We start from the raw sequence: 138,411 nt of genomic DNA on the forward strand, positions 1-138,411 counted from the left end.
GTTTTTTGTATTTTTAGTAGAGACGGGGTTTCGCCGTGTTAGCCAGGATGGTCTCGATCTCCTGACCTCGTGATCCACCCATCTCGGCCTCCCAGAGTGCTGGGATTACAGGCTTGAGCCACTGCACCCAGCCTATTCTTATATTTTCTGTTTCTCTCTAGGCCCAAGTCCCCTACTCAGTTCTGAGGGGGATGCCCAAACCTTCACATGAGGGTCCTCAGAGAGCCTTTGGGGCAGAGGACTGGACACCAATTCAGGAGACACATCAAGCTCAGCTCTTGGCTGGGCTGAGGAGGCTTTGCAGAACTAAGCCTGGAGCTAAGTCTATGAATGGGGGGAGATGGGCTCAGAGCAGGTGGCTTGACGGGTCCTGCTGAGGAAAGAACCTGGGATTCTCCCAAAACTCTGTCCTCAATTTTTTCCCGCGGTCCAAACCTCCCCCGGAAAAGTGAGAACGGAGGGGAAGTGGGAGGAGAGCCAGGGAGGTGGTCCTTGCCCGCTTAGCTCAGGGATGTCTCGGCCCTTCCCTGGACAAGCCCACCCAGACCCAGGCTGCCCCCTTGGCCCCACACGACACCTGTCTGGCTCCACTTCCACCAGTTTTCCCTCTTGCATTCCAAGATGGGGCCTCCACCTGGGTGTCCCTCAGGCACCTCTTACCCAACATTTCACGACTGAATTTGGCTCATTCTTCCTGACCTGGATCTTCTCCTCTGGTGCACCATGTCAGAGACGGCCCCGCCATCCCTCCAGGCCCTCCCACCTTCTCTGATGCACCATGTCAGAGACGGCCCCGCCATCCCTCCAGGCCCTCCCACCTTCTCTGATGCACCATGTCAGAGACCACCCCACCACCCTCCAGTCCCTCCCACCGGGATTCCTCCTTCTCCCATACTCCCATGCCTGGTCCTGCAGACCCTATGATACTGACACCCCTCTGTGCTGTCCCCTCCTCTTTATCCCTGACCACCCAGGCTCACACATCACCACCTATCACCTGGGCTTCCCAAAGGCCTCCTCGTGGTCTCCCTGCCGTCAGCCTCTCCTCCAATCCATCATCCATGCAGACCCCCCGAGTCACCTCTCCAAAAGGCACATCTCACCATGCCCTCCCTCCCACAAAAAACCCCTCCATGGCTCCCCACTGCCCTCAGGATTGTCCAATTTCCTTGACTGACCACCAAGGAAGTCAAGGGGACTCATCTCCCCAAAGACTCCTCTACCGCCCAGCGTTTCAGCTACACCAGACTCCTCACCTCAGTGGCCCCACTCGGAGCCACTGCTCCTATGTCTCTTGCCCCAGATGTACTTTTCCTTCCTCTCCACATCTTCTCTAGCACCACCTCCTCCAGGAAGTCCCCTGAGACTGCCTACAGGATCAGAATAACCTGCCGCTCTTCAGGCCCCACGGGGCTAGTTCACCTCTCTCTGGTCGCTTCCCACTCTCTCCTCGACTCCCCTTTCACCAGACTGTGAGCAGGCGTGGCCATTTTTCTCTCCATGTCCCAAGCTCGTTATCCTGAGCCCAACCCTGGGGCTGGTACACAGGACACCTCAGTGATTATAGCTCCAACTAACAGCGGAGAAGCACCAAGCTCACCCCTGGCCCAAAGGGGGCCTGGGATACAGGCAGAGGAGGCAGGGCCACCCCGGGTTCAAGGGACGCACAGACGAAGTGGGCTGGGGGACAGCTTGAGAGGCTCCGAATCAGCTGGGGGTACAGAATCTACAATGGAGGCAGCAGAGGGGCGGGACGGGCGACCCTAGAGAGGTCCTTCTCTGCTCCAGGCCTCCTCCATGTCCCCAGCCAAGAAGTAAAGCTGATCATTCCAGCCCGGCCCAGTTCCCAGGGACCCCGTGGAGTGATGGGGACAATGATGATGATGGGGTCACAGAACACTCTCAGTGCCAGCACGTGCTGAGCTCTGACCGCGTGCCAGGCGCCACACTGAGCACTTTGCTGACTTGATCCCAATTAACCGTCATCCTATCGTTGGTGCCACTGCCGGTGTCCCCATTCCAAAGGTGGAGTTCAAGAGCTTGAACAACCCGGCTGGTTGCACGGTGGATGGAAAGCCGTTGGTGTGTGTGGAAAATGTGCCCGGCAGAGGGTCCAGGTCACCTGGAACTTCCACCCAGCATTCTGCTCCTCGTCTCAAGGATGGCTCCAGCCATCCCTCACCTCCCTGAGGAATCCTCCTGACTGCTCCTGCCTCAGCACCCGCGATCCCTCCAAGGAGGCTTCCCTAATTGTGCCAGTCACACTGACCACCGCAGCTCAGCCCCCTGAGTGTGCTGTGCTCCCCCCAGCACCATCCCCCAGTCATACCTCGCCGGGCACCGGGCCACCCCAGGCCAGACTGAGAGTCTCAGGTCTCCCCAAGGCGAGGGCTCCCTGGGGGTTGCTAGGCCCCCCGCTCCTGCCCCTCACAGTGCCGCGGTCCCAGTCCTGAGCCCTCCAGACCCACCTCTTCTTTGTGGGGGTGATCTCCGCCGCCCTCTTCTCTGGCAGGATGGCAGGGTTCCCACTGGGGGCGGCAACTCTCTTGCCCATGAGAGGCACCGTCTCCTTGGGGTGGGCATTCATGGCTGGAATACAACCACAGGGCAGATGATCAGGCCGAGGGGACGGGGGGAGCTTCAGGGAGTTTAGGATCCCCGTGTGGCTGTATCCAGCTCCCATTCACAGTCCCTGGGACAGGAAGCTCACTCCTCCCTTCCCAGGTCACCAACCCTTCTTCAAGGACACAGAAGCTGTCCCCAAAGCTTCCCCAGCTCCCTGCTCTAGCACCCTTGATGCTATGGTCCTAGGAGAGCCCAGGAAGGTGTCCCAGTAGAGACTACCATGCCCCGATCCTCTCTCACAACACCATCTCAGCCGACCGGTCCCCAGGCGGACTCCTGGGCACCGGCTCTGTTTTCTAGAGGCCCCTCTCTGATTTCGTGATGAGCAGCTCTCAAAGAGTTCTGACCTCCGCAGAGCAAGATTATCACCTCCTTTGCTCTAGACGTTATGCTCCTAGTAACACAGCCTCACGCTCCTCGGGTGTTTTGGATTCCTCAGTGTCCAGGTGGTCTCTGCAGCCAACACGCCAGTCATGTCCCCCGCCCTCCCAAAGCTGCATGTAACCAGCTTATGGCTGCCGTCCATTAGACTCCTCTCCCACCTGCAGGGAGCAGCTGAGTCCCCTTACCCCAGGCGGAGGAGGCCAACCCCTGTCCAGACCTGCTTTACTGATGCTCAGAGTGGGCTGGGCACGGTGCTGAGCCCCAAGGGGTGTGGGGATTGGGGAAGGGGGACTGATACATCTTCCAACAAGACCAGGACGGACTGTACAGGCTGCTGTGTGGAGGAAGGACAAGCCGGGCAGAGGGCACGGCCTGGAAGGGTCAGGAGTGGTAGGAGTGGAGTGAGCTGCTGTGGCCAGAGAACCTGGGGAGCTCATGGGGACCCTGGCAACGAAAGCTGTGTGGGCAAGCTGGGCCCTGTGAAGTCCTTGCACGCCGCATAAGAGCTGTGGCGTTAGCCGGACACGGTGGCTCACACCTCTAATCCCAGCACTTGGGGAGGCCAAGGTGGGCAGATGGCCTGAGCTTAGGAGCTCAAGACCAACCTGGGCAACATGGTGAAACTCTGTCTCTACTAAAACACAAAAAATTAGGGGGCATGGTGGTGCACACCTGTAGGCCCAGATACTCAGAAGGCTGAGGCAGGAGAATCGCTTGAACCCAGGAGGCGGAGGTTGCAGTGAGCCGAGATTGTGCCACTGCACTCCAGCCTGGGCAACAGAGCGAGACTCCGTCTCAAAAAAAATGAATAAAAAATAAATAAAGTTTTTATTAAACATAAAGAGCTATGGCTGAGCCCTGGGGGCAGCTGGGAGTTGGGTGCTGCATTGCGGTGTGGGGGACACCAGAAGCCAGGGGCCAGGACGAGGCTGCTGCAGGGACCATAGGGATGGGGAAGGGGGCAGCTGGCCACAGAGGGAGGACATGGGCTGGGAAAGGGTTGTGTGGACAGGTGGTGACTGTGCAGTCAGGGGGTGCCACTCTTAGCTTGAGTCACCCTCAGGGGACTCACCCAGAGACACATAGGTGGGGGCAGGAAGATGGATTCCTGTAAGAAGAACCAGCTGGGGCCACTGGTGATCCCACCCCAATAGGAAAGCTTCCTGGAGGAAGTTTCCGGAACCGGATGTCATCAGGCTAGAGAAAGCCCCCGCCCTCCAATTCAAACGGAGCAGGCTCAGGATCGGGGAGGCATCGGCGAGGGAGAGCTTTGGCCCCGGAGCGCAGGCACCTTGAGGCCAGGCAGGTGGAGTAGCCCACCGAGAGGGACTGCTGGGCTCCCGGCCTTCCCATGTCCAGTCACGGCCTGATGAGGATGGGCAGCCTTTACGGCTTTCCCCATCCACACGTGGCCTTTGGTGAACTAAAAGGCTGGGAGGCACCGAGCACGAAGGAGACAGATGAAGGGTACGTCTCACCCCTCCCAGGGCCTCTGTTTTCCTTTCTGAGAAGTGGGCTGAGTGGTCCCCAAGGACTCTGTGGCCCTGAGAGCTGGTTGCTCTCTGCCTTCCCTGGGCCTGAGAATGTGGCCTGCCGTGGGCCTCTGGGGCAGGAGAGGCTCAGGGAGCTCCGGACTGGGGCCGCAGCAGCTATCATGAGCTCCCTGAGTCACCCCATAAACCCCGCATTCTCACCTGCTGGACTCTCTGGTTGCCCTGGCCCTCCCTCTCTCTCCCAATCCCTGACACTGATTGAAATGGTCTTTCCTGGGCGACAGCTGCTGACTCAGCACCTGTGAGATGCCTGGGCCCCATCCCTCTCTCACGGTGGGGCCACCGCCTCCCATCCCGAACTCCCATCACACTCCTGCCCCAGAAAGCCACTTCCCTGGGCCAGCCTGGGGAGGCAGGAGCCTCTCCTCTGCCCCTCAGCCGTGGTGAGATTGAGATGTCCCTCCCCAGGATTCCCAAACCTCAGGGAAATGTTCCTGAGTCTGTAAGGACCTGTATTCTCACACGTCCCTACAGCCAAGAGCGCACGGCCTTGCTTTCCTCGCTGGGGCCCACGCTCCTTCCAGCCCTCCTCCCTAGGCCTATTGGCCAAGGGCAGACATGGCCCAGAGGACCTCTGAGGGCCATGCTCCGGGCTCCCCAGGGACCCTGGAGATGACCAGCTGCCTTGTGCAGGGAAGACTCACCTGGTGAGGTTCTGAGTGGTCGTGGCAACCCTTGCTCTGAGATCACCGCATGTCTGGGGCCCAAGGTCCCTGGGTGGGACCGTGGCTGAGGCGGTGGAAAGCTCTCATTGCAGGCAGAGGGATGGCTGGAATGAGGCATCAGAGGCAGAACTGGCTGGGCCACCTGCCCTCGGCGCCAGGCAGGCCACGCCCACCAGCCACAGCTGCATTGCCCGCCCGGCCGCCCACGTGGCCCGTGTGAGTCACCCCCACACCCACACAGCAGCCTCACCCCCACCGGGGAAAGGGCAGGGGAGGCTGCAGGTGCCAAGGTTGAAGTAATGGGTCCAACTCCTCCCTCTCTGGCATTCCATGCTGGGCAGGAACTTCCCATCTCAGGCCTCAGTTTTCCCAACTAGGAAATGGGAATCTTAACACCTACTTTCCAAGGCTGCCGTGAAGAGCCAAAGAGATCACAGAGGCGGGAGGGCTTAGTGAAGGGCCAAGTGCTCTGCTCTGTCCCCTGGGAGGGAACACCACAGCCCGGGCCTGGCCTGGTTGACCTCAGCACCGCCAGCTCCAAGACTTGGCACTTCTCAAAAGTCGGTTCCTGGGATCAGGTCTCTCGGGAACAGAATTCCCCATTTAATACTTTCCACCAACAGTCACCCATCATGACCCTCAGTGTCAGCCTCATCCCCTTCCCGGCTGAATGAGCCTGGCAGGTCATTTCTCCGAGCCTCAGTCTCCTCATCTGTGAAACGTGCTTCATAAACCCATTTTGCAAGGTTATCGTGAGGCTTCAACAAGTGCCAGTAGAAAGGGCCAGAACAAGGCCCAGGGCATGGCAAGCACTCAGTAAACAATGTCAGCTCTTAGCTGTGATTGCTTTTGTCATCTCCATGTATTCTCCCAGCGACTGCCCGGGCTGCCTTTCTCCAAGGCCAGGGCATCGCGGGAGGAATCGCTGCCCTCTCTCCCGACCCAGGCTGCCGCTGTGAAGCGGGTGGAGCGAGGTCAGGACGGCCCTGTGTGCCTCGCGTCACTCAGGAACTGCACACCTGCTCCTCGGGGCGAGATGCGGACAAGACACGGCTGGGACAGAGCAGGAAGTCTCCGCTGATGAGGCCGGAGCTGGCGCCTGCTGGGCAGGGAAATCCCCAGCTGTGAGCCTCTCGATTTCTCGTCATCACAACCTGCCTGGCCTGGGGAGGAGGCAGGAGGCGGGTGAGGCTTCCGGGCCATAGGAGAGCAGGACCCGTGGCCGGTCAGGGGCCGACCAGACCTGCAGGTGTGGGTGAAGCGGGAGACCAGTTCTGCCGTTGAAGTCAGGGGGTCCTGAAGTTCCCACTCACGATCTGAAATCTCATGACTGTGCCTGAAACTCCACCAGTAAAGCCCGACCTGGGGTTGAGCACAGCCTCCCGCCACCTGCTCACTCGCCGTCTCCCGACCCAGCCCTGCGCCCTCCCGGCTTGCCTCAGACGCCAGGGGAGGAGGCTGCTGCCAAATGTCAGCGCTTCCGTGTCGCTTGTGTTCGTGCCTTTTCTCAGCGGGCAGATGGGAGCTGGTGAAAAAGAAACCTGTCTCCCACCCAGAGGTGTGCCCTGTGCCCAGCAAGGAAGAAGGGACCCCCACTCTGCTATGAGAGGCAGCAGGAGCCAGGTCACCCAGTGGAGTCACAGTCACCACTTAGGAAGCCCGAGCCCATCCCAATCCCGCCCCAAACACAGGGAAGCAGCGGCTTCGGCCCCTTAGGTGGTCTGTGTTCAACCCCATTTAACCCAGCACCTCATGAGAGCCCATGGGAGAGGCCGTGGCAGGGACGCAGGTGGACGATGAGGGATTCAGAACTGGAGAAGGCCGTGTCCACCCTCGAGGAACTCGTGGGCCGCAGGGACACAGGCTCGGGCAGGAACCATGACCCACCAGGCAGGGCATCAGGACAAAATGGGCTGAGACCCCCAAGGTGGGAGGAAGTCCCTCTGACGGGGTGTAGGGGATGGGTTCGGGAAAGAGGGCGCATCTGCCTGGACTTGGAAGGAGGGAGGAAGCCACAAGAGAAAGCCACACCCACAGATGCTCAGAGGCCAGGACCACGGCATCCTCAAGGAGTGGTGAGAGGCTCAGGCGACACACAGACCCAGAGGGCTGAACAGAGATGGGGCCACAAGCCAGGCTGCAGCCCACTGAGTGACTCCAGGCCGCTGGGGCAGCCCTGACTCCTTAGTCCCACAGGGCTGTTGGCCCAGCCTCAGAGGGCTCATGGCCCATGGCCTGGTGTGGATGCTGTCACCAATATGACAGAAAGGAACGGACTCACTGGGCCGAGCCAGCACCCCACACCACGGCCGTGCCCCTGCCTGTCTAGCCCCAGCTGAGCCTTGCCAGGGTTCAAGCCCCTGGGGGGGTTTCTGTCCTGTGTTTGGGGCCCACACAGCAGCCACAGGAGTGTGCAACCATGAGTGTCATGCTGCAGGCGCCCAACTAGCACGGCCCGCCCCGTCTTGGCCAGCTCACAGCAACCTTTAGTGCCCATTCCCAGCCACCCCCATGCCTGGGAGTCTGGAAGGATGAAGGAGCTGCCCCCCCACCCCCAGTGTCCAACTCCTCACTCTTGGTGGCAGCCATAAGCCACGCTGTGCCCACCTTTCATTGTGATCGCAGGTCCTTCTCTGGCAGTGGATGGAACACATAGAACCTGGAGAGGCGACAGTCCCAAGAAGGAAACTTCCCAATTGGCACAACCAGGGGCAATGGGGCCGGAGCCTGGGGTGGGAAGCAGGCAGGGAGAGGGAGAGGGCAGCCTCTGGATATTCCTGCCCCAACTCCGCTCCCCCGAGGTCTGACTTTCAGACAGCCCCGAGGTGCTCATGGGTGCCCAGCCTGCCAGACTGAGCTCAGAGTGGAAGCCTTAGCCAGCAACGTCCATCCACATGATGCAGGGGCCGTCCTCTGCCTCTGTAAAGCACCTCACAGAGGACACACGAGGCATAATTGAACAGGCCCCCTCTGCCTCCCAAAACTCCCAAGCCCTGCAGACACGAAGCCCAAGCAACAAGCCCACAAGTTCCACCTGCACAGAGGGAGAAGGAAAAGGGGGTCTCTGTAGGGCAGGGGCAAGCAAGGAGGGGCCGGCCCCCTCACACACTCTAGGAAACGCCCTACTTGGTGCAGTGAGGAAGGAGAGAGGGAGCCAGGTAGACCTCCAACACCAGCCTCACGCCCGAGCAGGATGACCCGGACAATGGCCGGGAGAGGGTCCTGGCGGCCACCACTGTTCTTGAGCCAGGAGAGCTCAGCAGCTGCCCACAGTGGATTCTGGATTGTGGCTCATCCTGCTTCCCGGTGATGGCGGGAAGGACACGAAGACAGAGATAGCAGTAGACTTGACAGTTGCCAAGAGAGTCGGTTTTAAGTGTTCTCATCACACCGAAGAGTGAGGTGCTGTATGTGTGAGACAGCTTGATTTGGCCATTCCACACGTATTCATGTATCAAAACATCATGTCGTATGTTGTTAATACATACAATTTCATTTGTCCATTAAAAATCAACTTTAAAAAGCGTAAATATATAAATCAATAGCACGATGTAAAACATTTTTTGTTTCATTCCCGTTTTTACCATTTTGTTTTATGAGAGCATTAGTAAAGAAAAAGAACAGAGGCTGGGCGCAGTGGCTCACGCCTGTAATCCCAGGACTTTGGGAGGCGGAATCCTCAGGTGGATCACCCGAGGCTAGGAGTTCAAGACCAGCCTGGCCAACATGGTGAAACCCTATCTCTACTGAAAACACAAAATTAGCCGGGTGTGGTGCTGCACACCTGTAGTCCCAGCTATTCGGGAGGCTGAGGGAAGAGAATTGCTTGAACCCAGGAGGCAGAGGTTGCAGTGAGCCAAGACTGTGCCACCATGCAGCCTGGGCAACACAGCGAGACTCCGTCTCAAAAAAGAAAAGAAAAGAAAAAGAAAAAGAATGGAAAAGTGAAAAGGAACATGATCAAAACAAAAATATAACATGCTATAGTGTAAATGCATACAACGTATTGGTCAATGCTATTAACTTTAAATTAAACAGAGAGACAGAAAAAAGAGAAAAGATAAAATGACCACTACATACTTTTTAGAATGGCCCAAATCCAAAATGTGAACAGCACCAAATGCTGATGAGGACGTGGAGCCACAGGAACTCCTCGGTCATCACTGGTGGGAATGTAAAACGATGCAGCCACTTTGAAAGACACTTTGGTGGCTTCTTACAAAACTAAACATACTCTTAGCATCCAATCCAGCAACCACACTCTTTGGTGTTTACTCAAAGAAGCTGAAAACTTGTGCCCACACAAACATTGCCCATGGATATTTATAGCAACTTTACTCATAAATGCCAAACCTTGGAAGCAACCAAAATGTCCTTCACTAGGTGAATGGATAAAGAGTGATACATCCGGCCGGACGCAGTGGCTCACGCCTGTAATCCCAGCACTCTGGGAGGCTGAGGAGGGCAGATCATGAGGTTGGGAGATCGAGACCATCCTGGCTAACACGGTGAAACCCCGTCTCTACTAAAAATACAAAAAAAAAAAAAAAAAATTAGCCAGGCGTGGTGACAGGTGCCTGTAGTCCCAGCTACTCAGGAGGCTGAGGCAGGGGAATGGCATGAACCCAGAAGGCGGAGTTTGCAGTGATACAAGACAGTGCCACTGGACTCCAGCCTGGGAGACAGAGCAAGACTCTTGTCTCAAAAAAAAACAAAAGAGTGGTACATCCAATAGAATGGAATGTTATTCTCCAATGAAAGAAATGAGCTCTCATGCCATGAAAAGACATGGAGGAAACTCTAATGGAAAATACTAAGTAAAATAAATCAATCTGAAAAAGGCTACGATGATGCCAACTACATGACATGCTGGAAGAGGCAGAAGCACAGAGGCAGTAAAAGATCAGTGGTTGGCCAGGCACGGTGGCTCACATCTGTAATCCCAGCATTTGAGGAGGCCAAGGCAGGCGGATTGATTGAGGCCAGGAGTTCAAGACCTGGCCTGGGCAACATGATGAAAGCCCATCTCTACAAAAAATACAAAAATGAGCCAGGCATGGTGGCTCTCACCTGTAGTCCCAGCTACTCAGGAGGCTGAGGTGGAAGGATCCTTGAGCCCAGGAGGTCGAGACTGCAGTAAGCTGTGATTGCACCACTGCACTCCAGCCTGGGCGACAGAGCAGCAGAACTCCGTCTCAAAAAAAAAAAAAAATGGTCAGTGGTTGCCAGGAGCTGGAGAGAGACCGAAGAATAGGTGGAGCATGGAGGATTTTTAGGGCAATAAAATTCCTCTGTCTGATACTATAATGGCAAACGCAGGTCATGCATTTGTCAAAACCCCAAGAGTGACCACAGTGGACTTTGTGTTTTGTATTTTGGTTTCTTTTCTTTTCTTTTCTTTTCTTTTTTTTTGAGACAAAGTCACTCTGTCGCCCAGACTGGAGTGAAGTGACAAGACCTCAGCTCACCACAACCTCCACTCTTGGGTTCAAGCAATTCTTCTGCCTCAGCCTCTTAAGTAGCTGGGGTAACAGACATGTGCCACCACGCCTGGCTAATTTTTGTATTTTTAGTAGAGACGGGGTTTCACCGTGTTGGCCAGGCTGGTCTCAAACTCCTGACCTCAGGTGATCCACCTGCCTCAGCCTCCCAAAGTGCTGGGATTACAGGCGGGAGCCATGGCGCCCCGCCGGCCAGTTTTATTTTTAGAGCAACTTTAAGTTCACAGCAAAATTGACACCAAAAAGATATAGCGAGTTCTCATACACCTGCTGTGCCCACAACCTCCCCAGCTACTGACATCCTGCACCAGAGTGGTACATTGTTACAATCAGTGAATCGACACTGATACATCATTATCATCCAAAGTCCAGCTCATGCCTGTAATCCCAGTACTTTGGGAAGCCCAGGCGGGTGGATCACTTGAGGTCAGGAGTTCAAGACCAGCCCCACCAACATGGTGAAACCCCATTTCTACTAAAACTACAAAAATTAGCCAGGCGTGGTGGCAGGCGCCTGTCATCCCGGCTACTAAGGAAGCTGAGGCAGGGGAATCCCTTGAACCCAGGAGGCAGAGGTTGCAGCGAGCCGAGATCACGCCACTGCACTCCAGCCTGTCTCAAAGACTCTGTCTCAAAAACAAAACAAAGCAAAACGCTGATCCAATTTACAGAAGTTTGCAGCTGTCTGACACCCACACATTTTCTAAGAACGGCCTAGAGGTCAAGCACGGAGTCCCAGGCCCACAGCAGGAAGCGAGACGCCCTTCCACCTCCCTCTGGCCCAGGATAGGCTGGCATGCCCCAGCACATTCTCTGCCAGGCAGCCTGACACAGCAGTTAAGACCCAGGCTTCGGAGTCAGACTGCCTGGGGTCAAATCCAGGCAATGTGTTTACTGGCTGTGCAACCTTACTTTTGGAACCTTGATTGTCTCATCTATAAAACGGAACTAATAATAACTTCTTCACGAGCTGTTAGGAGACTTAAAGGGAGATGCACATGGAGCACCTTCATAAACGCTCCCCACATCCCAGCTGGTGGCCTCCCTCCTCCAGGCTCCGGGTTCACTTGCCATGGTCACACGCAGGCAGTGGGGGCACCAGCCCTCAGCTCTTCCGTGGGGCCTCCTATGTGGAGGCAGACACGATGCTAGACAACAGGGAGGAGGGATCCCAGCATTTCCTCCCAAAATACCTCTCCTGGTAGAGCCCAAGCCCCAGCCTCAGCCAAAGTTCATCCTTTCATGAACCAACATCCAATAATTCCACAACTCAACAACTCATTCTACATTCCGCAGATATTAACACAACCTGCCCACGTCTGGAACAGACCTCTCTTTCAGAGTATCTGTTTCTTAAGCTCTATTGTGTAAAGGAAGAGTCAGCAAACTCTTCTGTAAAGGGGCAGATAGTACGTTTTTTTATATTTTAGGTAAGCTTTTTATATTTTAGGCTTTGCAAACTATTTGGTCTCTGTCACAACTATTCATTTCTGCATGATAGCAGGAATGCAACCATAGCAATGCACACACACACACACATACACACACACATACACACACACATACACACATACACACACATACACACATACACGTACACACACACATACACACATACACGTACACACACGTACACACGTACACACACATACACACGTACACACACGTACACACACGTACACACACACAAACACACATACACACATACAAACACACACACGTACACATATACACACACACACATACACACATACACACATACACACACACACATACACACATACACACACATACACATACGTACACACATACACACATACACACACACATACACACATACACACACATACACACACATACACACATACACATACACGTACACACATACACATACACACATACACACACATACACGTACACACATACACACACACACATATACACACACATACACATACACACACATACACACACGTACACACATACATGCACACACACACACACACACGTACATACACACATACATACACACATACACACATACACACACATACACACACATACGTACATACACACATACATACACACATACACACATACACACACATACACACACGTACACACATACACACATACACATACACGTACACACATACACACACATACACATACACACATACACACACATACACACACGTACATACACACATACATGCACACACACACACACATACACACACATACGTACATACACACACATACATACACACATACACACATACACACACATACACACACACACAGACGTACACACACATACACACACGTACACACACACACAGAGATACAAACATGCATGCACACACACACACACCCCATGTGTGCACACATGCTTCCATAAGCAGCCTACACAGAGCCAGTTAGCTACGCCAGCCCATTACCTGGCACAAACTGTACACTTGACACGATATATATGTATACATATATATTTATTTGAGGATGCCACTGTGGATGGAGTGGAAGCATGTGCCATTGCGGGGAGGCAGGATTGGGGTCCCTACAAATGGAAGATCTTTCAAACACTCTTACCAAGTACCTTTGGGATGTCGTTCTGTACTTTTAACCTGAACAGCAATCGAGCTGATATTTTGGAGACTGTGATTGATCGTAAGGAAAGATGAAGAAGGCACTCCTGCAACAGCTTGAATCTGCCAGAACTGGGAGTGGGACGGCCTCCCCCATCTTCTCCGGGGAGTAAAGACCAACACCCCCAAACCACCCGGGCAGGTGAGCGTGGAGAGCGAGCACAAAACAGAGAGGAAGGGCTTCTGCGTTTTCCATCAAAGGAAGGTTTTTGTTCCCAAAGGTGTTTTCCTGGGCTTCGTTTACTTTTGCTTCTAGTAATGTAAAATAAAAGGAGGCCGGGCGCAGCGGCTCATGCCTGTAATCCCAGCACTTTGGGAGGCCAAGGCTGGCAGATCACCTGAGGTCAGGAGTTCGAGACTGGCCTGGACAACATGGTAAAACCCTGTCTCTACTAAAAATACAAAAATTAACTGGGCATGGTGGTGCTCACCTGTAATTCCAGCTACTCGGGAGGCTGAGGCAGGAGAATTACTTGAACCCAGCAGGCAGAGGTTGCAGTGAGCCAAGATCACACCACTGCACTCTAGCCTGGGCAACAAGAATGAGACTCTGTCCCAAACAAAAACAAAAACAAAAAATGGCTGGGCACGGTGGCTCACACCTGTAATCCCAGCACTTTGGGAGGCCAAGCCGGACAGATTACCTGAGGTCAGGAGTTCAAGACCAGCCTGGCCAACATGGCGAAACCCCATCTCTACTTTAAAAAATACAAAAAATTAGCCAGGCGTGGTGGTGCGTGCCTGTAATCCCAGCTACTCGGGAGGCTGAGGCAGAAGAATCACTGGAATCCAGGAGGTAGAGGTTCCAGTGAGCCAAGATTGTGCCTCTGCGCTCCAGCCTGGGGAAGAAGAGTGAAACTCTGTCTCAAAAAAAAAATAAAATAAAATCAAAGAAAACAAGGGCCTAACATGTCCCAGTAGAGACTGACCGTCCACACTGTTTAGGAAAGTGAGTAAAACCTCGAAAGCCTGTTAGGAGATTCACTTGGGACACAGACAGTTGGATGCACATCACTCCCCATACTTCCAACGCTTCCCACAGCTTGTCCGGTGCAGATCTGGGAACATGCTGGGCAGGCACAGACCAGGCCAGGCTGCTGACAGAGCCCTGGTGTTCCCTCGGCAGCCCCCCGTGGCAGCGAGGTCTCCTAAGGCCCAGCGTTAACAGTGCTGTCTGTGTGAGGTCCTCACTTCTCTCCGGAAGTGGGAGGACTCTTGAAGACCTCAGCGTCTTCTGGCTTCAGGGACCCTGAAAACTGTCGCAGGTGCACTTCCTCGGGCTGAGCAGAGGGCCTATCTCGAGTGCTTGCCTCTCTTAAAAGGGGGACCAGGGCAAAGTTCTTCCAGTGTCTGGCTGAAACTGAAGGGTAAAACACTATTACTACCTTGGATGCAGCAAAACAAACATTCCCTTCTTGGCCTCCCAAGTCTCCAGATAAAAGGAGGCCCAGGCTGGGCGTGGTGGCTCACGCCTATAATCCCAGCACTTTGGGAGACCGAGACGAGTGGATCACCTGAGGTTAGGAGTTCAAGACCATCCTGACCAACATAGTGAAATCCTATCTCTACTAAAAATACAAAACATAGCCGGGCATGGTGGCGCATGCCTGTAATCCCAGTACTTGGGAGGCTGAGACAGGAGGATCGCTTGAACCCGGGAGGCTGAGGTTGCAGTGAGCTGAGATTGCACCACTGTACTCCAGCCTGGGCAACAGAGGGAGACTCTGTCAAAAAAAAAAAAAAAAAAAAAAGAAGGCCCAGGCATGCAAGTGCTTCCTGAGGCACCTGGATCAGTGCAATGTCCTCCTCCCTCAACTGCTCAAAGAGCCTCATGCACTCTGGTTGTTCCTCAAATTCTCTTCCTCCATCCCACCCCGACTTGCTTGCAGCCTCAGGAGAGCCTATCGCCTGCCCCTCTCAGCCTCCATCTCCTTCCTGCCCAAGTGGGAGGGAGAGGAGGTCTCCACAGAGCAACGCCGAGGCCTGTCCCATGAGTGCCTCAACACCAGGGCAGCTCTGGGTGACGAGCACCAGCCAAAGAGGCAGGATTTGGGGTCCAGGCCCACTGCACTCCAGCCTGGGCAACAGAACGAGACTCTGTCTCAAAAAAAAAAAAAGAAAAAAAATTATAAAGGTGCAATCAGGCAACCTCCAACCATCCCCCATCCCTGCTCCAATTAACATGGATGTGTATATCCCTGCCCCTGGGTCAAAGCCTTTCTAAATATCACAGTGAACGTGCAGTGTTGTAAACCGCCAACAATGCCGTGCAAACGTAATACGAATCAACTGCCAAGTGAAACAGCAAATCTTGTCAAATATGTGGGATGTCACTAAATCAACAAGAGTGACATTGAAAAACTACTCAAATCACATGCAAAGCTATCTTTGAATAGCTCTCTGGTAAAGACAGACCAGTAAACAATTGACAAAGAGATCATCAATAAGCATTATTATGGGATGCAGGGATTGTTCCTAACTAAACTCATAGGAAAATCACATGATCGCAGGAGGCCTGTGGAAAAACCGATGGCGCCCTCGAGCAGTTTTCTAAAAATGAGCCTTTGATAAAATAGATTTTCGCTTCCAGCTATAATAGAGTATCTAGTACTGGGCTAGCCGTCCTGCTGCCAACGATCACAAAACTAGGCAACATACACGCAGCACGTGTTTTTCAGGGATAGGACATCAGGCAGAGTGAAAAACGGCAGTCCTTCAAGTAACACCCCCTTAGTGGCTAAAGATTTTTAAAAACTAAAAATCAAAAAAAGGCCAGGCACGGTGGCTCACGCCTGTCATCCCAACGCTTTGGGAGACCAAGGTGGGCAGATCACCTAAGGTCAGGAGTTCGAGACCAGCCTGACCAACATGGTGAAACTCTGTCTCTACTAAAAATATAAGAATTAGCCTGGTGTGGTGGTGGGCAACTTCAATCCCAGCTACTTGGGAGGCTGAGGTGGGAGGATCACTGGAACCCAGAAGGCAGAGGTTGCAGTGAGCCAAGATCGTGCCACTGCACACCAGCCTGGGCAACAGAGCAAGACATCATCTCATAAATAAATAAATAAATATATATATAAATAAATAAATAACTGCAATTCCTAAGAGAAGTGAAAATCACAAGGGGAGCCCTATGATCTCCCTAACTTTCTGCCTCGGAACAATTGCCCCAACTACAACGCCGTGAGCTGCAGTCTAAGCAAAGCATGGAATTGCCTTTGAGTGAAAGAGGAAGAAATCAAGAGCTGGGCAACTGAAGCAGCGGGAATCTGTGGATACGAGCCCTGGAGAAGAGGAGGAAAGATTTAAGGGGGTGGAAGCCCAGAAGTCTTTGGGGCAGGTGAGTCCCCCACAAGTCCTTGCTAAGAGCTGAGCTGTGCTAGTTCATGAGGGTGATCAGAGAGTGGCTCAGAGAGGCCGGGCACGGTGGCTGAAGCCTGTAATCCCAGCACTTTGGGAGGCCGAGACGGGCGGATCACGAGGTCAGGAGATCGAGACCATCCTGGCTAACACGGTGAAACCCTGTCTCTACTAAAAAATACAAAAAAAACTAGCTGGGCGAGGTGGCGGGCGCCTGTAGTCCCAGCTACTCGGGAGGCTGAGGCAGGAGAATGGCGTAAACCCGGGAGGCGGAGCTTGCAGTGAGCCGAGATCCGGCCACTGCACTCCAGCCTGGGCGACAGAGCCAGACCCCGTCTCAAAAAAAAAAAAAAAAAAGACAGTGGCTCAGAGGATTTAAAGGGTGTTAAGACGGTCTCTGGGCCTCTGAGACCCCCAGTACCACTCAACCTTGAACGTCTCTGTCTCATTTTCATAAAGATAGAAAACAGAATAGGGACCAAGAGGTTAGGGGCCAGGGAACAAGGGGTCAGGGAGGAAGGGACATAGAGTTATTACACAGGCACAGAGTTTCCGTTTGGGATGATTAAAATGTTCTGGAAAAAGGCCGGGCACGGTGGCTCACGCCTGTCATCCCAGCACTTTGGGAGGCCAAGGCAGATGGATCACCTGAGATTGGGAGACTAGCCTGGCCAACATGGTAAAACCCTGTTTCTACTATAAAAATACAAAAATTAAACAGGCATGGTGGCACGCACCTGTAATCCCAGCTACTCGGGAGGCTGAGGCAGGAGAATCGCTTGAACCCAGGAGGCAGAGCTTGCAGTGAGCCGAGATTGCGCCACTGCACTCCAGCCTGGGCGACAGAGTGAGGCTCCGTCTCAAAAAAAAAACAAATTCTGGAAATAGATAGCGGTGATAGCTGTGCGATAATGTAAATGTACTTAATGACACTAAATTGTACACTTAAAAATGATTTAAATGGTAAGTTCTAGGAGATAAATATTTTACCACAGTTTTTTACAATTAAATACGAAGTAATTCAAAAACAAAGTGTTCAGGGTTGTAATTATAACTCAAAATTTGTCCACTACAAACTGCCTGCTTCATTTTTAAGTGTCCTCAATTAGACATTTATTGAATGTTTTCTATTAAATGTTTACCAGTAACCATTAAACAGCTTCCTTTCTGGTAGTAATTTTCCTCGGGGTTTTTCTATTTTTTCTTTTTTTGAGACAGAGTCTTATTCTGTTGCCCAGGCTGGAGTGCAGTGGTGCAATCTCAGCTCACTGCACCCTCCGCCTCCCAGGTTCAACCAATTCTCCTGCTTCAGCCTCCTGAATAGCTGGGATTACAGGTGCCCACCACCATGCCTGGCTAATTTTTGTATTTTTTAAGTAGAGATGGGGTTTCACCATGTTAGCCAGGCTGGTCTCGAACTCCTGACCTCAGGCAATCCACCTGCCTCGGCCACCCAAAGTGCTGGGATGACAGGCGTGAGCCTCTCCGCCCAACCTCCTTGGAGTTTTTCTGCTCAAGGCATCCCTTTCCTCTTCTCACCCTCCCCTCTTCTCCACCTGCCCAGCTGTGTCCATGAGTGACAAGTGTTCCGGTCTGCCTGTTTGTGTCCGCACAGCCTCACAGAGCTATGACGTCGCATGCACACGTGCGCAGTGAGGAGCAGGGCCGAGGAGGCAGGGCAGCCCACACAAGGAGGCGGGGCGGGGCTGGGCTGCATCCCCTGGGGCGCTGAGGACAGGTGCCTGGGCTGGAGATGCTGGCACAGCCGCTTGCACAGGCCCAGTGAGTCGTCAGTGGTGACAGCACGCGTGAGGCACTCAAGTCAGCCCGTGACTATGTGCACATGGCTGACGTCAGGAGCTGCTACAGTGCCCGGGTCCTGGGGAGGAGCCTGGCAAGGCGTAGGGAACCTGCAAAGCTCCCCCTGCCCAATGTCAGGCCACCAGCCAAGGAGGCGCGAAGCACAGGTCCCTCACGCCTCACCTCTGCTTGACCGCAGGGAGAAGCTCAAGGTGCGCTTGACGCCCTCACAGTTGCCCGGGTCTTCGTTGATGATGCCCACGTTGGTGTTCCAGGTGGTCCAGTTCACCTCGTCCACCCTGCAGGGTAAGGGGTGAAGGGAGCCTGAGAGCTGTGCCCAGCTTCCCAGGCCGAGGGCTCTGCCCACAGGCCAAGCCCAAGAAACCCACCCGTCAGGGTGGTGACACGGCGGGTCGGGACGGCAGAGAGGACCTGATTTTTGGACACCATCCCCAAAGATGTGATCTCTGACCACACTGTGAGGTCCAGGGATGTTACACATTGGATGCCAGGCTCTGACCCTGCTCACTAGAAGACCCCTTCTGGACACCTCGAATTTTCCAGAATTTAGTGTCTGGGCGCCACCAGCCGAGATCGAAGATGGGTCCCCCGTGCACGCCCACAACGGAGCTCAGGACAGCCCCAATGCCCATAGCTGGTGTGGGGAGAGCCCCCTGTGCTCATGACCAGCCCCAGGAGGCCCGGAGGCAGGCTCTGTGTCCACGGGGGAGCCCCGAGGCTCCCAAGCTCTGATTCAGGTGGAGCCTGGGCGTTACCTGAAGCACCACCTGTAGTCGTCCTTGCCGTCAGGTGTGTATCCCACCTGCAGCAGCTTGCCTGAGCGGAAGGCCTTCCTCATGCACTTGAGGAAGCTCTTCTCCGTGTCCAGGATGGTGATGGCTCTCTGCAGGAGGACACCAAGGGCAGAGGAGCTGAGGAGCAGAGGGTGCATCCCAGGGCCTCCCTGGCTGCCAGTATCCGCCTCCCCAGGGGCTCTCCCAGGCCCAGATGCCTCCTGGCTGGCTGTCCACGCCCTCCATGCTAGCTTGGTTTCTGTAGCCTGCCGGGGGCACACTTTACGCAAGGGGCACAGCCCGGCCAGCCCAGACCTGTGCAGGTGCCACTGGTGCCTGCCGGGCCTGGGCAGGGCAGCCCCAGGAGTGGTACGGAGTATCCCAGACCCTGCCCTGAGGAGCTCACAAGGGGCAACATTGGGTAGGGACTGAAAGCAGGGCCTCGGGGTGAGACTGTCTGGGCCAGGTCCTGGCTCTGCCACTTACTAGCCATGTGGCCTTGAGTACAGATACCTAACTTCACTGTGCCTCAGCGCCTTCATTCAAAAATGGAACAGTATAGCCAGGCGCACTGGCTCACACCTGTAATCTCAGCACTCTGGGAGGCCAAGGCAGACAGATCACCTCAGGTCAGGAGCTCGAAACCAGCCTGGCCAACACGGTGAAACCCCATCTCGACTAAAAATACAAAAATTAGCTGGGTGTGGTGGCGGGCGCCTGCAATCCCAGTTACTAGGGAGGCTGAGGCAGGAAAATTGCTTGAACCTGGGAGGCAGAGGTTGCAGTGAGCCAAGATCGTGCCAATGCACTCCAGCCTAGGCAACAAGAGCGAAACTCCATTTCAGAAAAAAAAAAAAAAAAAGGAAGAGTAATAGAATCCACTTCACAGGACTGTTGTGAGGATTAAATGAGATCAGGTAAGACAGACAGTTAGTACAGTCCTACAGTCCCTATCACAGAGAAAGTGCTTCTTCATAAGAAAGAAACTTATTATTAGTAGTTGGGGATGCAGGTGTGGCCCACAGGGCTCAGAAATGTAGCTGTCAGGGCCCTGCCTCATGGTAGCTGCTCCCCTGAGTCTGGCCTCTGGTGCCCACCTTACGCCAGGCTCCTCTGAGGTGGACATCCCGTGGGGCTGAGCCCTCCCCCTTCTTCCCTCCAGGACCACCCAGACCACAGCCAAGCACGGTGTCTATAAACACCAGCTAAACTCATCTGCCCCTGAGCAAGTGCTGGCCGGGGGAACTTGCTGGAAGCCTGCTGAGGGAGGTGCTCAGGCTGGATCCCTGGGCCTGGCCGGGCTTTCTGCCCCCTCCTCAAATCCTGCAGGGCTCATGTGCCCAGTGGGGTAAAGCAGCGGACAGAGAGGCCCACACCCTCCTGGCCACTCACCGCCCCCTACTCCACCCACCCACCTGCAGCCAGCTGTGTAAGACAGCGGACAGAGCAGCCCACACCCTCCTGGCCGCTCACCGTCCCCACCCACCCACCCACCCACCCACCTGCAGCTTCCAGATGTTCTTGCTCTCCTGTGCGATCTTGTTGACCGTCTCGCCCATGAGGGCGATGAGCATGTTGAGCAGGAGGATGTAGGTGAGAATCACATAAGCCAGGAGCAGGATGATGAAGACAGCCTTGAAGTCGTAGTTCTCGGTGAACTCCAGGTCCCCCATGCCGATGGTGAACTTGAAGAGCTCCAGGCAGGTGGAGTACAGGCTGTTGTAGGAGCTATCGGGGGGCCTGCAGCCAGGCCCCCGCCACCTGTGCGAGGTGGACTCAGACGGCAGCGAGTTGTTCTTCCCGTCTTCAATCAGCGTCACCACCGCTACAGGGCACGGGGAGGGCGGGGTGCCACTGGATAGAAGCCAACACCCCAAGTCCCCTGACATACACCCTCCTGCTCGGTCAGTCTCCAATAACTTTGTGAGAAGTTATTTTTAAAGCACCCCTTCTTTAAAACTAACAAAAAATTTTCAAAGTATATTTTTAAGAACTTTATCATCATCTGCTAGAAAAATAAATAAATATGTAAATCTCTATGTACAATGTGAATATAGCCAACTTTGCTCAGTGTACAACCTGCTTAACCGTACATGTCAGCTCTGGCTCCACACCTGCTTTGTCCCTCACACCCTGTTGGCCTGCATCCCTCAGAGGTCCATTTTGCAACCATGAGCACAGAGCAGCTCAGAGCAGAATGACCTCTCCCCACATTCTGCCTGCTTCTTTGGGAAGTGTGGCCAGCCCAGAGTCTGAGGGCCTCTGTAGCAGTTGTGCACTGTGGTTGCTGCTTATCAGTATCCACTAACCCCTCGGCCTAGTCCCTTCCTGTACCTACTGAAATAAATGCAAGGCCTTCAGATCCAGGTGCCAGAGCCCACACCTATTAGGTCTGTCCTAGCCACAGCGGCCCATCCCTCCCAGCCAGAGATTCCAACACAAACCGCAGGGTGGGGACAGGGAGGGTGCACCATGTGAACTAGGCAACTGTGGGACTCGGGTGAGCATCAAAGCAGAGTCCAGTGCTCAAAAAATGACATGGAGGCCAGGCACGGTGGCTCATGCCTGTAATCCCAGCACTTTGGGAGGCCGAGGTAGGTTGATCACCTGAGGTCAGGAGTTTGAGATCAGCCTGGCCAACATGGTGAAACCTCATCTCTACTAAAAATACAAAAATCAGTGAGGTGTGGTGGCGGGCGCCTGTGATCCCAGCTACTCGGGAGGCTGAGGCAGGAGAATCACTTGAACCCAGGAGGCGGAGGTTGCAGATCATACCACTGCACTCCAGCCTGGGTGACGGAGCGAGACTTCATCTCAAAAAAAAAAAAAAAAATGATGTGGACATGTCAAAAGAGCACAGGAGCCAGCTGGAAGGGACTCCCTGTGACTAATCTCAGACAATTTGAGTATAAAATAAAAGAGGAGGCCGGGCACGGTGGCTCAAGCCTGTAATCCCAGCACTTTGGGAGGCTGAGATGGGTGGATCACGAGGTCAGGAGATCGAGACCATCCTGGTTAACACGGTGAAACCCCGTCTCTACTAAAAAATACGAAAAACTAGCTGGGGGACGTGGCGGGCGCCTGTAGTCCCAGCTACTCGGGAGGCTGAGGCAGGAGAATGGCGTAAACCCAGGAGGCGGCGCTTGCAGTGAGCTGAGATCTGGCCACTGCACTCCAGCCTGGGTGACAGAGTGAGATTCCGTCTCAAAAAAAAAAAAAAAAAGAGGATAGTCAGGATCATAACCCACTTAACGAAGTGAGAATCCCTGAAAACAAAAGACTGCATGGGGCCATGCTGATACAAATAAATACGCAGGAGTGGGGAATGGAAAGCTCTTCTCCACAATAGAATGCCAGGTCAGAAATGCACAAGCAATGATGGAGTTAGAAGATCATCATGTCCGGGCGCAGTGGCTCACGCCTGTCATCCCAGCACTTCGGGAGGCCAAGGCAGGTGGATCACCTGAGGTCAGGAGTTGGAGACCAGCCCGAGCAACATGGTGAAACCCCATTGGTACTAAAAATATAAAAATTAGCCGGGCATGGTGATGGGCAGCTGTAATCCCAGCTACCCGGGAGGCTGAGGCAGGAAAATTGCTTGAACCTGGGAGGCGAAGGTTGTAATGAGCCAAGATGGCACCACTGCATGCCAGCCTGGGTGACAGACAGAGACTCCTTCTCAAAAAAAAAAAAAAAATCATCATTTGGCCACCATGATAGGATGAAGTGATTCAGGTAAGACTCATCAAGGGATGCTAACACTCCTGGGTGAAAGTCTGATGAGAAACAGACTAGTCACATAGTTTCAAAGCATCTCCTTGAAAAGTATCCATTACGAAGGTAAATATAGTAGTTTTACAGTGGAAAAGTCTGGCAGATCAACCAAAACCAACTCATCGATGCTAACGTCACCAGAAGTGAGACAGACATCATGTGACTTCCAATAAAACACACAGCAGAAGACATAAGTTGCTTCTTGATATTCTGGACAAAATTGCATGCCTGGCTATAATCATGAGGAAACATCAGACACACCCAAATTCAGAAACATTGTCAAAACCACTGGTCTCTACTCATTACAAATTCTAAGGTTGCAAATGACAAGGGATGACACAGGAACTGCCCCAGATTAAAGGAGACTAAGGCCAGGTGCAGTGGCTCACGCCTGTCATTCTAGCACTTTGGAGAGCCGAGGCGGGCAGATCACTTGAGGTCAGGAGCTCAAGACCAACATGGTGAAATCCCGTCTCTACTAAAAATACAAAAAAAAAAAAAAAAAAATAGCCAGGTGTGGTGGTGGGCACCTGTAATCCCAGCTACTCGGGAGGCTGAGGCACAAGAATCACTTGAACCCTGGAAGTGGAGGTTGTAGTGAGCCAAGATGGTGCCACTGTACTCCAATCTGGGCAACAGCATGAGACTCTGTCTCAAAAAATAATTAATGGCCAGGCACGGTGGCTCACGCCTGTAATCCCAGCACTTTGGGAGGCCGAGGTGGGTGGATCACCTGAGGTCAGGAGATCGAGACCAGCCTGGCCAATATGGTAAAACTCTATTGCTATTAAAAATATAAAAACTAGCCAGGCATGGTGGTGGGCGCCTGTAATCCCTGCTACTTGGGAGGCTGAGGCAGGAGAATTGTTTGAACCCAGGAGACGGAGGTTGCAGTGAGCCAACACAGTGCCACTGCACTCCAGCCTCGGCAACAGAGACTCTGTCTTAAATAATAATAATAATTAATTAATTATTAAAGGAGACCAAAGAAGCATGACAATGGAAGGTAATGCATGATCTCGGATTCTCATTTTCTGATAAAGACATTATTAGGACAAGTGGTGAAATTCAAATAAGGACTATGGGTTAGCTAATAGTGTGGGTCGATATTACCTTCTTGATTGTGATCATTGAACTGTGTTTATGTAAAATAACTTTCTGAAGTATTTCATGGTAAAGGGCTGATCATATCTGCAACTTACTCTCAGTTTTTTTCCACGTGGCATATGTGTTCATGTTTGTGCGTGAGCATGTGTATGGGGTAGAGAAAGTAGTAACATAAAATGTGATAATTTGGGGGGAATCTGGGTCAAGAGTGTAGAGAAGTTATTAGTTCTATTCTTGCAACTTGTCTGAAGTCTGAAATAATGTCAAAATTAAAAGTTGAAGGGCCGGGCGTGGTGGCTCACACCTGTAATCCCAGCACTTTGGGAGGCTGAGGCGGGTGGATCACAAGGTCAGGAGTTCGCAACCAGCCTCAGCAACATGGTGGAAACCCCGTCTCTACTAAAATACAAAAAATTAGCTGGGCGTGGCATTGTGCACCTGTAGTCCCAGCTACTCGGGAGGCTGAGGTAGAGAATTGCTTGAACCTGGGAGGCAGAGGTTGCAGTGAGCCGAGTTTGCGCCACTGCACTCCAGCCTTGGTGACACAGCGAGACTCCGTCTCAAAAAAAAAAAAAAAAGAAAAAGAAAAAGAAAAAAAAAAAAAAAAAAACCTGAAAAACCAACTGAGCCAAAATGCTATGCGACAGCCACAGCACTTCCAGCCTGGAAAATCCTGAAAGCATTTTATGTATCATGTGGGCCAAGTTCTGGGGCTCATTTCAGTGTGTCCTTGGTCCACCCTCTGTCACTTGCAGACATGCACCTGCCTACCAGGCACCTTCTCATTCAGCTCCTGGCAGAGTCTTCAGGAGGTTCAGGCAAGCAGGACCCCTGCCCTTCCCCATCCCTGACCAAGCTCATTACCTGTGGAAAACCCGAACAGGAAGACGACATAGACGAACATGAAGCGACACAGGTCCCTCAGGATCATCTGCAGGAGACAGCAGGCTCGTTAGAGCCGAGGCCAGGTCCGGGAGGAGCTGAGGGAAGGGCCGGGCCGCACTGGCCTGGGGGCGCATCTTGAGAACACGCAGGAGGGTTTGCTTTGCTGGTTCTCAGCTCGGGGCTCATGAGGGAGTCACCCACCCTCCCCCCGTAGCCTTTGCTCTGGTCGGGAGATGGAGGCCTGGTGTGCAGAGGGGGTCAGGTTTCAGGGGATCCCCCTGCACACACCTGGGTCAGGGCTAGATTGCTTGCTTCTTGGAAAATGGGCTGGGAGCTAAACCAGCCCCTTCCCAGGCAAGACAGAGAGGATGGGCGGAGTTCCTGGGACAGCATCTCACCCGCCCACGAGGTGAGCAGGCTCTGAGGAGACCCACTGGGGCCCAGGGCACCCACCTTCTCTATCATGACAGCGTAGATGCCCATCTGCTGGAAGCCACGGGTGTAGTAGAGCATGTTGGTCCAGCCCAAGGCCAGGGAGAACACCATGGAGGCCACGTACTCCTTGAGGTGGCTGAAGTACAGCACCACGGTGGCCAGCATGAACAGTGACTGCAGAAAGCTGAGGGCGGAGGGGCAGAAAGCTCCGTCTATAGGAACCCGGGAGGCCTGGCGCCCCCAGAACAAAAGGCCGCAGGCTGCTCAGAGGACCAGACTGCAGGCCACGATAGGAACTAGAGTTGGGCTGTCCTGCTTCCTTCAGCCCAGGCGTTCTCTATGGGAGCAGCATCATCCCCAAGGAGCAGAAATTGGCTTGGTGAGGAGGTGTGCAAAGTCTCACTCTTTTTATGTATAAAGCACAGATATAAATATAGTACATAAAGGCCAGGCACAGTGGCTCATGCCTGTAATCCCAGCACTTTGGGAGGCTGAGGCATGCGGAGCATGAGGTCAAGAGTTCGAGGCCAGCCTGACCAACATAGTGAAACCCCACCTCTACTAAAAATGCAAAAAAAAAAAAAAAAAATTAGCCAGGCATGGTGGCGTGTGCCTGTAATCCCAGCTACTCAGGAGGCTGAGCCAAGATCACGCCACTGCACTCCAGCCTGGGAGACAGAGTGAGACTCTGTCAAGAAAGAAAGAAGAGAAAAAGAGAGAGAGAGAGAGAGAGAAAGGAGGGAGGGAGGGAGGGAGGGAGGGAGGGAGGAAAGGAAAGAAGGAAGGAAGGAAGGAAGGAAGGAAGGAAGGAAGGAAGGAAGGAAGGAAGGAAGGAAGGAAGGAAGGAAGGAAGGAAGGAAGATAAAAGGATATATAGTGGCCAGGCGTGGTAGCTCACACCTGTAATCCCAGCACTTTGAGAGGTCGAGGTGGACAGATCACTTGAGGTCAGTAGTTCGAGACCAGCCTGGCTAACACAGCGAAACCCCGTCTCTACTAAAAATACAAAAATTAGCTGGGCAAGGTGCACACCTCCAATCCCAGTTACTGGAGACGCTGAGACAGGAGAATTGCAATACTATATAGAACACTGTTTCTATTAGGCAGGTAAATCAGTGTGTGCTAAACCTACAGACCTTGCCTCTTGAGTTTGCCTTTCGGGGCTAAAGTATAGGTATCTCAAGATTAGGGAGAAAACAGAGGAAAATAATCCATTCTACCAAAAAGGTGTCTGCACTCCTGTGTTTATCAAAGCACTATTCACACAATAGCAAAGCATGGAATCAATCCAGGTGCCCATCCATGGTAGACTGGATAATCAAAATGTGGTACGTATATACCATGGAATACTATGCAGCCATAAAAAAGAATGAGAGCATGTCCTTTGCGGCAACATGGATGCAGCTGGAGGCCATTATCCTAAGCAAATTAACACAGAAACAGAAAACGAAACCCCACATGTCCTCACTTATATGTGGAGCGAAACACTGGGTGGCCACAAGCACAAACACGGGAACGATAAACACTGAGGATTCCAAAAGGGCGGCAGCCAGGAGGGGGACCAGGGTTGAAGAACTACCTATCAGGTACTATGTTCACTACTTGGGTGACCAGATCATTAAACCCCCAGACCAAACCCGCACTTGTACCCCCAAATCTAAATTCTTTAAAAAAATTAAAATAAAAAAGTGTACCTTTCACGATCATGTAAAATAAAGCTGATTCTAGTTTTACTTGCCCAGAAAAAAAAAATTGGGGTGAAAGGGTGGGGTTTGTGAGTCCTACGGACAAGCTAACTGCAAGAGATTCAAAATCATTCCTTGCTCTTCCGGGAAGGAAGAGATCAGGACAGGGGCTGTGAGCCGAGATCCCATTCCGGAGTCCTCGGCACGTACTGGGGCTTGAGGCTCTGGCTTACTTTCTGAAGGAAGGAGGTTCCCTGCCACATCCGTACTGTTCCATTAATTTATTTAAAGGTGGCATCTCGCTCTGTCACCCAGGCCGGAGTGCAATGGCACGATCTTGGCTCACTGCAACTTCGTCTCCCGGGTTCAAGCAATTCTCCCACCTCAGCCTCCTGAGTAGCTGGGATTACAGGTGCGTGCCACCACGCCCGGCTAATTTTTGTATTTTTAATACAGACAGGGTTTCACCGTGTTGGCCAGGCTGGTCTTGAACTCCTGACCTCAAGTGATCTGCCCTCCTCAGCCTCCCAAAGTGCTGGGATGACAGGCATGAGCCACCGCGCCCGGCCATCCACACTGTTCTATAACTGTGCTTTCACTCATCTGCCTCCTTCTAAAGCAGTGGTTCTCAACCAGGAGTGATTCTGGCACCGCCCCCGAAACAAGTGAGGGGCCTTTGGCCGTATCTGGAGATGTTCTTGATTGTCAAGGCTGGGGGATGGGGAAGAGCTCCAGGCATCTGCGAGTAGAGACCATTGATGCTGCTAAACATTCGACAGTGCACGGGGCAGCCCCACCCCCCACCACAACTAAGCACCATCCAGTCCAAAATAGCAACAGTGCCAAGGTTGCAGAACCCCCCGTTAAAGCCAGGAAACTCCCTAAAGGCGGGCACCATGTCTGTTTCATCCAGTATTCCAGGGCCAACCCCGTGAACGGCCGATGGATGGACAATGAGTGGGAAGGTGAACCAGGGCACATGTCACTTGGACTGTAAGCCACGGCACGGTTGCTCCATCCCCGGCCCCTGACGCAGAGCAGGCCCTCAGTATTCATTCATGCCCCGAGTACGTATTGAGCGCCTTCCGTCACTCCCTCAGCATGTTCACTGAGGTCCCACTATGTGGTCCCAGGCCCGGCGTGAGTGAGAGCTCAAGTGAGAAGTGACTGCTGTCACCTGGGGCCTGGACTGGGAATGAGTCAAAGTGTCACTTACAAAAGCATCTCACTGTAGCTGTCCACAAACAGGGTCTTCATCGACGGCCGCCTCTGCAGGAAATACTGAATCTGCAGGTAAACAGAGAGAGTAAGATCCCAGGCAATGCTCGATGTGGCTAAACGGTGAGCGTTCAGATGCTTCCTGAATGGCACCACGATGGGGCGGCCGAAAGTGTGAAAGCACAGATTGTGAAAAGAGCAGAACGGCGTGGGTCAGGCCAATGGGGTAACACTAGGTGGCCCAGTCAGTAGAAATTGTTAAAAATACACGGTGGAAGCCGGGTGTGGTGGCTCATGCCTGTCATCCCAGCACTTTGGGAGGCCAAGGCGGGTGGATCACCTGAGGTCAGGAGTTCGAGTCCAGCCTGGCCAATATGGTGAAACCCCGTCTCTACTAAAAATACAAAACAATTAGCTGGGTGCGGTGGCACGTGCCTGTAATCCCAGCTACTCATGGGGCTGAGGCAGGAAAATTGCTTGAACCCAGGAGGCAGAGGTTACAGTGAGCCAAGCTGGTGCCACTGCACTCCAGCCTGGGTGACAGTGAGACTCCGTCTCAAAAAAAAAAAAAAAAAAAAAAAAAAAATTACACAGTGGATTTACAACTATACCCAGAAGTACAGACAGGAAGGAAAATCATCAAAATGTTATCAGTTGCTGTATTGAATTGGACAAATTGCTTTCTTCTTTCTAATAGACGCTTTTTCCTAATTCTTTTTTTTAAGAGATCAGAGTCTCACTATGTTGCCCAGGCTGGTCTCAAACTCCTGGCCTCAGGCTCCCAAGTAGCTGGGATTACAAGCATGAGCCACTTTTTTCTTAATTTTTCACATGCCGAGCATACTTTTCTCTTAATTTTAAGTAAGCATTAAAATAAAAATTCTTGTAACAAGCTGCCACTGTCAGCCGTGAGTCCTGTCCAAGACAGCCCCACACTTCTGCTCCCGCCCACAGGCCAATCCTGCTTTTGCCACTCCAGCCACACTTGCTACCGTGGCATTGTACTTTACTGTAATGTAAACCATGAGTGTGAAAAAAAAGACAGTTGTCTCTGTGAAGACAAAGTTCAATGACAGAACAATTCCATAAAGGTGAGTGACTTAAAAAAAAATTGGGTAGAGCTTACACCAAAAAAGACTGGGGGATAAAACTCACAATCAAAGGCCGGGCGCGGTGGCCCAAGCCTGTAATCCCAGCCTTTGGCCTTTGGGAGGCCAAGGCGGGTGGATCACGAGGTCAGGAGATTGAGACCATCCTGGCTAACATGGTGAAACCCAGTCTCTATTAAAAATACAAAAATTAGCTGGGCGCCGTGGCACACACCTGTAGTCCCAGCTACTCAGGAGGCTGAGGCTCGAGAATCACTTGAATCCAGGAAGCAGAGGTTGCAGTGAACCGAGATCACACCACTGCACTCCAGCCTGGGCAACAGATCGAGACTTCATCTTAGAAAAAAAAAATCATAATGGGGCCAGGCACAGTGGCTCACGCCTGTAATCCCAGCACTTCGGGAGGCTGAGGTGGGCGGATCACGAGGTCAGGAGATTGAGACCATCCTGGCTAACACGGTGAAACCCCGTCTCTACTAAAAATACAAAAAATTAGCCGGGCATGGTGGCGGGCGCCTGTAGTCCCAGCTACTCGGGAGGCTGAGGCAAGAGAATGGCGTGAACCCAGGAGGCGGAGCTTGCAGTGAGCTGAGATCGCGCCACTGCACTCCAGCCTGGGCGACAGTGAGACTCCGTCTCAAAAAAAAAAAAAAAAAAAAATCACAGTGGAGCCTGGGCATGGTGACAGCTTCCTGTAGTTCCAGCTACTCCAGAGGTTGAGGTGGGAGGATCGCTTGAGCCCGGGAGACAGAGGTTGCAATGAACCATGATCACACCACTGCACTCCAGCCTGGGTGACACAGCAAGACCCCATCTTATAAAACTTAAAATTAAAATACTACAAGGGTTTCTGGGGTCAAGAAAAAAAAAAACCCAACGATCATCTGAAATTCTACATTCAGACTTTTTTGTATGCATCTAAGTTCTCACTCTTCTTTAAAGAAGCTGAAACTCAAAATCTTAGATGATAGAAATATGGTTTTTGCAAGAAAGGTGGCATAAAATCTGAAACAGTGAGTCCCACATTCAAAGAAAAGATTACTCCTGCATTTAAAAAAAAAAAAATGGCCAAGGATTGCACATATTTGAGTTTCTAGTTAAAAATAAGACAATTCCTTACTGGTGCAATGGCTCACGCCTGTAATCCCAGCACTTTGGGAAGCTGAGACAGGCAGATCACCCGAGGTCAGGAGTTTGAGACCAGCCTGGCTAACATGGTGAAACCCCGTCTCTACTAAAAATACAAAAAAATTAGCCAGGCGTGGTGGCAGGTGCCTGTAATCCCAGCTACTTGGGAGGCTGAGGCAGGAGAATTGCTTGAACTCAAGAGGCAGGGGTTGCAGTGAGCCAACATCGCACCACTGGCCTCCAGCCTGGACAACAAAGTGAAACTCCATCTCAAAAAACCAACCAAACAAACAAAGATTCTAGTATGCATGGAGATTTCCTTCATTGCTCAGAGCTTTAACAGACTGGTTTCATTAATTAGACAACTACCAGTCATGATTTTATCACTTAAGAGGCCTCCATCTACCCCTGTAATTAAATATTCCATCCCGTGGAGTGGCTGGAGTGTCTATTTTCAGGCTTGCCTGCCTTGGGCCCGTGGAGATGCCCTGAGCGCCCTCCTGCCCCCGCAGAGACTGACTGAAAGGCTCTCATCCTCCCCTCTGCGTCTCTCAGCTCCCCAAGCAGGGCCATTATATGGCTGATGAATAGAAAAGTGAGTGAGTGGTGAGGGATTCGCTTGGCTTTTTGTTTTGGTGATAATGGAAACTCACAGTGTGGGAAGGAATGCTTACCCCTCGGAAAAAGAAGTAGACTCCTCCTAACACAGACAGGATCTCTCCAGTAACTCGGAAATAGTCTTCGGTTTTTTCCATCTTAAAGGGAGGCTGTGAGACGCAGAGAAGTTGGTAACTCTGTTTACTCATTCATTCATTCAACAAACATTGACCAGGTACCAAGCCCTGTGATGAAGACATAGCCCCTGTCCAGGAGGCACAGCCTCCATCAGGAGAAGGACACACAAAGACAGTGTGTTATTAGGGGAGCGCCTGCAAGGAGGCCCCTCTGTAGGCCTGATTCCCCAAAGTGGCAGCCTGCAGGTGCCAAGTGGAGCATCTTACAATGCTGTGCTGCCTCCCAGGCAATGTCCTGGCAGGCCCGGAGCTCCTCCTGGCTGGGAGCAGGGTGATGGACAGGGAGAGGCAGTCTCATGGACCCCAAGCCATACACATCCCACTGTCACCCCACACCATGGCCAGTCTCCCACGAGTGTCAGGGACTCCTACTGACCATGGAGCGAGAGACTGTGCCACACACACTTATGGGTGTCACCCTTGTGTTTCAGTTGCCATTTCCCGGAGTGGTTCACCATCCACATTTCCCAAGCTCTCGTTCATTAGCTTGCCTTACTAGCACATTTTTCTCTTAAAAGGAAGTCACTGGCCGGGTGCAGTGGCTCACTCCTATAATCCCAGCACTTTGAGAGGCTGAGGCAGGTGGATCACCTGAGGTCGGGAGTTAGAAACCAGCCTGACCAACATGGAGAAACCCCATCTCTACTAAAAGTATAAAATTAGCCAGGCGTGGTGGCACATGGCTCTAATCCAAGCTACTTGGGAGACTGAGACAGGAGAATCACTTGAACCCCGGAGCCAGAGGTTGCGGTGAGCTTAGATGGTGCCACTGCACTCCAGCCTAGGCAACAGAGTGAGACTCCGTCTCAAAAAAAAAAGGAAGTCCTTATGTGGCCTTAATAGGTGAACAGAAATAGGGTTTCATGCAATGATGAAGTTGAGTTTTTAAAGTAAATGTACAGCCAGCCAGGCACAGTGGCTCATACCTGTAATCCCAGCACTTTGGGAGGCCAAAGCAGGCAGATCACTTGAGGTCAGGAGTTCAAGACTAGCCTGGCCAATATGGTGAAACCCCAAATCTACTAAAAATATAAACAATAGCTGGGCATGTTCGTGGGCACCTGTGGTCCCAGCTACTCAGGGGGCTGAGGCAGACGAGTCACTTGAACCCAGGAGGTGGAGGTTGCAGTGAGCTGAGATTACGCCACTGCACTCCAGCCTGGCTGAGAGAGCGAGACTCTGTCTCAAAAAAAAATAAAATAAAATAAATAAGTAAGTAAATTTGTAAGGTGCCCTGGAAACAAAGGCAGCAGATTCAGTGCCCTGGGTATCGGACGTGAAGGACTAAGTCCGGAAGTTTGATGAAGTCTTGGCTCTCAGCAGAGGAAAAAGTCTGGTCTTAGGCTGATTTGACGGATGGCCCAGGGCCTGGCACAGAGGTGCTCAAAAGTCTAAATCCAGGGAATGAATAATGAGCAAGTGAGTGAATAAAAGAGGGCAGGCAAGCAGGATGACCGGTGGGCTCTGGGCTTACACTAGCCCACATCCCTAGGGACCCCCAGGCCAGGGGTGAGCTCTGTCCTGAGCCCAAATTCCTGCATGATTTCTTTTTTTTTTTTTTTTTTTGAGACAGAGTTTCACTCTTGTTGACCAGGCTGGAGTGCAATGGTACCATCTCAGCTCACCACAACCTCCGCCTCCCGGGTTCAAGCAATTCTCCTGCCTCAGCCTCCTGAGTAGCTGGGATTACAGGCGTGCTCTACCACGTCCCGCTAATTTTGTATTTTCAGTAGAGACAGGGTTTCACTATGTTGGTCAGGCTGGTCTCGAACTCCCAACCTCAGGTGATCCACCCACCTCAGCCTCCCAAAGTGCTGGGATTACAGGCGTGAGCCACCGCACCCGGCTCCTTCATGCTTTCTAACCAAGTACACCCAGTCTGTGATCAGGGACCTGAGTCACCACACACTCAGTCCCACAGGCCCTCAAGGCTAAAGGAGAGGGACTAAGAAGCAGGAAGAGGGTGAGTCTCCTGTACAGCCTGAGGCAGGGAAGATGGGCACAAGGATACAAGGTTCTCCAAGTTCTCCATCCATCGCTCTAGCAAGCCAGGAAGGAGTCCAGGGCAGAGCTTGGGCCTGGGGTGGGGGAGGTGTCCCCGGAATGTCCACATCCCTTCCCCCCCAGCCGCACCCCAGCCCACGAGGCCTGAGCCTCTGGCCGCACCAAGCCATCCACGGGCCTGTAGTAGGCAGCCATGGTGAAGATGATCATGTACAAGCAGTAGACCAAGAAGTTGAAGTAGAAGGTGCGCTTGACGAATCTGTCCCACTTGTCCTGCAGGAGTCGGTTCAGCGGCTCCACCAAGAGCATGTCGTGGCGATTCTAGGGGGAGCGGAGAGAAGTGAGGCTCCCCCTACAGCAGGACCTCCTCGCACGCCCACGCCAACCCCTGGCGCTCCTCACAGCCACATGGCCGCACAATCCTCCGCCCAGGGAGCAGGTGAGACTCCCGGGAGGTCTGAGCCAGCCGGCAGCCAGAGCCTGGGGCTGGTCCCAGCACTGCCGCGGCTCACGGAGGGACCCGCCCTCTCGGCCTCGGTGTTCCCAAAGGTGCAGTGAATGGGGTGAAACTGGACAAGCTCTAAGTACTCACTTAATGGCCCACAGCACCGCCCAACAGTCTATGCCCGTTGTGTCTAATAACTCACTCCCCAGAGCCCACAGGAATGGAAAGTAGTTGGCTTAGGCAGAGCCTGGGCATGAAGGGCTGAGGGCAGGCAGCAAAGAGCGTCTGGGTCCTGACTTCTCACGTTTCCAGCCCTGGGTCAGGCAGGGTGGCAGGGAACTGGGAGGCCCTTCCTGCAGCAGGAGGGCCCAGGGCCTCATGCCATCTTTACAAGTATGCTTCGGGGCAAACGTCTCGTATCCAGAGATGTTGATAAAGTTTAAATAGGCCGGGAGTAGTGGCTCACGCCTGTAATCCCAACACTTTGGGAAGCCAGGGAGGTTGGATCACCTGAGATCAGGAGTTCGAGACCAGCCTGACCAACATGGAGAAACCCTGTCTCTACTAAATACAAAAAATTAGCCAGGCATGGTGGCACATGCCTGTAATCCCAGCTACTTGGGATTCAAGGAGAATCGCTTGAACCAGAGAGACGGAGGTTGCAGTGACTCGGGATGGCACCATTGCACTCCAGCCTGGGCAACAAGAGCGAAACTTCGTCTCAAAAAAAAAGAAAGAAAAAGAAAAATCTACAAGCCCTGCCATCAAGTGAGAAAAAAAAATGGTTGTTGTACATTGCATATACTCTGATCCCGTTTATGTAAACAAAATGAAACTGTACATTTTAGGCTGGGCGCAGTGGCTCATGCCTGTAATCCCAGAACTTTGGGAGGCTGAGGCGGGTGGATCACCAGAGGTCGGGAGTTCGAGACCAGCTTGACCGACATGGAGAAATCCCGTCTCTGCTAAAAATACAAAATTAGCCAGGTGTGGTGGCGCATGCCTATAGTCCTGGCTACTTGGGAGGCTGAGGCAGGAGAATCGCTTGAAAACCCAGAAGACGGAGGTTGCGGTAAACTGAGATCACGCCATTGCACTCTAGCCTGGGCAACAAGAGCGAAACTCTGTCTCAAAAAAAAAAAAAAAAGGCCGGGCGCGTTGGCTCAAGCCTGTAATCCCAGCACTTTGGGAGGCCAAGACGGGTGGATCACGAGGTCAGGAGATCGAGACCATCCTGGCTAACATGGTGAAACCCCGTCTCTACTAAAAAATACAAAATACTAGCCGGGCGAGGTGGCGGGCGCCTGTAGTCGCAGCTACTCAGGAGGCTGAGGCAGGAGAATGGCGTGAACCCGGGAGGCGGAGCTTGCAGTGAGCTGAGATCCGGCCACTGCACTCCAGCCTGGGCGACAGAGCGGGACTCCGTCTCAAAAAAAAAAGAAAAAGAAAAAGAAACTGTACATTTGTACATAGTATAAAAGGAGGGACTTTTGTCTATGTACCTCTGAAATGTTTCTGTTTTTACAGGATGATAATCACATATGGTTGCTATGCTTAGGGAAAATTCAGTGGGCATGAATGGGGCATGAGGCTGCAGGGCCTGGGCCCCAGGCAGCAGGCATTCCCTCATGAGAAGCCAGCTGGAGCTGGACCACGGACTGGGATTGGGCCTAGGGTGCAGAGGCCCTGAGGCCCTCCCTGGCTGTGCCCCAGCCACTCACAGGGGTCTCGCTGCTGCTGTAGGCGATCACCTCCAGCACCGAGTTCTTCTCGCAGGTGTCGATGCAGGACAGATCGTACAGCGAGGAGTGCACGGGCCCGTAGGCCCACTCGGTGAACTTCCTGGACAGGTGCCTGCACTCGGGCTCCTGGATCTCCCTCTGGAGAATATAGGCCAAGACCTGCCACCAGGGATCAAGAGCCCATCAGAGGCCAGCCCCAGGCTCAGCCTCAGACAGCAACCCCAACAACCAGCTCTGCTTCCCAGTCCAGCTAGTGGCCTCACCCAAGCCCCAGGCCAGTCCCCACCCACTCCTGACCACCATCAAGATTAACCAGCCGGCCGGGCGCAGGTGGCTCACACCGCCTGTAATTGAAGCACTTTGGGAGGCTGAGGCAGGTGGATCACCTGAGGTCAGGAGTTCGAGACCAGCCTGGCCAACATGGTAAAATCCTGTTTCTACTGAAAATACAAAAAAAATTAGCCGGGTCTGGTGGCGTGTGCCTGTAATTCCAGCTACTTGGGAGGCTGAGGCAGGAGAATCACTTGAACCTGGGAGGCAGAGGTTGCAGTGAGCCAGCCTGGGCAACAAGAGTGAAACCCCATCTCAGGGAAAAAAAAAAAAAAAGTCAACCAGCCGGCTGCCTCGGATACTACCTGTACCATATCAGGCCCACCATCCCCTCACAGCGAGGCCCCAACTCCACCATCTCACCATGAAAGACAGTGGTGGTCCATTCTCGATAACCTCAAGCCAGAAAGAAATAAAGAGAATGCAAGAAATGAGAGCCAGATGGGGTGACTCATACCTGTAATCCCAGCTACTTGGGAGACTGAGGTAGGAGGATCATTTGAGGCCAGGAGCTGGAGGCCTGTCACCAGGAGCCACCAGCTGGAGCTGGGAGCTGGAGCTACCAGCCTTGTCACCTAAAGCTCCTGCCTGCCATGGAAAAACACCAACAGTTGTTTTCTTCTTTTTCTTTTTCTTTTTTTTTTTTTGTGAGAGAGTCTTGCTCTGTCACACAGGCTAGCGTGCAGTGGCGAAATCTCAGCTCACAGCAGCCTCCGCCTCCCAGGTTCAAGTGATTCTCGTGCCTCAGCCTCCTGAGTAGCTGGGATTATAGGCACCTGCCACCATGCCTGGCTAATTTTTGTGTATTTAGTAGAGACGAGGTTTCACCGGGTTGGTCAGGCTGGTCTCGAACTCCTAACGTCAGGTGATCCACCCACGTTGGCCTTCCAAAGTGCTGGGATTACAAGCACAAGTCACCGTGCCCAGCCCAACAGCTTTTCTTCTGTTGCACCTTAGGTGGTCCCGCCTCATGGCCCAGCACCCCACCCCGTGTCTTGACGATACTCAGAGCTAGAAATCCAAAATGGCCACATTGGCCATGTAGCGTTCTGCCCTGCGGCTCCCAGTTTCTCAGACTTATTCTAACAGCCCTGCAAGCTGGTGTGACAGAATCAGAGTCCCGCACACACCGATAGTGACGCCAGGCTCCCGCAGTGAGTCAGGCAGTCCTCCCCAACGCCCCTGTCCCCGCACTGCACCAGCTTGAGCCGAAGCTCCCTCCTACCCCGATCTTCCCGGTCCCAGCGGCCAGGGCCAGCGGCGTCATTCCCTTCTTGTTGGTGAGCTCCTCCAGCTTCAGCGTGGGGTGCAGTTTGGCCCCCAGGATCAGAATCTCATTGTACATGCTCGTCACAAACTTGGTGTTGTCGGCCGTGTTGTCGGCCACCTCCACCAGGGCGTGCAGCACCGTGTTGCCCACCGAGTCCCTGGCGCTGATGTCGGCCGGCTGCCAGGAGTTCTGCAGCAGGAACTTCACGATGCCCAACTGGTTGGTGCACGCGGCCAGGGACAGGGGCAGTTCACCTGCACGAACACAGGGCCAGGCGGGCCTCAGGTGTGAGATCCAGCTGGTCCCTGAACCACCAGCCTCCAACTCCCTCTGTCTCTGCCCAAACCTCCCCTTAGCAAAAGCCGAAAAATCGGGGTCAGCCACATTGTCTCCCTACCGAAGTAGAATCCAGGACGCCCTTTGGTTTTCTTAAAGAAGTCCCCATTGGCCGCAGCCTGGACGTCTGCTCCGTTCTCCACCAGGAGGGTCACCAGGGCCATGTTGCGCCTCTCAATGGCGATGTGCAGCGCTGTCTGGCCTGCAGAGGACGTGCACTGTTGGCTTTGTGACCATAGTCCCGTGGGGCTGCCGGGACAGGTGCTGGGGGAGGGCTCTGGGCAGGCAGCAGCTGCTGCAGGAGGAACTGGGCAGAAAGTGCCTGGAGGACCCCCCACTGCAGGAGGCCAGGCCAGGGTCCCCCAAGGGGTCCCAGCAAGGTCCTGAGACAGGAGACCCTTGGGAACAGGAAATAACAGGTTGGAAGTCAGAGGAGTCAAAATTGCCCCAGGGGCAAGGAACAGTAGCAGAGAGAAAGGCCAGAGGCTGTGACTTCCAGGGACAGGGACCATCCAGTCAGCAGCAGGAGGCAGGGACATCCCAGGGTCAAGACAGGAGACATCAGATGGGGGAGGCAGAGACCCTCAGGACCAGGAGAAATCAAGCCAGAAGATGGGGGAGGCAGAGACACCCCAGGACCAGGAGAAATCAGGCCAGCAGATGGGAGAGGCAGGGACTCCCTAGGATTAGGAGCCACCAAAGCAGTGGCTGGGACAGGGAGTAAGGATCCCAGAGGAGCAAGAAGGCCCAGGGACAACCATGCCCTCCTGGTTCCCAGTGCTGCGGGCTGAGCCGTGCCCGGCCCCGCCGCCCTCCTCACCCTTGTAGTAGCTGTCCGTGTAGCTGGCATTGACAAACTCCTTTAGGCTGCCGGTCTGCCGTGCGATCTCCAGGAGCAGGGGGATGGTGTCGTTCTGCCCGTCATGCAGGTTGAGCATGGCTTTCAGCAGACAAGTCTTCCCTGTCTCAGGGTCTGCAAGACAAAGGGAGGGTCAGGGCAGGCCAGGGCTGGGGCCCTCCCCGGAGCCCAGCGCTGGGGCCACCTTTGAACTCGTTGTCCGTGAGGTGCTTCTTGCTGTTCTGCAGGAAGAGCAGCAGGCTCTCCAGATCCTGGCAGTTATTCTGAGCAACCGCTTCAAAGATACTCCTGCGGTCATAGAGCCTGAGGGTCCTCTCGGTGCTGGCAGCAACAGAGTCCTGGAACGGCAGCCTGCAGACCAGAAAACACCCTCGTCTCACATCCTGGCCTCCCCTCGGCCCTGAGGCCTTCGGAGCTTGTCGAGGGAACACGACTAAACCCCAAGGCAAACCAAAAGGGGGGAAAATGATGTAAAAGCTGCCCCTCGGTCTAGGTGACTGTCCAGAAAACCAATATAACAGGGACAGTGGGAGCACAGGTCCTCATTCTGTCCCCACCCTGTCTACAGACACCATCTAGAAAGGCACCCTCCTACTCCCAGACCACTGGCTTCTCTGCCTGCTCGGAAGCGGGGGAGGCAGGAGGCTGGTGGGGACGGGGGAGGCAGGAGGCTGGTGGGGACGGAGGAAGCTGGAGGAGGGGTGTAGATGGCCCCTCTAAGGCAAAAGGTGGCCTCACGCTCCCCAGAAGTCAGCCAACCTGTGGCCCTCCCTGTCCTGCCTTGCAGCTCACTGGAGCCATGCTGTGCTCTCTGAAAGCCTCTTGTCCTTGAGCTTTTAGACATCAAGTCCACGTGTCTGTGGCTGGTAGGCACTGCAGGCGTGGACACCCAGACCCAGCGCAGACACCAGCCCCCCTGACTGCACATCCCACGAGGTCACATGAGGAAGGACGCTGGACCAGACCGCCCCTAAGGCTCTCCAGCCTCCTGGCTTTGTGACACTTAGCCCAGAAGCCAGACCACCCTGTGGCATCTCCATGGCCAGCTGGGCTCCTAGCAGGGAGGGGCCTCCAGACGCGGACTTACCTGGCACTGGCGGGACCGTCTCCCGGCCTCTGGATGGTGATAACAGGGCTGACTGTGATGGTCGGGCAGGAGGCCAGCTCACCTTCCTCGTGAGGACAATCTACCAGGAAAGCCTCCTCCGAGTCACCCTTCCCAAACAGCCGGATGCGGCTCTTGGCCATGGAGAGCTGGGGCTTGGCTGGAGGTGGCCTGGAGTTAGGGTCTCCATCCGGGGGGTCTGGGCAGGTGTCCTGTTGGAGCGGGTCCACAGCCGCCCCCGAGTCTGTGCTGCTCCATTTCTTCATCCTTGCTGGATCCTCTGCGGCCCGGTGTAAAGCCTGCAGCAGCCACCACGCCGGGGTTGACTCCCAACGTAAGGACTGCTTGTCCTTAGACCCCACCTGCCCACCTCGCCAAGGGCCCTGTGAAGCAGGGTACCCCAAAACCCCAACCGGCTGCTGCCCCCAGCCCCCTAGAACTGAAGTGTTTCCAGGACTGAACCTCTCACCCCAGAGGTGAGCAGGCCTAGCAGCGCCCGGGCAGTCCTGCTGCCACTGACACCGGCCTGGGAGGGTGGACAGGCCCCCGGCTCAGCGCCATCTGTGGTTCTGGGTTAGACCCATCCCGCCTCCTCTCTGGGCCTCAGGTGCCTCCTCTGCAGACTGAGGTTGATAACCACCGTGCTGCCTCCCTCCCCACACAGAGTAAGGGAAACGGCCGGGGTGGCTGTCATGGGCTAAATTCAGGGAGGATCTGTGATGAGGATGGCTCAGCCCAGAAGAGCCAAGCAGACTGTCCCTGGAATAGGGTGAGCGGCAGAGACTGGCACACCCACACTGCACTGCGGGGCCCTGCTGTGCCATGGGTCCACACGCCATCAGCCAGGTGCCCGGCCTGCCTTTGCTCTTCAATCTTGCTGCCACAGCCACTGAGCTTATACGAGATTTTGGATTTTGTGCTTTTCGTCATCTTTATGAATCAGTATCTGTCAAGCATCCTGGCCTTGAACGTTTTGGCTTTTTTTTTTTTTTTTTTTTTTTTGAGACAGTATCTCACCCTGTCACCCAGTCTGGAGTGCAATGGGACAATCTCAGCTCACTGCAACCTCCACCTCCCAGGCTCAGGCGATTCTCCTGCCTCAGCCTCCCGAGTAGCTGGGATTACAGGCATCCGCCACCACGCCTGGCTAATGTTTGTATTTTTAGTAGAGACAGGGAATGTTTAGGCAGTAAGTGATTTGGAGCTGGTGGGTCTTCGAGGCCTAAACACCTAGAGATCCGCTGGCCACTGGCAGCAGCACGTGGAGTTGGACACATGAGCTGATGCTATTTTCCACCCCCATCCTGCCCCATCCCCGGCTTCCCCTCCCTCTGGCCGGGCACCCCCGCTCCCTGGCACCCAGGGCTGGCCCATACATCCCTCCCATAGCCTCTACTCCCATCGGGTTTCCACCTAAGGGCTTTTTCCTCCTTCTACCCTTGCACAAATCCTACCACCTCTCAGATGCTACTTCCCCTCAGGATCCAGCACTGATGCCCCCTCCTTCATGAAGCCCCCAGATCCCTGCCCTGGTCATGCTCCCCGCCATCCTCCGCACAGTGGCCCAGCCCATTGACTGTCCATCCCACACAGCCCACCAGGTGGTCTAGCAATTGCGATCTGTCACTGATTTCTCTCTCCCGCGCCCTGTGACCTCCTCCTGTGCAGGGACCTTGCCTGATCCATCTCCTTACGAAGAAGCTGTACTGGGCTGTGCATGGTGGCTCACGTCTGTAATCCCAGCACTTTGGGAGGCCAAGGCCGGTGGATCACCTGAGGTCAGGAGTTCGAGACCAGCCTGGTCAACATGGTGAAATCCCGTCTCTACTAAAAAAAATACAAAAATTAGCCAGGCGTGGCGGCACACACCTATAATCCCAGCTACTCGGGAGGCTGAGGCAGGAGAATCGCTTGAACCCGGGAGGTGGAGGTTGCAGTGAGCTGAGACCGTGCCACTCCACTCCAGCCTGGGCAACAGAGTGAAACTCTGTCTCAAAAAAAAAAAAGACGCTGCACTGGTGACCTGGTCAAGAGTGGGGAAATAAGAGCAATCAGACCCTTCTAATTCCCATTTCCACAGGAAGTTAGGGAGATTACTGTCCCAGCAGTGGCTACATTCTGGAAAACAGCCACAGTAGGAATGAGAGGCTTCTCAAGTCCTGCATTTTCTTTTTTTAAAATATAGAATCAGGCAATCTCCCAAGCCAGAATAGCTCAGGGAGACTCCCAAGTCCCTCAAGTGAAAATTCACGCAGTGAAACTCCAGAGCACACGGCTGGGCTGTGGCTGTAAACCAACTATATTCTGAAGCCCAGATCCACGAAAACGTGGAGGAAGCCTCACCGCCCCAGAGGCTGTGAACAGGACAGACGGCTGGCTGCTGGCCATCTCCCTGCCTGCCTGTTGATCCACTTTCAACACACCTGAGCCCATCTCTGACTCACCCATCAGACAGATCCCCTGCAGCAGGACTGTTCCCAGCCACAGAAAGCTGATTCCCTCATCTGATCACTCAATCCCCATCTACCGAATCCTCCTCCTCAGAGTCCAGCCCTGCGCTGGGGGCGCAGAGAGGAGTCACCCCCCTGCTGACACAGAAACCAGGTACTGGCTGGGCTTAGGGACTGCAGGAGGGGGCAGGGTACTGAAGAGGGCTCCATGGAGTTGGTGATGGATGAGCTGAGCCTGGAAAGGGAACAGAGGTGGGCTGGGGCTGGGAGACAGACAGGGAAGCCGTTGAAGAAGAGGAAGTCAGTGGATGGGAAGACAGGCGGCCGGGTCAGAACCAGATGGCCGTCAGCCTTAACTCCAAGGAACTGAAAGCCGACATGGTTGCATGGATGGCGAGAAGCCACGCGTAGCTTTGGAAGCCGGGGGCCAGGTGCTAGTATGTGCTTTCTGAAGATAACACCCCGTCAAGGATGGTTCACAGGACGGGGAGCCTGGCAGTGCTTAAAAGGCACCAGAAGCAAATGAGAATCAGAATCATTGATGCGTCTAAGCATGTGCACAGAGCAAACACAATTCTCAGGACTCGCCTTTCTTCACCCACTTAATTCCCACAACATCCCTAAGAGGGAGATAGTTCACCGATGAGGAGACTGAGGCACAGAGCAGTTACAGCACGCCCCTGAAGTCACACAGTCAGAGGCAGAACCCGGACTTGACCCCAGGCAGGCTGGCTCCAGAGCATCTTCAGTACTCCACCACCACGCTGGAGGTCTGAGGCTGTTTCTCAGCTGTTCAACTCAGACCCAGACTCCACCGCAGGGCCGGGGGGGCCAATCAGAATAGGACCTCTCACCCTCGGGGCGAGGCATAAGAAAATGCAGGGGCTAGACCTGAACCTGAAGCACCCTCCCACTCAATCAGGCAGCTCAGGAACCCCAAAATGCAGTGTGAATAAGACCCAGGCCATACCCACGCCTGGCTGTCCCAGGGATATCTGTGGTCTCCAAGAATAAGCTAAGAATAAGAAAAGGGGCTGCCTTTAGGAGATACACCTAATGTAAATGACGAGTTAATGGGTGCAGCACACCAACGTGGCACATGTGTACATAGGTAACAGGCCTGCACATTGTGCACATGTACCCTAGAACTTAAAGTATAATTTAAAAAAAAAAAAGAATAGGGGGCTGCTTGTTAGGCAGCCTAGTAAGAGAGCACCTGTTAGCCAGAGCCTCCCGTGAACCTTCCAGCAATGTTCTTTGTTAATGGCATTGCCTCTTCCTCTGACCAGTCCCAGTTCAGTCAAATCCGGCCAACAGGAAGCAGCCTGGATTGTGATCATTCAGTCAGTTGACAAACGCTGAGTCTATACTGCACACTTGGCACCTGATTCCCTACTGGAAACCAAGCTTCTTCCAGGGAACGGGGTGGGACAGGAACCGAGGGGCCATGTGTCCTGGGCTGGGCCGGGGAATAGGGTCAGGACAGTCCTCCACTGCCAGGCCTGGAGTGTACTACTCTGCACCTGAGCCCGTGGTGACACACCTGTCACCACAAAACATTCTACAGTGATCGGCGGAACTTCTACCGTGATTTAGGCCAATGAGTGTTGACTGTGTGATGGAGACGGTGATTCTGGTTTACACAAGATTCACAAACTCATCCATCTGGACTAAAGGACAATCCTAAAACCATCGATTCTGCCCACAGAGACCTGGTTTGATCTCTGAGTCTTTCTCAACTCCAAAGCCAGAAAGGACACTGCCCACCATCTGGGGGAAGGATCCCTTCTCTCCCCAATGCAGGTGAGACAACCTGGGGTGTGGCTTCCCTGCTCCCCTCTCTGCCCAAAGCATCCATTCATCCATCCAAGTTCTTGGGAGCACCTCTGCTTGCCACTGGGGAACTTTCTGGAAGCTGGGAAAACGCTGGCCCAGGACCCAGCCTCATTATTCTCAATAGTCCCTTCTCTCAAAGAGAGGCAGTAGGCTGCGGGCTTCCCAACCCAGGCGTGAAGAACAAAGAGATAAGACAGCAGCACAAGCACCCAGCGTGCCTGCTTCCCAGCCCTGCGCTCGTCCACCCTACAGAGAGGGTGACGGGCCGAAAACCTCCGGCCACACACCAGCAACCTCAGCAGCAGCTGCAGCCTCCTTCCCCGAGGACGGCCGGTGCAGGAGCAAAAAGAACAAACCGCGGTAACAACAACCGCCACTCTCACCTCCCAGGTGCTTCCGAGGAGCCAGGCTGAGGGCACCCCAAGTTCACTTCAGCCTCATGACCACCTTTGAGGCAGCCACTGTTACTACCCCCCCGTTTTCAGACGAGGTAACCAGGGCCCAGAGAGGCAAGGGGAACTGCCCACAGTGGCACAGCTGGAAAGTGGCAGGGTCCAGCTTCTGGCCACTCACTATGCCATCCTAAAAGCTAACGTCTGTGTTGGTCATCAGACAAAGAAAGGGACTCACCGCTAGACGCAGGCACACCCCAGGCCCATGGCTGCTCGTGAGCTCGAAGGCGGTTGCTACTCAAAGGGAGAGCTGGGCTCGTGCGGGAGAAGAGCGGCCTCCCTGCCTCCGTGGGGTCCCGGGCCCGGCCCTGGCAGCAGCTGCCCTGCACTGGCAGGAGTGGGCTGTGGGCGCCCTTCAGCACTCAAGGAAAAAACGCTTCCAGGGATGCAAGCAGCTGCCTTTGCTGCGGCTCTGATTCCCAGAGGATCCCAAAGCTTTTCCCATCATTTTTGCCCTTTTTCAGAAACCACTTAGCCGCTGCCCCTCCTCCAGCCGTGCCAGGGCTGCAGAGCACTTACCAGAGGCAGCCAGAGCTGCAGCCTCAGCTCTCAGGGAAGGAGACGGAGGGCGCTGTTCGGCCTCCCAAACCGGTGGCTCCTGCACCCGGAGGTCTGGGACACGGCTCCACAAATGCACTTCACAGCCAGCAACGTCAAAACCAGCGTCCCGCAACTGTTCTGCTTTCAAAATAAAGAAGGAATGGACGGTCGTGCCACCCGCCACACAGTCCTGGCCTGGCATTAGGGACTTGTTTGAGAGTCCGAGCAACCTTGAACCAGTCCCCGACTCCCTTAGGACTCTCATTCCTGGATCCCCAAGCCGGGAGTAGGGGTTGGGGTCGAGGGGGGCTTCTGGGTCAGCCAGAGCCAGGTCCCAGCCTTTCTTCTCAACGCGGGTTCCTCAGGGAACCACAAAGCACAAAAACACAAATAACTATGAATGTCTAGTTCCCCCCCCCTTTTTTTTTTTTCTGAGACGGAGCCTTGCTCTGTCGCCCAGGCTGGAGAGCAGTGGCCGGATCTCAGCTCACTGCAACCTCCGCCTCCCAGGTTCAAGCAATTCTCCTGCCTCAGCCTCCCAAATAGCTGGGATTACAGGCACCTGCCATTGCGCCCAGCTAATTGTATTTTTAGTAGAGATGGGGTTTCGCCATGTTGGCCAGGCTGGTCTTGAACTCGTGACCTCATCCACCTGCCTTGGCCTCCCAAAGTGCTGGGATTCCAGGCATGAGCCACCGCACCCGGCCACGAGTGTCTATTTTCTCACTTCACTTCGTACCACCCTAAATGCACAGGAAAGAAGACCCGCAAGAGAGAAACGCACAGGAGAGAGTCACATACAGCAGATAACTAGAACACTAGGTTTCATTCTCTCCCAGACCCTGGCTGAGAAAAGCAGCGAGGTCTAGGTATGCATCCAGGCTGCAGCCCAAATGCCCTGCAAAACCTGTCACAGCAGCTGCCCATGGGACGCCAACAAGCCATGGGGCAGGCCCAGCCTGGAATGAGCAGCCACTGCCAGAGAGGCCCTTGCAGCCCTGCCTGGGGTCACTTGAAAGTTCTGACCCCTGAGTCAAGGCATTGAAGTATGGCCACCCCATCAGTTCTGCACAACGGATGACAAAGAGCTTTTCCCAAACCCGCTCTCGCAGGCCGCCCAGCAAGCCTGGGCAGTGGGAGGGCAGAGGCTGTCATACCCACTTTACAGGTGAGAAATGTGTGACGCTGGGCAATCAGACAACTGATAATTAGATAATCGCCCAGGCCGCACTGTTGGTCGAGGTCTAAAAGCCAGGCCCGTCCCAACATGCCACACTCCACCATACCCCTTGCTTAGTCCCCTTTTTTTATTTTTATTTTTTTGAGACAGAGTCTCACTCTGTCTCCCAGGCTGGAGTGCAGTGGCGCGATCTCAGATCACTGCAACCTCTGCCTCCCGGGTTCAAGCGACTCTCCTGCCTCAGCCTCCCAAGTAGCTGGGATTACAAGCATACGCCACCACGCCTGGCTAATTTTGTAGTTTTAGTAGCGACAGGGTTTCTCCATGACGGTCAGGCTGGTCTCGAACTCCTGACCTCAAGTGATCCACCTGCCTCGGCCTCCCAAAGTGCTGGGATTATAGGCATGAGCCACCGCGCCCAGCCGCTTAGACACCTGTTTATGCTATGTGTGTCATGTTAGCTTCAATTAATATGAACCTTAGAATTCATTCTTGTTTATAAATTGTGGCAAAAGGCCAGGCACAGTGGCTCATGCCTGTGATCCCGGGACTTTGGGAGGCCCAGGTGGGCGGATCACCTGAGGTCGGGAGTTCGAGACCAGCCTGACCATCATGGAGAAACCCCGTCGCTACTAAAACTACAAAATTAGCCAGGCGTGGTGGCGCATGCCTGTAATCCCAACTACTCGGGAGGCTGAGGCAGGAGAATCGCTTGAAACCGGGAGGCAGAAGTTGCAATGAGCCGAGAGTGCACCACTGCACTCCAGCCTGAGCAACAAGAGCAAAACTCTGTCTCAAATATATATATAAAATAAATTGTGGCAAAATCTATATATAACAAAATTTACCACATTAACCATTTTTAATGGTACGGTTCAGTGGCATTGAGTGCATTCACATTGTTGTACAACCATCAGCATCATCCATGCACAGAACTTTTTCATCATCCCAAACTGAAACCCTGCACCCATTAAACACTAACTCCCCTGCCTGACCCCAACCCCCTAACGACCACCATTCAACTTCCTGTCTTTATTATTTTTTTTTATTTTATTTTTTTAGACAGAGTCTTGCTCTGTCGCCCAAGCTGGAGTGCAGTGGTACAGTCTCGACTCACTGCAGCCTCTGCCTCTGGGTTCAAGCGATCCTCCTGCCTCAGCCTCCTGAGTAGCTGGGATTACACGTGCACACCACCAGACCCGGCTAATTTTTGTGTTTTTAGTAGAGAAGCGGTTTCACCATGTTGGTCAGGCTGGTCTTGAACTCCTGACCTCAGGTGATCTGCCGGCCTTGACTTCCCAAACTGTAGGACTACAAGCGTGAGCCACCACGCCCCACCTCATATTAACCTTTTTTTTTTTTTGGAGATGGAGGCTTGCTCTGTGCCCAGGCTGGAGTGCAGTGGCGTGATCTCAGCTCACTGCAGCCTCTGCCTCCCGGGTTCAAGCAATTCTCTGCCTCAGCCTCCCGAGTAGCTGGGATTACAGGTGCCCGCCACCAATTCTGGCTAATTTTTTGTATTTTTAGTAGAGATGGGGTTTCACCATCTTGGCCAGGCTGGTCTTGAACTCCTAACCTTGTGATCCACCCGCCTAGGCCTCCCAAAGTGCTGGGATGACAGGCATGAGCCACCCCGCCTGGCCTTCTTTCCCTTTTAAGGCTGAATAATATTCCACTGAGGTGTGGGGTGGATGGACCACATACTGCTCAGCCACTCACCAGCTGATGAACGCTTGGCCATAGTGACCAGTGCTGCTATAAACATGGGCATGCAAATATCTGGTCCTGACCCTGCTTTCCATTCTTTTGGGCACATATAGACCCAGAAGTGGCGTCTGTCAAGCATCAAAGACTCAGCAGTGGTGACCTCTCAACTCTCTAGCCCTCTGGGATCATTTCCTTCTAACAATGTGGGACAGAGCAATGGCCGGGAAAGGGGAGGGTCCCCCTTCTCCAGAACCATTGCCTTAGCCTCCAAAGTGATTTCTGCCTCCAATAAAGACAGCACAGAGCCGGGCGCGGTGGCTCAAGCCTGTAATCCCAGGAGGGGCCCTTGAGGAGGGAGGACTTTGGGAGGAGGTGGGATTTGAGCATCCCTAGAACTCACCGTGCCCTAGGGCCCACCGTACCTTTGGGAGACAGATGTGGGCAGATTGCCTGAGCTCAGGAGTTCGAGATCAGCCTGGCCAACATAGTGGAACCCTGTCTCTACTAAAAATGCAAAAAAAAAATAGCTGGGTGTGGTGGTGGGTGCCTGTAGTCCCAGCTACTTAGGAGACTGAGGCACAAGAATCACTGGAACTGGAGAGGCAGAGGTTGCAGTGAGCTGAGATCACACCATTACACTCCAGCCTAGGCTACAGAGTAAGACTCCATCTCAAAAAAAAAAAAAAAAGGACAGCACCATCTCCAGTGAACACAGCACACGTCACTAAATGTGTCCCTTGTTAACAGAGCCCTTGGTGCTAACAGTGTCACCGGAGTCTACAGGGCACCGTGCCTGCTCAGGGGCCTGCAGGGGAAGTCCCAGCTCGCCTCCTGCCCTGGCCGCTCCTGCCAGGACTCCTTGGCTGCTCTCCTCCTCTTGCCGTTCCCCACACGGGGGTCCCAGGACCCTGTCCGCAGCCTTATCTTCTCCAGTTCCACCACTGTCCTTGGAGACCTTCGCCCGACCCCTTCCAATCACCTGTCTCATGTGTCCCAGTCAGCGACTGCTTCATCCAGAGTCCACCCAGCCCTCTCCCCTGAGCTCCATCCCTGCCTCCCTGAGTCTGCAGGTGAAGCCCATGAGCCCCTCCCCCTGGCATATCCCACAATGGGCTCCTCTTCCTCCCACATTCACTCCCCACCCCCCGCAGCAGTCCCTGCCGGGAAAGCCACCAACTTCCTTCTGGCCACCAACCCGGTGCCCTTTGTGACCTCCAACCTCCCCTTCTTGGCCTTCTCTGGGCTGTTTCTGTGGCTTCCATCCATTCCTCCTCTACCTGGAAACCCCTTCTCACCTGAACGGCCAGAAGTGCCTCCTTTCCCTGGTCCAACCTCCCACAACCCCTCACCTCCAGATCAACAGTCCTGGAAGCTCATCCTGATCAGGCCCCCTGGCCTCTCAGATGTCCCCGCTACGGAGCAAAGCCCCACCCCTGCACCCTGAGCCCGCAGACCCAGTCTCCTCTCCCACCGTGACCCACCTTCTATCACCTGGGCACACCCCTTCCCAGCCACACTAAATGTGCTGACTCCACCCTTTCCCCCACCCTCTTCCATCCCAGTACCCCATTTAACCCATCTTCAGGTGCACGGTGAGCCCTAGGGATGCTCAAATCCCACCTCCTCCCAAAGTCCTCCCTCCTCAAGGGCCCCAGCATAAAGAGCTCATTTCTCACTTTTTAAAATTATTTTTTGTTTTTTTTTTTGTTTTTTTTGTTTTTTGTTTTTTTTTTTTGAGACGGAGTCTCGCTCTGTCATCCAGGCTGGAGTGCAGTGGCCGGATCTCAGCTCACTGCAAGCTCCACCTCCCGGGTTTACACAATCATAGCTCACTGCAGCCTCAACCTCCTGGACTCAAAAGATCCTCCTGCCTCAGCCTCCCAAGTAGCTGGGACTACAGGTGTGCACCACCGCGCCTGGCTAATTTTTTTTGTAGCAACAGAGTCTTGCAGTCTTGCCCAGGCTGGTCTCAAATGAGTTCACGTGATTCCCCCACCTCAGTCTCCCAACATGCTGGGATTATAGACGTGAGCCACCACACCCGTCTCCAGAGGTGCTCACTTCTAAACGCCTACAGAAACGTCAACCAATGCGCTTCCTATGGCAATGGGCACAGTACATGCCTGTGACCACAATGATGACAACGGTGATGGCTGTGAATATGTGCTGAGTGCGTATCACGTCCTGGGTGTTGGTATGAGCACTTGATCTGCACTCTCTCATCAGGCCCTCATAAGAGTTTATGAGCTGAGTACAATTTTGTCCCCGTTTTACCGATACGGAAAGAAGCACAGACAGACAGACAGGCTACAAACCTACCGAAGGACACTGACAGCTCTACTCGTCTCATCTGGAGCTTTCTAAATCTTGTATTGACATGTAACGTCATGATTTTCTTGTGTCTTGCTTTGCAGATTTAAGCGGCTCCAGGGGGAGATAAATAAGGCTCTCGTGCCTGCGCTCCCTTCTCTGAACCTAGCCTGCGCCTTGCTCAAAGCAGCACTCAGGAAACGTTTGTTGGCGTGGCTTTTGGCTTTATCTGAACAGCACCTTCGCTGAGTGGTTCTACTAAAACTGTCGACACGGTGGCGGGGACGAGACCTCAGGGCTGGCCATCACTGCCATCAGTGTGGTTTTCTGGGCCATCATTTGAAACAGGATGTTCTTGCATTTATGTAATGGTGTACTCATTAAAACGCCTTGTGAGTAGAGACGTTTTAATGACTTCTGGGAGGGCGGGTGTTTTTCTAAGTTCAGGTTTGATAGGAGGGAGAGGCAGCTCAGGAAAGCTTCTGCAGACGCGCCAGCAGGTGCTGGGCCGAGTCTGGAACGACAGATGCTAAACACCGCCAACCTCGCTAATGGCAGCAGTTTCCTTAGTGTTACCACCAGGGGGCACATTGATTTAAGCTGAGCTCTTGACACTGGCCACATCAGAAATGAATTTCTTTTCTTCACCCACCTGGGTTCCTCTCAAGATTTGAGCCCCCGCCGGGCTCGGTGGCTCACACCTGTAATCCCAGCACTTCGGGAGGCCAAGGCAGGTGGATCACTTGAGGTCGGGAGTTCGAGACCAGCCTGGCCAACATGGAGAAACCCTGTCTCTATTAAAAATACAAAATTAGCCGCGCGTGGTGGCACATGCCTGGAATCCCAGCTACTCAGGAGGCTGAGGCAGGAGAATCGCTGGAACCTGGAAGACAGTGGTTGCGGTGAGCCGAGATCACGCCATCGCATTCCAGCCTGGGCAACAAGAGCAAAACTCCATCTCAAGAAATAAAAATTTAAATTTAAACAGAAAGAAAAATACCCTCCTTTCTGCACTTGGCCTCTGTGTTTGTGTCACCAGGTGCCCACATGAGTCTAAAAGACCAGCTCCTGTGGAGGGCAGGGGTCTGTGAGAGGGTCAGCACCCTCCAGAAATGGCTGGAGCTTGAAGTCTGAGCCGGGGAGGGGTCGGACACCCAGTCAGCACAGAACGCTGGAGCCCTGAGCAGGGCTGTGTCCCAGGGCAGGAACTGGGAGCAAGAGGGATGAGAGCCAATGGAGGGTCAGCAGGTGGGCAGAACCTGGACCTGGGATGGAAGAGGCCTGCGTGTGCCAGAGGCCGGCTATATGGACCCATGTGTGCTAGAGGCCGGCTGTATGGACTTGGGCTGGTAGCTGAACCTCTGGGTCTGCTTCTTCCTCCTCAAAATTACAGCCGAGAACACCTGCCCTACCTGCTTGACGGGGCTTTTCTGGGATTTGTCAGGATAGTGGGTGTGAATGGGCTCTGAGCCTGGTAAAGCTCCAGGCCGGCCTGAGAGATGATGGCTCTCATCTTCATTATTTCAGCCTGAGGACCACATCTGCTGACTGCTGAGCTGCATCCGGCCATTAGCTCGAAGTTATGACTAATTGTTTTTTAATGAAAAAAACAAGGTTTGCTTAATGTTTGATGAGTCACGCAAGCGAGCATCTCTGTATCAGGACTCTCTCACTTTCAAAGACGTGGCCTGTTTATCTACCCGTGGTTGAGGGGAGAGGCCAGGTGGGACCCTCTCTCCTGAGGGCCCGCCATGTGCTATGCAAATCCCCTAGCAGAGCAGTAGGGCCAACAGAGTGGTCTCTGCGCTCAAGGAGCCCGGGATGGACAGGAAAGGAAGATCTGCACGGGCTCTGTCTCACACTAGGCAGGATGGGGCACCCTGTAACAGGCACAGGCCAGGGGCTGTGGGGCCAACAGGCCGTGCCAACAACAGATGCCGAGCGGGGTCCTGGCCTACCCTGCAGGTGTAATCCGATGGCTTATGTGTCACCAGGGAGGCCCTGTGCAGCGGGCAGATGGCATTCAGGCTGGGACTTGGACAAGGAAAGGATTCTGCCCCGCAAGGACATTCCAAACATGGGCCTTGGCATGAGCTAAGGTGCAGGAGGACAGGGCAGAGGACACCTAGACACCTGCTCCCAAGGAGCTCTCAGTCCACTTCAGAAGAAGAGAAAAGTAGCCAGGCGCGGTGGCTCACGCCTGTAATCCCAGCGCTTTGGGAGGCCGAGGCTGGCAGATCACCTGAGGTCAGGAGTTTGAGACCAGCCTGACCAACAGGGAGAAACCCCGTCTCTATTAAAAATACAAAAATTAGCTGGGTGTGGTGGCGCGAACCTGTAATCCCAGCTATTCAGGAGGCTGAGGCAGGAGAATTGCTTGAACCCAGGAGGCAGAGGTTGCAGTGAGCCAAGATCGCACCATTGCACTCCAGCCTGGGCAACAGAGAGACTCTCAAAAAGTCTCAAAAAAAAAAAAAAAGGAGAAGAAGAGAAAAACAGAGAACATGAAAGTCACATACACATGATGTGGATGGGGTCAAGGGCCAGAGGCAGGGAGTGTATGGCGGGGGAAAAGCAGTGGCTGGTGTGCTGGAGTCTCCTCCCCTGCCCTGAACTGGGCCTGGCCCACTGTCTCTCCAGACTGTTTTACAGCCTCCTGCCTCCTGGAACGCCTGTCCTCCAATCCAGCGTCCACACTGTCAGCTACACTCCAAAGGCCCCGGTCCTCCGAATCCCACTGTCTACAGGAGACAGTCCAAACCCCTCAGCCTGGCATGCAAGACCCCCTACAGTCTGCCCAGTTCCTATAAACATCCTTTCATTCACCCTATGACCAAGTTACACCAATTTGTCACACCCTGGACATGACCATCATTTTAATGTAAATACATTTACCTAGCCTGACCCCTCTGCCTAGATGCTAAAGAGAATGGGCTCACTCTGGGGTTTGAATCTTAGCACTGTGATCTCAGGTAAGTTACTTAACTTTTTTGTGTATCTGTTTCTCCATCTGTGAAATGGGGATAATGCTATCCACCTTCTAGATTAACTGAGGCCAGGCGCGCTGCCTCACGCCTATAATCTCAGCACTTTGGGAGGCCGAGGTGGGTGGATCACTTGAGGCCAGAAGTTCAAGACTCAGCCTAGGAAACATGGCAAAACCCCTTCTCTACTAAAAATACAAAAAATCAGCCGGGCAAGGTGGTGTACACCTGTAATCCCAGCTACTCGGAAGGATGAGGCACGAGAATCGCTGGAATCCAGGAGGCGGAGGTTGCAGTGAGCAGAGATCGCACCACTGAACTCCAGCCTGGGCGACAGAGTGAGACCTCCATCTCAAAAAAAGAGAAAAAAAAAAAGATTAAATGAATTCAAATAAGTAGAGTTTAGATCAGATCCTAGTACAGGGAAGGTACTCAAAAAAATGTTAACTGTCGTTAGTAACAATGGATGGAAACCCTTGGAGGTTTAGCTCAATGTCACTTGTATTAAGAATGAATTTCTCCTCCCTCTGGGCATAGAGGTGCTGTCATTGTGTGTGTCTTCGTTTTTTCCTAGTGTCTGTTTATGTAACCAACCGTGGGTATTTTTCCATGGCCTCAGGATAGAAATTCAACAGGGGGCAGTCCCTGACAGAACACCCGGCTACTACTGGGCGCTCAGAAAATGCGGCTGCCTGGGCCTGTGCTGGGTGCATGGGAGACCTCCCAGGTGCAGGCTACGGAGGCTGCTCTGCTGTGGTGACAACCCCCAAATCTCAGAGGCTTCAAACATCAAAGGTTCATTTATTTATATTGATTGACTGATTGATTGATTGATTGATTTTAGAGACGGAGTCTCACTCTGTTGCCCAGGCTGGAGTACAGTGGCGCGATCTCTGCTCACTGCAACTCTGCCTTCCAGGCTCAAGCAATTCCCCCTGCCTCAGCCCCCCGAGTAACTGGGATTACAGGTGCCCATCACCACACCTGGCTAATTTTCTTGTATTTTTAGTAGAGACGGGGTTTCACCATGTTGACCAGGCCGGTCTCGGAACTCCTGACCTCAAGTGATCCACCCGCTTCAGCCTCCCAAAGTGCTGGGTTTACAGGCGTGAGCTGCCGCGCCCAGCCCAAAGGTTTCTTTCTCTGTCCCACTGTGTGTCCCTTGCTGGTTGGTGAGGGCTCTACATCATGCTGTCCTCACTCAGGGACCCAGGCTGACAGAGCTGCCACTCTCTGGGGCACCGCCAGTCACTTGTGGCAAAGGGAGGGGAGTGTGGGAAATAGCTCACTGGCTCCTAAAGCCTTCTGCCCAGGAGTGACAGGCATTCCCTGTGCACATCACACTGGCCGAAGCGGATCAGGAGGGAAGGTGCAGCCCTGCGGTGGGCTCATAGCATCGGGAGACTGACGGCCAGCACAGGAGGCCGGCTCACCACTTCAGAAGACTGCTGGCCTCAAACCACTTACTGGCACCTCCTGGGAAGGAGGGCGGGTTGTGCACACGGTTGTGACTTTAGGCCACTGCACTCAGCCCCCACCCAGACAGAGGCTCCAGGCCTCAGGCAACGGAAGTAGCAGGAGCAGCCCTGTTCATTGACAAACTGGGACCCTCCAAGGCTCAGTCCTCAGAGGCAGAGTGGACGCACAGACTGGGAAGGGGACAGAGAGTTCTGGGGCCACACCAAGCACGAGGCTGGACTGCCTGAGCTTGTCAGATGTCCATCCAGTTCCTAACCTTACATTCGCAGACGACATCCACTGCATGGTGGGCAGGTGAGAAAGGCTGCTGCCCTGAGATCAGAGGGCCTGGCTCCTCCCAACAGACAGAGGACTCTGGTATACTCAGCCTACCCTTCTCTCTCATGCAGCCTTCCTCAGGGCTCCAGTGACGACGTCTTAAACTCATTCGGCTGAAAGAAAAATTACGGTAGCAGGCCAGGCGCGGTGGCTCATGCCTGTAATTCCAGCACTTTGGGAGGCCAAGGCAGGTATATCACCTGAGGTCAGGAGTTCAAGACCAGCCTGGCCAACATGGTGAAACCTCGTCTCTACTAAAAATAGAAAAATTAGCCAGCCGTGGTGGTGGACGCCTGTAATCCCAGCTACTTGGGAGGCTGAGGCACAAGAATTGCTTGAACCCGGGAGGCACAGGTTGCAATGAGCAGAGATCGCACCACTGCACTCCAGCCTGGGCGACAGAGTGAGACTCTGTCTAAAAGAAAAAACAAAATGACAGTAACCCCTTGTCATTCACATGGGGTATGTCCCAAGAACCCCCATGGATGCCTGAAACCAAAGCTAGTATTGGATCCTGTATATGCCATGTTTTTCCTATATATACATATCTGTAATGTAATTTAGTTTATAAATTAGGCACAGTAAGAGATTAACTACAACAATAAGGTAGAACAATTTTTAGGGTTTTTTTTGAGACAGAGTCTCGCTCTGTCACCCAGGCTGGAGTGCAGTGGCGCAATCTCAGCTCACTGCAACCTCTGCCTCCCGAGCTCAAGCGATTCTCCCGCCTCAGAATCATGAGTAGCTGGGATTACAGCACCCGCCACCACGCCCAGCTAATTTTTGTATTTCCAGTAGAGACGGGGTTTCACCACTTTGGCCAGGTTGGTTTCAAACTCCTGACGTCAGGTGATCCACCTGGCTTGGCCTCCCAAAGTGCTAGGATTACAGGCGTGAGCCACCGCACCCAGTCAAAGTAGAACAGTTTTAACAATACACTGTAATAAAAGTTATCACACACTGTAATCGATCGTAACTTTTGCAGTTCCAGGTGTGACAGCAAAACTGGCATGAGGCCGGGGTCAGTGGCTCCCGCCTACAATCCTAGTACTTTGGGAGGCCGATGTGGGCGGATCATCTGAGGTCAGGGGATCGAGACCAGCCTTGCCAACATGGTGAAACCCCATCTCTACTAAAACTACAAAAAAATTAGCCAGGAGTGGTGGCAGGAGCCTATAGTCTCAGCTACTCAGAAGGGTGAGGCAAGGGAATCGCTTGAACATGGGAGGCAGTTCAGTGAGCCGAGATTGTGCCACTGCACTCCAGCCTGGGCAACAGAGTGTGACACTGTGTCTCAAAAAAAACAAAAAAAAAAAACAAAAATCAAAAAAAAACTAGCATGAATTTTTCTTTACAATTTCACAGACAGAAGATTCAGCATTTTGTTCCCATCTTTTCACTTAAAGGAAGCACCTTAGGGTTTCTCTTTGGCATATCCGAATAGCCGCATCACTACTCTGGTGCTTTGGGGCCCTTATGAAGTAAGAGTGACCAGAACACAAGCACTGTCATACCAGGACGGGCCATCTGATGACCAAGTGACTGACCGGGGCAGGGAGTGTCTACGGTGTGGACATGGGGGAAACAGGGACAGTTCGCATCCCGGACGGCACGGCAGAGACGATCACACTGCTCAGAACCACGCACAGTGGAAAACTTGGGAACTGTTTCAGGAATTTTCCATTTAATATGGGCTTTAGTATCTGACATTTGCCCAGCATGATCAGGCATTTGCTCTCATCTCAGAGCTTCCAGATAATCGCATAATTTGTAAAATGACATTTATAAAGAGACAATATGTTTCATACCTGTCGTGGATACTGAGAGAGAGAGAGAGACTACGACCGCCTCCCAAACTTGTGGTTGCCTAGGTGCCTCTGGGCCAGGCCTGCCTGAGCCTGGGCTCCCTTGGGGGTCTGGCAGTAGACGCAGCGATGGTGGCCCCCTCCTGGAAACCACCCCACAGCCATCCCTACCAATCACAGGAAGGCTTGCGATGCTCTGGGGTCCCTGCAGGGATGCTGACTCAAATAGATGTTTCTGCTGAGCCAGGAACAGACAGTGGGCCAGCGAAGCCCACACCACGCGAAAGGAGAGCCTAGGTCTATGGGACACAGAGTTCTCTTTGAATGAACTACCTGCCCCATCTGGCAGGAGTCGGCCTGGCTGCGTCCCCTCCCATCAAGGCTTCTGGAACGTGCAGGGGCAAAACCACTGCTGCACAGACATGCTCCTGGCAAGGGTCCTGCTGGTGCCTTGTCAGGTTCTGGAGTGGTGTGAGCCGCACAGCATCGGTCCCCCTTGCTGCTCGGGCCATCTGCCTCTCCTTCTCTGCAACCTGCCTTCCAGGCAGTTGTGCCGTGAAGACCTCGGCAGCCCGGGTGCGGCAAGCTCTCCTGGGGCTGAGTACACGCAGCAAGAAGGCTGGCACGCAGCCCCGCATCGTCCTCTGAGCCAGCCTCCTGCATCGTGCTTGGGTTACTCCCTGGCCCAGCTGAGCACCTGCGGCCAGGGGGAGGATGAGACTAGGAAAGGGGCCTCCGGTCACATGGTTCAGTCCAGGACAGAAGAACTTTTCCAGAAGTCCATATGACCTGAGTCTGAGCTTCAGGTCTCCAAAAACAATAATCGAAAGCTGGGCATGGGGCAGGTCTTCTTTTCTTACTTGGGGCCACAGTCACAGGACTTTCTGGTATCTGAAGTACACACTGATCTGCTCTCTGTCTACAAGTGAACCACAGAGGAGTCTGCTGACCAGGAGGCTGGGTTACTGTGCTCTCACGCTCTCTCTCTCCCACACTGACATTTGTAAAGAGCTCCCAGGCGGGTCTCTTTCAGAAGGCACTCATTTGGGATCTGACTGACGGCTCCTGGCTGCCTTATTAGAGTATGTTCTGAAGGGAAGTTCTTGGCCGAGATGGAACCTCACAACAAGCACGGCTTAAAAGCTGTCCACTGAACTGTCCAGGGAAAGGATGACCCACAGATGGTGTCAGGAATGTTAACCAGGTAACATTCGCAGCAGTCCTTTGGCGAAAGAGTTTGCTGTCTTAAGATTCCTTCTGGTTGAGGTGTCTCCGGAGCATGACCAGAGCTGCCCCGACAGCTGCGTCCACATCCTGCCCAAAGGACATGGGCAATGGGAAAGCCCTCTGCACCTCCTGCTTCAGCACCTCGTTCCTGGACAGCGCACTCCCACTGCCCATCACCCGCTCCACGCCCCACTCCTGGAGCTGCTGAATCGGAAGCATGGAGTGCAGGTTCTGAACAATGCTTCGGCACAGAGCCCGGGTCACGTGCCCCAGGGAGAGGTCAGAGGAGGAGATGCTGGTCACGGAGGCCAGCTGGTCCGGCAGGTGCCTCTCCCCCAGCACCGTTGGGGTGATGGTCAGGTGGGTATCTCTCTGCTGCACAGCTGCCTGGATCATGCGTGAATACACGGTGGATTCTTCAACCTCCAGGCCTGCCAGAGACAGAGAGATCTGTGTGAGCTCCTGCAGCCCCCTCGATGTAGGCTGAGATGGTACAGAATATTCCCCCAGGGTGCGAACAGCGCTACTTGCTGCTTCTCCTCCCGCTGCGGCTGGTGGTTCTGGGCTCAGGGACTTCTATAGCCAGGCTAGCTGTACTCTGCCCTGGATCCCCGCCCGCTGTCTCAGTGCAGACCCCAGCCAGACATCACGGTGAGATCTCGTAAGTGCTGCTGTGAGCCCTAACCCTAACCCTAACCCAGGCTTCTTAACCAAAGGGACCAAGTGCATATACTGATTAATAACTACCATTGGCCGGGCATGGGGGCTCAGTTCTGCAATCTCAGCACTTTGGGAGGACGAGGCAGGAGGATCACCTGAGGTCAGGAGTTCGAGACCAGCCTGGCCAACATGGTGGAACCCCGACTCTACTAAAAGTACAAAAATTAGCCGGGTGTGGTGGCAGGCACCTGTAATCCCAGCTACTCAGGAGGCTGAGGCAGGAGAATCGCTTGAACCTGGGAGGCAGAGGTTGCAGTGAGTGGAGCTTGCGCCACTGCACTCCAGCCTGGGTGACAAGAGCAAGACTCCATCTAAAAAAAAAAAAAAAAAGCTATCATCATGGATGTTATTAGAGTCATTAGCAGCATCAGAAATCTCAGGATCCAGGACCGACCACTGTCTGGGCCACCCTTGTTATGTGCCCAGGACACCTGAAAGCCAATGAGGAAGGATGAGTTGACCATCCTACAACTTGCTTTTCTGTGTCAAGCCAGAATCCCGGTTGGACTTTTCTCCCTGACACCATGTTAGCTCTGCGTTCGTTTTTGTTTTGTTTTTTTCTGAGACTCACTCTGTCGCCCAGGCTGGAGTGCAGTGGCACGTATCCTATCGGCTCACTATAACCTCTGCCTCCCTGGTTCAAGCGATTCTCCAGCCTCAGCCTCACAGGTAGCTGGAATTACAGGCCCACACCGCCACACCCGGCTAATTTTGGTATTTTTAGTAGAGACGAAGTTTTACTACATTGGACAGGCTGGTCTCAAGCTCTTGATCTCAAGTGATCTACCTGCCTCAGCCTCCCAAAGTACTGGGGTTACAGGCGTGAGCCACCACGCCCGGCCAGCTCTGCATTCTTAAAACAAACAAATGAAAAAAAAAAAAAAAGGACCAAGCACGGTGGCTCACGTCTGTAATCCTAGCACTCTGGGAGGTCAAGACAGGCAGATGACTTGAAGTCAGGAGTTCCAGACCAGCCTGCACAACATGGTAAAACCCCGTCTCTACTAAAAATACAAAAATTAGCCAGGTATGGCACTATGTGCCAGTAGTCCCAGCTATTTGGGATACTGAGGCATAAGAATAGCTTGAACCCAGATGGCAGAGCTTGCAGTGAGCTGAGATGGTGCCACCACACTCCAGTCTGGGTGACAGTGCGAGACTTGGTCAAAAAAAAAAAAAAAAAAAGCCTTTGCTTTCAATGCACTTTGACCTTAGAATCACTTTTTGATCTCTAACCTAGCATTACCTGAGGGAAAGCAAACATCGCCTTGATAAGAAGAAAGTTATCAACACTGGGGCTTCTTGAGAGCACTGTGGGCCCATCTCCAGACTTTCTAATTTAACTGGTGTGGGTTGCAGGCTGAGGGCTAGAATTTGTAAACACTTGCGGGTGATTCTTATACACAGCCAGGCTGGGGAGCCCCCGACCTAGACCTACGGCTTCTCCAGCCTGAACGTACAGATGAGTCACTCAGGGTTCTTTTTTTTTTTTTTTGAGATGGAGTCTCGCTCTGTCACCCAGGCTGGAGTACAGTGGCATGATCTCGGCTCATTGCAACCTCTGCCTTCCGGGTTCAAGGGATTCTTCTGCGTCAGCCTCCCGAGTAACTGGTATTACAGATACCTACCACCACGCCAGGCTAATTTTTGTATTTTTAGTAGAGGCAGGGTTTCACCATATTGGCCAGGCTGGTCTTGAACTCCTGACCTCATGATCCGCCCTCCTCGGCCTTCCAAAGTGTTGGGATTACAGGTGTGAGCCACTGCGCCCGGCCAGGGATCTTTTTAACACATCGCTTGGACTCAGATTGCCTAGGGCTGACCCTAAGGTTCTGAGTTTGTTAAAAGCTCCCAGAGGAAGCTGTACTGCAGGCCCTGTACTGTGGACCAGGCTTTCTGAGGAGAAAGTTCTAGAGCAGTGCTTATTAATACTCCAGGCCTCAGAATCACCTGAGGAACTTTTATATAACATCATGCTCAAGGCCCACACCCAGTCCAATAAATCAGAATTTATGGGTGTGGGACCAGGACGCAATGCTATTTTTAAACTCCACAATACTTCCCGGGTGTGGTCACTGCTGAGACCCACTAATCTAGAGGGTCACCAAGGAGTCACCATGGGAACATTGAACCTCTGCAAATGCAGGGGTGCAGGGGTGCAATCTCAGCCCCACTGCAACCTCCGCATCCTGGGTTCGAGCGACTCTCCTGCCTCAGCCTCCCAAGTAGCTGGAATTACAGGCGTGTGTCACCACACCTGGCTAACTTTTGTATTTTTAGTAGAAACAGGTTGGCCAGGCTGGTCTCGAACTCCTGACCTCAGATGATCCGCCCGCCTCGTCCTCCCAAAGTGCTGGGATGACAGGCGTGAGCCACCACGCCTGGCTGTTTTATTTTTTAAATCATGTTCTTGTCTTTCTTTCGTAAAACTTCAGGAAAAAAGGTTTTTGTTTTTTTTTTTACAGACAGGGTCTTGCTTGTTGCCCCGGCTAGACTTGAACAACTTTGAGCTCAAGCGATCCTTCCGCCTCGGCCTCCTGAGTAGCTGGGATTACAGCCACGTGTCACCATGCACAGCACCAAAAACAGTTGTAAAGGAAGGTTAAAACATACTCAAGGTCTTCTTCCTTTCTGGGAAATACTTGGGCCATGACCCAAGCCCTGGGGTACCTGAAGGAAGGTGAATCCCAGCTGGAGGCCTGAAAGAGAGGCTTGGCCTCTAGCAGAGTGTCTGCGTCCTCAGCTCCCCCTAACCTATTAGTGAGGACTCATGGAGGCCAAAGCTGCTACGAGCTGTTGAGTTAATTCTAACCCATGGACTTAAGACCACAAGACACTGGAACTGGGGGAAGGGACTTGCCAAGGCCGAGACTCAGGGACACAGCTGGGAACCAAGGCCCCTCTCCTGGGTTCCACCCCGCACCGTGTTTCTCTGAGAAATGTCTACATTGGACCGGGCGTGGTGGCTCACACCTGTAATCCCAGCACTTTGGGAGGCTGAGGCAGGCAGATCACGAGGTCAGGAGACCGAGACCATTCTGGCTAACACGGTGAAACCCCATCTCTACTAAAAATACAAAAAATTAGCTGGGCATGGTGGTGGGTGCCTGTAGTATCTGCTACTTGGGAGGCTGAGGCAGGAGAATGGCGTGAACCTAGGAGGTGGAGCTTGCAGTGAGCCGAGATTGCACTATTGCACTCCAGCGAGACTCCATCTCAAAAAAAAAAAAAAAAGAAAAGAAAAGAAAAAGAAATGCCTACATCAGGCCGGGCACAGTGGCTCGCGCCTGTAATCCCAGCACTTTGGGAGGTCAAGGTGGGTGGATCACCTGAGGCCAGGAGTTCGAGATCAGCCTGGCCAACACGGTGAAACCCCGTCTCTACTAAAAATACAAAAACTTGCCAGGCATGGTGGCAGGCACCTGTAATCCCAGCTACTTGGAAGGCTGAGTCAGAAGAATCCCTTGAACCCAGGTGGCAGAGCTTGCAGTGAGCCAAGATCGCGCCACTGCACTCCAGCCTGGGTGACAGAGTGAGACTCTGTCTCAAAAAAAAAAAAAAGAAGAAGAAGAAAAGAAGAAGAAACGTTTGCATCGCACTTCCTATGGGCCAGTCTTCTCAGGATATAAGTGCATTGTAAGTGAAATACGCACCATTGCAAGTCGAGGAACATCTGTCTATGGAGAGCAGAGAAAACCTCATAAATTCTACCCCAGGAATAAGAGAAGGGAGCAGGAGGGGAAAAGGGGGAGCAGGGAGGGCGGGGGAAAGCTGGGGAGACTGTTAGGAAGGTTCACAGTCAAGGTTGAGGGAAGGGTGCCTGACCCAAACAAAAAAGTAGGTGATGGCAGCTCAGAGGACAAGAAGAAAAGAGGCTGCAAGCTCAGATCCCGAAGGATCGGAGAAATATGCCAGGACCTGGTGGGGTCTGAGACCTGAATGTGGACACTGAAACCGCACATGAAGCTCCAAGACCCTGCCGGGTAGAAACGACAGGCAGAGAACACAGCGCTGTGCGGACCACACCTTACCTAGATCTGCCATCCACTGAACCAGCATGTGGACGAACGTGGCCAGCACATTGCCCCCGTTGAGTGACGCGGCCACCCCCAGGTAGGTCCTGTCGAAGTATGGGAAGTAGGCGACTGGGGCTGTAGGGTCTGGAGTCTGTCCGGGCTGGAATCCGGAAGGCATGGAGGCTGCCAGCTGAACCGAGGTGCTGATGTTGAGAACTGGGGTCCAGAGAAAGCAGAACTTAGGCCTGTGGGGCTAACTCAGAGGTCACGAGTCACAGTTTGGCAATAAGAGAGGGTGGCCTGTCAGGCTAATTCAGAGGTCATGAGTCATAGTTCAGCAGTGAGAGAGGGTGGGGTTTTAAAAATATGTCCAGGGTAGTTAGAAGGGCAAGGTGTTGAAGAGATGTTGATCAAAGGATTTTTTTTTTCTTTTTCTTTTTTTTGAGACAGGGTCTCGCTCTGTCACCCAGGCTGGAGTGCAATGATGCGATCTTGGCTCACCGCCTCCCAGGTTCAAGCAATTTGCCTCAGCCTCCCAAGTAGCTGGGACTACAGGTGTGAGCCACCACGCCCGGCTAATTTTTGTATTTTTAGTAGAGATGGGGTTTCACCATCTTGGCCAGACTGGTCTTGAACTCCTGGCCTCATGATCCATTCACCTTGGCCTCCCAAAGTGCTGGGATTACAGGCGTGAGCCACTGCACCCGGCCGATACTCCTCCTTTCAAGAGGTAGAACCTGATTCCTCTCCTCGTGAAAAGGGGGCTGGACTTAGTGACTCACTTCTAGTGAACGAAATAAAGCCCAAGAGACAGTGTGTGACTTCAGAGGCTAAGTCATAAAAGGCGCTGCGGCTCCTGTCTTGGTCACGCTGTCTTGTGGATCACTTGCTCTCGGGGAAGGCAGGTGCCACGTCATGAGAAGCCCTGTGGAGAGCCTCACGTGCCAGGGAACTGAGGCCTTCTGCCGACAGCATGACACATGGGCTCAGGGGCAGATCCTCCAGGCTCAATCAAGCCTTTGGAAGACTGCAGCTCCAGTGTGAATGCAACTTCACAAGAGACCTTGAGCCAGGCCATCCTGCCCCACTCAAAATCCCGACCCTCAGAAACTGTCCAAAATAATAAACGCCTGTTGTTTTAGGCTACTACATATCAGGGTAATTTGTTACACAGCAAAAGAAAACTATGACAGGGTAAGACCTCAGACCAAGGGCTTTATCCTCTGGAGAGGGTTCATTCATTGGCAGGGAGTACCACGCTTGCTATTTCCAAAGTATTCTCCCTTTTATGTTGTGGTTTTTGTTTTTGTTTTTGTTTCTGAGACAGAGTTTCATTCTGTCACCCAGGCTGGAGTGCAATGGTGCAATCTCGGCTCACTGCAACCTCTGTCCCCTGGTTCAAGTGACTCTCCTGCCTCAGCCTCCTGAGTAGCTGGGATTACAGGCACATGCCACCACACCCAGCTAATTTTTTGTATTTTTAGTAGCAATGGGGTTTCACCATGTTGGCCAGGCTGGTCTCGAACTCCTGACCTCAGGTGATCCACCCGCCTCGGCCTCCCAAAGTGCTGGGATTACAGGCCTGAGCCACTGCGCCCAGCCCCAAAGTATTCTCTTCACACCTTCCCTGTCACCAGCAGCGGGAAATCCCCTGGACCCAGCACAGAGTGGATGAGTTTCTCCTCTAATTCCAGGCCAGAGCTTGGGGGCTGTTCCAGCAGTGCCTTCTCCATTTCCCATGAGACCGAGCTAAAAAGCCTGCTTGTCCCAATCTGTTTACGGGCCAGAGTTCAGCATCCAATTTTCCCACCCACTCAGGGGGTCAAAAGCAAAGACAGCAAAAAGAAGCCTCAGGAAGCCAATACCGTTTGCTTTCTGCCACATCAAGCTTCCCACCGTGACTATAAACTGGAAGTAACATGCCCTCCACCGTCCCCTCGGCTGGAGGCAACAACACTTTTGTTACTTTCACTCTCGTTTACATTTTGTAGCATTTATCAGTGCTGTTTGAAAAAATTCCAGCGGCTGGGCACAGTGGCTCATGCCTGTAATCCCAGCACTTTGGGAGGACGAGGTGGGTGGATCGCCTGAGGTCAGGAGTTCAAGACCAGCCTGACCAAGATGGTGAAACCCCATGCCTACTAAAAATACAAAAGTTAGCTGGGTGTGGTGGCGCACACCTGTAATCCCAGCTACTTGGGAGGCTGAGGCAGGAGAATTGCCTGAACCCGGGAGGTGGAGGTTACGGTGAGCCGAGATCGCACCACTGCACTCAGGAAAGGAAAGGAGAAAGGAGAAAGAAAGGAGAAAGGAGAAAGGAGAGGAAAGGAAAAAGGAAAAAGGAAAGGAAAGGAAAAAGGAAAAGGAAAAGGAAAGGAAAGGAAAGGGGAAAGGAAAAGGAAAAGAAAGGAAAGGAAAGGTAAGGAAAAAGGAAAGGAAAAGAAAAAAGAAAGGAAAAGGAAAAGAAAAGGAAAGGGAAAGGAAAGGAAAGAAGGGGAAAAAGAAAAAGAAAGGAAAGGAAAAGGAAAGGAAGGCAAAGGAAAGAAGGGGAAAAAGAAAAGAAAAGAAAAGAAGGGGAAAAAGAAAAAACTCTAATCGGGAGGCCGTTAGACAAAGGTGTGGCTGTAGTACTGTGAATTCCTATGTGAACAAACCAAACCCCAATGTAAACAGTAAAATGAAACTGGAAACTACACCAATCAGAAACCACCAACGAATGTCTAACTTGGAATTGTCCACTCTCACCAGTCAGAATTATCTTCTGTGTCTGGCTTCTGCAAACACCTTACGAAAGTCTTCGCTCATGCCCCTCTCAGTGGTGTACTAGCCGCCTGCTCTCTAGTGCTACCCTGATTCAGGAATCACTGAATGCTCAAATAAACTTCTTAATATTTAAAGGTACTTAAGTTTTTCTTTTCCTTTTTTTTTTTTTTTTGAGACAGAGTCTCACTCTGTCACCCAGGCTGGAATGCGGTGGTGTGATCTCAGCTCACTGCAACTTCTGCCTTCCAGGTTCAAGCAATTCTCCTGTCTCAGCCTCCTGAGTATCTGGGATTACAGGCGTGTGCCTCTATATCCAGCTAAATTTTGTATTTTTGGTAGAGATGAGGTTTCATCATGTTGGCCAGGCTGGTCTCGAACTCTTTGCCTCAAGTGATCTGCCTGCCTCAGCCTCCCAAAGTGCTGGGATTACAGGCGTGAGCCACCATGTCCAGCCAAGTTTTTCTTTAATCAGATCTGGTGGCATAAGTGGGATCTGAAGCCACCCACCTCGTGATGACCTCTGGGAGCAACAAGCAAACGAGCATAAGTACCCACTGAGCCTCTGCACTCATTGCTTCTTACTGCACATTTGCACGCCATCACCAGTAAGCCCTCTTGGACGTATGAACTTCACAAGTTGTGTTAAGTTCACCTAGTTACTTGGACTTTTTTTTTTTTTTTGAGGCGGAGTCTCGCTCTGTCACCCAGGCTGGAGTGCAATGGCCGGATCTCGGCTCACTGCAAGCTCCGCCTCCTGGGTTTACGCCATTCTCCTGCCTCAGCCTCCCGAGTAGCTGGGACTACAGGCACCCGCCACCTCGCCCAGCTAGTTTTTTGTATTTTTTAGTAGAGACGAGGTTTCACCGTGTTAGCCAGGATGGTCTCGATCTCCTGACCTCATGATCCGCCCGTCTCGGCCTCCCAAAGTGCTGGGATTACAGGCTTGAGCCACCGCACCCGGCCTACTTGGACATTTTTAAATGGGTCCTGAAGGGAAGCTTCAGGTGTCCGATTGGGTCAGACAGAAACTAAATTGGGTTTAGTAAAAGACCTCCGGTAGAAAAGGTTCCAGGAAGACAGAAAATAATGGGTTTATTTAAATTCGGGGAGTCTGAGACTCCATCTCAGAACATTTGCTTTTCTAGATAAATGAGTGAATCTTACCAAAACTAATTTAGAATTTTGGTGGCCACAATAAGGAAGTTTTAACCTAAACAAACAAAAAAATTCCAAACACCTCAGAAACAATGACATATGTTTTTGATTGGCAGGTAAAGGTTTCTAATCTCTCTTTCTTTCTACCTTCCTCTCCCTACACTGAATCTGCTGACATTTTTGCTTGTTTACCTCCTACCCCAAAGTTAAAAAAAGATGAAAAAAAGAGAACTAGATTACTGTTTATAAAGTCAGGCTCTCAAATTAACTAGCTCTGCTTTTTAAGCATTCTCATGCCTTGGTTAAAATCTTGAGCTCAGAGCAAAAATGAAAGGTATCCCTGGCTGGCATAGAAAATGCTTTGTCTGCCCTATTGAAATTGTTTTCTTTGTCTTGCTTCTGCAACTACTTTATGAAAATTTCCCCTCTTGCCTCTTCTGACACAGTGCTAACAGTCTGGTGCTACCCTGATTCACAAATCACTGAATCTTCAAATAAACTCTTTGTTTGTTTGTTTGTTTGTTTTTGAGACAGAGTCTCACTCTGTTGCCCAGGCTGGAGTGCATTGGCACAATCTCAGCTCACAGCAACCTCTGCCTCCTAGATTCAAGCAATTCTCTGCCTCAGCCTCCCGAGTAGCTGGGATTACAGGTGCCCGCCACCAATCCTGGCTAATTTTTTGTATTTTTAGTAGAGACGGGGTTTCACCATGTTGGCCAGGCTGGTGTTGAACTCCTGACCTCGTGACCACCTGCCTCAGTCTCCCAAAGTGCTGGGATTACAGGCGTGAGCCACTGCAACCAGCCAAATTAGCTTTTTAAAATTTAAATGTACTTAAGTTTTTCTTCTACCCAACATTCAATGCTTTTTTAGCTATGTGTATATGCCACATTTTAAAAATTCATTCACGGCCAGGCACGGTGCTCACACCTGTAATCCCAACACTTTGAAAGGCTGAGGCAGGTGGATCACGAGGTCAAGAGATCAAGACCATCCTGGTCAACATGGTGAAACCCCATCTCTACTAAAAATATAAAAATTAGCCGGGCATGGTGGCGCACGTCTGTAGTCCCAGCTACTTGGGAGACTGAGGCAGGAGAATCACTTGAACTCGGGAGGCGGAGGTTGCATTGAGCCAAGATTGTACCACTGTACTCCAGCCAGGTGACAGAGCAAGACTCTGTCTCAAAAAAAAAAAAAAAAGATTCATTCATTAGTTGATAGATATTTAGGTGCTTTCTACTTTTTGGCTATTATAAATAATCCTGCTGTGAATGTCTGTGTACGAGTTTTTGTGTGGACATCATTTATTTTCAGTTCTCCTGGGTGTATTTCTAGGAGCGGAATTGCTGGGTCCTGTGGTAACTCCATGTTTAACATTTGAGGAACTACCAGCTGTTTTCCAAAGAGGCTGTACCTTTTTACAATCCCACTAGCATGTTCTCACCCTTTTTTCAAGTTTAAATCATTTTGTATTTAAGCCCTGATTTTACAAAACATAGTATATAAAGGCAAACTAAATTTACATAATTTAAATTGTTATTTTTCTTTTTTTTTTCCTCTAGGGAAGATGCCTTAAGAACAACTCAATTTGTTCACGTAAATTGCCTTCAGCCTACATTGCAGTAATAAGTTATAAGATTTTACATGTATTTTGGAAGAAATCACACAGAAAAAGCTGCTTTTTCAATAAATGTGGCCAGCTTCACATCTCTTTTGGTCAGTCCACCACAGTCATGTGAGGTGAGAGTTATCTGGACCTTGTTTTATACATTGAACCATCATCTTCTCTGCTTGTAGGGCAACTCGGGACCTAAAGCCAAATGCCTGATTAAAAATTTGGAAGGAGAGGCTGGGCACGATGGCTCACGCCTGTAATCCCAGCACTTTGGGAGGCCGAGGCGGGCAGATCACAAGGTGAAGAGATTGAGACCAGCCTGGCCAACATGGTGAAACCCCGTCTCTACTAAAAATACAAAAATTAGCTAGGAGTGGTGGCACATGCCTGTAGTCCCATCTACTCGGGAGGATGAGGCAGGAGAATCGCTTGAACCCGGGAGGCGAAGGTTGCAATGAGCTGAGATCGCGCCACTGCACTCCAGCCTGAGAGACAGAGTGAGACTCCATGTCAAAAAAAAAAAAAAAAAAATGTTGGAAGGAGAATGCTTTGTAGATAGCATCTCTCTCTCACTCAATTCCGACCATCCTGCTGCTTTCAGATTGAGCATAGCTTGGTTCCCCTCCTCTGCTGTCAACCTGTGAGTACCTGACAACATGGCCACCAGCCCTGGGCTCTGGCCTCGCAGCACCACCAAGCACCACGTCGCCCCACGTTCTCACATTTTTAAATGGTTGAAAAGAAATTAAAAGAAGAATTTTTCATGACACATGAAAATTATATGGCATTCCTATTTCAGTGTCTATGAACAATGTTTTACTGGAACACAGCGATGCCCGTTCATTCACACATTGTCTAGGGCTGGTTTCAAACTCCTACAGCAGAGCTGAGCAGTTACAACACAGACTGCATGATCCACAAAGCCGAAAATATTTACAGAAAATATGTTCTGCCCTTTAGAGAAAAAGAGCCAACCCCTGCCCTAGACACGGCTACCTCTACCCTTACCATGAATACAGAAAATATTCTGCATTTTCTTGTTTTGTTTTGTTTTTGAGAGAGTCTCACTCTGTCACCCAGGCTGGGGTACAGTGGCGTGATCTCGGCTCACTGCAACCACTGCCTCCTGGATTCCAGCAATTCTCTGCCTCAGCCTCCCCAGTAGCTGGGACTACAGGCGCCCGCCACCACGCCCAGCTAATTTTTGTATTTTCAGTAGAGACAGGGTTTCACCATCTTGGCCAGGCAGGTCTTGAACTCCTGACCTTGTGATCCGCCCGCCTCGGCCTCCCAAAGTGCTGGGATGACAGGCGTGAGCCACCGCGCCCGGCCTATTCTGCACTTCTAATCAGATCTGACATCACTTCCATTGACAAACACACAGTAACCAAAACCCTCATCAGCTCATCTGTTTTCTTGGGCCCGTAGTCACATAGAAACCAGACAGCTGGAAAGAGCCATTTCCCTCACCCGACCCCATAGCGGGTCAGCACAGATGGTCGGTGCTCAGGGACAGAATTTGCCCTGCTGGCCTGTAAGCTCCCTCAATAGAGGATTTTACCTGCAAGGAAGAGGGTGCTTTTCACCTTTACAGAATAATGATCTCCGGCAGGATGCCGAGACTGCTAAGCTCCGCATGCCTGCAGACTCGCACAGAGTTGGTGCTTACGAGGCAGGTGACAGTGTAAGTCTGAGGACAGAACAAAAGAAACACTTACCTGCATCTGTCCTCTGGGCCATGCAGGAATAGACAGAGGCCTGTAAATCACCCAAGGCCACTCCCACCTCCGTCCCCTCTGGGATTTCAAACCATATGTGGGAAGTTCTGCCTGCCACACTGCCAGGCTCAGCGATGTCCGGGAGCAGGTGGACGGGAAAACCTGAGCTCCTCAGTCTGTAAAACAAAAGTGGACACCTACATGGACCCACACTTAGGTTTCTGGAGTTTAAGGGACCCTCCCTTCTTTCCTTTCCCCCTCCCTCCCTCCCTCCCTCCCTTCCTTCCCTTCCTTCCCTCCGTCTCTCCACACCTTTCCCCCTCCCTCCCTCCCTCCCTCCCTCCCTTCCCTCCGTCTCTCTACTCCTTTCCTCCCTCCCTCCCTTCCTTCCCTTCCCTCCTTCCCTCTTTCTCTCCCTTCCTTCCCTCCCTCCCTCCATTCCTTCCCTCTCTCCCATCCCTTCCCTCCTTCCCTCTCTTCCTCCCTTCCTTCCCTCCCTTCCTTCCTCCCTTCCCCGCCACCCTCCCTCCTTCCTTTCCCCTTCCTTCCTTCCTCCCTCCCTTCCTTTCTTCCTTCCTTCCTTTTCTTTCCTTCTTTCTTTCTTTTTTACTTATTTATTTTTTTGAGACAGAGTCTTGCTCTGTTGCCCAGACTAGAGTGCAGTGGCACCATCTCGGCTCACTGCAACCTCTGCCTCCCAGGTTCAAGCGATTCTCCTGCCTCAGCCTCCCTAGTAGCTGGGATTACAGGCGCACACCACCATGCCCGGCTAATTTTTGTATTTTTAGTAAAGATGGGGTTTCGCCATGTTGGCCAGGCTGGTCTCGAACTCCTGACCTCACATGATTCACCCGCTTCAGTCTCCCAAAGTGCTGGGATTACAAGCATGAACCACCGCACCCGGCTCCTTCTTTTTTTCAGACAGGGTCTCGCTCTGTGACCCAGGCTGGAGTGGAGTGGTATGATCACTGCTCACTGTAACCTCAACTTCCCAGGTTCAGGCAATTCTCCCGCCTCAACCTCCCAAGCAGGCGTACTCCCCCACACCCAGCTGCTTTCTTTTTTGTTGTTTGTTTCCAGGAAACTCTGCACAGGAAAGTGCTATAGGACACACGTGGCCGAAGAGGGGCTAGAATTCAGAGCCGTCACAGGCAGCTTCTCTGGCTTTTTTAAAACCATGAGCTTAGGCTTTGTCAGTAGAGTGCACTGGCTTTCATAAGCTTAGGATTCACCTTCCAGGAAAGAAAACAAACAACATAAAGCAGCCGTGATCAAGTCCAGCCTCCCCTGTTTGAAGGGAACTCAAAAACCCTGCAAACGGAGGCAGCCGGAGGTTCGGCGCCATTATGGTTGGTTAGCACAGTCCAAACCAAAGTCAAACGCAGCAAGCTCCTGAATATCAAATGCATTCGTCACTCAGCGTTAGTGAATGGGGGGCTGTCAATTGCACACAACATGCTGGAAAGTCCTTTACCTGAACTACCAGGTGCTTTTTGTTTTATTTCAGAGCTCAGAATTTGGGCCCTGAAGGAAGTGAACTTACAGGGCACTGGATTTCTGTACCTGAAAAGGCAAATGATTGTTTAAAAGAACTTAAAAGGCATCCTTCAAGCCTACTATCTCTAGTTCTTTTTTGTTTTTTTTGGAGACAGAGTCTCGCTCTGTCCCCCAGGCGGGAGTGCAGTGGTACAATCTCGGCTCAATGCAACATCCGCCTCCCAGGTTCAAGTGATTCTCCTGCCTCAGCCTCTGGAGTAGCTGGGATTACAGGCACCTGCCAGCATGCCCAGTTAATGTTTGTATTTTTAGTAGAGATGGGGTTTTGCCATGTTGCCCAGACTGGTCTCGAACTCCTGACCTCAGGTGATCCACACGCCTCAGCCTCCCAAAATGCTGGGATCACAGGTGTGAGCCACTGTGCCCGACCCTGTAAGTTTAAGTATTAAAGAGTGAAAGCTGTACTCTGAAACCTACAGACTGGGCCCACGGTCACAGAGAAGGAACAGCCCACCCGGGGTCTGGGGGGCTGCGGAGGAGGACAGCATGGCTGAAGCCCCTACCCCAGGGCTCAGGGCTCTGCTTACACTTGGCCCACCCATGCCCCGTGACTGGGACAGGCTGGGGGCACTGGACCCTGATCCTGGCCTCCTGGAACCCTCCACCACTCCCAGATGGGAAAGCTCCCACTGAAGCATCGGCTCTGGGGTTGCCCTTCGGATTGGAGCAGGAGGAACAGCCTGCAGGGATGTGATACTCACATCTCCACGTTCCAGCTTTGGCTCTGCGTGTTGAAATAGCCCCAGCTAGCAGCGTTCTGGTCGGACATCAGGGGTCTCGGCAAGCCACACAGCATGGCAACCACATAGTCATGGATGGTGCCGGCTGCGTCGTAGGACTTCAGGAACTCTGGGCTGTTTTTCATACCAAAAACAACTCAACATGGTACAACATGAACTCGGGAGCATGTGCCGCATCTAGCAGCAGGCAGCGGGGACCAGCTGTGCCATGGCCAGGTGGCAGCCACAACCCCACATGCTATGGCTCAAGTCCAGCTGGGTCCTTGGGATTAGGACCTTCCAGCTGCTTCAAGCAAAGCCAGCCTAAGTCAGCCCCAGGGGAAGGGCCTCAGAGGAGAAAGTGTCAAGCCTGGGAAAGCAGACGTCAACCTCCGCAGCAGCCTCACAGGCCTGAACACACTGCAAATTCTCCCTGTGACCCTCGGCAAGTCACCTGCCCTCTCTGTCCCTTCCTTTTCCCATCTGGGTGGGAACTGGATAACCAATAGAGAACCCTCTGCAAAAGGATGCGGTTCTGGACCCAATCTAGGTCCAGGCCACGCTCCCTCTTGTCCTGCCAAGACACGCTCACTGCAGCAGAGCCCAGCAGGCGGGGCGATGCGGACACAGCCCCGGCCCATTCTCATCCTCCCAGAAACCCGGCCCCCAAGTCAAAGTGCAGTTGCCCGTACCAATATTTCAAAAGCCAGAAGATAGTTGCACAGCCAAAGCCCGTGGCCACACTGAGATGAGACTTCGGCTGGGGTAGAGAGGCCAGGAATTCGCTGCTGCATCGGCCATCCTGCCACGTGACCAGGTGGCTAACAGCTCGGGGCTCGAACACAGGGGCAGTCCCTCCCTCTATCCATTCACAGCCTGGAACAAAAGAGACGGCCAGCAATGAAGAAAAGAGCAATTGACTAGGCATGGCGCGGCCTTGATACTACTCTGCTGGTGAGTGACAAAATATGTGCGAATGGTCCCATGATAAAGCCTGGCGCACCTGTGGGTCCTGATGGCATTGGCTTTAGTGCTTGCCTCTACCACATGACTGTGGGACCCTGGGCACGTCACATACTCCCTCCGTTTGCCACACTTCTCTGTTTTTATTCTTTTTTGAAGTTGATATCGCATCTCCCCACATCCCATAAGAGAAGATGTCTGGCACAATCTCAAGTCCTCTGGTCTCTGTCCCTCCAACCCTCAACATGACAACATTATCTAGGCTTCCTGCTACTTGACTACCAGTAAATTTTCTCTTTTCCTTAGGTCTTAGCTGATTGATTTTTATTTTATTTTATTTTATTTATTTTATTTTTGAGACAGAGTCTCACTGTGTCCCCCAGGCTGGAATGCAGTGGCACGATCTCAGCTCACTGCAACCTCCATCTCCCAGGTTCAAGCGATTCTTGTGCCTCAGCCTCCCAAGTAGCTGAGACTACAGGCCCACGCCACCACGCCCAGCTAATTTTTTTGATTTTTTAGTAGAGACAGGGTTTCATCATGCTGCCCAGGCTGGTCTCCAACTCCTGAGCTCAGGCAATCCACCCGCCTCAGCCTTCCAAACTGCTAGGATTACAGGCATGAGCCACCACGCCTGGCCCTGATTGATTTTTAGACGTCCAAATTTACTTTAAAAAAATCTGGGGGCCGGGCGCGGTGGCTCACGCCTGTAATCCCAGCACTTTGGGAGGCCGAGGCGGGCGGATCACAAGGTCAGGAGATTGAGACCATGGTGAAACCCCGTCTCTACTAAAAAATAGAAAAAAAAATTAGCCGGGTGCAGTGGCGGGCGCCTGTAGTCCCAGCTACTGGGGAGGCTGAGGTAGGAGAATGGCGTGAACCCGGGAGGCGGAGCTTGCAGTGAGCCGAGATTGCGCCACTGCACTCCAGCCTGGGCGACAGAGCGAGACTCCGTCTCAAAAAAAAAAAAAAAAAAAAAAAAATCTGGGCCGGGCGCGGTGGCTCAAGTCTGTAATCCCAGCACTTTGGGAGGCCGAGATGGGCGGATCACGAGGTCAGGAGATCAAGACCATCCTGGCTAACATGGTGAAACCCCGTCTCTACTGAAAAAAAATACAAAAAAAAAACTAGCCGGGCAAGGCGGCGGACGCCTGTAGTCCCAGCTACTTGGGAGGCTGAGGCAGAATGGCGTAAACCCGGGAGGTGGAGCTTGCAGTGAGCTGAGATCTGGCCACTGCACTCCAGCCTGGGAGACAGAGCGATACTCCGTCTCAAAAAAAAAAAAAAAAAAAAAAATTCTGACCATGAGATTTTTTTCGTTTGTGCCTTGTGACATCCTCTGGATTTCTCTCTGCTCTGATTCAGTGATTTCGCCCAAGGCCAATTTCAGTGTCAGTCTTTCCAGGCAGTGTCTGAAGACCCAGATAACTCCAGATATTTTTCATGTTCCCATCTTTGAATGCCAGTTTGATCCGTTATAACAGTCTGGTTCTGAGTTCCTTCCCTTCCATGCTTAAAAGCACTTTTTGCGGTCGACTGTCGCAAATTCTTCACTACTCCTCCCACTAAGAGGTGGCATCTGAATCCTCTTTCCTTGAATATAGAATCACCTGGGTGACGTGCTTGACCAGGAGAATGTGGAGGCAGTGACATCTTGGGACTCCCAAGGCTAGGTCATAAGAAGCATTGCAGCTCCCACCCAAGCCTCTTACATAACTCTCTCTGGAGCAATCAGCCTCCAGATAAGAAGTGCAACTACACCGAGGCCGCCATGCTGAGGAGAGCACGGGCAAAGAGCAGCCGGCATACCATTTCCAGGTGAGCCCAGCCTCCAGCCTTCCCCACCAAGGTACCAGGCATTGAGTAAAGCCATCATGACCCGACCAGTCTGTCCACCAGATGAAGCAACCTCCACCATCTCCATGGACGAGCAGCAGTGGGCCAAGCCTTGCCCAATCCCTGACCCAAAAAATCATGAGAGATGATAAATGCTTGTTGCTTTCAGTCACTAGGTTGGAGGTAGTTTGTTACGCCGCAATAGGTCATCAAAATATTACTCCTGGTCAGGCGCGGTGGCTCACGCCTATAATCCCAGCACTTTGGGAGGCTGAGGCAGGCGGATCATCTGAGGTCAGGAGTTCGAGACCAGCCTGGGTAACATGGAGAAACCTCATCTCTACAAAAAATACAAAAATTAGCCAGGCATGATGGCGCATGCCTGTAATCCCAGCAACTCGGGAGACTGAGGCAGAAGAATCGCTTGAACCCAGGAGGCGGAGGTTGCAGTGAGCTGAGATCGCGCCACTGCACTCCAACTTGGGCGACAGAGTGAGATTCCATCTCAGAAAAACAAAACAAACAAAAAAATACTACTCCATTGTCTTTTCACATGGAGTGTTGCTGTTGAAAAAAATCTAATGTCAATCTGACCCTTATTCTTATGAGATCTGATCTTTTGCTCTGCAAGCTTTTAGAATTCTGTCTTTGAAATCCTTAAATGTTCGCTAGAATATATCTAGCTGGGCGTTGTCTTTATCTCCTCTATGACGTTCTATGGGCCCTTTCAGGCTGGGGTGTTCCATCTTATTTTGCCAATTATAGGAAATTTTTCTCCATTATTTCTTCAATGATTTCCTCCTCTCCATTTTTATTTTTCCCTTTCCGGTCTCCTATTATTTAGATGCTAGTGCTTCTATTTGTATCCTCAATATCTGTTACCTCGTCAGACGCGGTGGCTCACATCTGTAATTCCAGCACTTTGGGAGGCTGAAGCAGGTGGATCACTTGAGGTCAGGAGTTCAAGACCAGCCTGGCCAACATGGTGAAACTCCTTCTCTACTAAAAATACCAAAAAAAAAAAAAAAAATAGCTGGGCTTGGTGGCGGGCGCCTGTAGTCATAACTACTCGGGAGGCTGAGGCAGGAGAATGGCGTGAACCTAGGAGGCAGAGCTTGCAGTGAGCCGAGATCGCACCACTGCACTCCAGCCTGGGCAACACAGCAAGATTCCATCTCAAAAAAAAAAAAAAAAATTAGCCAGGCATGGTGGCAGGTGCCTGTAATAACAGTTACTCGGGAGGGGAGATTTAGGCAGGAGAATCACTTGAATCCAGGAGGCAGACGTTGCAGTGAACCCAGATCACTCCAGCCTGGGCGACAAGAGCAAGACTCCATCTCAAAAAAAAAAAAAAAAACAAAAATAAATACCAGTTTTCCACTCCCTTTGCCAACTCTCGACATTACTGAACATTTTGATTTCTTACCATCCGATGGGTGGAGAGTGTTGCGTTGTTGTTTTCATCCGCACTGCTCTAATTACTAACGACGCTGAACATCTTTCCAGATGTGTACTAGCCATTTGTGATTCCTCTTCTAGGAATAACCTGTTGGTGTCCTTCGCCCGTTTTTCCACAGGGCTGCTTGTTCTCTCTTAGTTACTGGTTCTTTGCATGTACTGACCTGTCCTTTGTCCACTATTCACTACCAGATATTTTCTCCCTGTCTGCTGCTCGCCTTTTAGCTTTCTTTTATGATCCTGGTTTCTCTTCTGCTTTTACTGAGCCTGAAAATGGAGTGTGGAAACCGGCGTAACCACAGGCCTTTCAGAAGACACTAATCGCTCCCTCTCCTCCCCTCCAGCTCGCTCGGGGTGCCCTCACTGAAGCACTTAGCTCTCTGCTCAAGTTACTCCCGCCCATCTGTGTTGACTGTTTTGGAAAGTAGAGGCTTCGTTCCTTCATTTCTATCTCTCCCCCAGGGCCCAGCAAAGGGCTTTATATGCTGTAGGTAGGGAAACCAAACTGAATTAAGGCTGCCATTAAAATCGGCAAGACTGGATCCCAAATGTGATTTCACTTGACTCCACTAAGCAGGTTCACCGTCACCGAACTGTGGCTTTCCTCCTTCCCAGAAACAGAAAACAAACCCAGGAGGCATGTGGGCTGGCTCGATAAAATATGAAGCAGCTCTTTCCAACGATGTGGCTGATGGTTTGTGTGGTTGTTAGAGAGCCCAGGAGACAGGCAGAAAGGAAGGCACGTGACCGGACCACAATCATCAGCTCTCTGCTGTCCTCTTCGGAAAGGGTTTTCGTATTAAAAGGACATTTATTCTCATTAATGCAAAATTAAGGAGTTTTAAAAGCTTTTACAATCTAGACTCCCTCTGAGAGGTTAGCCTTGACACCCTAATCGCCTTGTGCTCCCGCCACTGCTTGGTGCCAAGCAGCTCCCATGGTCCCGGCGGGCCCGACGATAGGCGGACAGGAGGGAGGAAGGGGAGGAGGAGGAGTCTGCATCGGCTCCTACGATTGCCCGGCCCCATCCTGGGGGTGATTAAAGCGTGCATCACTAAATGCCAGTCCCACTGACAGACGAGTCACCATGCACTTCAGGGCACTCTACATTGCCGACTCTCCATGCAGAAAGGGATGAAGCCAATGTTCAAATCCTCATAACTACAGCCCCCCAAAGTAGCCATCCATCTGCTTAAAATGTTCATCTGCAGTAAAATGTTGATTTTGTTGAAGCTGAGTGATGGGTATATGTTGCACTATTCTCCCTATTTTTGTTTGTCTAAATTAAATCTTTTATAATTTCCATTTTTTTTTTTGAGACAGAGTCTTGCTCTGTCGCCCAGGTTGGAGTGCAGTGGCACGATCTCGGCTCACTGCAAGCTCTGCCTCCTGGGTTCAAGTGATTCTCCTGCCTCAGTCTCTCGAGTAGCTGGGATTATAGGCGCCCACCACCACACCCAGCTAATTTTTGTATTTTTAGTAGAGATGGGGTTTCACCATGTTGGCCAGGCTGATCTCTAATTCCTGACCTCGTGATCTGCCCGCCTCAGCCTCCCAAGGTGCTGGGATTACAGGCATGAGCCATCGTGCCTGGCCAATACAATTTCTTTTAAAGTTTGATTTGTTGTTGTTTTCTGAGACAGGGTCTTGCTCTGTAGCCCAGGCTGGAGTGCAGTGGAGCAATCACAGCTCACGGCAGCCTCAACCTCGAGGGCTCCAGTGATCCTCTCACCTCAGCCTCCCAAGTAGCTGGGACTACAAACATGCAGCACCACACCCAACTTATTTTCACATCTTTTGTAGAGACGGGGGTCCCACTATGTTGCCCAGGCTAGTCTTGAACTCCTGGCCTTACGCAATACTCCTCCTGCCTCGGCCTCCCAAAGTGTTGGGATTTACAGGTGTGAGCCACCACACCTGGCCTTAAAAAGTTTTTTTAATGCCTGCCATAACCGGGAGCTCCCAACTTCCTACAGGAGTCTCATCCTTCCTTGGACATTCTGCTGGGAATACTCTCACTAAGCCACTGTGTCCCCCTGCAGCTCTGGTCCTTCACCAAAAACAACCCCGGCAGGCCTTTAGAAGCTCCTTGAGGCCGGGCGCGGTGGTTCACGCCTGTAATCCCAGCACTCTGGGAGGCCGAGGCGGGAGGATCACGAGGTCAGGAGATCGAGACCATCCCAGCTAACATGGTGAAACCCCGTCTCTACTAAAAATATAAAAAATTAGCTGGGCGTGGTGGCAGGCGCCTGTAGTCCCAGCCAGTCGGGAGGCTGAGGCAGGAGAATGGCGTGAACCCGGGAGGTGGAGCTTGCAGTGAGCGGAGATCGTGCCACTGCACTCCAGCCTGGGCGACAGAGTGAGAGTCCATTCAAAATCAATCAATCAATCAATCAATCAATCAATAAAAGCTCCTTGAACAGACTTGGATTCAAAAGTGGGGTTCACTTCCGGAAATATGACCCTGAGCATATGATTCTAACCTCTCTGAACCTCAACCTCTCACCTGCACAATGGGGACAACAGTGTAACCTTTGTGACCGGGTGGTTTGGAATATCCAACGAGATCATGCAACTGATGTCCTCAGCCAGGCACCAGGCATGTGAAGTGCTCATTGTGGTTTTACTGTCTTAGTTCTCTCCTCCTCAAGGCCAAATAGAACAGGTTACCCACCTCTGTACTGGGGCAGACCTTCATAAGACAACCAACTAGAAATGCTTAGCAACTGAACCCATAAAAAGGATATGCCGGCCAGGCGCAGTGGCTCACACCTGTCATCCCAGCACTTTGGGAGGCTGAGGCGGGTGGATCATTTGAGGTCAGGAGTTTGAGACCAGCCTGACCAACATGGTGAAACCCCGTCTCTACTAAAAGTACAAAAATTAGCTGGGCGTGGTGGCGGGCACCTGTAGTCCCAGCTACTCTGGAGGCTGAGGCAGGAGGCTCACTTGAACCCGGGAGGCAGAGGTTGCAGTGAGCTGCGTTTGCGCCATTGCACTCCAGCCTGGGCAACAATGGTGAAACTCCATCTTAAATATATATATATACACACACACACACACACACACACACATATATATATATATATGGCCAGGCACAGTGGCTCACGCCTATAATCACAGCACTTTTGGAGGCCGAGGCAGGTGGATCACAAGGTCAAAGGATCAGGACCATCCTGGCCAACATGGTGAAACCTCATCTCTACTAAAAATACAAAATTAGCTGGGCGAGGTGGTGGGCGCCTGTAGTCCCAGCTACTCGGGAGGCTGAGGCAGGAGAATCTCTTGAAACCGGGAGGCGGAGGTTGCAGTGAGCCGAGATCACACCACTGCACTCCAGCCTGGGCAACAAGAGTGAAATTCCATCTCAAAAAAAAAAAAAAAGATATGCCCTGGAATTTTCAAAATCACAAATATGTAAACGACGACAAATGTGCCCCAATTCAAAAGCGTGCCCTCTGTGTCCTGGCATCTCCTGCGGCTACAGCCCATCTCTCGGTTGTCTGCACTAACGTTCTGAGATACTGACACGGTAAAGAGAACGCTGTGGAAAAGGCACTCCGCTGAATCCTTCAGGAGAAGCCAAGAAAACGCTGTCTTCCCTCTTCGTGGATCCCTCTTCGTGGATCCCTCTTCGTGGATCCCTCTTCGTGGATCCCTCTTCGTGGATAACGTGCTGATGACGTGGGAGTGGGCAGTCCCCTTGTTCACCTCACATTGGTACAAGCAGAATGCTCACCCATGCAGGAGGCAGCCCGTGTTCATCCGTTCCGAGAAACAAGACCCTATTCCCAGTGCAGGATGACCCGACCCTTCTCAGAAAGCCCTGCGGTCCTGCTCTCATGCAGCCCTGCTCTCATGCGGCCCTGCTCTCATGCGGCCCTGCTCTCGTTCTGGAAGTGACTGCTACCAGCCTGAGACCATCCCCGAGCCCAGCATACCTTGGCCTGTTTTCCAAAACACGACTCCATGCATCTGGCCTGACACCCCGATGCCCACGACGCTCCGGAGCTGCTGCCGGGGAAGGGCAGCAAGGCACTCGTGCAGGGCCTGGAGGATTCTGCTCACATCCTGCTCCCGCCCCTGGAAGCAGAAGAGAACACACTGGGCAGGGGCAGACATGCGGGCAGGGGGAGGCGCGGGCCTCCCAGGACGTCCTGGAGCAGGAATGCGGTGGGCAGCGTCCACGCCCCAGCTTCACAGTTGAGGTGCTGCTGCCGGTGAGTTGCGGCAAACTGCCCAGGCCTGCCCTCCACTGGGGTCAGACTCAGCTGAGAACAGCATTCTCTGTGCTATAAACAGAAGAAACAAGGCCAGGCACAGTGGCTCAAGCCTATAATCCCAGCACTTTGGGAGGCCGAGATGGGCGGATTACCTGAGATCAGGAGTTCGAGACCAGCCTGGCCAACCAACATGATGAAACCCCGTCTCTACTAAAAAGACGAAAAATTAGCCGGGTATGGTGGCGCACACCTGTAGTCCCAGCTACTCAGGAGACTGAGGCAAGAGAATCGGTTGAATCTGGGAGGCGGAGTTTGCAGTGAGCCGAGATTGTGCCATGGCACTCCAGCCTGGGCGACAGAGTGAGACTCCATCTCAAAAAGAAAAAAAAACAACTAGAGGAATCCACAGAAAGTTCAGAAAAGAAAAAGGGGAAGAGAGTTGTGGCTCACCCCCCAATAAATGTCAGCTCTCTGAGGAACTAGCAAAGCTAAGATCTTAGAAAGGCATTCGAAGGCTGAGTTCTCAGACGTCTTGCTTCCCTCCAGGGAGAGCTGTCTTCCCCTCCTTGGAAACCTTTCACCTGCCCCTGTCCGCCTGCGGCCTTGGTCAGGGGCAGCTCTTGGCTCCTAACAAGCAGGAACAAAGGAAGAGAAAGAAGGGAGGAGAGGAGGGGTAGGATGGGGCAAGGAGTTCAGAGGAAGCACAGCCTTTTCCTAGGGAGTAGCCCCACAGCCCAGCAAGGATTCTACAGGCAAGAGAGACCACAGCCAAGAGGAAGTGGAAGACAAGAGGCACAGAGGAGCCAGGTGGCTACGCAGGATCCCCAGAAGGAGGAAAGAAGAGCAGGGTGGGGACATGGGGGTGGTGGGGAGGAAGAAGGGTTCTGGGAAGAGACATTTGTTTATACCCTCACTGTCCAATACCAAAATCGTTAGCCACATGTGGCTAGTCCGAATTGAGATGTAAATAGAAAACACGCATCAGACTACAATCTAGTATGACAAAAAATATACACTATCTCATTTAATCCTTTTTCTTAAACCCATGGCCACGTGGAGTCTCACTATGTTGCCCAGGCTGGTCTCAAATTTCTAGGATCAAGTGATCTTCCTGCCTCAACCTTCCCCGTAGCTGAGATTATAGGCGTGAGCTGCATATGGCTGCATAGGTTGGAGTGCAGTGGCGTAATCTTGGCTCACTGCAACCTCCGCCTCCCAGGTTCGAGCGATTCTCCTGCGTTAGCCTCCTGAGTAGCTGGGATAACAGGCTCAAACCACCATGCCCAGCTAATTTTTGTATTTTTAGTAGAGAGGCGGTTTCACCATGTTGGCCAGGCTGGTCTCCAACTCCTGACCTCAGGGATTCGCCTGCCTCGGCCTCCCAAAATGCTGGGATTACAGGTGTGAGCCACCACACCCAGCCTGGATTATCATACATCAAAATGATAATGTGTTGGATACACTGGGTTAAATAAAATATGAAATTAAAATTAATTTCATTTGTTTTTTTTTATTTCTTTTAATAGGGCAGCTAGAAAATTGAAAAGGCCACGCCTGGCTCCATTTGTAGGAGTTACATTTCTTTTTTTTGTGAGACAGAGTCTCACTTTGTCACCAGGCTGGAGTGCAATGGCACGATCTTAGCTCACTGCAACTTCCGCCTCCCGAGTTCAAGCAATTCTCCTGCCTCAGCCTCCCAAGTAGCTGGGATTACAGGCACGCATCGCCACGCCCAGCTAATTTTTGTATTTTCAGTAGAGACAGGGTTTCACCATATTGGCCAGGCTGGTCTTGAACTCCTGACCTCAAGTGATCCGCCCGCCTCGGCCTCCCAAAGTGCTGGGATTACAGGCGTCAGCCACCGCGCCCGGCCGCAGATATGACTATACATCACTGGTTCCTACTCGGGGTGGTTTTATCACCCACAGAACACTTGGCAACATGGAGACATTTCTGGTTGTCACATCTGGGGAAGAGGGGCAAGCGTGGCCGGCATCTAGTAGGCCAGAGATGCTGCTAAACATCCTACAACGCGCAGGACACCCCTCACCACAACAAAAACTATGCAGCCCAAAATGCCAGCGGCGCCAAGGTTGAGAAGCCCTCTGCTACACAGACTGAATCACAGCAGCGCTGTTTGTCCCAGAGCACAATTCATACGTGGTGTGGGGGGGTCATGACTGGCCTCCGCTAAGCACTTCATTAGACAGGTGTGGCACACCGGGTGGGACTGAAAGCACAGAACAGCCTGCTGAAAGCTGGGGAGGGAGTGCAGAAAAGTTTTCAAGAAGTGGCCATGTCGGGCGGGGTGGCTCACACCTGTAATCCCAGTACTTTGGGAAACCGAGGCAGGTGGATCAGTTGAGGTCAGGAGTTTGAGACCAGCCTTGCCAACATGGTGAAACCCCCCTCCACTAAAAATACAAAAAAATTTGCCAAGCATGGTGGTGCGCACCTGTAATCCTAGCTACTCGGGAGGTTGAGGCACGAGAATCACTTGAACCCGGGAGGCAGAGGTCACAGTGAGCAGAGATCGCACCCCTGCACTCCAGCCTGGGTGACATAGCGAGACCCTGTCAAAAAAAAAAAAAGGTTGCCCTATTTCAAGAGAAAGGGGCACTTTCTGAGCCTACTCTCCCCTAACCCCAGCTCTCCTGCTCACCCCACCAGGGTCAGAGCCAACTTTGCCTCCAATTCATAGTCCTTTAAGTAAGAATCCTTTTAATACGCCCTAATGCCCCAACCAAACTAATCTTGAAAGCTTCTATGTAGATGCAAAGTGCTCCTGAAATCCCTATCCTCAGAAATGCTTCTGAGCCAAATGGACCCTGAACCCTAAACAACCGTGTCCATGCATGTGGCAAAAGCTTGTGAAAAACAAAGCTGGGCCGGGCGCAGTGGCTCACACCTGCAATCCTAGCACTTTGGGAGGCTCAAGTGGGCGGATCACTTGAGGTCAGGAGTTCGAGACCAGCCTGGCCAACATGGCGAAACCCTGTCTCTACTAAAAATACAAAAATTAGCCGGGCGTGGTGGCTCACACCTATAGTCCCAGTTACCCAGGAGGCTGAAGCTGGAGAATCGCTTGAATCGGGAGGCGGAGGTTGCAGTGAGCCGAGATCACGCCACTGCACTCCAGCCTGGGCAACAGAGTGAGACTCGGTCTCAAAAAAAAAAAAAAAGAAAGAAAAGAAAAGAAAAAGAAAGCTCTTGGGAGTGGATATTGGCTCAGAAAACCAAGGTTTGTGGCTGAAAGGGGTCTCAGAGGCTGCCTATTTCAACTCAGAGAACAAGCTGAGGCCCAGTAAAAAGTCACGTGAGGTTACACAGAAAGTCCCTTGCTATTAATTTCTATTGCCAATTAACTGAACGCAGTTCACTTTTCCTTTTCAGGGAATTAACGGGGTCCAGCTCTGAAGATGAACATCTTTTCTTTTTTTTTTTTTTTTTTTTTTGAGACGGAGTCTCGCTCTGTCGCCCAGGCTGGAGTGCAGTGGCCGGATCTCAGCTCACTGCAAGCTCCGCCTCCCGGGTTTACGCCATTCTCCTGCCTCAGCCTCCCGAGTAGCTGGGACTACAGGCACCCGCCACCTCGCCCGGCTAGTTTTTTGTATTTTTTAGTAGAGACGGGGTTTCACCGGGTTAGCCAGGATGGTCGCGATCTCCTGACCTCGTGATCCGCCCGTCTCGGCCTCCCAAAGTGCTGGGATTACAGGCTTGAGCCACTGCGCCCGGCCTGAACATCTTTTCTTAACCCACCTACATCTCCAACAGAGCCCATGATCCTGAAATTGTCCATTTCTACCTTGTAGCTTTCACAAGTCAGTAGTTGTAGTGTATAATTATCAACCTCACCGTTTTTAAAAACAAATTTTTAAGACTTTTTAAAAACTGTCTATATGCTCTCAAGATGTTTTTCCTGCAGGATGTCTCAGGCTTTGAGGCTGGGGGTCTTTGGCTGACCAGGGTTTCTTTTTCTTTTCTTCTTCTTTTTTTTTCTTTAGAGACAGAGTTTTGCTCTTATGGCCCAGGCTGGAGAGTAATGGCAAGATCTCGGCTCACCGAAACCTCTGCCTCCAGGGTTCAGACAACTCTCTTGCCTCAGCCTCCTGAGTAGCTGGCACCACAGGCACGCGCCACCGGCTAATTCTTTTGTTTGTTTTTGTTTTTGAGACGGAGTCTCTCTCTGTAGCCTGGGCTGGAGTGCAGTGGCGCGATCTCGGCTCACTGCAGGCTCCGCCTCCCGGGTTCACACTATTCTCCTGCCTCAGCCTCCCGAGTAGCTGCGACTACAGGCGCCTGCCACCTCGCCCGGCTAATTTTTTGTATTTTTAGTAGAGACAGGGTTTCACCATGTTAGCCAGGATGGTCTTGATCTCCTGACCTCATGATCCGCCCGCCTGGGCCTCCCAAAGTGCTGGGATTACAGGCGTGAGCCACCGCGCCCCGCCCAATTTTTGTATTTGTAGTAGAGACGGGTTTTCTCCATGTTGGTCAGGCTGGTCTTGAACTCCCGACCTCATATGATCCGCCACCTTGGCCTCCCACAGTGCTGGGATTACAGGAGTGAGCCAGCGCGCCCGGCTGACCAGGGGTTTCTTGGTCCGCATTCTGCTTCTGTGGAATGAGCCAGCAGCCAGTTAGGCCTGATTTGGCATCTGGTTTCCGGAGCAAAAACCCAGACTCTGCCCTGGGCAACAAACTGAATCCTGAACTTGAGGTCACAGGGCAGGTGTGAGCAGCGGACAGCAGCAAGACTGAGAGGGAGGCGAGCAGCAAGAGTGGTCATTCCATACACACAGGAGGGCAGTTCCTCCAAGGTCAGGGGACACAGGGCACAGGGATCCAGGGCCAAGTGCAAGGCCCCCAGAGGAGGCCAGAGAGTCGGGGGGGCGGGGGGGGAATCGGTCCCAGCAGGTGGGAAGGATTCCGGGACCAGACCTAAGGGGTCATGAGCACAGCTGCTGCAGGCAGAGGGGCCCCTGGAGAAGCTGGGGACACGCTGCAATAGACACTTCCTTGCGGGAAGGGCTGTCAGGGAGGCCTCCTGGGGTGGAAGAGGGTGGTCAGGAGGCTCCTGGAGGCGGCGCGGCCCTGGGGCGCTACCTCACCTGGGGCCCGGCCCCCGCGCTCTCGACCGCCGCCTCTGCCCGCGCAGCGCGGGCACAACTCGCCAGCACCGCGAACCCGGATGGTTCGTTGGGCGCGGCCCTCAGCAGAGCTGCCTTCACAGATGTGGTGCCCAGGTCAATGCCGAGGGTGATCGGCCGCGCAGCCATTATCTCCCCGACCCGCGCAGCTCCGGTCTGCAGCCCGCGGGCCCACAAGTCCGCGGCTTTCACTCGGGAGGGCGGGGCAGGGGCGGGGAGTCGCCTGCCAATCTTTCAGCCACATGGAGGTTTCTCGCCTTCCCATTGGTCGGGAAAGGCGAGCCAATCTTTCAGCCACATGGAGGTTTCTCGTCTTCCCATTGGCCGGGGTAGGCGGGTTTCCACGCAACCCTCGCGGCGGGCCCTAGCTATAGGCGGAGAGGCGGCAGAAGGCGGGACCTAAAGGGGGCCCCGCCCCGCAGGGCCCTGGTTTTCCGCCCAGTGGAGAGCTGTCTGAGCTCCGCTCACCAAAGGACCCTGGAAACGCTGGCGGCTCCAAGAGCTTCTCTGTCACTGGCAGCGGCCTCATCCTCCCTCACGCCGAAGGCCCGATCCCTGCGCCCCGACCCAGCTGCGCTTTCTCTGGCCAAGACGCGTGGAAACTACAACTCCCAGAGTGCATCTCGCCGAGATCGGACCCCAGTCAGGTGGCAGAGGTCAGGTGACAGCGGACCCGCCTCTCCCAAAGTCTAGCCGGGCCGGGGAGGGCGGTGCATTCCAGACCGGCACCTGGTGAGGCTCCTGCGTCCCCTGAGGGCGGTTCCCCGAGCTGGGGGGCTCAGGTGAGAGCGGGCGCAGCCTCCCGTTTCCCAGGCGGGCCCCTTGAGGCACAGCAGGTCAGCGGGGCAGCCTGCCGGGGGTCCAGCGCCCTCAGCCGCGCCGGGCTGCTTTCCCCGCCACCAGTGCTGGCCTCGCGACACCGGACAACCCCGGGGTGGAAGGGCCCGAGCGCTGGTCAGCGGAGGCAGGGACAGCGGGCTGCCGGGGTGGGTGCCGTTCCCAGCCCCTTCCCTTCTGCTCAGTTGCCGCCTGGGTCTGGGTTGGGGAATTTGCAGATTGCTTTGGAGACGGTGGGAGGACCTTTGCGAGAGCGCCGGTTGACGTGCAGAGTTCGGGGCTCCGGGGGACTGAGCAGCAGGAGACCCCACCCTCCCCTCCGGGTTTTCACTCAGGGCGAGGGGAGGACTCCTGAGCCCTGCCTCTTCCAGTAACATTGAGGAGGATAACTGTGCTTTGTGAGAGCTCGCTACGTGCCCTAAGCAACAGAGGTAACCAACCACTTTATATCCTTGTTTCTCAACCTCCTTATTCCTACCCACCCCTCTCCTATAAAATTTAATACCACTAGTACACTGGGTATTTGTTTACGTGACCACAAACCATTGTAATAGCTAGATTTTTTTTCACCACCACCTCCCCCCACCACCCCTAGCCTTTTTTTTTTTTTTTTTTTTTTTGAGATGGAGTCTCCAGCCTCTGTCGCCCAGGACTGGAGTGTGGTGGCGCCATCTCAGCTCACTGCAACCTGCACCTTCCGGGTTCAAGTGATTCTCCTACCTCAGCCTCCCAAGTAGCTAGGACTACAGGCCCAAGCCACCACGCCCAGCTAATTTTTGTATTTTTAGTAGAGACGGGGATTCACTATGTTGGCCAGGCTGGTCTTGAACTCCTGACCTCAGGTGATCTGCCCACCTCGGCCTCCCAAAGTGCTGGGATGACAGGCATGAGCCACCATGCCCGGCCTACCCCCAGCCAATTTTAGTCCCACTTGACAATGCATGCTTTACATCTCCTCATTTAAGTCCTATGAGGTAGTTACCACCGTCCCTGTTTAGCACCACACGGTCACATAAGTAATAAACGCAAACCCAGGTTCAAACCTGTCTCCAGTGTACACAGCCCTTACCACTATTTGTATACCCTCTCCAAAAGCAGGAGACCCAGGGAGTTCCAGGTCGTAGAACAGAGGACAGCACCAACTCATACCTGGCAGAGAGGAGCTGCCACAGGAGACCCATAGCCCCAGGTTGCTCCTGAGAAGGGACCAAATGGGTGAAACGTGACATCTGAATGAGGCCTGGACAATTGTTAGAACTTACATAGGAAGGACACACCAGACAGAGCCCATTGTCAGGAGATACTTCATTTCTATCTTGTAGCTTTCACAAGCCACTAGTTTTATGTAATTATCAATCTGTTTTGTTTTTTGTTTGTTTGTTTTTGAGACGGAGTTTCACTCCTGTCACCCAGGCTGGAGTGTAATGGTGCAACCTCGGCTCACTGCAACCTCCGCCTCCCGGGTTTAAGCGATTCTCCTGCCTCAGCCTCCCAAGTAGCTGGGACTACAGGCACATGCCACCACGCCCAGCTAATTTTCAGATTTTTAGTAGAGACGTGGTTTTGCCATGTTGGCCAGGCTGGTCTCGAACTCCTGACCTCAAGTGATCCAACTGCCTCTGCCTTCCAAAGTGCTAGGATTATAGGCATGAGCCACTGTGCTCAGCCTAATCTGATGTTTTTTAACATTTTAGTTGACTTGCCTCTCAATGTCGTTTTGTCTCTGCTGGCATCGTTCCTCCAGGTGTCTCAGCCTTTGAGGCTTGGGGATATTTGCTGACCAAGTCTGTGAGTTTGAGAAGCTGGTTAGGCCTGATTCTACATCTAATTTCTGGAGAAAAACCAGACTCTGCCCGGGGCAACAAACTGAATCCCGAACTTGAAGTCACAGGGCAGGTATGAGGAGGGGAGAGCAGCAAGAGTGAGAGGGAGGCCTGTGGTTATTCCATACACACAGGAGGGCAGTTCCTCCAAGGTCAGAGCACAGGGATCCAGCGCCAAGGGCAAGGCCCCCAGGGAGGCCAGAGCGTGGGTGGGGCGTCATTCCTGGCCAGTGGGAAGGGTCTCAGATGAGGCAGAGCTGCAGCAGCCAAAGAGAGAACCCTGGAGGAGACAGGGGCCAACAGAGGTGAGACAGCTGGAGTGGCCAGGCAGACTTCTTGAGGAGTATGTAGGGGAGACATCCGAGATGCTGGAGGCCTTGGGGAAACTGAAATCAGAGTAGGAACAGGGATCTCTCCACACAGACCTTACCCAGAGCTCCCCACAGTTTGCAGGAGCCCCAGGAGGCTGTCAGCGTGGGAGGACCTGAGCACTGTGTACTGAGGCAGCGTAGAGAGCAAGCTACAGAAATCCATGCCAGCCTGCTTGCTCTTGACCCACGGTTCACCTGCTGTGTGTTAGGGTTACAGGAATGCAGCTCCCCATCTTCCACACTAAACCGAGGAGTTGCTCTGGGGCTCATCCCTCCCCGAGTCCTCCTTGTGAATGACCCCAGCCAGTCCTGAAATAGTGACACTTGTCAAATAAAGTCTTGACAGGCGCGGTGGCGCACACCTGTAATCCCAGCACTTTGGGAGGCTGAGGCGGGCAGATCGCTTGAGGTCAGGAGTTCCAGACCAGCCTGGCCAACGTGGCAAAACACCGTCTCTACTAAAAATATAAAAGTTAGCTGGGCATGGTGGTGGGCACCTGTAATCCCAGCTACCCAGGAGGCTGAGGCAGGAGAATTGCTTGAACCCAGAGGGGGAGGTTTCAGTGAACTGAGTTCGCACCACTGCACTCCAGCCTAGGCAACAGAGCAAGACTCTGTCTCAAAAAAAAAAAAAAAAAAAACATTTTTAACATGTATATTAAAAAAAATTTTTTTTTTAAGTCTTTTTTTTTTTTTTTTTTTTTTTTTTGAGATGGAGTCTTGCTCTGTAGCCTGGGCTGGACTGCAGTGGCCGGATCTCAGCTCACTGCAAGCTCCGCCTCCCGGGTTTACGCCATTCTCCTGCCTCAGCCTCCCAAGTAGCTGGGACTACAGGCGCCCGCCACCTCGCCCGGCTAGTTTTTTGTATTTTTAGTAGAGACGGGGTTTCACCGTGTTCGCCAGGATGGTCTCGATATCCTGACCTCGTGATCCGCCCGTCTCGGCCTCCCAAAGTGCTGGGATTACAGGCTTGAGCCACCGCGCCTGGCCTTTTTTTTAAGTCTTAAGGGTCAGTTGGTGTCATCAGCCCTTAGACTCTTATCCCAGGACAGGAAAGGAAACTAATTTCCTTGAGGTTTGTAGGTTCACAATGTCAAATATCTGACCACAGTTTTAACTTTTGGAGAAAAAGAATCTCAAGCCAGTAAAACTGCATCCTTTCTTTCTGCTAAGTTTTTGCTAAAAGCAGTTGAGGAGGGAAAAATTCTGGTCTTTGTTAACTTCCACAGGGGGGCACTTTACACAACCCATTTGGCTCCCAGAGGAGCCCGTTTCCCCGTATATCAAAGGAAGATAAGGCCTCTCCGGGTGGCCCTCTGAGGCTGTGATGCAAAGCCCTGAGGTCACAGCTGCCAACTGGGAGTCCTTTATGAGCCATCCATGCTCCGGAGGGCAGATCGTCTACAGGGAACTGAGCTGATTCAACATTCACCTGAACGTCTCTCGCTATTTTTCTTCCTAGTTCTGAGAAATCGGGAAACATGATAAGGAATTGGCTGGCTATTTTTATCCTTTTTCCCCTGAAGCTCGTAGAGAAATGTGGTAAGTTTAGAAATGACATGTCAACTTTGTAAAGAGGGAAATGGTGGCTAGAGGAAGTAGTCGTCTGATCTGTTTGTTGCCAAGGGTTTAGTACCAGTCAGACCACGTGTCTCTGTTTGCCCCTCAGCCGTGTGACCCCTGGGGTGGTGGAGTGGACCCAGGTCTGGGATCCAGGTGTTTGGCAAAGAGCCAGATAGTTCCACAAATAATTGGCCTTCTGCCCTGGTATCTCTGTACCTTTCCTGTATCATCAAAGCGAACAGTTGGTTCTTAAAGTCAGACTATACAGCTGATTCTCAAAGTCAAACTGTAGAGCACCAACAACCTGGGATCATATCTTAAAGACTGGCTCAGGCTGGAGCAGTGGCTCTTCACATCTATAATCCCAGAGCTTTGGGAGGCCGAGGCAGGAAGATCTGTTGAGGCCAGGAGTTTGAGACCAACCTGGGCAACGTAGTGAAACCCCATCTCTATTAAAAAATAATTTTTAAAACTTAGCTGTGTGCAGTGGCTCGTGCCTATAGTCCTAGCTACTTGGGAAGCTGAGGCAGGAAGATCACCTGAGCCCAGGAGGTCAAGGCTACAATGAGTTATGATCACACCACTTCACTCCGGCCTGGGCAACAGAGTGAGACCCTGACTTGAAAAAGAAGGCCGCATGCGGTGGCTCATACCTGTAATCCCAGCACTTTGGGAGGCCAAGGTGGGCGGATCACAAGGTCAGGAGATTGAGACCATCCTGGCCAACATGGTGAAACCCCATCTCTACTAAAAAATAAACAAATACAAAAATTAGCTGGGCATGATGGCGGGCGCCTGTAGTCCCAGCTACTCAAGAGGTTGAGGCAGAAGAATTGCTTGAACCCAGAAGCCAGAGTTTGCAGTGAGCTAAGACTGCACCACTGCACTGCAGCCTGGCGACAGAGCAAGACTGTCCCACCCCTGAAAAAAAAGAATAATGGCTTATGTCCCTGCCTGTGGACCTCAAAGAGAGAGTCCTGGGTCCTGGGAAATAGCGGGGAAGCAGAAGAGGTGGCCACCCTGTTGTACCTGGTTCTGCCAGGCACAGGTCATCTGAGGAGTCTGCCCAGCATCCCCTTGTAAGATGAGAAAACCTGTCCCTTAGAGAGGGGCTGAGGAACAAGGTCCAACAGCCCCGCAGGGCCAGGGGTCACTTGGAACGCAGGCTGGGATGGAGTTTACACGTCCTTGTAGGAGGAATGACCTTCAGCACAGGCCTCTGAGACCCGTGCCCTTCGAGCAATTCTCCTACTGCCCAAAACATCTCTGGAATTCCTTCCATAAAGAGCCGTGTTTAGCACTTCCAGGGTGCCGGGCCCATTCATTCCATCCTCAGCTTGCCTGTTGGGTCAAATACAAAAATCAAGATACTTTTGTTGTTTTTTGTTTTGAGACAGAGTCTCACTCTGTCGCTGGGGCTGGCGTGCAGTGGCACGATCTCAGCCCACCGCAACCTCCACCTCCCAGGTTCAAGCAATTCTCCTGCCTCAGCCTTCCGAGTAGCTGGGATTACAGGCGCCCGCAACTACGCCCAGCTATTTTTTTGTATTTTTAGCAGAGACGGGGTTTCACCATGTTGGCCAGGCTGGTTTCGAGCTCCTGACCTCGTGGTTCACCTGCCTCGGCCTCCCAAAGTGCTGGGATTACAGGCGTGAGCCGCCGTGCCTGGCCCAGATACATCTTGAATTCCCATTTCAAGTGAACCTTGACAAACCACACAAATCCTGCAGAGGTCTCCCCAGAGCCTAGCACCACTGCAGTTATCTGGCCTCTTGCATCTCTGAGGAAACAGTGGTCACGTGATCATCTCTTCCAGGTTTGTTAAACAATCAGCAATGTTTGTTTGTAGTCACACCTTGTGGATAAGCAATTTCGGGGAAAGGCAGGTCTTTCAGACCCTGGAGCCTGGTGTTTCAGAACCCCTTCCCCGCCCTCCAGGATCAGACTTTGTGAGACTGAGGCTGGAGCGTGTGTGCGCACGCACGTGTGTGCCCAGGCGTGTGTGCGCGCACGCGCGAGTATGTGTGGCCAGGCGTGTGTGCGCGCGTGCGTGTACATGTGGCCAGGTGTGTACATGTGCCCGGGCGTGTGTGTGTGCGCGTGCCCAGGCGTGTGTGTGCGCGTGCGCACGAGTATGTGTGGCCAGGCGTGTGCGTGGTCCCGGGCGTGTGCGCGCGCACACGAGTACGTGTGGCCAGATGTGTGCGTGTGCCCAGGCGTGTGTGTGCGCGCACGCGTACGTGTGGCCAGGCGTGTGCCCGGGCGTGTGTGTTTGTGTGCACACGCGCGCCCGGTCGTTCACACATACACTTTAAAGCCCCATTAGTAAAGCTAATACGCTCCCCTAAGAGAAAAACAGAAAATCCAGGTACCACCACTCCAGTTACCCAGAGGGGAAACAGGCCCAGAGAAGGTAGAAGGCTTCCCCAAAGTCACACAGCTAGAAGGTAACAAAGCTGGAACGTGCCTAGGATCCCTGCTGCATGAGATCACTTTGCCTCCTTTCCTGAATGCCATTAGAAAAGAAGAATGGGCCAGGCGCTGTAGCTCATGCCTGTAATCCCAGCACTTTGGGAGGCCAAGGTGGGTGGATCTCTTGAGGTCAGGAGTTCGAGACCAGCCTGGCCAACATGTTGAAACCCCGTCTCTACTGAAAATACAAAATTAGCTGGACATGGTGGCGTGCGCCTGTAAGCCCAGCTACTCAGGAGGCTGAGGTAGGAGAATCGCTTGAACCCGGGAGGCAGAGGTTGCAGTGAACTGAGATCACACCATTGCACTCCAGCCTGGGCCACAGAGCAGTTCCCCATCTCAAAAAGAAAAAAGGAAAGAAGAATGGAAGCCACCATAAAATCAAGTCACTGGAATTGAATCTCCAACCTCATTCTGCCCTTGCTGTTTCTTTCTTCTCTTTGCTTTGGGTAGTAATTATTAAGGACCACGGAGGAGATGATTGGCCTTCAGAGTTGTCTGTCTCTGACTTCCCTGGGTGGAATCTTGAGGCAGTGCAGCCTCGTGGCAGGAACCTGGGCTTTGGACTAGACAGGCCTAAGTTTGAATCTTGCCCTCACCATTTTCAAGCTGTGTGGGCAAGAAACCTTTCCCCTTAGAATGCTCAGTTTCCTGAAATGTAAAATAGGAATAATAATGCCTACCTCTCCCTTTTGTAATAATTCGAAAATGGGTGCTAGGAGTATAGCAGAGTACCTGGTACTGGGTAGGCGCAGAGTGGGAGAGAGGCCTATAAGAATTAATTTTAAAAACCTGGCCGAGCATGGTGGCTCATACCTGTAATGCCAACACTTTGGGAGGCCAAAGAGGGAGGATCACTTGAGCACAGGAGTTTGACACCAGCACGAGCAACATGGTGAGACACCGTCTCTACAAAAAAAAAATTCTTTTGAAATGGATTCTCGCTCATTCGCACAGACTGGAGTGCAATGTGGCATGATCTCAGTTCACTGCAACCTCTGCCTCCCAGGTTCAAGCGATTCTAGTGCCTCAGCCTCCCAAGTAGCTGGGATTACAGGCGTGCGCCACTACACCCGGCTAATTTTTGTATTTTCAGTAGAGACAGAGTTTCATCACATTGGCCAGGCTGGTCTCGAACTCCTGACCTCAAGTGATCTGCCCGCCTCGGCCTCCCAAAGTGCTGGGATTACAAGCGTGAGCCACCTCACTCGGCCAAAAAAATTTTTTTTAAGTAGCTGGGCATGGGGGCGCATGCCTATGGTCCTAGCTACTGCGGGAAGAGGCGGCAGCAGTGAGCGGATCACTTGCAGTGAGCCATGATCACTCTCTTTAGGAGGAACTCAGGATGGTGTCATGACTCATTTTGTAATTCTGATACAATGTAAAGATTTTAGACTTATGGGGCCAGCTTCCTAACTGCCTCCCACCTTGGGCTAAAAATGTTCTGCAGTTAGCACGTGATAATAATAATAATAGTAACACTTATTAACATCTGGGCTTTGTGGAAAACATGTCACAAGCGTTGCTACATTTTATCTTCACAATGACTTGGTGAGATAGGTCTTGGTATTCTCCCCATTGTACAGATAAGGAAATGGAGGCTCAGAGAGGGTAAGCACCTTACCCATGGTCACAGAGCTAGGAAGTTTCAGAGCCAGAATGGAACTGTGTGACTTTGAAGCCCAATATCTGAGTTGCTGAGCACCTCAGTTTTCTGTGGTGCTAAAGAAGGAGGAAATAAACATTCTCTGGTCTGGTTCTTGGAGAGTTCACAAACTCCTATTTTATTTTATTTTTATTTTGTTGAGACAGAGTCTCACTCTGTCACCCAGGCTGGAGTGCAGTGGCGCAATCTCAGCTCATTGTAACCTCTGCCTCCTGAGTTCAAGTGATTCTCCTGTCTCAGCCTCCCAAGTAGCTGGGACTACAGGCACCTACCATCATGCCCAGCTAATTTTTTGTATTTTTAGTAGAGGTGGGGTTTCACCGTGTTAGCCAGGATGGTCTCGATCTCCTGACCTCGTGATCCACCCGCCTCGGCCTCCCAAAGTGCTGGGATTACAGGCGTGAGCCACCGCGCCCGGCCTAATTTTTTGTCTTTTTGGTAGAGACGGGGTTTCGCCATATTGGCCAGTCTGGTCTCCAACTCCTGACCTCAGGTGATCCACCCACCTCGGCCTCCCAAAGTGCTAAGATTACAGATGTGAGCCACTGTGCCCGGCCCTCAACCTCCTATGTTATAATGCAAAGATTGCAGGAGCTCTGTGGCCATGTAGATCTCCCCCTCACCTTGACCTCCACTACCTCCGGCAGAGCCCTAGGGATCCAGAGTCTGGCTGGCTGCCTGGCATCACCTTCAGCATCCTGTCGTGAGCAGTGGCTGGTTCTGGGACTTGCTTATCTGGCATGGTCCTCAGCTCTAGGCAGAATTGAACTGGCGGTACAGGAAGTCCCAGCTACGCAAGCCCAGAAGAAAGCCCCGGAATGTCCTCAGAACAATGAGCCTGAAAAAGAAGGGCAGAGTCGCCACAGCAGCTGGGCTTCTGCAAGGGCCAGGGGACATCCGGTTCTGAGGAGCCCAGCCAGCAGGGGACTGGAGATTGTGGAATGTGGGGACCTGCAGACTTGGGACAGAGCTTCCATCCGCATTCACATGTGCTGAGTATGGAGAAGGCAGCTCTCAGGGTCTGAGAGGCTCCAGGTAGCAGAGCCTGGCCTGGGAGGACAAGCTTCAGGCTGTGATCTCCTTAGAGGAGATGAGGTTACAGAGGAAGAGAAACTACCAGGGAGGAGTATCGAGGCAGAGAATCAGAGGTCGAATTGGGTAACTTTACGTTTCCTTCCGGGCCAGATGCGGTGACTCACGCTTGTAATCCCAGCACTTTGGGAGGCTGAGGCAGGCGGATCACCTGAGGTCAGGAGTTCAAGACCAGCCTGGCCAACATGGTGAAACCCCGTCTCTACTAAAAATACAAACATTAGCCAGATGTGGCACCGCATGACTGTAATTCCAGCTACTTGGAAGGCTGAGACAGGAGAATCACGAACCCGGGAGGCGGAGGTTGCAGTGAGCAAAGATCATGCCACTGCACTCCAGCCTGGGCGACAGAGCAAGACTCTGTCTCAGAAAAAAAAAAAAGTTTCCTTCCAACCCAAGCATCTAAAATTTCAGATCTCAATTCATCTCCCTTTGAGGGGTCTGAGTGAGGGCGTCCGGGTGGGGGAACCAGGGCTGCTGGAAACCTTTGAGGGGTCTGAGTGACGAGGTCTAGGTGGGGGAACCAGGGCTGCTAACAGCCTTTGAGGGCTCTGACAGGGTCTGGGTGGGGGAACTGGGCCTGGGGATCTGAGTGACGGGGTCTGGGTGGGGGAACCAGGGATGCTGGCCATTGCAAGGATCCCCCTCATCACCGTCAGGCACCTGCTTCCCCGCCAGCCTGGATTCATGATCATGACCCCTAGGCTGTGTATAACCCTGAAGGTAGTCAGGCAGGGGAGGTGAGATGGGCAGGTGTGGCATGGGGCTTCCAGCACCCCTGGGAGCAGAGGTCGGGACGGGGCTGCCCAAAGAATACAGGAAGCACACAAAGAGAGGCTTACTCAGTCCGGTGCTCTGGGCTAGTTGGTCTTGCAAGAGGGTGGGTTGGTTGGTTGGTTTTGAGACAGAGTCTTGCTCTGTTGCCTAGGCTGGAGCACAGTGGCACGATCTCAGCTCACTGCAACCTCCACCTCCCGAGTTCAAGCAATTCTCCTGCCTCAGCCTCCCGAGTAGCTGGGACTACAGGCGCCGGCCACCTCGCCCAGCTAATTTTTTCTATTTTTAGTAGAGACAGTTACACCATGTTGGCCAGGCTGGTCTTGATCTCCTGACCTTGTGGTCTACCCACCTCATCAGCCTCCCAAAGTGCTGGGACTACAGGCATGAGCCACTGCGCCTGACCAGTTTTCTTTCTTTTTTTAAGAAAATATTTTGTAGAGACAGAATCTCTCTGTGTTGCCCAGGCTGGTCTCCAACTCCTGGGCTCAAGCAATCCTCCCGCCTTGGCCTCCCAAAGTGCTGGGTTTACAAGCGTGAACCACCATGCCTGGCCCCAAGATGGTTTTCTAAGACCCTAAGACCCAGACCTGCTTCCTCCCTCATCCAGGGGGCCTGTTTGTCAACTTGATTCTGAGTTTACAGCATAATGCCAAGAAGAAATCTCTGAAAGTGAAACAACTATTCACGCTTCTTCCTCCAGTCCCCGCAGATAGCCCCAGGAAGGGGACCACTACCAGGGTGAGCTGGGTTAGGAAGGAACCGACCAGTACCAGGGTGAGCTGGGTTAGGAAGGGGACCAGTACCGGGGTGAGCTGGGTTAGGAAGGAGCCCCAGAGGGCTCTTTAGAAACCTGTTAGCTGGGCCCATGTGTCTCTCAGAGCGCAGGAAAGGGGCTGGCCCAGTTCTTCAGGGCCATTTTGACTTCATGAACAGAAGAGACACCCGTGTCCTTTCCATCTGAAGAGGAGGTTCGGGGCTGCCTTTTGTGCTCCCATATCATGCTTGAATTCCCCTCTAATGATCTCTGGGTAACTCAGCCACAGACTCAGAGCCTGTCATCGCAGGGGGATGAGGACGCTCTGGCGTTTCCTGCTCAGGCCTGTCTTCCTCCATCTCTGTCTCTGGCAGCAGGTGGGGAAGGAACCTAACCAGGGCCTGTGTGTGGAGTCCCATCACAGAACAGGGCTCATCAGAGAGTCAGAACTCAGGAGCTCAGATGTCAGGGGTTTCGGCCCAGTTTCCTGTTGCAGGCCCGAGCTCTGACCCAGTGCCTCACGTCATTGATTTGGGTCCTTCCAGAGTCAACCGTCAGCCTTACCGTTCCTCCTGTTGTAAAGCTGGAAAACGGCAGCTCGACCAACGTCAGCATCGCCCTGCGGTAAGTTCCCGGGCCTGGTGCTGTGCTCAGCTCCGCTCAGGCCCTGCAGCTGGGTCAGTCTGTTCAGATTTCTGATGCGCTGCTCCTGCCTCTTACCTGTAAGACAAGCCATAGAAAAAGGGATGGTGCCAGCCCTGGGCTGCAGGGTGGGATCGCAAAGGCTGACCCCCACTCTGAATCCTCACTTCCCCTGGGAGGAGAAGGAAGGGGTGCTTCTCCCTGAGACGTGGGTCTTTTACCCGCGTGGGAAGAGTCCTGCGTGAACCGGCAGTGGAGGCCAGATTTCAAAGCGATTCTAAGACTAAATATTTGAAGAGAGCCCTGAAGGCCAAGGGGCAGGGGCCTGAGCTGCTGGTTGGCACTTCTGAGGTTGCTCTCAGAAGCAGAACTGGCCACGTCGGGTGAATGCCACTCACGCTGGGCCTTGTCTGGGAGTCTTACTTGCTGCCATCTGCTGGCTTAGGCACAAGCGTTGCGACCTAGTCCAGTCCGTGCCAGGGACGCTCCCTCCGCCTTCTCTGCTCTTAGCTGCTTTGTCCTGCCCTTGCCTCCCGGCCACGAGGATTCCCTGATGAAGAAGACCTGGAGCCCTCTCCTTCTCTCTACGCCTCTCCCCCTTCCTCGCCTCTCCTGCGAGATCTGGCCTGAAACCAAAGCTTTGGTTCCGAGGCCCCTAGCAGGCCCGCCGTTCCACTCCCAGCTCCTGCTGTCTCTGCACACCCTCCCCCTGCAAATCTTACAAGTCATGTCTTACCGCAACTCTCCAGGCCCCTGCAGCGGCCTCCCACTGCCTTTCAAATGAACTCCAGGCCTCTAAACCCAGAGCCAGGGCCCAGGAGGTGGCTTCCGGCCAGCACGTCTGCCTTCTCCCGTCAGATGCCTCTCCTAGCTTTGAGGCCCAGACTGCTCCCTCCGTGTTCCCTGCCTGAGCCCTCTCCTCCTTCAGTCAAATTCTGGCCCTCACAGAAGGCTGTGCTCAGACCCAACAACCTCGGGGAAGCCTTTCCTACCGGATCAGGGAGCCGTGGTCCTGAGCCTCCAGATGCCTCCTTTGTCTTTCACACCCAGTTTGCTTTCTTCTCTGTTCTCACCCTACCCTAAAGGGGCAGACACCTGGTCTCCTGATTAAGACAGGAAAGCCTACGGAGCAGGGTCTCCACCTGGCTACCCATCAAGGTGGAGCACATAACATTTCCTAAGCCTAATTGCTTGAGAGTTGAAGGCCAGATTTGAAATCCAGAGGGGTGGTTGAGATCTCACTGTGTCCAGCTACTCAGCAGTAATTACTCTTGTCCTCCACAGGCCACCATTAAATGCAACCCTGGTGATCACTTTTGAAATCACATTTCGTTCCAAAAATATTACTATCCTTGAGCTCCCCGAAGAAGTAAGTAACCAATCGTAACGGATGGGTAGGGAAATGCTAGGTAACAGAACACATTTGAATTAAGAACTGGTGGAACTAGGTCTCCTAGGCGGCCCCTGTTCCATCAACCTACAAACCTGTGATTATGGCTCTGTTCGTCTCTTTGGGGATGAGTATTGTATGCCATTAGATGGAATTAAGAAGGTGATAGTGAGGAACCTGAGGCAAAAATCGTTCTGGGAATGTAAAAGTTCTTAGGATTTTCAGCTGGGAGTGGTGACTCACGCCTGTAATCCCAGCACTTTAGGAGGCCAAGGTGGGCGGATTACATGAGGTAGGAAGTTTGAGATCAGCCTGGTCAACATGGTGAAACCCCATCTCTACTAAAGTAAACATAAAAATTAGCCAGGCGTGGTGGTACGTTCCTGTAATCCAAGCCACTCAGGAGGCTGAGGCAGGAGGATCACTTGAACCCAGGAGGCGGAGGTTGGAGTGAGCCAAGATGACCCCGCTGCAGTCCAGTCTGGGTGACAGAGCGAGACTCCGTCTCAAAAAGAAAGTTCTTACAATTTACTAAGGCCTGGCTACTCAAAGGGCATTCCAGGACCTGTAGAACTGGGCTTCCTTAGGAACACAGCATCTCAGGCCCCACCCCAAACCTACTGATTGAAAGTCAGCACACTAGCAAGATCCCAGATGGTGTGAGTCCACATTAAGGTTTGTGAAGCCTCATCCTGAGACACCATTGGTTGGGTGTCATTTCCAAAAACCAGTGCCAGAGGCTGTGGGATCTAACAGCGATCATCACCCATAGCTTTATGCATGTATCTATTTGTGTGCACCCTGCTTCCACCTTACTGAGAATTTGGGCCAGCTGCTATTCAATTAGATAAAAAGCATCCATAGAGGAGGTGGTAAATAAGGGTTTAAAAAACAAGATGGGCCGGGAGCGGCGGCTCACGCCTGTCATCCCAGCACTTTGGGAGGCTAAGGCGGGCGGATCACGAGGTCAGGAGATCGAGAGCATCCTGGCTAACACGGTGAAACCCCGTCTCCACTAAAAAATACAAAAAACTAGCCGGGCGTGGTGGCAGCGCCTGTAGTCCCAGCTACTCGGGAGGCTGAGACAGGAGAATGGCGTGAACCTGGGAGGCGGAGCTTGCAGTGAGCTGAGATCCGGCCACTGCACTCCAGCCTGGGCGACAGAGCGAGACTCCGACTCAAAAAAAAAAAAAAACAAGATGAATGCACGTCACTCAGGGTGTGTAACTTCTGGGGAGCTATTGTACAACATGGCGATACAGTTAATGATCATGTATTACTGCATGCCTGAAAACTGCTAAGAGATTAGATCCTAAATGTTCCCACCACAGCTGGGTGCAGTGGCTTTTGCACCTAGAGTCCTAGCTACTCATGTTCTTAACAACAACAACAAAAAAAGGTAATGTTATGTTGGATATGTTAATGAGCTTGATTTAATCATTTCACAGTGTATGCATATATCAAAGCATGTTGTATCCTGCAAATCTATACACTTTTTATTTGTCAATGATACCTTAATCAAGCTGGTGGAAGCGGGAGGAGAATAATGCAGGGATGAGATCAGTAGTCATGAGGCACATCCAGATGGGCTGCAAATCAGCTCTGAGCCCCCTAGGAAGCAAACAGGAATGAAACACGATCAGTCTCAAGCATGTGGGACTCTGTGATCTGAAAAACATAGCATCGCTGGCTGCAGAGACGTGCACCTGGAGTCCCAGCTACTTGGGAGGCTGAGGCAGGAGAATCACTTGAGCCCAGGAGCTCAAGGCTGCAGTGAGCCATGATTGTACCACTGCCCTCCAGCCTGGGTGTTAGAGCAAGACTCTGTCTCTAAAAAATTAAAAATAAAAGTAAAATGTTGAAAAATAACAGCATTGCTGAGAGAGAGGTCTCAGAGTGTCCAGCTAAGGGGACCCTGCCTGAGAGGGAGATCCCCCCACTGGTGAGCACCTCGTTAGGCAGTGCCATTTCTCACACCTCCTCTCTTGCCCCAGGTGTGAGCCCAGCATGCAGAGCTGGTGGGTTCTGAGAGCACAGCCCTCTGAGCCACAGATTAAATTCAGACTCTGGGAGGAACAGATGCTGATTGCTTCATTTAGGGCCAAACATCTAAGTCAAAGTGTCATCTTTTTATTTTTATGTATTCATTTATTTTTTATTTTATTTATTTATTTAGAGACAGAGCTTCACTCTTTTGCCCAGGCTGGAGTAAAGTGGCGCAGTCTCAGCTCACTGCACCCTCCGCCTCCTGGGTTCAAGCAATTCTCCTGCCTCAGCCTCCCAAGTAGCTGGGATTATAGGCGCCCACCACCAGGCCCGGCTAATCTTTGTATTTTTAGTAGAGACGGGGTTTCACCATGTTGGTCAGGCTGGTCTTGAGCTCCTGACCCCAGGTGATCCACCCGCCACAGCCTCCTAAAGTGCTGGGATTACAGGTGTGAGCCCCTGCGCCCAGCCATTGATTGATTGATTAATTGAGACAGAGTCTCACTTTGTAGCCCAGGCTGGAGTGCAATGGCGCGATCTCAGCTCACTGCAACCTCTGCCTCCTGAGTTCAATTATCCTGCCCTAGCTTCCCAAGTACCTGGGATTATAGGCACACACCACCATGCCCGGCTAATTTTTGTATTTTTAGTAGAGATGAGGTTTCACCATGTTGGTCAGACTGGTCTTGAACTCCTGGCCTCAGGCGATCTGCCCACCTCAGCCTCCCAAAGTGCTGGGATTACAGGCATGAGTCACCACGCCTGGCCAAAGTGACCTCTTTTTAAAATCAGGGAAACTCTTAAGCAAAAGAAACCTGACATCAAACAAGCCTGGGCTGTAGGTAGGAGTCCTTGAACCTGGAGCACAAACAGATCCAGCAAATCCATGTGTCAGTCAGGGTAGCGGTGACCCCTGGGGCCAGGGGAGGCTGGAGGCAGCAAGCGGGGCTTCCGAGGACTTGGGAATATTTCATTTTTCATCTGGAAGCTGGATCCATTCAGTCTGTAGACATTTCATCAAGCTGTGATGTGTGTTCTTTTCTACCTACATGTCACAGTTCAGCTTTTTAAAAAGTCTTCAACAGTGAGAGGCTGGGCGTGGTGGCTCACATCTGTCATCCCAGCACTTTGGGAGACTGAGGCAGGTGGATCATTTGAGGTCAGGAGTTCAAGACCAGCCTGGCCAACATGGTGAAACCCCATCTCTGCTAAAAATACAAAAATTAGCCGAGTGGTAGTGGTGTGTGCCTATAATCCCAGCTACTCAGGAGGCTGAGGCAGGAGAATCACTTGAGCCCAGGAGGCGGAGGTTGCAGAGAGCTGAGATCATGCTGCTGCACTCTAGTATGGGTGACAGAGTGAGACCCTGTCTCAAAAAAAAAAAAAAAGAAAAAAGTCTTTAACAATGAGAGTCAAACCATTGGTGTGAGAGGGAATTTATGGGCACCCACCTACCTTTTCAGGCTCCTGCCTCACTTGCCTTTCCCCACCCACCTCTCACCACTCCCCTCCACTACCTGTGATACTGGAAGCCCCTGGTTAGAACATGGGAGTTGGGTGGTCTGGGAGCCAGGCCTGCGAGCCTTGGGTAAGTCACTTCACCCCGACATAGCACCATTTCCTTATTCACAGCCGTACGGTGAGTAATGTCTACTCGACAGCCCTGTGAAGATCAAAAGCACTAGCAAGTATAAAATGTCTAGGATTGGCTGGGCGCGGTGGCTCATGCGTGTCATCCCAGCACTTCGGGAGGCCGAGGCAGGCAGATCACCCGAGGTTGGGAGTTCAAGACCAGCCTGGCCAGCATGATGAAACCCGGTCTCTACTAAAAATACAAAAATTAGCCAAGAGTGGTGGCGGGTACCTGTAATCCCAGCTACTTGGGAGGCTGAGGCAGGAAAATCACTTGAACCCGGGAGGCAGACGTTGCAGTGAGCCGAGATCGCACCATTGCAGTCCAGCCTGGGTGACATGAGCGAAGCTCCACCTAAAAAAATAAAAAATAAAAAAAGGTCTAAGATCGTCCCTGACACACAGAAAGCACTCAGTGAAAGGCAGTGATTATCATTTCATTGTCTTGTATCAGTCGATCGCCCGATTTTCTCCCTTCCTAGTTCCAGAAGGGATTTAGTGGCCGCTTAACAAATCTCCAGGCAACATCGGAAGGAATATCTGTTAAAAATAAGAAAAAGTGGCTGGGCACAGTGGCTCATGCCTGTAATCCCAGCACTTTGGGAGGCTAAGGCGGGAGGATCAGGAGGTCAGGAGATTGAGACCATCCTGGCTAACACGGTGAAACCCCATCTTTACTAAAAATACAAAAAATTAGCTGGGTTTGGTGGCGGGAGTCTGTAGTCCCAGCTACTCGGGAGGCTGAGGCAGGAGAATGGCATGAACCCGGGAGGCGGAGCTTGCAGTGAGCAGAGATCGAGCCACTGCACTCCCAGCCTGGGGGACAGAGCGAGACTCCGTCTCAAAAATAAATAAATAAATAAGAAAAAGTGAGTGGCAGGAAAATAGAAGAGCCAGGAATGGCATGTGTTACAAAGATGTAGCTTGCGAGATGTGGACCATAAGTTGGATTCGAGGCTTTGCTGCAGCCGCTATACCATTTCCATTGTTCTGCCAAAGCCCCTGATTTCTGGTGCTAAGAACAAGAAGGCAGTGCTTCAGGGGTCCTCATTAAGAAGCCACTGCAGGGTGCGGTACAGTGTCTGCAGTCCCAGCTACTCAGGAGGCTGAGGCAGGAGGATCACTTGAGCCCAGGAGTTGGAGTAATCAGTGAGCTACAGACGCATCACTGCACTCCAGCCTGAGCTACAGAGCAAGACCTGCCTCTTAAAAATAAGAAGGCCGGGCACGGTGGCTCACACCTGTAATCCCAGCACTTTGGGAGGCTGAAGCGGGTGAATCACCTGAGGTCAGAAGTTCGAGACCAGCCTGGCCAACGTGGCGAAACCCCATCTCTACTGAAAATACAAAAATTGAGCCAGGCGTGGTTGTGGGCACCTGTAATCCCAACTACTCGGGAGGCTGAGGCAGGAGAATCACTTGAACCCTGGGGGTGGAGGCTGCAGTGAGCTGAGGTGGTGCCACTGCACTCCAGCCTGGCAACAGAGTGAGACTCCGTCTCAAAAAATATATAAGCAGCAGCAGCCACGGCAGTCTAATGAGCCAGATCCTCACGGCACCCTGCAGTATGGGTGGAGTATTATCCAGGGAGCACAGAAGCTGGGGACCAGGGGAGACAGTTTGGTTCAGTAAGGATATCCTCCCACTCCCCACCACTCCAAGAAGATGTAAGAGTCTCAGGAAAGGCTGGGCGTGGTGACTCTCACACCTGTAATCCCAGCACTTTGGGAGGCCAAGGTGGGTGGATCACTTGAGGTCGGAGGTTTGAGACCAGGCTGACCAACATGGTGAAACCCCATCTCTACTAAAAATACTAAAATTAGCCCAACGTGGTGGCACACGCCGGTAATCCCAGCTACTTGGGAGGCTGAGGCGGGAGAATCGGTTGAACCCAGGAGGCAGAGGTTGCAGTGAACTGAGATCGCGCCATTGCACTCCAGCCTGGGCAACAAGAGCGAAACTCCATCTCAGGAAAAAGAAAAAAAAAAAAAAGAGTCTCAGCAGGAATGCTTGGGAGACCAGATGTTGCAGGCAGGCCTCCAGGGACTTTTTCCTGAAGCAGAGCATTTGCCAAACATTGGGTAGCAGCAAGGGTGAAAACGCCCTCTTTGCCAAGTGTCTCGTGTATGTGCCTCTTCTGCTTCGTCACTTGGCAGCCAGGTTGGCACAGGGCACGCATGGTTTTGTGGACGTTGAGGAGCCTACTGATGATGGAAGCAGAAGTGATGGTATTGCAGTAAAGCAGTGGCCCAGCTTGCTATGCACCAGGCTCTGTGCTGTCCGCTTTCTGGACATCCTGTCAGTCATGGCAGCCCTGAAAGGTAGACACTTTTGTTAACTCATTTTACAGATGAGCAAACTGAGATCAGAGCTTGAATAACTTGCCCAAGGTGACGTGCCCAGTGAGAGGACAAGAGCCATCCCTCCTTCCCTCAGAGATAAGCCAGGGGAGGGCATGAGGACAAGTCCATAGCTCTGCTCAGAAAGTCTCACCCAGGCCAGGTGCAGTGGCTCATGCCCATAATCCCAGCACTTTGGGAGGCCAAGGTGGGCAGATCACCTGAGGTCAGGAGTTCCAGACCAGCCTGGCCAACACGGTGAAAGTCTGTCTCTGCTAAAAATACAAAACTTAGCTGGGCATGGTGGCGTGAACCTGTAATCCCAGCTACTTGGGACTCAGGAGCCTAAGGCAGGAGAGTCACTTGAACTTGGGAGGCAGAGGTTGCAGTGAGTCGAGATCGCCCCACTGCACTCCCACCTGGGTGACAAAGCGAGACTCTGCCTCAAAAAAAAAAAAAAAGAAAGAAAGTCTCACTCAGGCCAGGCGCGGTGGCTCACGTCTGTAATCCCAGCACTTTGGGAGGCCGAGGCGGGTGGATTGCTTGAGCCCAGGAGTTTGAGACCAGCCTGGGCAGCATGGTGAACAGGAGGTTCAAGTTGGCTGGTGGCCGCAGCAGCGTCTCTCCTTTTGCTTAGTAAGCTCGTGGAAGGTGGGGCTGTGGGTGATGCATCCCTCCATTCCCTAGGGTGTAGCATGGAGCTAGATGCCGGCAGTGCCCTCAGTGACCGTACATGGCATCGGATTGAACCTCAGTCTTCCTAACAGGTGGTGGTGCCTCCCGGAGTGACAAATTCCTCTTTTCAAGTGACATCTCAAAATGTTGGACAAGTTACTGTTTATCTCCATGGAAATCACTCCAATCAGACCGGGTAGGCTGGCCTCAGTGCGTGCGGGCCTCACATGACAAGAAGGGGGCCATGCTGGGCGTGTGGAAGTCTCCTTCGGAAGCCCAGCCTCAGCTCATCCCGGTCCCCAAACTCCTTTCCAGCCCGAGGATACGCTTTCTCATGATCCGCAGCAACGCCATTAGCATCGTAAACCAGGTGATTGGCTGGATCTACTTTGTGGCCTGGTCCATCTCCTTCTACCCTCAGGTGATCATGAATTGGAGGCGGAAAAGGTAACCCCCTGGGCCGTACATGCGGGCTGTCTTGGGGCCACTAGGAGCAGGGCGTTCCAGCAACACTGCCGATGGCGCAGCCTCCGACGTCCCCTCTACCCTTCTGTCTGCCTGCCCTTTCCAGAAAGTTGTCCCAATGCGAAGGCTCGGGGAGCCTGGGTCAGACTCCCTTGCTGGGCATTTCATCCTTTGCCCAGCTCAGCCCCTCCCTGAGAAAGCAACAAAATGGGGCTCATTAGTTTAGTGGAGAATGTGCAGGGGAGGGAGGGAAGTCCACCGTGAATCTGCTCTGCACTGGGTCCACCTGGCCCTGGAGGATTGCGGTGTCAAGTCCTGTAACTCGGCCTTAGGGACAAAGCAGTCCCACCTCGACTTGCAAGGACCCAAGTCACGTGGGCCTCCTGGGGGGATGGCAAGCAGACAGCCAGGAGGGAGCCTCTCCTCCGGAGGCCTCCCCGACTCCCCTCTGGAGCCAGGACTTGAGGAGCAGAGAGATCTTGGGCAGGGGAGGAAGGGAGGAGGGAAGTAGCTCTCGAGGGCAGGGATTAGGTGGCATCCGTGGTGGGAGCAGGAGGGACCTAAGGACAGTGCCCTGCTTGAGACGGGCCGAGTCCTCCTTCCCCATGGCCTGGGAGCCCTGTCCCTCCCATTCCCCGCAGTAGTGCCAGTCCTCACCCCCTGCCCTGCCCTGCCCCTCCACCCCCGCCAGTCCTCACCCCTGCCCTGCCCCTCCACCCCCTGCCAGTCCTCACCCCCTGGGGTCCTCACCCCCTGCCCTGCCCCTCCACCCGTGCCAGTCCTCACCCCCTGCCCTGCCCTTCCACCCCCGCCAGTCCTCATCCCCTGCCCTGCCCTTCCACCCCTGCCAGTCCTCACCCCCTGCCCTGCCCCTCCACCCGTGCCAGTCCTCACCCCCTGCCCTGCCCCTCCACCCCCGCCAGTCCTCACCCCCTGCCCTGCCCCTCCACCCCCGCCAGTCCTCACCCCCTGCCCTGCCCCTCCACCCCCGCCAGTCCTCACCCCCTGCCCTGCCCCTCCACCCCCGCCAGTCCTCACCCCCTGCCCTGCCCCTCCACCCCTGCCAGTCCTCACCCCCTGCCCTGCCCCTCCACCCCCGCCAGTCCTCACCCCCTGCCCTGCCCCTCCACCCCCTGCCAGTCCTCACCCCCGGGGTCCTCACCCCCTGCCCTACCCCTCCACCCCCGCCAGTCCTCACCCCCTGCCCTGCCCCTCCACCCCTGCCAGTCCTCACCCCTGCCCTGTCCCTCCACCCCTACCCTGTCCCTCCACCCCCTCCAGTCCTCACCCCTGCCCTGTCTTGCCCCTCCACCCCCTGCAGCGTCATTGGTCTGAGCTTTGACTTTGTGGCTCTGAACCTGACGGGCTTCGTGGCCTACAGTGTATTCAACATCGGCCTCCTTTGGGTGCCCTACATCAAGGTATGGCCTTGCCTGTCCCACATCTCTGCCCACGTGGCATGGTGGCCTGGCTGCCCCTCACCACCCAGCTTCTCCCACCCACCAAACAGGAGCAGTTTCTCCTCAAATACCCCAATGGCGTGAACCCCGTGAACAGCAATGATGTCTTCTTCAGCCTGCACGCGGTCGTCCTCACTCTGATCATCATCGTGCAGTGCTGCCTGTATGAGGTGAGACCAGGCCTGGCCCCCCACAGGCCGCCCCAGCCAACACCCACCACCCCGCCTCACCTTTGACAGAAGACTCAGCAGAGCCTGGGAAAGGAAGTGGGTGTGTTCATTCAGCCCGGTCCTGTGCTGGGCAGAGAAGAAGCCCGTGAGTCCAGGCCCTCAGAGCCCGCCAAGTCTGGGGTGAGGGACTCAGGGAGAGGCAGTGGCTGGACTCAGGCTGAGAGCTGTGCGCAGAGGAGCACAGACAGCTCATGGAGGAGCGCAAGGCCCTGAGCCCCGCCAGGGAGGAGGGAGGAGGGCGGCAGAAGACGCTTGGTTGCGTTCCAAGGATGAGTGAAGTCCCTGTGGAGGAGGGGAGGAGCCAGGGTGGGCTTTCGGAGAGGTCAGGTCACAGAGGCCAAGGGGCATTTGAGAGGGACCCTGAGCAGGTGGGTGCAGCTGGGCTTAGGGTGCCAGGAGGGGCAGGTTCCTGAGCGGTCAGCAGAGGCCCGCGTGCAGGCAGAGGCACCGGTATTCAGCCTTGTTGCTGGAGGCCATGGGTGTCAGCAGGGCAGGGCCCCGCCAGGGCTGGGTCCGGAGACCCCTGATGTGACAGCTTTGCTTTCCCTTCTCTCGGGGCGTTCCCTTCGTGCTGTGAGGCAGCCGGGGGCTGTCCAGCCACCCGCATGATCCCTCTAGGCTTTCTTAGCTGTCGGTGTGAAGCGAGAGCAAAGGAGGCCTACGTTGGGCCCGTGTTCAGGGAAAGGCAAGGCGAGGGGACAGATTCCTGAGATGCTCAGGCTGCCGCCCGGTCGTGGGACGAGTCAGTACCTGGCTGGGAGAGGCACCAGGCCACCAGAGGTCAGAGCCCACGTCTCCAAGTGAGTGCTGAGAGGCGCCCAGTTCTGCCAAGTAGGAGCAAAGCAGACGGAGCCTGAGAGTCCCAGCGGCCTGAACAGGAGGCCCTGGCGATGAGAAGGTGTGGCTGGTGCTGGGGATGTCACCCCAGCCCAGGTGTGATGCTTTCTGTGGCCCAGGTGTTCCCCTGCCACGACCCCAGTGCAGTCCCCACCTCGCAGGGGCTCCTTCAAGGCCAGGGTCCAGCCTCCGTGCCCTTCTCCAAGCCCGCCCTATCCGGGGCCGCCCGTGCTGAGCCCCGGCATGGCTTCTGTGTGGGTCCATATCTCCGCCCTCCTCTTGCCCCCAGCGCGGTGGCCAGCGTGTGTCCTGGCCTGCCATCGGCTTCCTGGTGCTCGCATGGCTCTTCGCACTTGTCACCATGGTCGTGGCTGCCGTGGGGGTGACCACGTGGCTGCAGTTTCTCTTCTGCTTCTCCTACATCAAGCTCGCGGTCACGCTGGTCAAGTATTTTCCACAGGTACTTCCGGGGCCCTGTTCACATGGCCAGTGGCAGGAGAGGCAAGAGGTACAGGGCCCAGGCCCTGCTCCTGTGGGGCAGCTCCGGCCGGGGCGAGGAAACAGGACGGAAAGCCACAGGGAGCCCGGGAGCCCAGAAGGAGCAGGACTCTTCCCCCGGGCTGGAATCACACGAGATCGTTAGCGGAGGCCCCGGGACCCCATGCTGCCCTAAGCATCAGGCGTTGTGTGGGTGGTTCCCCTTCTCCACACCCCAGCCTTTCCTGATGCCTTTGGCTCTGCCCCCACCACTGCCTCCATTTCCACAGCAAGGGGCAGCCCCGAGGGGCCACGGCAGGAGACTCTGGAGAGGTGAGGTGGGAGGAGGGAGCAGCTTCCTGCGCAGAGCTCAGCCCCTCCTACGAGTGAGCGCAGCAGGTCCTCTTCAGATCCGGGGACTCAGGGTCCAGCACATCTTGCCCTATGGCCTGGGACAGGGTTGGGGCTGAAGTTGCTGCACCCGGGGATCTAGAGCCTCATTTAACTCACCCCATTCCCAAAGGGAGGAGCCCTGCCCCAGTGTCCCCAGCCCTGGGAGCCTTGTGTTCTGTGAGCTCGGGAGGGCCTGCGTTCTGACTGGGAGGCAGGGCTGGACTCGGGCTGAGCAGGACTGAGTTCTGTGGACAAGGAGCCCGGGTGTTCCGGGCCAGGCCAGCCTGCACAGAGGCTGGGGTGGGACACGGGGAGGTAGTGAGGGGACATGGCTGGTTGAACAGTATTGAGCATGTTGAAGCTGAGAAGCTGGGGTCAGGTCTCAGGAGCTGGGGAGGGTTTCCAAGGAGGGGAAGGTTTGGGGAAGTGGGCCCCAGTCCCTGAGGGTGGGAGGGCTTGGGGCCAAGAAACCAGGCAGGCAGGAGCCCAGGTTGGAGATGTTTGGAACTGTCCAGGACTGGAGGGGCAGCAGCAAGGACGGAAGAGGGTGAGCCAGGACACAAGACAGGGACCGACCGGAGGCTGACTAGACCACCAGAGAGGCCAGGACCTCCCTCACGGCGGGAAGGAAAGGTCACAGCAGTCAGAGGACCCACAGGGCTCTGTGGCGTGGGAGGACCTGGGGCACAGGCAGGCAGACTGGAGCGCCTCCCCGCAGACCCACCCCCCAGACCCCAGAAGCCTCGGCCAGGCCTGCAAGGGGAGTTAACCCCCTCTACAGACGGGGAAACCAAGGCTAGGAGAACTGTCACTTGCCCAAGACAGCAAGCTCTGGTGACGGAGCTGGGATTCCAAACCACAAGTCCCACTCCCACCCCGTCCCTAAGCACATGAAGTCCCGGCTGAGTTTGGGGACAGCCTTCCCTGGAGGCGAGAGGAATCATAGCTGCAGGGAAACCAGCTTAGGGCCTTAGCCCCAGGGATGTGGAAGAGACAGGAAGGCAGCACCGGCCCCGCCTCCCTGGAATTGTGAGGTGTGGGGGGCGGGGGGCCTTCGCTTGCTGTACATGCAGATGAGACGCCCACCCCCAGGACCACCCAAACTGTTCTTGGCTGAGGCCTGTCACAGCCCAAGGGTCACTGTGTTCCTTGGAGCCAAGGCCCCAGTGGGAGGAATGAGAACCGCTTTTGTTTGGAGGGGCAGTCACGAGGCACGTGAGGCAGCCGCCCAGTCCTCACCACCCTCCATCTGTCTGGCCCAGGCCTACATGAACTTTCACTACAAAAGCACTGAGGGCTGGAGCATTGGCAACGTGCTCCTGGACTTCACCGGGGGCAGCTTCAGCCTCCTGCAGATGTTCCTTCAGTCCTACAACAACGGTGAGTCAGCCGGCCGGCTGCTGGCCACCCTGTGGCTGGAGCATCGGGCGGGGCCAGCCTTCCCGGGGCCCTCCAACCTGGGCTCCACCCCCAGCTGGGATCCAAGCTAGTCCAGCCCCCAAGGAGAGACCCACCTAGGGCCCTTCGTAGCTGCAGGATTTGTGGTTTTTTGGGACCCCCTCCTCCCACCACCCCACATGCTCCAGCTGCCTCAGGAGCTACAATCTAACACCAGCTTCCATCTCCCGGCCGCTAACAGACCAGTGGACGCTCATCTTCGGAGACCCAACCAAGTTTGGACTCGGGGTCTTCTCCATTTTCTTCGACGTCGTCTTCTTCATCCAGCACTTCTGTTTGTACAGAAAGAGACCGGGGTATGACCAGCTGAACTAGCACCCAGGGACCCAGTGTGCACAGCCCCCAGCCTCTCGCCCTGCTGGGGAAGGCCTCACCCAGCGAAGGCCGGAGAAGCGGTTGGGCCCTGGCACGCAGGGCTGGCTCAGTGTGCGGACAGAGGAGAGCACTCTGCTCCTGGAGCCAGAGGCCGTTCAACAGCCTGCCTTCATCCGGGCCCCTCCTGGGCCTCCCCGGCCAGGCACGTGGCACCGTCGCCTTGACGCCACCATCTCTTTTCTTTAAGGCTTCAAGCAGCGCGCACAGGCTCTGGCAGCCGTCTCAGGCAGGACTGGGCACTGAACTTGCAGCTGAAGGCCTTGCCCCAAACTACCAGCGTTTCTGCGAGCAGCTTGAAGGGCTGACCTTGCAGCCGGGAGAGCCAAGGGCACTCTGCTGCCACCGCTGCGTTCCCAGAGACCAAGCAGCCAGGTGCCGTGGCCAGTGGACTCAGAGGTGCTGGTGGAGGGACCAGGACTTTGGGGTTAGGCTGCGGGATTCTTTCTCTGAAGGCCACTTTCCTGACACGCTCTCTCTACATAACTCAGCGTCCACGACTGCCGTCAACAGCTGGCCCTACCCAGAGTATTTCTGGGCCCTGAGGGGCCCGCCAGATGGGTTCTGAATTGGACTCCTGCCCAGCACATTAGCATACTAACTCCTTTCAGATTTTGTGGAGGGACGTTTGGAAGTGGCTTACTCTCTTTTGCCCTCTCTGCTACCTCCACCTTTCCAGTCAGATGAGCCCCGCCTGAGCACACCCAGCCCCTCCTTACCCAGCATCTGGAGTACAGGACACCTCTCTCCTGCTACCAGTCTGTGCCTTAGAGGTCTGTTAGGCCTGCCAAACGGCGACCAGCTGCCCCGGAGGGAGGGCAGGCCCCCTTCTCTTTCCCCAGATCCCTACCTGAGACTCACCAGTTTCTGGCCTGTTCAGGAGCCTCAGATAAGTATTTGTACTTGAGACCACCTCACACAATCCGTATGGGCCCAACCCTGATCTCAACCTCCTTCCCTCCGCCCGAAGCTGTCCTTCCTATGGCAGCAGGGGGGTCCCAGGACGTGCCCCGTACATGCCTTGAGCTTGTCAGTCCACTGAGTTTTCTTCCATGAGACAACACGAGGGGCCTGTATCTTGAATTAAAACCTACTCGCTTCCTTTCTGCACTCTTAAGTGTGTGCTCGATACAGAAGGCAGGTGTGCTGGCCTTCAGAGCCAGGTGCCCCTGCTCCCCACCTTGTGTAAGGAAGCGTGTAAGGTGGTGAAGTTCACTGACCCGAGGGGGCTGTGTGCTGACCCCACACTTCACTGGGAAGCCCTCTTGGGGAGTGTGAGGCGCCTGCCCGCCCAGGGACAGGTCACTCTCCCGGGCTCCGTGTCTTGACCATTACCAGGGCACGCCACTCAATCTGGATGTGAGTGGGGGTGGATGAGGTTCTGAAGGGCACCGCAGCACTGGGTGTGGGGGCGGGGGGCCTTATTCTCCAGACGTTTCCTCTATGTGGTTGTCACAAACATCAAAGAATGTCGGGTCTTGTTTCTGTACAGCAGAGACTTTGGCCTGACCAGGTCCACAGACCTGTTTCACTTGTGTCACCCAATCAGTGTGTTACCGGGTGCCATACTTTAAAATGAGAGATTTCAAATGATTGACTTTTCCGGCCGGGCACGGTGGCTCACACCCGTAATCCCAGCACTTTGGGAGGCCAAGGCAGGTAGGTCACCTGACGTCAGGAGTTCGAGACCAGCCTGGCCAACATTGCAAAACACCATCTCTACTAAAAATACAAAAATTAGCTGGGCATGGTAGCAGTCGCCTGTAATCCCAGCTACTTGATTGGCTGAGGCAGGAGAATCACTTGAACCCGGGAGGCGGAGGTTGCAGTGAGCCGAGATCGTGCCATTGCACACCAGCCTGGGCAACAAGAACAAAACTCTGTCTCAAAAAAAAAAAAAGGCCGGGCGCGGTGGCTCAAGCCTGTAATCCCAGCACTTTGGGAGGCCGAGACGGGCGGATCACGAGGTCAGGAGATCGAGACCATCCTGGCTAACATGGTGAAACCCCGTCTCTACTAAAAATACAAAAAAAATTAGCCAGGCGTGGTGGTGCGTGCCTGTAGTCCCAGCTACTCGGGAGGCTGAGGCAGGAGAATAGCGTGAACCCAGGAGGCGGAGCTTGCAGTGAGCCAAGATGGTGCCACTGCACACCAGCCTGGGCGACAAAGCGAGACTCCGTCTCAAAAAAAAAAAAAAAATTATGGACTTTTCTTTAAAATCTGATTTGGCAGTGCTAGGTAGGTCCAGGAGTGCTAACACCTTGCCCGAGCTGGTATGCAGGTGGTCAGGTGCTCTCTGGCTCACCCCCATCTGGCCAGATCACGGCCCCCAGCCACGTAGGGGGTTGCATCCCTCGCTGTGATACAGGGAGTGCCCTTAGTGTCATAGGCAGGGGGTCTCTCGCAGGCACCTCTGGGTGTCCCTATGGCCCTTCCCAGGTGGGAGCTGAGGCTAGGCTGCAAAAAGGAAGGTGGGAGCAAGTAGGGGCTTCACAATAACACCCAAGAAAGCACACGAACCCCAGGGTCCCACCCCAGTGCTCCCAGATGCTCCCACAGATGTGGTTCTGGTCAGGCGCAGTGCGGCTGCTACGGCTCCACCAGCCCCAGGCTTTCCAGGCAGGTGGGCCTGGGAGTAGTTAAGCTTTGTCCCAGAACAGTGGGGGATGGGGCCATCATTAAAACCACAGCTCTGGCCCCCATATCCCACCCCCGAGACATCCCTGCCCATGCCTCAGCAAAGCCCCCTGTGAATTCCAGCACTTTATTGAGCACACCACGTCGGGGAGGGGCGGCAGTGGTTTCCACGGTCACCAAATTAAGGCTTGTGCACTTGCTGAGCTTCCAGATGCGAGTTAGTAAGCTAAATTCAAAAGTAGAATGGGCACCTCCAAAGAGTACGATAAAAACATTTCGTATCAAACGTGATTAAAAAAATACAAAAGTTAAACCCACAGGCAAAGAGGAAAATGACAATCCTGAGAGCTGCCCTGAAATGTGAGCCTCGAACCTCGTCTAAATCCTGTAAGAAGGCAAACCCTGGGGAGGCCAGCACCCCTCGGGAGAGTGGGAGTGAACGGGGAGCCCACCTGGCTTCTATCTGGGCAAACCTTCATAGTGCCTCTGGCAGGATGTGTGTGCAGTCCCCCAGTGGGCAGAGGCACTGCGGGGTGGACACACGAGGGCTGGGGGGCGGTGGCAGAGCCAAACCCTGCAGCCAGGGCAAAGCGGGAAAGGCCTGGCCTCTCTAGCATTTCCCAGCTTTGCTGGCTCCCAAGAGATGGTGATTCCCACTTGCCCAGCCACAGCTGTGGCCAGGCAGCAGGGTCGGACCTGAGCCTGTGGTCATAGCAGACTGGCTACCACTCAGCTCCAGGCCCTTGTTTCTAATCCTCGGTGTCCAGGGGAGAAAGCTGGTCGCAGAGGCCCCAGGCCAGGGGTGGGAGAAGAGAAGGAAGGCCAGGCCCGGCCTCTGGGACCAGCTGCAGCCCTTCTGAGCGGGGGCCCAGCACTCAGCAGCTGCCAGGTGGGGACAGAGCGTGGAAGTGGCGTTCCTGTACAGAGAGGAGGCAGGCAGGAGTTGCAGACGGTGGCAGCTGCTAGGACAGCATGGACTGCTGCACGGCCTTCTGCAGTGACTGCCGTGTCACCAGCAGGCGTACCACCTCCTCCGAGCGCTTGGTGAGCCGCTTCCGGGCCTGGTCGTGTGTGACCATGGTCATGTCCCAGCCGTTCACCTGGCCCAGGGAGAGAAGACAGGCCCACCTCAGCTCCCCGCCCTCTGGGATCTGGAAGCAGAGGGCTTTGGAGGCTCGGGTCATTCAAGTAAGCCCCCAGCCTAACATCCCAGGCCAAGCCCTGTGGCTGAGACACACACAGGAGAGAAAGCCAGCGTCCTCTGGGGCAATACCAGCATGGGTTCCCAACTGGCTATGGTGAGTTCCGCCCAGCTGGGAGGCTGGGGCAGGTCCCCAACCCCACGTGCTTCAGACCTGCTGGCCCACACCTTGTTTTTCCTCCTTTGGGACACGTGTTACCTGCATGATCTTGTCTCCAATCTGCAGCCCAGCGATTTCAGCAGGGCCTCCTTCGGACACCCGTGTGACATAAATACCCTGGAAAGGGGTAGCCCAAGTCAAGCCCTGTGGTCCTGGACTGGCCCCTTATCCACAGAGCAGAAGCCAGCATGGCACATTGTCAGCCGTCCCTCTGTCCCCGCACCCAGCCTGTCCCAGCACACACGGTCAGTGAGGACTATTCTGAGAGAGCCGGGACAGAGTGTCACTGCCCCACCGTGCGCCGGCCGTGCTCCCCTGGGCTTTGTCTGGGCAGCCCTTCCTCACCCCTACCCATCCTGATTCTCACTAGGTCACTTCCAATGCCTGCTTAGAGAACATGGTTTGAGAGATGAGGTCTGCTCCTTCCATGGGGGCCCAGGAAACAGAGACCCACCATCTCAGGCCCCTGTGCCCCATGGAGCGGTCCCAGGACCCCAGAACCCCCTCACCTTGTCCGTCTTGTCTTCGGAAAAGGGATTCTGGGAAGGATCCTGGTCGATTCCACCTCCAATGCTAAAACCCAGGATTAAGTTCTCACCTTGACGCAGCTTGTGAATTTCAACTCTTTGCTGGCAAAGAAAAAAAGCCAGTTGAGGGAAGTGGGTGGTTGGGGAATGAGGCTGGTGTGTGTCCCCAGCAGCAACCTCAGAGCCATGCCAAGGGGGTGGGGCCCAGGCCCCTGCAGGAATCCAGCTGCTTACCAGCCTGGGAGGCTGAGGAGCTGGCATCAGAACTTGGCCACATTGATCCACCCACACAGCCCTCTGTCCTCAACCTGTGCCCACTTCCCCTATTAGTCTTAGGCACCGGTCTTGGTCAACACGTGGTCAAAGCCCCTGCTGGCCCAAGAGTCCAGCTGCTATAGCTTTTGTGGGTGGGAAGCCCATCTCACAGGAGGTGCTCTGGAAAAACAGAGACCAAACTTGCATAGAAAGGAGAGGAAGGGCTTCCCAGCCAAGGGGAGCAGAGCACAGCACAGGCTTCAAGGTGCTGTGGATACGTGTTCGTGAGACTGGAGTGTCCAGTGCAGGACACAGAACTGGGAGGCAAGATGCGGCTGAAAGTGTAAGGCTGGGGCCACATCCCATCCTGAGGGGGAGTAGGGGTGTCTCCCTAAGCCCTGGGCCCTTCTCTTGTGCAGAAACAAGAGGGTTCTGGGACGCTCCCACCATGCTCTGGGGTTATGGTCCCCAACTGTGCCAAGTTCCTGTCAAAGCCCTTGCCAAGCACTGTGCAGTAAGCAGATGCTGGGAGCCAGACCAGATCACTCCCAAGGTCGAGTTTTAACAGGAAGGAGAAAAGAAGCAAAAGACGACAATCCAGACTAGACCTAAAGAAGTTTCCCAAAGCGGGGATTATTTGCATCAGGCTTTGAGGGGGTGATGGGTAGCCTGACCTTGATCCTGAACCCACTGGAGTTCTCAGGAAGGGAGTAGGGCAGGGCATGGTCAGGTTCGCTGCTAGAATGACCACTCAGGTAATCAGTAGAGGAACGGACATCTCACAAAAGCAGGATGCAGAGGCTAGGGAACATGGAGCTACCTGAAAATGGAGATCTACAGACTTAGGGACCACTCATGGAGGAGAGGAGTCAAGAGGAGCACCCAGCCACCTTGCCTGGCTGAACACACATCACTCAGATGAGGACCCAGGAGGAGGAGGAACAGGTTGGGTTGGAGTGCCAGGAGCTGTGGGGCAGATGTCCAGAAGGTAGATGGATCAATGGAGCCAGAGTTCAGAGGAATGGCCTAAATGGCTTTAACATTCTCAAAATTCTACACGAGAGAGGGTGGGGACTGGCGAGTGAGCCTGCCCAACCCCATCCCCAATCCAAGACTCAAGGGAGAGGCCAGACCATACACACCATGTTCAAGCACGTTCCTGGTGTTACTAGAATTGGGAGGCATGTGCCTGCAATTGTGGGGAAGGCCCTGGGACCAGTTATGGCATGAGGGAGCGGGGCAGGAAGCGTGAGACCCACTGCGCCTGGGTCCTCATGCCCCAAACTGAGCTCCTCCAGGCCTGCTTCGCCGGCATAGTCAGAAGATTACAGGCCCTTGGGTTGGGAGACAGGGCTATCACTGATTTGCTGGGTGAGGTCACGCAGAAGGTGGCTTGCTCTGGCTCCTCACCTGCCCCTGCCCCTGCCCCCCTTCTAGCTAAAGAGTAAACTTGGTGCCCTCTCTCTGGGGCAGCTAGGGATCTAAAAAAGCCAGGCTGGGCCGGGCGCAGTGCCTCACACCTGTTATCCCAGCCCTTTGGGAGGCTGAGGCAGGTGGATCACCTGAGGTCAGGAGTTCAAGACAAGCCTGGCCAACATGGTGAAACCCCGTCTCCACTAAACATACAAAAAGTAGGTGGACGTGCTGGTGCACGTCTGTAATCCCAGCTACTCGGGAGGCTGAGGCAGGAGAATCACTTGAACCCAGGAGGCGGAGGTTGCAGTGAGCCGAGATCACGCCACTGTACTCCAGCCTGGGTGACAGAGCAAGATTGTCTCAAAAAAAAAAAAAAAAAAGTCAGGCTGGTGCAGAGAGGGTGAAGCTTAGGACGGCTGTCAGCTGGTCCAGCAATGTTTCCTCCTGGCCCAGGCCTGAGCTGGTACTCTAAGCTCAGCCTCACATGTCACCTTTATCAGTGGCTTCTCTGCCTCCACCCACCTGATTGCTGAGCTTCTCCAGCACACCCATCTGAGATAACACACCCAGTCCCTAAGGCTCCAGGGCGGGGACTTGACCTACTACCCACCGGGCAGGCATTTCTTCTCGTCCTCTGAACGCTGTCGGGAGGTAGGCAGGAGACTGAGTCTATCCTGAGGTCTTCTCTGGCTGAGCACTTCTTTCTGGGACTCCCCACCTCTGTCATAGGGTTGCTCTCCACGCCCTGTCCTACCGTGACACCGGCGTCTGAGTCTAACATCCCAGCCTCCCTTCCTCCCTCTGCCTAGTCTAATACCACCCAGCACCTAAAACAAGCCAGAGGGCGGCCAGGGACCTAGGCTAGCCCCCAGAGGGTCTACTCAGGACTCAAGTGCCAGGAGGGAGGCCTGGACTTTTCTGCCTTAAGGGCTGGAGAACCAAGAAAAGTTCCAAGACGCAACGCTCATCGCAGCTATACGAGCGTCCACCCTGGACCAGGCGGCGAGTGGGTCGGAGGAGCAAGGCTGGACAGGAAGGGGGAAGGGGCTGCCACGGCAGGCTCGGGACAGCTCCGCCCCCAGATCTCCCTTCGGGCGGCGGCGCAAGCTGCAGCGGAGGAAGCATTTCCTCATTCCAGAGGCTGCGACTCATGGACGTCGGGATCGGCGCCCGCCCCCCGCAGCTCCCCGGCTGGGGACACGGAGGCCCGGGAAGGGGGCGCTTTCCCAGGCTTCTGCAGCTGGGCCTTTCCCCGTGGCCCTCCCCGCCCCGCGCGCGCAGTCTGGGCTCAGTCCAGGGTCTCGGGAGGCTCTCGGGTCCCGGCCGTCCCTGTTTCGTGGCTGGGGGAACGGCGGCCCGCTCCGGCAAAGCGGGGACCCGAGCCCTTGCCGCCGGTTCGCAGGAGCCCCGGGTTCGATGCTCTTGTCAACCAGCTTGGGGTGTCCGTTTCCCGCTCTGCGAGGTGGGGTCAGGCCAAGACTAGGAGGAGCCGGCGCAGGCGCACTCACCACCACGGCGGTGACCGGCTGGCCCGGGATGTAGGACATCTCGACCCCACTCTGGTCGCCCAGCGCCGCTCCGAGAAGCCGGCAGCAGAGTGCCCGCGGCCGCGCCCTCGCTGCTTAACAAAGGCCGCCCCGCTCGGTCCGCCCCCTCATGAATAGTTAACAAACCTCCAGCCAATCACTCGCCGGAGCGCTACTCCGCTTTCGGAAGTCTCGGCGCGTGCGCAGAAAAGCAGGCAGAGGGTGGAGCCTGTCCGGGGCGCCCACGGCGCAGGCGCAGAGGGCGGGGCGGGATCTGGGCGCGTGCGCAGCCCGGGACCTCCCGGCAGCCTTCAGAGCAAGATGGCGCCGCAGGCGTCTCTTCCCCTTCCCGTCTGAGGGAACGCTAAGTACTGTGTGCGACGCCGTGTTCCAGGTAACTGGGCCAGCGTGGCCGGGGAACGCAGACGCGCCACCACCTCCCGGCCGGCTCGGACCCTCAATGTCCTCGGCATTTTTGGAAGGTCCGAGGCCCAGGATTGGTGCCAGGTCTCGGAAGCTCCAGGGGGAGGGGGCGGCGTGAACCCAACTCACCGAGCTCCGGGCGCTGCTTGTAACTTGGTTTTCTCCGCAGCTCCGCGTTGTTCCGCGAGAAAGCGAGAGGCCGAGCCCCGGCGGGTGCGATGGCCGCGGTGGTGGCCAAGCGGGAAGGGCCGCCGTTCATCAGCGAGGCGGCCGTGCGGGGCAACGCCGCCGTCCTGGATTATTGCCGGACCTCGGTGTCAGCGCTGTCGGGGGCCACGGCCGGCATCCTCGGCCTCACCGGCCTCTACGGCTTCATCTTCTACCTGCTCGCCTCCGTCCTGCTCTCCCTGCTCCTCATTCTCAAGGCGGGAAGGAGGTGGAACAAATATTTCAAATCACGGAGACCTCTCTTTACAGGAGGCCTCATCGGGGGCCTCTTCACCTACGTCCTGTTCTGGACGTTCCTCTACGGCATGGTGCACGTCTACTGAAATGGGGGCCCGTGGGACTTTTTTTAAAAACCAGATCGGGAGGACTGTGGCCAGCAATTAACACCGTGTAGACTTCCTTAGTTCTTAAGTGGTTGAATTCGCTGCTTGTTCTGTAACCTTATAAATAATTTATATCTGAAGACGGAGAGCCTGTAATATTCTTCAGATTAAATGAAGCGTGAGACACTTGGTATAGTTCTTTCCTGCCATAAAGCTTAGTCTGCCACTGATGCACAATCGCCGAGATTTGACTCCTGGAGAGCAGGGACTGGGCCAGAGCTTTCTGTTAAGTCCTTGCGTTTACACATAGGCCATCCAGAAACGGACCCTAAGGGCCTACATAAGGAAATAACTTCTTATTAACATCCTAAGAAGCGGTAACAGTTAATATGTATTAAGAGCTCCCTGGGCCGGGCGCGGTGGCTCATGTCTGTAATCCCAGCATTTTGGGAGGCGGAGGTGGGCGGATAACCTGAGGTCGGGAGTTCAAGACCAGCCTGGCCAACATGGCAAAACTCCGTGTCTACTAAAAATACAAATATTAGCCGGGTGTGGTGGCGCGCGCCAGCAATGGCAGGTACTGGAGAGGCCGAGGCAGGAGAATCGCTTGAACCCTAGAGGCAAAGGTTGCAGTGAGCCAAGATTGCACCACTGCATTCCAGCCTGGGTGATGGAGCGAGACTCCGTCCGTCTCTCATGAAAAAAAAAAAACAGAGTTCCCTATATGCTGGCATTGTGACTTCTACTTTTTACACCGATCCTCTCATTTAATTTTAGCAATAACCTTACAGGGTAGATGTTATTGTTAGCTCCCTGGTAAGGAACCTGAGGCTCAGAGAGGTTAAGTACTTCTGCCAGAGGAGATACAGCTAGGAAGAGACAGAGCCAGGATTCAAACGCAGGTCTCTTAATTTGCTCTTGATAGGCTGGGTGTACCTTTCCCAGGCCAGCGTTCCCTCCCACTAACCACTACTTCCAGGTATAAATGGTGTCATTTTAGTTCCGTTTCATTTAGTGACAGTCTTTTCCATAAGAAAAAGTCAAGATTATGTGTGTGTGTATATATATACACACATACACTCACACACACAGGCACCTGCCACCACGCCCAGCTAATGTTTTGTATTTTTAGTAGAGACGGGGTTTCACCGTGTTAGCCAGGATGGTCTCGATCTCCTGACCTCGTGATCCACCTGCCTCAGCCTCCCAAAGTGCTGAGATTACAGGCGTGAGCCACTGCGCCCGGCCAGTCAAGTTGTATTTTTTAGAATATGTCTAGAGAAGATTAAATGTTTGGACATTTAGGCCAGCACAGTGGCTCATGCCTATAATCCCAGCACTTTGGGAAGCTGAGGCGGGCGGATCACCCAAGGTCAGGAGTTCGAGACAAGCCTGGCCAACATGGTGAAACCCCATCCCTACTAAAAATAAGATGCAAAAATTAGGCGTGGCGGTGGGCACCTGTAATCCCAGCTACTTGGGAGGCTGAGGCAGGAGAATCACTTGAGCCCGGAAGGTGGAGGTTGCAGTGAGCCAAGATCGTGCCACTGCACTCCAGTCTGGGTGACAGCAAGATTCCATCTCAAAAAAAAAATTGTTTGGACATTTAAACTGAATTTTGGGCTGGTTTAGGGTGTAAACACCTCCATGTGTTAATCCCTGATCCTTTCTTGTCAAGAGAGTTATCTTAAAATGCATTTGTGGCCGGGCACCTGTAATCCCAGCCCTTTGGGAGGCTGAGGTGGATGGATCACCTGAGGTGGGGAGTTCGAGACCAACCTGACCAACATGGAGAAACCCCGTCTCTACCAAAATTACAAAATTAGCCAGGCGTGGTGGCACATGCCGGTAATCCCAGCTACTAGGGAGGCTGAGGCAGGAGAATTGCTTGAACCTGGGAGGCAGAGGTTGCAGTGAGCCGAGATGGCGCCATTGCACTCCAGCCTGGGCAACAAGAGCGAAACTCCATCTCAAAATAAAAAGAAAGAATAAAACGCATGTGTTTATTTGATATTGCAATAGAATCATAGTAGTTGCCTGAGTGCAGTGGCTCATGCTGTGATACCAGCACTTTGGGAGGCCAAGGCTTGAGCCCAGGAGATCAAGACCAGCCTGGGCAACATAGTGAGATTCCCATCTCTACAAAAAAACATGTAATTAGCTAGGTGTGGTGGCATGTGCCTGTAGTCCCAGCTACTCAGGAGGCTGAGGTGGGAGGATCAGGATCACCTGGGCCCAGGAGGTTGAGGCCACAGTGAGCCATAATTTGCCACTACACTCCAACCTGGGCAACAGCGAGACCCTGTCTAAAAAAAGAAATTACGGGCCGGGCGCGGTGGCTCAAGCCTGTAATCCCAGCACTTTGGGAGGCCGAGGCGGGCGGATCACGAGGTCAGAAGATCGAGACCATCCTGGCTAACACGGTGAAACCCCGTCTCTACTAAAACTACAAAAAAACTAGCCGGGCGAGGTGGCGGGCGCCTGTAGTCCCAGCTACTCAGGAGGCTGAGGCAGGAGAATGGCATGAACCCGGGAGGCGGAGCTTGCAGTGAGCTGAGATCCGGCCACTGCACTCCAGCCTGGGCGACAGAGCGAGACTCCGTCTCAAAAAAAAAAAAAAAAGAAAAAGAAATTACGGTAATGAACATGATGGTGCTCATTGGATTTATAGTGAACTGGGGAGACCAGCATCACCTAATTTCACAAATACGTAAATTATGGTAAGTACTGTGAAGAGAGGACACAGCAAACCTAGCCCAAGTTGGGGGATGGAGGTCAAGGAAGTCTTCTTTGAGGATATGACATTACATCTGAAACCCAAAGGTTGAATAACATGGCCAAGTAAAGTGTGGGGAAGGGGTTACCTTCAGGAAAGCACATGTTTCCAGGCCACTGGGTAGGAAGGAATGTGACTGTATTTAGAGAGTGAGAGAAGAGGCCACAGGATAGGCCCAGACCAGATCATGGAGGGCAGTAATGGGTACAGGGGCATGTCCTTGTAGGAGGCTGGAATGGGAAGATCAAGATCACTTGAGCCCAGGAGGTGGAGGCTGCAGTGAGCTCCCATTTGCCCTGGCCTTGATCCTCAGAGCAAATGGGGGAAGCCTTTGGAAGTTTTTAGTCTGAAGTGATGTCATCACATTTGGATTTTTTTTTTTTTTTTTTTTTTTAATAATCTGTTTTCGGCCGGGCGCGGTGGCTCAAGCCTGTAATCCCAGCACTTTGGGAGGCCGAGACGGGCGGATCACGAGGTCAGGAGATCGAGACCACCCTGGCTAACACGGTGAAACCCCGTCTCTACTAAAAAATACAAAAAACTAGCCGGGCGCGGTGGCGGGCGCCTGTAGTCCCAACTACTCGGGAGGCTGAGGCAGGAGAATGGCGTGAACCCGGGAGGCGGAGCTTGCAGTGAGCTGAGATCCGGCCACTGCACTCCAGCCTGGGCACAGAGCAAGACTCCGTCTCAAAAAAAAAAAAAAAAAAAAAAAATCTGTTTTCGGCCGGGCGCGGTGGCTCAAGCCTGTAATCCCAGCACTTTGGGAGGCCGAGACGGGCGGATCACGAGGTCAGGAGATCGAGACCATCCTGGCCAACACAGTGAAACCCCGTCTCTACTAAAAAATACAAAAAACTAGCCGGGCGAGGTGGCGGCGCCTGTAGTCCCAGCTACTGGGGAGGCTGAGGCGGCAGAATGGCGCAAACCCGGGAGGCGGAGCTTGCAGTGAGCTGAGATCCGGCCACTGCACTCCAGTCTGGGCGACAGCGCGAGACTCCCTCTCAAAAAAAAAAAAATAATAATAATAATAATAATAATAATCTGTTTTCGTTTGGAAGGGGATCTGAGAGCTTGAATCCAAGACCCCTTTTGACAGATCATAGCGCATAGCCAGTCATGGAAATGGATCTGGGACCCAGACCTGTTCAATTCCGTTTCAGCTTCAGGACCACACGCACCCAACGCCAAGGAGAAGCCGAGGCCGTAGTGTTGCCTCCCTATCCCAGTGAGCGCTTTCTCTGCCCCGACTGAAGTGGTTCGCCCACCTCAGTCCTCTCAGAACCTCCTCTGAGTGGGAAGGAAAGGTTCATTCCTGGTGTGAGGGAGAAGCAGAGGGAGTCCTCGGCCTGGTGGGAGAGGAGGAAGAAGGAAGAGGGATAAGTGAGCTGATGTACTTAACCATTTCCCTATTGTTGGGCAGTAAGTTTGAAATCTTCACTACTATAAAAAATTCTCCAATTAATATCTGCGTTTATATTGTCTTGAGAAATTTAGTAAGTTCCTACAGCAGAAGATAAAAATTTGATTCCAAGCGATTTCTTTTTTTTTTTTTTTTTTGAGACGGAGTCTCGCTCTGTCGCCCAGGCTGGAGTGCAGTGGCCGGATCTCAGCTCACTGCAAGCTCCACCTTCCGGGTTCCGGCCATTCTCCTGCCTCAGCCTCCCGAGTAGCTGGGACTACAGGCGCCCGCCACCTCGCCCGGCTAGATTTTTGTATTTTTTAGTAGAGACGGGGTTTCACCGTGTTAGCCAGGATGGTCTTGATCTCCTGACCTCGTGATCCGCCCGTCTCGGCCTCCCAAAGTGCTGGGATTACAGGCTTGAGCCACCGCGCCCGGCCGATTCCAAGCGATTTCAAGTTGTGTTAGATTACACTAATTGAATGAAAAGTACCAGTTTTATCAGTGCCTTCCTAGTCTATAATTTTAATAGTTGTTCATTTAAAGCATTTCCATAATTTGAATTTCCTTGCAAGATAATGAGGATATAATATATGGCTTACTAATTGTTTCTTGTGTCTGCCTCTTTTGATCTTGCCTTCCTACATTTTCCTTCAAAATACGGGTAAAAGGCCAGGTACGGTGGCTCATGCCTGGAATCCCAACACTTTGGGAGGCTGAGGTGGGCGGATCACCTGAGGTTGGGAGTTCGAGATCAGCCTGACCAACATGGAGAGACCCTGTCTCTGTTAAAAATGCAAAATTAGCCGGGCGTGGTTGTACATGCCTGTAATCCCAGCTACTCAGGAGGCTGAGGCAGGAGAATTGCTTGAACCCGGGAGGCAGAGGTTGCAGTGAGCCATTGCACTCCGGCCTTGGCAACAAGAGCAGAACTCCATCTCAAAAAAAAAAAAAAAATAGAATACGGGTAAAAATGGGCCGGGCACAGTGGCTCTCGCTTGTAATCCCAGCACTTTGGGAGGCCAAGGTGGGTGGATCACAAGGGCAGGAATTTGAGACCAGCCTGACCAACATGGTGAAACTCCATCTCTATTAAAAATACAAAAAAAATTAGCCAGGCGTGGTGGCGCACACCTGTAATCCCAGCTACTCAGGAGGCTGAGGCAGAAGAATCACTTGGACCTGGGAGGTGGAGGCTGCAGTGAGCCGAGATCGTGCCACTGCACTCCAGCCTGGGCTACAGAGCAAGACTCCGTCTCAAAAAATATATATATACACTATATATTACATATTTTATATATACTATGTTATATATAGTATATACACTTTATATATATATATACACATACAGGTAAACGTGAAGCCATGAGGGGAAGAAAGTCAGGACACATTTGAAATTGATACCATTTATTGTTTTATGACCAAATAAGAGTGTCAGAGAATACATATATTGGGCAGGTGCCAGAAAGTGTCTGCCATCTCCCCCACTCATTCTATGTACTGGCCTAAGGGCAAACAGCTACAGGAAGGTGGTGTCTTTAGGAGAGAGAGTTCTTGGATCCACTGGGGAGGATGCTCTGAGGGAAGCTGCGGCACTTGGAGAGGAGAGTGGGGTGGAACCAAATGGAGCCCTTCTCCAGACATGCGCGATGCCGTTCCAAGTGAGGTAATCTAGGAGCTCTACGGGGCACTGCGGTCCTTAGCTGAGGTGCTCAAGGACTCCAGAAGGAAGTCATGTTCCCCACTTAGAACCCGTTCCCACGGTTGTAGCCAGGTTGAAGCCAGCCCCGGAGACAGGAAGAACTGACGGCAGGGGGTGGGGAAAAAGACAGCCATGATGGGTCTGTCCTGATGACCCCAGCATCAGCCGTGGAGGTCACTTTGCTCTTTCATGGCTGGTCCCCGTGATGTGACATCGATAGCACCCAGTGTACAAATTTCCCGTTGGACAGCATCATGGCGTTCCCAAAGGCCTGGGATTGCTCGGTGCTAGACGGCTGGGTTTAGGATGGGGCCTGAACATAAGCAGAGGCAATTCACGTGCTCCTGGAATATCAGAACAGAAAGGAGCTCCAGAGGCTGGCACTCTCATCTCCCAGTGAGGCAACCAGTGCCCAGGGAGAAGGGCTTTCCCAAGTCTGAAAGGAGCTCCAGTTCCTGCTTCACTTCTCCCCATTTAAAAGCCAGTTTCCATCAGATTAATGAGCCTCCCACTCTTGCACCAAGATTATGCAGAAAAATGGTGGGAGCTGGGGGCTGGGCAAAAAGCAAGGAAACTGGAAGAGTGTGACACTGTCTGGAAGCTGTCACGGGATCTCTGGCTTTTCTGAGCATGGGGGCCCTGATAGGCAGTCAGGAGGTCACTGGAAGGCTTGGCCGGCCTTGAAGAAACAATGAGGGTAAGTCCTCTAAGGAAGCAAAGACTAAAGGGGCAACCCTCACAGCTAAAGACAGTCAACTTGATTAGACAAACGCCTCGCCAAACCTGGCTCCTGTCTGCCGCCTTCACCCAGCTTCTCCGTTGCTCCTTCCCACGTCAAAGCGTCTCCACACCTGCGCTTCCCTTACCTGGAATGCTTCCCCGTCACCTAGTTAGGCTGCTATAACCTTTCAGATTTCAACCCACAGGTCGCTTCCTTGGGGAGACTTTATCTGGCTACTCCTCATTCACCTCTCCAACAGCCCATTCCGCCTGCAATGACAGGCGTGATCATTTGATAACGCCCACTAGACTGGACACCCTCGAGGGCAGGGATCATGTTTGTCTTGCTCATCCCTGTCTCAGCAGCGTCTGGTCCAACACCTGACACGTCACAGGGACTCCATAAACATTTCCTGGCTAAAGGAATGACTAACTGTAGGAAGACATTTTCTGTTTTTTTTTTTTGGAGACGGAGTCTTGCTCTGTCGCCCAGGCTGGAGTGCAGTGGCACAATCTTGGCTCGCTACAACCTCCGCCTCCCAGGTTCAAGCCATTCTCCTGTTCAACCTCCCAAGTAGCTGAGACTACAGGTGCATGCCGCCACACCCAGCTAATTTTTTGTATTTTAGTAGAGACAGGATTTCACCATGTTGCCCAGGCTGTTCTTGAACTCCTGAACTCGGGCAATCCGCCCGCCTCGACCTCCCACAGTGCTAGGATTACAGGCATGAGCCACGGCGCCCGGCTAGGAAGACATTTTCGTTGCGATATGAAACAAACAGTACGACTATCCTCAGGTTCTGTGGCTTCTGCCAGCCGTTTCTAAGTCTGGTTAAAATCAGCAGCCATGACCCCTGCCTTTTTTGCTTCCTCCAAAACCGAAAAGTCACGAAGTTATAAAGTGCAAGGCTTTGCTTCAGTGAGGAAGTGACACACCTGAGTGGATCACCTGGATCTTCACTTTCTTTCTTTTTTTTTTTTTTCAAGACAAGAGTCTCACTCTGTCACCCCAGGCTGGAGTGCAGTGGCGTGATCTCAGCTCCCTGCAACCTCTGCCTCCCAGGTTCAAGTGATTCTCCTGCCTTAGCCTCCCAAGTAGCTGGGATGACAGGCACCTGCCACCACACCCAGCTAATTTTTGTATTTTTGGTAGAGACGGGGTTTCACCATGTTGGCCAGGCTGGTCTCGAACTCCTGACCTCAGGTGATCCACCCGCCTCGGCCTCCCAAAGCCACCGGGCCCGGCCTCGATCTTTACTTTCTAATCAGAGAGCAGTACAGGCTTGTTGCAGGTTCCCTTCCCAGACAACCCAAAGTGAGGAAGTTCCTTGCTCTGGGAGAGTTTCTGTTCTGGAGACCACGTCCCTGGGTCCCAGGAACAGCGTCACTGACACCTGCCAGGCCCCTTCTCTCCAAAGCCTCAGTGGAGGGATGCTCTCACCCCCCCCTTTCTGTGTGCAGAGAGAACCCCTCCAAAGAGGGTGCTTCCAGGGAGCCGCCAGACAGCATTGGGTCTGGTTAAGTCAGGAAAGCGCTGGGGACTTTTCTGCCGGGAGGCTCAGGCAGTGATGAGGGTTGAGCTCCAGGTTTCTCACTTTGGGTTTACAAGGAGACGACTCACAGACAACGGGGCAGGAGAAGAGGTCTAGTCAGCTCCCAAGCCCAACACTGAAACGTACTTCATGTCCGTTTTTGACGGGGGAGACTCAGTCTTAAGCGCCAGCATCAGAAGTTCATTACCTGAGTGGATGTGTAAGAAACCAAGCAGGTTCTCAGCAAAATCAGGGAGCCTCTTGCATTAGCAACACTGGCTGCCTCTGGGGCACGGGGAGGACGGAGGGTTGCTTCTCACCGACTATTCTTTTGCACCTTTGAAACTTTGAATCATAAGTGTTACCTAGTCAAAATATTTTAACTTAAATCAGCTGAGCATACTGCTACTTTCAGGGTGGGGGAGGAAGCCTTTTGGTCTCTTGATAGCATGCCTATAAGTCTGACCTAGAAACTGGCTCCATCCACCAAAGCTGGCCTTTTTTCCCTCAGAACCAGGGCTTCTCAAATGTCACTGTGCACGCAAACGACCTTGGAATCTTGTTGAAAAGCAGGTTCCGATTTGGGTGCGGGGGGTGCTGGGACCGGCATTTCTAGCAGGCTCCAGTCCCTGGACCCCACTTTAAATAGTAAGGCTTGGCCGGGCGTGGTGGCTCACGCATGTAATCCCAGCACTTTGGGAGGCCAAGGCTGGCGGATCACCTGAGGTTAGGAGTTTGAGACCAGCCTGGCCAACGTGGTGAAACCCCATCTCTACTAACACTACAAAAATTAGCCGGGCGTGGTGGTGGGCATCTGTAATCCCAGCTACTTGGGAGGCTGAAACAGGAGAATTGATTGAACCTGGGAGGCAGAGGTTGCAGTGAGCCGAGATCACAACACTGCACTCCAGCCTGGGCGAGACAGCAAGACTCTCTCTCAAATAAATAAATAAAAAGCAAGGCTCTACAGCGATGGAGGGAGAGAGCAGCAAGTGGGTGTGGCACGGGACAGGTGGGGACGGCGGGAGGGGAATGAGGGCCTCCCTAACTCAGCCCGTCTACACCTGCTGAGTGGCGCCATCCTTGATCTCATTAGCAGTTCAGGCCCAGCCTCTGGGGAGGGCTGGGGAGAGGGCAGGAGCTCGTCAGGGCCAAGGCACCTGCATCTCCCATCTGGGCAAGTCCGTATTCCCCGAGCTTCCCAAGGCTGGCGGAGTCGGGTGGAGCAGAGGCCTCCCTGCCTCCCCTTCCCCGTCTTACCTAGACTGCCCCGGAGCTGGCTTCTCCCCCTAAGAGCCAGCTGCCTCCTCACTGCTCCAGTCCTTTCCTGGTTGCCTCCATGGCCACCTTTAAATTTTGTCCTTGGGGCAAAGCCCAAATGTCCCCTTGGGTGTTGTCCAAGAGCTTTCTCCCAGCGACTACCGTTCCCGGCAGAGATTTCTGAAACTCTGCTAGAGGCTAGTGGAGGGCCAGCTGGAGTGGCTGGGCCTGGCTGTGACGTCTCTGTTGGCTTTGGAGGAATTACAGGCGTGCCCCTCTCCCTGAGGGCAGGCCAGTGTCTCGTTTAAGCACCTCTTGGGCGGGCCCAGCACACAGCATGCGTCAAGTCGTGTTTACTGCACGTATGAATGAGTGAAGGTGCAGCCAGGTTCAGGGACAATCCGAACATTCCACTTCCACTCAGGGCCCTGGCCTGCCCCTTTCCCTGGACTCCAGGGACTCCTCTTCTAGGTCTGAACCCCTCTGACCATCAGGCGGCTCCCCTCCTCACTCAACGAAAAGCTTGAAGCAAGATCCCAAAGTGCAGGAGAGATGACTGCGCCTGGAAGCCCCTGTCTCATGCAGGCACAGACTCCTCTTCCCAGTTCAGAGCTGCGGGTGGTTCCGGCCCCAACGTCTTCAGCGACGCTGCTGGTAGCCAACAGCCCTGGCTACGTCTCCATTGTCTGCAGCTGCTCCAAATTCGCCTGTGCATTCTGCAAATGGCCAGACCTGTGTGTGGGCGGGAAGGGGCGCACAGGGCAGAGAGGACTGTCGGGAGCCGGTGGGTAGGCCAGCCTCACCAGAGGCAGCACCGCTCCGCTCCGGGCAGCATCGCAGGCAGGCAGAGCATTCAGAGACAGTGCAGTCCGCCAGGGTTCCTGCGGAAGCCCAGCATGCATAGATGCTCAGGCAGAAGCCTCTGGAGTTGCCCCCGCAAGGAGCAGCAGCAATTGCAGTGGCAGCTGGAGCGTGGGCCTGTGAGTCCGGAGCCTCCCACAGCCGCAGCGAGGCTCAGCCAAGACGAACCAGGCAGTCGGGCTTCCCACTTGCTCAGAATAGGAGCTCAAGTGAGCGCCCAGAAAGTAAGAGTCAACTCAGGGAGCACAGGAGGGCTGCCATGCTCTGGGCCTACCCCATACGGACCCCTAACCTCCAGCCTCCTTGCCCCACTGCTGCAACCCCTGCCTCTCTCTCTCCTCACTCTTCTCCAGCCCAGTCTATTTCTCTTTTTTTTTTTTTTTTGAGACAGAGTCTCGCTCTGTCACCCAGGCTGGGATCTCAGCTCACTGCAAGCTCCGCCTCCCGGGTTCACGCCATTCTCCTGCCTCAGCCTCCCGAGTAGCTGGGACTATAGGCGCCCGCCACTGCGCCCAGCTACATTTTTGTATTTTTAGTAGAGACGGGGTTTCACTGTGTTAGCCAGGATGGTCTTGATCTCCTGACCTCATGATCCACCTGTCTCGGCCTCCCAAAGTGCTGGGATTACAGGCTTGAGCCACCGCGCCCGGCCCAGCCCAGTCTATTTCTTACTCCTTCCCTGCCCGGGCCCAGCTCCCAGCTGAACGCTGCCAATTCCTGAACCAGCAAGGAACAAAAGCTGGGCCAGGGGAAAGGCCACCCAGGTCAGTGAGTACCTGGGATGTGGTTTACAAGAGTCACAGAACCCCAGTCTGACTGAGCAGGAGGTGTCCGGCCCCCAGTGGTAGGGAAAAAAGGGAAAACAAGGCACAGAAAGGGCCAGGCACCTGCTCACTGCACAGGCACTCCGCAAGGCAGACGCAGAGGAGGCCCGAGACAGGCCCCCCACCCAGCCAGACGCCCTCCCCACGCAGGCTGAGCCTCGTCTGCAGGGAAGCCAGCATCCTCAGGAGGCGCAGCCCAAGGACCCCCCGGCAGCACGGCCAGCACCCTCCCGAGGCCGGGGCAGCCCCAGAATCGCACATAGGAGAGCGGCTGGGGGGTCATCTGAGCACAGAGACGTTCGGCGAAGACAGAGTAACTTAGGAGAACTGCATCCTACAGACACTGCTGGGATTCAAATCCCAGCACTGCCATTCACCAGCTGTGTGACTTGAGCAAATCACTGAGACTTTCTGTGCCTCAGTTTCCTCATTTGTAAAATGGGGAAGATCAGTGTCTACCTCATTCAGTTGCTTAAATGACTTAACAAATACAAGGAGTACAGAGGGGTTCTGGGCAGAGAGTGAGTGCTGTGTAACGGGGCACTGTTATCATCTGAGTGCTGGCATGGCACAGCCCGCACCCCTGGCCAGCCAGGGACTCGGGAGCTAAGGGGGACCTTGGGGGCTAAAGCACCAGCAGCCCCTCCCACAGCCTCACCCTGCGTCCTCCACCCTGCATCCTCCACCCTGCATCCTCCACCCTGTTTCCACCACCCTGTGTCCTCCACTCCGCTTCCTCCACCCCACTTCTTCCACCCCTCGTCCTCCTCCCTGCGTCCTCCACCCCACTTCCTCCACCCCGCGCCCTCCACCCTGCTTCCTCCACCCCGTTTCTTCCACCCTGTGTCCTCCTCCCTGCGTCCTCCACCCGGCTTGCTCCACCCGGCTTCCTCCACCCTGCGTCCTCCACCCCTCTTCATCCACCCTGTGTCCTCCACCCTGCATCCTCCACCCGGCTTCCTCCACCCCGCGCTGTCCTCCCTGCGTCCTCCACCCCACTTCCTCCACCCTGCGCCCTCCACCCCACTTCCTCCACCCTGCGTCCTCCACCCTGCTTCCTCCACCCCGTTTCTTCCACCCTGTGTCCTCCACCCTGCAGGCTGTCACCCTGCATCCTCCACCCCGCATCCTCCTCCCTGCTTCCTCCACCCAGCTTCCTCCACCCAGCTTCCTCCACCCTGTATCCTCCACTCCGCTTCCTCCACCCCACTTCTTCCACCCCGCGCCCTCCACCCGGCTTCCTCCACCCTGCGCCCTCCACCCGGCTTCCTCCTCCCTGCATCCTCCACCCCGCATCCTCCACCCGGCTTCCTCCACCCTGTGTCCTCCACTCCACTTCCTCCACCCCACTTCTTCTACCCCTCGTCCTCCTCCCTGCGTCCTCCACCCTGCTTCCTCCACCCGGCTTCCTCCACCCGGCTTCCTCCACCCCGCTTCCTCCTCCCTGCGTCCTCCACCCGGCTTGCTCCACCCCGCTTCCTCCACCCTGCGTCCTCCACTCCACTTCCTCCACCCTGTGTCCTCCACCCGGCTTGCTCCACCCCGCTTCCTCCACCCTGCGTCCTCCACCCCGCTTCCTCCATCCTGCGTCCTCCACTCCACTTCCTCTACCCCGCTTCCTCCACCCTGTGTCCTCCACCCCGCTTCCTCCACCCTGCGTCCTCCACTCCACTTCCTCCACCCTGCTTCCTCCACCCTGCGTCCTCCACTCCGCTTCCTCCACCCTGCGTCCTCCACTCCACTTCCTCCACCCTGCGTCCTCCACTCCGCTTCCTCCACCCTGCGTCCTCCACTCCACTTCCTCCACCCTGCTTCCTCCACTCCGCTTCCTCCACCCTGCGTCCTCCACTCCACTTCCTCCACCCTGCTTCCTCCACCCTGCGTCCTCCACTCCGCTTCCTCCACCCTGCGTCCTCCACTCCGCTTCCTCCACCCTGCGTCCTCCACTCCACTTCCTCCACCCTGCTTCCTCCACCCTGCGTCCTCCACTCCGCTTCCTCCACCCTGCGTCCTCCACTCCACTTCCTCCACCCTGCTTCCTCCACCCTGCGTCCTCCACTCCGCTTCCTCCACCCTGCGTCCTCCACTCCGCTTCCTCCACCCTGCGTCCTCCACTCCACTTCCTCCACCCTGCTTCCTCCACCCTGCGTCCTCCACTCCGCTTCCTCCACCCTGCGTCCTCCACTCCGCTTCCTCCACCCTGCGTCCTCCACTCTGCTTCCTCCACCCTGCGTCCTCCACTCCACTTCCTCCACCCTGCTTCCTCCACCCTGCGTCCTCCACTCCGCTTCCTCCACCCTGCGTCCTCCACTCCACTTCCTCCACCCTGCGTCCTCCACTCCGCTTCCTCCACCCTGTTTCTTCCACCCCTCGTCCTCCTCCCTGCATCCTCCACCCTACCTCCTCCACCCTGCTTCCTCCAGCAGCACAGTCAGGACTGTGGTTGGGGTTCAGCCTTCGGCCTGGGTCAGGGCACACCCTATAACCCAGGGCTGGGGTTCAGGCCACAGCTGGAGTGCAGCAAGGTGAATGACACAGGCAGACCCGACACCCACTGTCCCAGGCTGTGGGGGCACTAAGGTGTCTGCCCCAACTCCCATTCTGATCCCCGCTTCTCCAGAAAGCCTTCCTCAAAGGCCGAAGCCACAGCCCCTTCCCCTTCCCGTCCACCCACAGTCATCGGGGTTCCCCACCCATGCTGTGCTCTGCCGCTCTGAACACACACACCCCACCGAACCCAGGGCCCGGGAAACTCCGGAAACAGCCTCTGCACAGAAGAAAACATCTGCTTTCCAGCCGGGCGCAGTGGCTCAGGCCTGTAATCCCAGTAGTTTGGGAGGCCGAGGTAGGTGGATCATCTGAAGTCAGGAGTTCGAGACCAGCCTGACCAACATGGTGAAACCCCATCTCTACTAAAAATACAAAATTAGCCTGGCGTGGTGGTGCATGTTTCTAATCCCAGCTACTCAGGAGGCCGAGGCAGGAGAATCGCTTGAACCCGGGAGGCGGAGGTTGCAGTGAGCCGAGATGCTGCCATTGCATTCCAGCCTGGGCGACTGAGTGAAACTTGGTCTCAAAAAAAAAAAAAAAAAAAAAAAAAAGCCATCCACTTTCCTTTCCTTTACTACTCCAGCTTCCCTCAGCCCCGGCCCACCAGCATCACCAAGTCCAAGAATCCCAAAACAAAAGTGCTGCAGACACCCATTCGATTCGTAGACCAGCTCTCTCATCTCCCAGATAGAGAAACCAAGGCCCAAGGAGGCCTGGGACTTGTCCGGAGTCAGACGGAGCCTGTGAACTCCATCTCCCACCCCGTGGCCCACAGCGCCCTCTCCTCCCACTGCTGCCGAGGCCGAATCCGGTTCTGTAGAGCATGTACTCAGAACACTGCTCCTCCCCGGGCCCTCCAGCCCCTGCCTCCCACCCCAGCCGTCAATATTCACATCGGGGTAAAGGTGCAAAGCCAGGGGGGCGCTCCACAGGCCTGCACTTGGACCGCGGCCTGAAAGCAGAACTGACCTTACTTCCTCGTATTTCCTGTCGCGGTAAAACTCTCTCTTTTTGATGAGGTAGATGAGTACCAGGTCGCAGAAGAAAGCCCCCTGCAAAAGAGGGTGTCTGATCAGAATGCTAGACCTCCGAGAGCACTGCTCATTTGGGGCCCCTTGTTGTTCGATCCTGCAACAGCCCCTAAGGGAGGCCTCACTGTCCCCATTTAACAGATAAGGAAACTGGGCTCAGGAAGGGGCACCCTTGTCCGAGACCTCAGAGCCGGTCCGTGGTGGAGCCCAAGCTGGACCGGAGCTTCCCCGGATCCCACAGGCCAGGCGCTCCCCGACCCCGCACCACCCGGACCCCGTCCAATCGTTCCTTCAACACGTTTGCTGGGCACCCAGCAGATGCCAGGGCCTGCACCGAGGCACAGGGAGGATCTGGACAAGAGAGGCTTCCTGGGGACTCTCCCTCTGGTGCTGGAGACAGGCGTGTCGATGACGACCCAGACGGGACTTGACTCAGCCTGGGGAGGGTCCCTATTCAGCCCTTAAGGACTAAAGAGGAGTTGATACAAGACGCAGAGGCGGAAGGACATTCGAGGGGGGAGGAACAAATGCCGCGGGGCCTGTGCGGGAAGAGGGAGAGGCACGTCTGGAGAGGTGGATGGGGACCAGCCTGCTAGGCTTCTTAGAATGTTTCCGAGGCATTGATCCTCATCCTTTAGGTGAGGCGGAGGCACCACAGCCCGAATTTCGGCATTTAGAAAGATCCCTGTGGTAGTGTGAGATGGGCTGGAAGGGTTCTAACCAGCAAGGACACTACGATGCTGGCCAAAGAAAGATGACGGGTACCAGGTGCAGTGAGTCACGCCTGTGATCCCAGCGCTTTGGGAGGCCTAGGCGGGCGGATCACCTGAGGCCAGGAGTTTGAGACCAGCCTGGTCAACATGGTGAAACCCCATCTCGACTAAAAATACAAAAACGAGCTGGGCGTGGTGGCAGGTGCCTGTAATCCCAGCTACTCGGGAGGCTGAGGCAGGAGAATCGCTTGAACTCGGGAGGTGGAGGTTGCAGTGAGCCGAGATCGCACCATTGCACTCCAGCCTGGGCAACAAGAGCGAAACTCCATCTCAAAAAAGACAAAAACAAACAAACAAACAAACAAAAAGGAAGATGATGAGGTGGACGACCCCAGCTCAGCCCCTCGAACCCAAAACGTGCCCTTAGGACCAGAGCGGGTCATGCAATTGCCCCTGTCCTCCAGCAGAGGGCGACTCCACCCACAGCACAAGGCGGGGTTGGGGTCTGAATGACGGGGGAGGGTGGAGGTGGGAAGGGTCGGTGGAGGGGCCAGCAAGGAATCCTGGCCCCCGGACCCTGGGTGCTGCACATCCATCCCCCAGATGCCAAAAATGTTGCTTACTAATTCCCTGCTCCCCAGAGACCAACCCCAAACCTAACCTTGACCACTACCTCTTTCTGCACCATTACCTCCAGTTCACAGGTCTGTCCTCAGAGGATGCTCCGACTTAACTCACCAGAAGGTGATGACTGGGCTGGCCGCGGTGGCTCACGCCTGTAAGCCCAGCACTGGGAGGCTGGGGTGGGCGGATCACCTGAGGTCAGGAGTTCAAGACCAGCCTGGCCAACATGGTGAAACCCCGTCTCTACAAAAATACAAAAATTAGCCAGGTGTGGTGGCGCGTGCCTGTAATCCCAGCTACTCAGAAGACTGAGGCAGAAGAATTGCTTAAGCCTGGGAGGCAGAGGCTGCAGTGAGTCAAGATCGTGCCATTGCACTCCAGCCTGGGCAACAGAGCGAGACTCCATCTCAAAAAAAAAAAAAAAAAAGAAAAAGAGAAGCGATGGCTGAAGGTGGGCCTCCCTCTAAGAAAGCAACAGGCGCAAACATCTGGGACCCTCCCAGCGACTGTCTGCAGCTAGGGATCCATGTGGGGCTCACTTTTCTTGACCCCCTCCCAGAAGCGTGGTCTCTTTTGAGTCCTGGTGCAGGACACAATTTTCCCGGCCTCAACAAAAGTCACCCCGGGTCCCGATGGACTCCTCCAGTGGGGTTGTCTTGCGTGCGCCGGCAGAGGAACGAGGGAAGGAACGAGGGAAGAGGCCGCCGGAAACCTGGGACAGGGACCTGCTGGGATAGCCACCAGCCACCCACTGACCATTCCCATGGCTTTCAAAAACTCCAGAAGACCAAGGGGCAGCGCACACTCAGGACGCCTTTCCCTGCCCTCAGGACCAAGGGGCAGCGCAGACTCGGGACGCCGTTCCCTGCCCTCAGGACCAAGGGGCAGCACAGACTCGGGACGCCGTTCCCTGCCCTCAGGACCAAGGGGCAGCGCAGACTCGGGACGCCGTTCCCTGCCCTCAGCGCCTGCGCCTCCTCCCCTGCGAGCCCCTCTCGGCCCCACTGAAGGGCCACCTCCAAGGAAGAGTCGCAGGGCCGTCTTCCCTGCCTCTCAGCCTTTCAGTCGGGTGGTTCTCAGCCAGCTGGTATTCTGCCCGTCACAACTGCAGGGGAGGGTGCCCCTGACATTTACTGGGTAGAAACCGGGAACGCTCTTAAACATCCTACAACGGGCCGGGTGAGGTGGCTCACGCCTGTAATCCCAGCACTTTGGGAGGCCAATGCCGGAGGATTGCCTGAGCCCAGGGGTTCAAGATCAGCCTGGCCAACATAGTGAGACCCCATTTCTATAAAAAATTTAAAAATTAGCCACGCGTGGTGGTGCACCTGCAGCCCTGGCTACTGGGGAGGCTGAGGCGGGAGGATCACTTGAGCCCAGGAATTCAAGACTGCAGTGAGCCATGATCATGCCACTGCACTCCAGCCTGGGTAACAGAGCAAGACCCTGTCTCTGAAATCAACATCCTCAGGGTCTGGGAAAATACATATTATCAGACTGGAAAAGTGTGAAATATGAAATAGAAAATAAAACAAAAACATCCTACAACACCCAGGACAGCCCTCTGCGCATTGTAGAATGTTTAACGGCACGTCAGAGGATGTGTGTAAGACCACAGCAACCCAATTATCCAACCCAAAAAGTCAGCAGCACTCAGGCTAAGAAACTGTCTGCAGCCTAATCCTGCCTTTTTTTTTTTTTTTTTTTTTTTTTTTTTTTTTTTTTTTGAGACAGAGTTTTGCTCTCGTTGTCCAGGCTAGAGTGCAGTGGTGTGATCTGGACTGACCGCAACCTCTACCTCCCGGGTTCAAGCGATTCTCCTGCCTCAGCCTCCTGATTAGCTGAGATTAAAGGCGCCTGCCACCACGCCTGGCTAATTTTTGTATTTTTAGTAGAGACGGGGTTTCTCCATGTTGGTCAGGGTGGTCTTGAACTCCCAACCTCAGGTGATCCACCCGCCTCAGCCTCCCAAAGTGTTGGGATTACAGGTGTGAGCCCCTGCGCCCGGCCTAATCCTGCCCTCTTTTAGCAGAAGTAGAGATGAAGACTAGAAGTTCAGGGACTCACCTGGGATCCCAGGAATATCCCAGCCACGCCTTGGCTGGGGACTGACTCAAACCCACCCACAGCTGCAGAGCTGCCGGCACATGCCTCCCTGGCTCTGGAAAGAGACTCCGGCTGTCACTGCTACCTGGGGACAGCCGGCAGAGCGCAAAATCCCAGAAAGCCCTCTTTTCCCACGCCCATTCTGATCTTGCCAGCTCTGGTTCTT

The 138,411-nt window shown here is 53.7% G+C and overlaps 7 protein-coding genes across 16 annotated transcripts in view; 2 read left to right on the forward strand and 5 right to left on the reverse strand.

The window, feature by feature from the left end:
• The window catches only part of TRPV3 (transient receptor potential cation channel subfamily V member 3), a 50,481-nt gene extending 45,049 nt beyond the window's left edge, over positions 1-5,432 (reverse strand). For all 3 annotated transcript variants that reach the window (XM_073004592.1, XM_073004591.1, XM_073004590.1), the window contains exons 1-2: positions 5,207-5,432; positions 2,469-2,589 (exon numbers count right to left, since the gene is read on the reverse strand). In XM_073004592.1, the coding sequence (XP_072860693.1) occupies positions 2,469-2,589; positions 5,207-5,345 (260 nt within the window). In that variant the 5' untranslated portion in view covers positions 5,346-5,432. The remainder of the gene's footprint in view (positions 1-2,468; positions 2,590-5,206) is intronic.
• A 7,802-nt stretch (positions 5,433-13,234) lies between these two features.
• On the reverse strand, positions 13,235-44,996 carry TRPV1 (transient receptor potential cation channel subfamily V member 1). Its single transcript, XM_037987462.2, has 16 exons — positions 44,811-44,996; positions 39,536-39,852; positions 38,633-38,799; positions 38,410-38,562; positions 37,651-37,791; positions 37,209-37,507; positions 35,633-35,812; positions 33,629-33,787; positions 31,343-31,435; positions 28,430-28,500; positions 25,547-25,712; positions 25,073-25,139; positions 20,830-21,152; positions 19,310-19,437; positions 18,717-18,832; positions 13,235-14,733 (listed from the first exon to the last, which is right to left on the reverse strand). The coding sequence occupies exons 2-16, from the start codon at positions 39,817-39,819 to the stop codon at positions 14,561-14,563; spliced, it is 2,520 nt and encodes an 839-aa protein (XP_037843390.2). The 5' UTR covers positions 39,820-39,852; positions 44,811-44,996; the 3' UTR covers positions 13,235-14,560.
• Positions 44,997-56,470: 11,474 nt separating this feature from the next.
• Positions 56,471-85,946, reverse strand: SHPK (sedoheptulokinase). The gene is made up of 7 exons (XM_008009873.3): positions 85,699-85,946; positions 80,306-80,447; positions 72,800-72,983; positions 72,090-72,242; positions 69,832-70,007; positions 62,593-62,793; positions 56,471-58,272 (listed from the first exon to the last, which is right to left on the reverse strand). Exons 1-7 carry the CDS (start codon positions 85,864-85,866, stop codon positions 57,860-57,862), a joined length of 1,437 nt encoding a protein of 478 aa, XP_008008064.3. The 5' UTR covers positions 85,867-85,946; the 3' UTR covers positions 56,471-57,859.
• Positions 85,947-86,143: 197 nt separating this feature from the next.
• Positions 86,144-112,561, forward strand: CTNS (cystinosin, lysosomal cystine transporter). 6 transcript variants are annotated; one of them, XM_037987465.2, is made up of 13 exons: positions 86,405-86,519; positions 86,793-87,005; positions 88,319-88,470; positions 90,231-90,310; positions 97,641-97,719; positions 99,022-99,106; positions 105,852-105,955; positions 106,075-106,206; positions 107,546-107,645; positions 107,735-107,854; positions 109,041-109,211; positions 110,884-111,001; positions 111,261-112,561. In XM_037987465.2, the coding sequence occupies exons 4-13, from the start codon at positions 90,250-90,252 to the stop codon at positions 111,392-111,394; spliced, it is 1,104 nt and encodes a 367-aa protein (XP_037843393.2). In that variant the 5' UTR covers positions 86,405-86,519; positions 86,793-87,005; positions 88,319-88,470; positions 90,231-90,249; the 3' UTR covers positions 111,395-112,561. The 6 variants fall into 6 exon arrangements, with proteins under 6 accessions (XP_037843394.2, XP_037843393.2, XP_008008063.2 ...); XM_008009872.3 differs by lacking the exon at positions 88,319-88,470 and having other exon boundaries at positions 111,261-111,375; positions 111,642-112,561; XM_037987466.2 differs by lacking the exons at positions 86,405-86,519; positions 88,319-88,470 and adding an exon at positions 86,144-86,393.
• A 1,640-nt stretch (positions 112,562-114,201) lies between these two features.
• Positions 114,202-119,327, reverse strand: TAX1BP3 (Tax1 binding protein 3). Its single transcript, XM_008009876.3, has 4 exons — positions 119,156-119,327; positions 115,959-116,078; positions 115,489-115,566; positions 114,202-115,188 (listed from the first exon to the last, which is right to left on the reverse strand). Exons 1-4 carry the CDS (start codon positions 119,192-119,194, stop codon positions 115,051-115,053), a joined length of 375 nt encoding a protein of 124 aa, XP_008008067.1. The 5' UTR covers positions 119,195-119,327; the 3' UTR covers positions 114,202-115,050.
• A 109-nt stretch (positions 119,328-119,436) lies between these two features.
• On the forward strand, positions 119,437-120,333 carry EMC6 (ER membrane protein complex subunit 6). Its single transcript, XM_008009877.2, has 2 exons — positions 119,437-119,567; positions 119,766-120,333. The coding sequence occupies exon 2, from the start codon at positions 119,815-119,817 to the stop codon at positions 120,145-120,147; it is 333 nt and encodes a 110-aa protein (XP_008008068.1). The 5' UTR covers positions 119,437-119,567; positions 119,766-119,814; the 3' UTR covers positions 120,148-120,333.
• Positions 120,334-125,712: 5,379 nt separating this feature from the next.
• The window catches only part of P2RX5 (purinergic receptor P2X 5), a 21,029-nt gene continuing 8,330 nt past the window's right edge, over positions 125,713-138,411 (reverse strand). For 2 of the 3 annotated variants that reach the window (XM_073004596.1, XM_073004594.1), the window contains 2 exons: positions 134,741-134,823; positions 125,713-130,268 (listed from right to left, as the gene is read on the reverse strand). In XM_073004596.1, the coding sequence (XP_072860697.1) occupies positions 130,208-130,268; positions 134,741-134,823 (144 nt within the window). In that variant the 3' untranslated portion in view covers positions 125,713-130,207. The remainder of the gene's footprint in view (positions 130,269-134,740; positions 134,824-138,411) is intronic. The other variant, XM_073004595.1, reaches the window with a different exon arrangement.

Source organism: Chlorocebus sabaeus, chromosome 16 (assembly GCF_047675955.1).
Source record: "Chlorocebus sabaeus isolate Y175 chromosome 16, mChlSab1.0.hap1, whole genome shotgun sequence".
Taxonomy (NCBI): domain Eukaryota; kingdom Metazoa; phylum Chordata; class Mammalia; order Primates; family Cercopithecidae; genus Chlorocebus; species Chlorocebus sabaeus.

What these genes read in the sequence shown, in the direction of transcription:
- TRPV1 (XM_037987462.2), bottom strand. Translation starts at nt 39,819, where the DNA reads ATGAAGAAATGGAGCAGCACAGACTCGGGGGCGGCTGTGGACCCGCTC. An exon ending in CACGGACAGCTACTACAAGG is followed by an intron (nt 37,792 to 38,409) that starts GTGAGGAGGGCG and finishes CGTCCTCTGCAG; the next exon opens with GCCAGACAGCGCTGCACATC. An exon ending in TCTACTTCTTTTTCCGAGGG is followed by an intron (nt 28,501 to 31,342) that starts GTAAGCATTCCT and finishes GTTTACCTGCAG; the next exon opens with ATTCAGTATTTCCTGCAGAG.
- SHPK (XM_008009873.3), bottom strand. Translation starts at nt 85,866, where the DNA reads ATGGCTGCGCGGCCGATCACCCTCGGCATTGACCTGGGCACCACATCT. An exon ending in GCGCGGGGGCCGGGCCCCAG is followed by an intron (nt 80,448 to 85,698) that starts GTGAGGTAGCGC and finishes TTCTGCTTCCAG; the next exon opens with GGGCGGGAGCAGGATGTGAG. An exon ending in TTCTGGCTTTTGAAATATTG is followed by an intron (nt 72,243 to 72,799) that starts GTACGGGCAACT and finishes TATGAAAAACAG; the next exon opens with CCCAGAGTTCCTGAAGTCCT.
- CTNS (XM_008009872.3), top strand. Translation starts at nt 90,250, where the DNA reads ATGATAAGGAATTGGCTGGCTATTTTTATCCTTTTTCCCCTGAAGCTC. An exon ending in GAAGCTCGTAGAGAAATGTG is followed by an intron (nt 90,311 to 97,640) that starts GTAAGTTTAGAA and finishes GGGTCCTTCCAG; the next exon opens with AGTCAACCGTCAGCCTTACC. An exon ending in TTTGGGTGCCCTACATCAAG is followed by an intron (nt 107,646 to 107,734) that starts GTATGGCCTTGC and finishes CCCACCAAACAG; the next exon opens with GAGCAGTTTCTCCTCAAATA.
- TAX1BP3 (XM_008009876.3), bottom strand. Translation starts at nt 119,194, where the DNA reads ATGTCCTACATCCCGGGCCAGCCGGTCACCGCCGTGGTG. An exon ending in AGCCGGTCACCGCCGTGGTG is followed by an intron (nt 116,079 to 119,155) that starts GTGAGTGCGCCT and finishes TTTCTTTGCCAG; the next exon opens with CAAAGAGTTGAAATTCACAA. An exon ending in TTGGAGACAAGATCATGCAG is followed by an intron (nt 115,189 to 115,488) that starts GTAACACGTGTC and finishes TCCCTGGGCCAG; the next exon opens with GTGAACGGCTGGGACATGAC.
- EMC6 (XM_008009877.2), top strand. Translation starts at nt 119,815, where the DNA reads ATGGCCGCGGTGGTGGCCAAGCGGGAAGGGCCGCCGTTCATCAGCGAG.